At 43.0% G+C, this 112,657-nt stretch overlaps 1 protein-coding gene across 2 annotated transcripts; it reads right to left on the bottom strand.

Moving 5' to 3' along the window:
• Positions 1–7,484: 7,484 nt before the first annotated feature.
• GOLM1 (golgi membrane protein 1) lies at positions 7,485–86,104 on the bottom strand. 2 transcript variants are annotated; one of them, XM_055123892.1, is made up of 10 exons: positions 85,829–86,104; positions 62,043–62,190; positions 59,175–59,354; positions 40,550–40,604; positions 35,383–35,485; positions 24,660–24,774; positions 21,644–21,794; positions 20,742–21,014; positions 16,551–16,658; positions 7,485–7,902 (listed from the first exon to the last, which is right to left on the bottom strand). In XM_055123892.1, the coding sequence occupies exons 2-10, from the start codon at positions 62,169–62,171 to the stop codon at positions 7,829–7,831; spliced, it is 1,188 nt and encodes a 395-aa protein (XP_054979867.1). In that variant the 5' UTR covers positions 62,172–62,190; positions 85,829–86,104; the 3' UTR covers positions 7,485–7,828. The 2 variants fall into 2 exon arrangements, with proteins under 2 accessions (XP_054979867.1, XP_054979866.1); XM_055123891.1 differs by lacking the exons at positions 59,175–59,354; positions 62,043–62,190; positions 85,829–86,104 and adding an exon at positions 41,005–41,115.
• Positions 86,105–112,657: the final 26,553 nt, after the last annotated feature.

The raw sequence follows: 112,657 nt of genomic DNA, 5'->3' as shown, positions 1-112,657 counted from the left end.
TATATACTTAAGAGTAGAGGTTGGTTTTTTTTGTTTTTGTTTTTAAAGCCTTACTTTTGCTCTCAGAATCCAGAGATAGTTTAGGGGTTAAGGCACTTCTTTTGTCTGCAGAAAATCCCAGTTTGATTCCCCAGCATCATGTATGGTCCTCCAAGTACAGAGCCAGGAGTAAGGTCTAAGCACCTTAGGGTGTGACCCAGAAACAAAATAACATTTAAAAATAAATACTACTTTAAGCCTTTTGCTTATTGGGGGGCATTCCTGGCAGTGCTCAGGGACTGTCCATGCCTAACCTGGGCCTCCAACATGCAGTGCATCTGCCTAGCCCCTTTGAGCCATCTCTCCGGCCCACTCTCAGCATTTTGAGTGGTTGGTTACATGTCATGTCCATAGTGCTGTTGTTTGAAGGGTGTAGGCATTGTTTACTACTTTATATGCTGTTTAACTCATGAAACTTGTTTTTTTAATTGCATCCCCTTGAGATACAGTTACAAAGCTGTTCATGAGTAAGTTTCAGTAGTCATACAATGTTCCAACATCCATTCCCTACCACCATGCATTTTCCACCACCAATGTCCCCAGTTTCCCTTCCAGCCATTTCCCCTATTCCCACCACCCAGCCTACTTCTGGCAGGTACTTTTCTTCTTTTCTCTCTTGCCTTTTGGGCATTATGGTTTGCAGTACAGATACTGAAAGGTTATCATGTATATCCCTCTACCTACTTCTCTTACAGTTCTTATCTAGAGTGATCATTTCCAATTCTCATTATCATAGTGGTCCATTCTCTATCCCAACTGCCTTCTCCTCTAGCATTTGAGGCAAGTTTCCAACCATGAAACCTTTTTAAATGAGGTCCTTCTCATACTTTTGAAATAGACTTAAATCTATTGTACATTGTGCCTTGTGCAAGAGACTCACCATTTAATGTCATTCTACTTCCTATCTTGTCTACTGCACTCTCATGGTAACTTGGGAGCTGCCAAGCCTCTGAAGGTCTTTATTTCGTCATCAGTTACTAGTAGAATGAACTACTGTGGCTTAAATGACTTTTGTGATCAGACATGGCAGTTTCATATTTGTTTTATATAGAGAGATCTATAGGCAAAGTTAGATCTGTGTGTGGAGTTCTGAGCTTTTTAGTAAGTATGACTTAAGACCTTTCTAAATGCAAACTTGATATTGAAATTAGTTTGTTAATATTTTTAAGCTGTTAATGACTGAATCTTGCTTGCTGTAGTAAAAATTAAGAACTTTCCTGATTCCTAAGTGAGTGAAGTAGATTGGTTCCCATTTCCAAAAGTGGTAACAGATACGTGTGATCCAGGAATAGACAGTAGGCATCCTGAAATGTCAGACCCCAGGAGCTTTTAGACAAATGGGGGCAGGGGGGTGGGGAGAAATAGTAGCATATACAGAAGACATTTGTATTCACGTACTGTTTCTGACTCATAGTTCTTGTGTTTTTCTGTAGTGCATCAATAGAGCCAGGATCTTGCGCAGTTGGTAAGCAAGCACTCTACCAACCTATATCCCATTTTTTTGAAAGCTTTAAGTAAAAGAGAGCTCCCCCAAATGGCAAGATTTAGTCAACAGAATAAAGAATCAGAATAGGGCCAGGGCAATTTTACAGTGGGTTGGGCTTTGCGTTGCATATGACTGACTCGGGTTCAATCCCCAGCACCTCACCACACTCAGTATTGCCATAAGTGATCCCTGAACAGTCAGGAGTAAAGCCCAAAGCAGAGCTGGGTGTGGCCTAGCAAACAAAAACGCTTTTCCCCTTTCCCTTTTAAAATTTTTGTTTCCTGTAGCTTAGTGCCAGCATACTTGGCTGAGCTGTGCCACTGTGGCAGTGGAGATGCCCTTGGCATATGAGGCAGTGTTAGACACCCACCTGGTCTACTGCCCGCGAGGCAGGTGCTCTCCCAAGCCACATTCCACGACTTCCAAAGTTGTCTTCCAATGCATTTAAGAGCTTGAGAGATTGTACAGGAGATAAGGTGCTTGCTAGACATTTGTGTGACTCTTACTTGATCACTGGCTTTGCGTTACAGTCTTCTGAGCGCAGAGCTAAGAGTAAGCTCTAAGCACCACTGGGTGTGATGAAGCCCACTCAAATTTGCTTTTGAAAGATGAAATGACCTTAAGTATTGAACCAGTTCGTCTACTTTCATTTATACTATGATTTTTATAATGTTCTAATGCTGCCTTCCTAAAAATAACCAGTTCTTGGAGGCTGTTATGCAGTGACTGAGTATTAAGTAAGGCAATATTATTATGGCAATAACTGAATTTCTAAATTGCATACATAAAGACGCAGTGCCTTCACAACGTGTCTGCTATTGTTTTTTTGGATTATTGATTCTTCCTTGAATCTTCCTTCCTGTTTCTCAAGGACTCCCTTGGTTCTTATATTGTTTCTCCCAAGCTCATCCCTTTGTTCTCTGGTGTGCTGTTCATGTCATTTCAGTCATTCCTATATTTTTTTGGTTTATAGAGGTTTTCTGCATCCGGTCCTGGGGCTTACTAACATTTTCCTCAGCTGTTGTCACTGCTGACAATATTTCACCCACCATTTGTTACTTCTGATTGTAGTTTTCTCATTTCTGCTCTCACACTTTCTTCTACCTGTACCATTGTTTGAGCTCATTAAACATCTGCATCATGGAGTCCCCTAAAGTCTGAGAGCTATAGAGGTAATTGTTGATGGTAGAACTTTCTGGGCTATCACCTGTGGGTTTGGTAGCCTTTTATGCAGCTTCTCGACTGTGTCCTCCGGAGTGAATTTTCATGGTTCACTCCTATTAGAGTGCTCTTAATGATTCAGCCCACAGAGGCAGTGAGGGGTATCCCATGATTGTGGGCTTCCATGGGGATATTGGTATCTTCAGTGTGAAGTTCAAGTCTAGAGTAAAAGCTGCAGTATTTAAGTCTTTGGGCCTTTGTTAGGTGGAGTTTCAGGCTGGGATCCTGGGATCCCTTCTGGCTCCAGACTGCCTCTGCAAAGTACCTGCCCCTTTGGGCAGCCTAGCTGATAATTGGCAGGGTTGGAGATAATCCTGGGAAATTGCAAGCAGGCCCGCAAACCCATAATCTCTGAAGTTCAAACATTGAGCAAAATTTCAAAGGATATAGGTCATTTCCCCTTTTTTGGGGGGGGGGTCACACCGGCGATGCACAGGGATTACTTCTGGCTCTGCACTCAGGAATTACTCCTGGCGGTGCTCAGGGGACCATATGGGATGCTGGGAATCGAACCCGGGTCGGCCATGTGCAAGGCAAACGCCTTACCCGCTGTGCTATCACTCCAGCCCCCAGGTCATTTTCTGACTTCTAGAAGAACTTTTGAATGACCCCATCACACACAAAAAAAGTATCAGAATTGTATTTTATCAGAAAAAGAATGACAGTTGTAGACTGCTAGCCAAGGTCACAGAACTATTGCTTTAGATATACATTAAATTTGATAAATGGCAGAAGTTCTTTTGCCAAGAATAAGTTAAAATATTTAGGCAAATAAAGAGTTCTGGGTAAAGGCAGATGTGATACAACACCCTGTAGGTTCTGTCATTTCATTGCAGCTTTGAAATAGGTAAGTTAGTGAAAAGTTGCTACCCAAAACTGCTCACAGGCTTGACAAAGTTTTCATCCTAATTCCCATGTTTAATGTTTGTGCTAACAACATGCTTGTTCATCAAAATCTGCTTTATAGAGGTTCTGAAAATTGGTTATCTAAGACATCTCTGAAAATCAAAATGACTTGCTTCAGCTTCCCTGTATCACTGTCATTCCATTGCTCATTGATTTACTCGAGCGGGCACCAGTAACGTCTCCATCTTGAGACTTGTTACTGTTTTTGGCATATCGAATATGCTTCAGCTTAGTATTCAAAAATTTACCAAGCTCCTACCACAGAATTAGAATATTATAGAGGTATAAAGATCTCTAAGCTTACAATATGTATCACGAGAGAAAGAGTGTGTAGTGCATGCGTGTGTGTGTGTTTGGGCCACACTTTTTTCTTGTCTCCCTGTCTGCTCAGGGATCATTCCTGGCAGGGCTCAGGATAGTATATTGCCAGAGATCAAACCTGAGGTAGCTGCAGGTCCTGGGCAAGGCAAGCACCCTACCCATACCCAGTGTACTGTCTCTCAATTCAAGTCAGGATTTTGGCTTTTCGAAAGGTATAGATATAATTTTACTGTAAGGGGAACTTTTTTTTTTTTTTGAATTTTGGGTCACACAAAGAGATGCTCAGGGATTACTCCTGGCTCTGCACTCAGGAATTATTACTGGCAGTGCTTGGGGGACCATATGGGATGCTGGGGATTGAACCCAGGTCGGCCGCATGCAAGGCAAATGTCCTACCCACTGTACTATCACTCTGGCCCCCGGGAATTTTGGTGAGCTTTTGGGGTCACACCTGGCGAAGGGTTACTCCTGGGTCATGCACACCTGGGTCACACCTGCACAAGGGTTACTCCTGGCTCATGCACTCAGGAATTACTCCTGGCGGTGCTTGGGGGACCATATGGGATGCTGGGAATTGAACCTGGGTCAGCCATGTGCAAGGCAAATGCCTTACCTGCTGTGCTGTTGCTCCAGCCCCCCTCCCCCCCAAGATATTTTTTAAAGAGCATTTATCTCAGGTGATTAGGGGCCAGGTTTTTTTTTTTTAAGTTCACATAGAATATCTAAAGCAGAGGCCTTGCACATGCTTAACATGTGCTGTACTTATTTGTACTATCTCCCTGGGTCCTAACTGAACTTTAAAATTTTCTATTTATTATATTTAAGAATAACTTTGAAAGACAAATGTTAAAATGTTGAGTGTGTTTTGAACTAACCTTTTTTTTTCATCTTTGGGCCACACCCAGCAGTGTTCAGGGGTTACTCCTTACTCTGCACTCAGAAATTACTTCTGTCAGGCTTGGGATACCATGTGGGATGCTGGTCCCTACATGCTGCATTATCTCTCCGGCCCCTGAATTACCATTTATAAAATTTTAGACTCAAAATAGAGAGTGGGAATAGACTAATTGTCTAGACTTTAAACTCTGCTTTCAGTATTCTCTCCCACCATTCCATTATTACCAATTAATCATACTAGTTATCAGTCTATTGTCAGCATGCTGACTTAGTAATGAATTCTCAATTCCATCATATTAAAAATCACAGTGAGGGGCTAAAGCAATAGTCCAGGTGGATAGGGTGTTTATCTAGCATGCAGCTGACTCCGGTTCAATTCCCTGGCACCACATATGGTCCCCTGAATACCACCAGGAGAGATTCCTGAGTGCAGAGCCAGGAGTAACCTCTGAGTGTGGCTCAAAAACAAAATGAGTGATTACAGGACCAAAATCTTCACCCCTTTTCCAATTTTAAGTCCCCCAAATCAGTAAAATGGAGTATTTAATAAGATAGACACTAAAGATACCATTATTAAAATCGGTTATTAAAACCTTTTCCATATTAAAAAAATAAAAATGCTGTTAAAAACAACCAGTGCTGGCACAGAAGTGGGGAGAAAGGGACTGTTCTTCATTGTTGGTGGGAATGCTGACTGGTCCAGCCAATTTGGAAAACAATATGGGTATTCCTCAAAAAAACTAGAAATTGAGCGTCCATATGACACAGCAATACCACCCTGGGAATATACCCCAGGGGTGCAAAAATACATTTCTGCTTTGTATTTTTGCACCCCGGTGCAAAATATTTCTGCACTTGCATGTTCATGACAACACTGTTCATAATACCAAGATCTGCAAACAACCCAAACTATGATACATCTACATAATGGAATATTATACTCCCATTTAAAAAATAATGAAATACACTATATGGATGGACATGGAGAGTAACATGCTGAGTGAAATAAGTCAGAAGGAAAGGAAAAGACATAGAATGACTGCACTCATTTGGGGATATAAATATGGTCACTGTCACTGTCATACAATCATTGCTCATCAATTTGCTCGAGCGGGCACCAGTAATGTCTCCATTGTGAGACTTGTTACTGTTTTTGGCATACCGAATACGCCATGCGTAGCTTGCCAGGTTCTGCCATGCAGGTGAGATACTCTTGGTAGCTTGCAAGGCTCTCAGAGAGGGGTGGAGAAATCGAACCCGGGTTGGCTGTGTGCAAGGCAAATGCCCTGCCTACTGTGCTATGGCTCTTTCATAGATACCCTTCAGCTTGGTGAATAAGTGAACGGTTATGCTGACATAACCTGAATGCAAACTAGATCTTCTTGCCTTCAGTGACTACAAGGGCATAGTGATTGCCCACGTGGGCACTGTGTGGCCTAAATACGCCACAGCTTTAGCCCCCAGTTCTTTTGCTTATACTAAATGATGCAAGGCCTCTGCATCTTATATCCTGTGACTTTTAAGTTTATTTTAATGAACTGGTTTTCCTCAGTGAAAATTTATGTGATGCTGCCAGACACTGTATTTCATAAGAGTAATGAGCTAAGCCTATTCAAATATTAAGAACCAGCTCGAGGGTCATGAGCTAGAGCTCGTGACTGAGCTGCAGAAGATCCAGGCTTCATCTCTAGGGCTGCACGGTCTTGCAACACAGCCAGGAGAGTTCAAAAAATCACTAGGCAGGGAAGAGGAGAATCTACTTGAGTCAGACCTATATAAATATGAATTTGGATTAGTCATTTTCAAATTAACATTTGATTGTTTTGTTCTGGCGCCACCTGAAGCTGTGCTTACTCCCGGCTGTGCTCAAGGATCACTCCTGGAGTGAGCTCAAACTGATAGGGACTATATTGTGCCAGAGAGCAAACCTGGTTGGCTGCGTGCAAGGAAAGTGCCTTACCCACTGGGATGTATCTCTGGCCCTGACATTTGACTTCTACATTGCTCTTTGTAATAGTAATTTGCCAAAAGCAGAATGTGTAAGGTATGACCTAAACTCCTGCATCTTTCCCGCCTTCTACTTCCCAATCTGTAACACACTTGAACAGCAGTGCCCTTCTGTAAGTCTGGTGAGAAGTCGCCCACACGCTGCTCCCAGGGCTCTGCCTCCTCCCTGTGCTCTGCTGCATGCTGGGGGTCTTCTCTTTGCCCCAATGTGTCAGAAGCATAATACATTAGTGGATTTTCTTGATATAGTTATTTCAGTTTTTTTGCCCTGCACAAGTAAGTGAAGTATAGATCACAGCATCTAGTACCAAGTCATTAGAACTTGTTTTTACATTAATGTCAAATATTATGTTACTAGTTTTAAAAAACATTTACACAAAATACTCTGTATTTTAGATTTGTTTGAAGCTGTTTTGATGTTTATGGGTGCCCCTTACTATTATCAGAACCAGAAGTAAGCACATAAGAACATACAACAATAATTCAGTGCTGCCCTAGGAGAAAAGAAAGGGCAGACTGTGGTCAGTCACTCAGCACAGTACACAGGGACAAGGACAGGGACAAAGGGTGCCAAGGAGTCAGACAGTGCTCTCCCTTGGCTCAGAAGTGAGGCTTTCTACAGGCTTTTATTTTTCAAATAAAGTTACATCCCAGAACAAGAAGTTACCATACTTGAAATACATATGTTCTATTTTTGGTCTTGATCTTCTCATATCATAAAACCGTATTAGCCAAGAAATTCTGATGTGATAGAGACAGTTCAGAAGTACCCACTAGAGAGAATACTGTCAAAGGACAGTCTCATTTTCCTACATAAAGTAAATACTACAATTCCACAATAATTATCCTTAGATACATACTTCATTTAGTACACTTCACAGTATTAAATCCCTCATGAGCATCTTGTAGTGATCTTGAATCGTAGCATGAAGTATGTGTTTCCAGTCTGATTCAGATTGTGTGATTCCTCTTTTCATGCTGATCAAGTAAATTTATGTTTCTTTCCTTATTTTCAGCACTAAGAACTAAAAAGAAAAAGAAAAAGCTTGTTGAGCAAACAGGGCAGATCCCATTTGACACACTGTCTAGAAGTCATACACATGCACATAAAGAGCTCTGTATCTGTGGCAGCACTGATTGGGTTCCTCTGCTGTCCAAGGACAGCACAACCACTGCACATTAAATTTGTAATGCATTAATTAATTAAGGACTGTCTTACCAGCCCTTCAGAGCTCTTTAGTAAAGTTAGACTTAATGCTTTTTATTTTTCAGGGGCCATTCCCAGGGGAGCTCATGGGAGGTGCCTCTCAAGGGGTCCTGGACCTGTCAGCGATGTTAGGTCCATCAGTGTGGACCAGGTAACAAGGGATCAACTCAGGCCTTGAATATGTTAGATATGTGCTATACCACAGGAGCTATTTCATTATCGCTGGAGGAAGCAGGTCAAACTACTTCAAGACAGAACCTTAAAATTTTTGGAGAGGTTTCATCAACTTAAAGCTTTCTTTAAAAGACCTGGCAAAGCATTTATCCCCTACTTTCCCTATAGCCTCACTTTGTTAAAATCTTCGTACAAAATTTTAAAGACACCTTAGAAAGTAGGCCCTTTTAAAGACATTTAGAGACTTGGATGAAGGCATGAAAAAAAAATCTCAGGGCTTCACTGGACAGCCAAACATTTACTAGCGCACAATTGAATCAAGCTAGCCCAAACTGAGACTTTCTATCAAATAACTGGTCATAACATTTCAAAAACTGTGCCACAAATGATTTTAAAAAGTGATCCCAATTCAAGGATACCAAAGTAATAATAAAAAATGGAGTGTATGAATCTAGATTAACTCATACCGGAGAAGGGATATTATAATAGGACAACTTATTAAACACCTGTAGTTAATTGCATAGTATGAATATTTTGTTTCAATCACTGTACTGTAATTACAAAAGGTGCTAACAGTTGGGAGCATCTGGATGAAGGATATTTAAAATTCTACTTTATAAAAAACCTAGGTTACCTTGAAATGAGTTAAATTTTAAACTATGTCAAGAAAACATTAAATGGCAGAGGTAAAGGAATATTACTGCAAGGCCAAAAGGAAGCAAGGTCACGTGACTCCTAAGGAATCAGTCACTTTTACCCTGAGGATTTCTCAAGCCTTCACAGGAAGACCCAGAGGAACGGCACTGGAGTTTAGAATGCTTGCCTTGCAAACATTTGGTTACAAGTTCAAATTTTCCATGTCCCACCAAGCACTGGAGCACAAACTCTGCTTTTTGAGCCTAGAAGCTCTACTGTCTCTGATCAGAGTGTGACAAGCAATTTCTGGACACAGAGCACCCAGGGAGTATGACCCCCCCAGTAAGCACAACTGCAAAGTGTGAGCACCACAGCTATGAAGTACAATTCCGCACAGGGCAGCCACTGAAAGATCTGTGAGACTTGGGGGGCATCCAGGCTGAGGGTGGAAGCACCACAACCTGGTGTGCCACTCTGGCAAATACTAGAGAATTCAACAACAACAAAAAAAAACAAAAAGAGAAGAGGGAACATACACAGAAAGTAACATAGTTAACATGCCATGATATTAGCATAACAACTGCTTTTGGGGTCTCAACCCCAAAAGCTATCAATAACTGAGGCTTACAATAACTTACAAGCTTTGGTAGAGTGAAAAATACAAAGAGTATCAAAAACACTACCTTTCCCAAAAAGAATGGGAAAATATTGCATTTTGTACATTTAATAAGGGTTAATATCATATATATACATATATATATTTAATACTCGTCCTTCACAACGATGCCACTTTGGAGGCTCTTTCAGGGTCAGGGGAATGAGACCCAGCATTGGACGAGTAAAGAGAGGCTTCTAAAATCTCAGGGCTAGGGCAAATGGAGACGCTACTGAGACCGCTCAAGAAATTTGACAGGAGCACCCCGGGCTTCCCTCCCCTCCGGACTGCCGGCCGAGTGGCCGGCACGCCGACCCCAAGCGCCGCCGCCGTCCTGTCTTCCGGCAAAGGTCTGTGACGCTCCCTCGACCCGCCCTTCCGGACCCAGCCTGCTCCGCGGCCCTGAGCACCCCGGGCTTCCCTCCCCTCCGGACTGCCGGCCGAGTGGCCGGCACGCCGACCCCAAGCGCCGCCGCCGTCCTGTCTTCCCGCAAAGGTCTGTGGGAAAGGGGCGTGGCCTAACCGCCAGGGGGCGTGGCCTAAGAAAAGTGGGCGTGGCCTCATTACCGGCGGCCAAAGCTCACGCGGCGGAAAGTAGTTTTCTCAACATCCTATCCAAGACTAACATCCTAGCTATTCGCAAGCAGTAGGACAATAAAACACAAGACTTCACATAAGAACATCTCAGTAGGAGACCAGGTTCTACACCGGCAAGTAAAAAGCCAACCACTATTAACTGAGCCTATCCACAATCCTTTTTCACAACAAAAGGAAACAGGGACACTCATCATCAAGAGCCCTCTTTCATATCACCACAAACAACATGAAGAAACAGCGAAAATCCCCATTGCAACCAGAGGACGATCAAAGGAATCCGGAAACCTCAATGGGCGCCTCCTACAAACTTGACCTCTCTGAGAAAGAATTCAGACTTGAAATCCTCAACATGTTCAATCAACTCAATGCAAAGATGGACAACTTCAAGGAAGACCTGGCGGAAACAATACAACAGACAGCCGACAAAATACGCGAAGAAATGAGAGCAGAAATAAAAAACCTTCAAAAAGAAATGAAGGATTCCGTACATGAAATCCAAAACTCTCTGACTGCCCTCAACAATAGGATGACTGCAGCCGAAGACAGAATCAGTATGCTTGAAGATGAGCTGCAAGAGGCCTACAGGCAACATCAAACCATGGCAAGAGACCTCAAAATAGCTCTAGCCAGAATCAGAGTCCTAGGGGATGAATTCAAGAGGAACAACATTAGAATCATAGGACTACCAGAACCACAGGGAACCAACCCCAACGAAAAAGACACAGTCAAACAAATCATTGCAGAAAACTTCCCACAGCTGGACAATGCAGGCATCCAGATTCAAGGCGCCCGGAGAGTGCCAGCTAAAAGAGATCCTAACAGAAAAACCCCAAGACATATCATAGTTACAATGATGGACATCTTCCAGAGAGACACAATACTCCAAGCAGCAAGGTCCAAGAAGGAAATCACATACAAAGGAGCACCCCTTAGGCTCACAGCAGATCTATCAGAGGAAACCCTCCAAGCTCGAAGGCAATGGTGGGATATAGTGAAAAAACTCAATGAAATCAACGCTTCACCAAGAATACTTTATCCGGCTAAACTCTCATTCAAACTAGAAGGAATCATACACTACTTTGGGGATAAACAACAGCTCAGGAACTTCATAGACTCAAAACCAAACCTAAAAGAAGCACTAAAGGGGCTATTGTAAGACAAGAACAACCTCTACAAGCACAACAAACCCTTGCACAAAGACGGCACAAAATCCCATAACAATAATCTCCCTTAATGTCAATGGTCTGAATTCACCAATTAAGAGACACAGACTGGCAAAATGGATTCAGAGACTCAACCCAACCTTCTGTTGCCTGCAAGAAACACATCTGAATAGCCAGAACAAACACAGACTCAAAGTCAAAGGATGGAAAACAATCCTGCAAGCAAACAACTCCCTCAAGAAAGCCGGAGTGGCTTTACTAGTATCGGACAACATAGACTTCAGGTTGAAAAAGATTAGAAGGGATAGTGAAGGCCACTTTTTATTAATCAAGGGATGTGTACATCAGGAAGAAATCACACTCCTGAATGTCTACGCACCCAATGAGGGACCAGCTAAATACCTACAACAGCTGCTAAGAGACCTCGAGAAGGACATCTCGAGCAACACAATAGTAGTTGGAGACTTCAACACTGCACTGTCTCCTCTGGACAGATCTAGAAGATTAAAACTCACCAATGAAATACTGGCTTTGAAGGAAGAAATAGAAGAGAGAGGGCTAATAGATCTATACAGGGCTTTATATCCCCAAAAAAAGGAATACACATTCTTTTCCAGTGCACATGGAACATTTTCCAGAATAGACCATGCGCTGGGCCACACAACATACCTCAACAGAATCAACAAGATAGACATTGTACCAGCTATCTTTTCAGACCATGATGCACTGAAGATAAAACTTAACTGTGGACAGATGCAGAAAACCAAATCAAACACCTGGAAATTAAATAGCTCGATATTGAACAATGAGTGGGTCAGGAAGGAAATCAAGGAAGAAATCAAAAGGTACCTAGAAACAAATGAGAATGAAGACACGAGCTACCAGAACCTGTGGGACGCAGCTAAAGCCGTTTTAAGGGGAAAATTTATAGCTCTGCAAGCATATCTCAGGAAGGAAGAAAGGGCCCACATAAATAACTTGACTTCACAGCTCAAGACCTTAGAAAAGGACCAACAAAAGGAGCCAAAACCAGGCAGAAGGAAAGAGATAATAAAACTTAGAGCAGAAATTAATGACATGGAAACCCAAAAGACAATCCGGAAGATCAATGAAACCAAGAGCTGGTTCTTCGAGAAAATAAACAAGATTGATAAACCACTAGCAAGACTCACAAAGAAAGAGAGAGAGAGAACCCTTATAAGCCGAATCAGAAATGAAAAGGGGGACATCACGACAGAAACCAATGAAATTCAAAAGATCATCAGAGACTACTTTGAAAATCTCTATGCCACGAAACAAGAGAATCTAGAAGAAATGGATAAATTCCTCGACTCCTATAATCTCCCAAGGCTGAACCAAGAAGACCTGGAGTACCTGAATAGTCCAATTAACATCAAGGAAATTGAAATGGTAATCAAAAGTCTCCCCAAAAACAAAAGCCCAGGTCCAGACGGATTCACTAGCGAGTTCTTCCAAACATTTAAAGAGGACCTTTTGCCAGTCCTTCTCAAGCTCTTCCAGGAAATTGAAGAAACAGAAACCCTCCCTAACAGTTTCTATGAGGCTCATATCTCCCTAATACCAAAAGCAAACAAAGACACCACAAAAAAAGAAAACTACAGGCCAATATCCCTGATGAACACAGATGCAAAAATTCTCAACAAAATATTAGCAAATAGAATTCAACAACTTATCAAAAAGATCATACACCACGACCAAGTGGGATTCATCCCGGGGATGCAAGGATGGTTTAACATCCGGAAATCAATCAACATAATCCACCATATCAACAAAAGAAAAGATAAAAATCATATAATCATATCAATAGATGCAGAGAAAGCATTTGACAAGATCCAGCATCCGTTTATGATGAAAACACTAGCCAAAATAGGTATAGAAGGGACCTTCCTCAATATAGTCAAAGCCATTTATCACAAGCCTATGGCGAGCATTGTCCTCAATGGGGAAAAACTAAGAGCCTTCCCTCTGAGAACAGGGACGAGACAAGGATGCCCACTCTCTCCACTTCTGTTCAATATAGTACTGGAAGTACTTGCAATAGCGATTAGGCAAGAAAAAGATATTAAGGGCATTCAGGTAGGAAAGGAAGAAATCAAGCTCTCACTATTCGCAGATGATATGATACTATACTTAGAGAACCCTAAAACCTCTACCAAGAAACTCCTAGAAACAATAGACTCGTACAGTAAAGTTGCAGGCTATAGAATCAATACCCAAAAGTCCGTGGCTTTCCTATATGCAAATAATGAGAGAGAAGAAAGTGACCTGAGAAAAGCAATCCCATTCACAATTGCGCCTCAAAAAATCAAATACCTCGGAATCAGCTTAACAAAGGAGGTAAAGGACTTGTATAATGAAAACTATAAAACACTACTTCAGGAAATAAAAGAGGACACGAGGAAATGGAAAGACATCCCCTGCTCATGGATTGGAAGAATTAATATTGTCAAAATGGCAATTCTCCCCAAAGCATTATACAAATTCAATGCGATCCCTATAGGGATACCCTTGACATTCTTCAAAGAAATGGAGCAAGCGCTCCTGAAATTCATATGGAACAATAAGCCCCCACGAATAGCTAAAGCAATCCTTGGGAAAAAGAAAATGGGAGGAATCAACCTCCCCAACTTCCAACTCTACTACAAAGCGGTAGTCATTAAAACAGCATGGTACTGGAACAAAGGCAGAGCGGCAGACCAATGGAACAGGGTTGAATACTCTGACATACACCCCCAAATATATGATCATCTAATCTTTGATAAGGGAGCAAGAAATGTGAAGTGGAGCAAGGAAAGCATGTTTAACAAATTGTGCTGGCAAAACTGGACGGCTACATGCAAAAAAATGGGCTTAGACCTCCATCTATCACCATGTACAAAAATCAGATCAAACTGGATTAAAGACCTCAACATCAGACCAGAATCCCTAAGGTACATTGAAGATAAGGTCGGCAAAACCCTCCACGACATTGAAGCCAAAGGTATCTTCAAAGCTGACACGCCACTGGCTAAGCTAGTGAAAACAAAGATAAATAAATGGGACTATCTCAAACTAAGGAGCTTCTGCAACTCAAAAGAAACAGTGACCAAAATACAAAGACAGTCTACAGAATGGGAAAGGATATTTATGCAGTACCCATCCGATAAAGGGTTGATAACAAGGATATACAATGCACTGGTTGAACTCCACAAGAAGAAAACTGCCAACCCGATCAAAAAATGGGCTGATGAAATGAACAGAAACTTTTCCAAAGAAGAAATCCGAATGGCTAAGAGGCACATGAGAAAATGTTCAACATCACTAATCATCAGGGAAATGCAGATCAAAACAACAATGAGATATCATCTCACACCACAGAGACTGGCCCACATCCCCAAAAACAAAAGCAACCGGTGTTGGCGTGGATGTGGGGAGAAAGGGACTCTCCTTCACTGCTGGTGGGAATGCCGACTGGTTCAGCCCTTTTGGAAAACAATATGGACGATTCTCAAAAAGTTAGAAATTGAGCTCCCATTTGACCCAGCAATACCACTCCTGGGAATATATCCCGGAGAGGCAAAAAGGTATAGTAGAGATGACATCTGCATTTCCATGTTCATTGCCGCTCTGTTCACAATAGCCACAATATGGAAAAAACCAGAGTGCCCGAAAACAGATGATTGGCTAAAGAAACTCTGGTATATTTACACAATGGAATACTATGTAGCTGTCAGGAAACATGAAGTCATGAAATTTGCATACAAGTGGATCAACATGGAAAGTATCATGTTGAGTGAAATGAGTCAGAAAGAAAGAGACAGACATAGAAAGATTGCACTCATATGTGGAATATAATGTAACTGAGAAGTACAAGTTGGCAACGATGCAACTTCTGGCAGATATCTCTCTGGACTTAGTTACTAAAATACTAAATTACAGAAACCCAAAACTGAGAGGCCGCTAAGTGTGGTCACTCGACCTCACACTTCTTCATCCTCAGCAATGGAAAACAAATTACCTAATGCTTCCTTTTCAGCAGGTCTGACTTTAGGGGAGAGACTCTCCAAACAATAATAGTGAGTTTTCTTGAAATATTGTATGCAATCAAAGTGAAAGTAAAGTGAAATTTATTAGTTACACAGGCGGGGGGGGGGCTTAGGGTGGGGGGGCTAGGGGCGTGGGGGTGTTTGGGGTGTGAGGGGGCGGGGTGGAGCTATACTGGGATTCTTGGTGGTGGAATATGAGCACTGGTGAAGGGATGGGTATTCGAGCATTGTATAACTGAGATTTAAACCTGAAAACTTTGTAACTTTGTAACTTTCCACAATAAAAAATTAAAAAAAAAAAAAAAAAAAAAAAAAAAGAAATTTGACAACGGGATGATGATGATGATGATGATGATGATATATATAATACTCATAATTTACCTACAATAAATGATAAAGATAAGCCAATTTGCTGGTTGACATTGAACATATTTATGATCACTGATCATCAATGAAATGTATATTAAGGCCAGAGTGAGACACCCTGAAAGTATCTTCCATCTAAAGAGCATTAACAGTGTTGGAGAGGTGAAGGCGTGGATGGCCACACCCAGCAGTGCTCAAGGCTGATTCTGGCTCATGACTCAGGGATCACTCCTGGTGGGGATGGGGGACCATATGGGATGAAAGGATCAAACCTGGGTTGGTTGCATGCAAGGCAAACACCCTATTCACTGGATTCTGGCCATTTTTTTTTTCAGGTTATTTGCTTTTGTTTTGTTTTTGTTTTGGGGGTCATCCCCAGCAATGTTCAGAGGTAACTCCTAACTCAGCACTCAGGAATTATTCCAGGTGCTCAGGGGATCATATGAAATGCTGGGGATGATATCCGGGTTGGCTACTGTACAAGGCAAATGCCACAGCCGTTGTACTATCCCTCCAGCCCCACTCTTGGCCGTTTTTTAAGTGATTAAACAGGGAACCAGTCATTTTGCTGAAAGTTCTAATAAATCCTAAAGAAAAATCCTGCAACTCCAGTTCCTGAGGGCTTGAGCCCCACTAAATATGCACACTTTGAAAAAGCAGCCTTGTCAGTCAGCTCTGTTCTCCACTGCTCCCACATAGAAGGGCTTCTGCAGAAAGTCCCTTCAAATACCTACAATGGTATTGTTGGGATTCCTTGTACAGTGACTCCAGATGTTCATCACCAGAAAGGAAACTGAGAGGTGAGCCCACCCCTCCATGCAGTCATTACCATTCAAGCTTTTATCATTCCATGCAAGGGCTGCCTGCTTGTCTGTTTCAGATTCAGCCTCATTTTCATCCATGTTATAGTCATCTTCTACTTTTTTCTGATTTCTCCCTAAAAATTAGCAAAGACACAAAGTAAGCCACATAGTTTCTCTTTCGGTACCACAGGAACAGCAGAGCACAACGGCAGAGCTATTGTTGGATGATCCCAAGCATGCTTTTTCAGCTGAAGTACTTTGTTTCCTCTCAGGAAAAGGCAGAGACCCCGCCTACTTCCAGTACAAATACCCCTTACTCTCTTCTTTGGATAGTCTATGTAAAACTGATCCTAAGCAAAAGCCTATGTTCCAAAATGAAGAAGGGGAAATTAGCTAACTAAACCAAAGATCTCATTTTTCTTTAAATTAAAAAATATTTTGGCACTGTAACTTAGAAAGCTTTCAATAACAATTTTGGTATTCAACATTTCAACTCCAAATCAAGTGTTGGTGTCCTTTCATCAAGCCCAGGGTCCTCCCCCTCTCTTCATACAGCCTCCTTAGCAAACTCATTTAAAAAGAAATTTATAGTTTGTGTCACATGTCTACAATAGTATTAACTAGTACAGTCCTGATGTCCATCAGTCACCTGGCCTCCACACCCCTTAATCTGCTCCCTACTGCCAGTCTGCACCCACATATGCTCCTGTCCCTTGACTTCCCATTTCCTTATTATTCACCATACTACTTGTCACTAGATAAAGGAGACCATCTGGTATCTATCCTTCTCCCACTTCGTTTAATAGGAAATACTCTAATTCTATCCAGATTTCAGCAAACTGCATGGTTGTTTCTTTTCTTATGGCTGCAGAGTATTCCTCTGCGTATAGATACCACAGCTTTTTAACATTTTGTGCCATTTCCAGAGATGCTCTGGGTTTACTCCTGGCTGTGCTCATGGTTCATTCCTGGTGGTGCGCAGGGTAGTATATGTGGTGCTGGGGATCAAATCAGGGTCAGCTGTATTTAAGGCATGTACTACCTCTCTGGCCCCTGGTCACTATTCTAAGTAGGAAGGTCGTTTTAATCTTCTTTATTTTTTGTATATAAAAAATAAATTGTTTATTATTTGTATAGAAAAGCAACAGATTTTTGAATATCGATTGATAGCCTCACTCTGCTGTATTGCTTTCTTTCTACTAGTTTTTTAATGGAACCATTTAGGGTTCTTCAATGTTTATTATTATATCATCTCTAAATAATGATAATTTTACTTTTTTTCCAATGTGGATCCCTTTTATATCTTTTATTGCCTAACTGCTATGGTAAGAACTTCAAAGGCAATACAGATAATAGGAGGAAAAGTGGACATCCTTACATTGTGCCTGCACTCGGGTGGAAAGCTCTCAGTTTTTCACCACTTAAGTATGATGTTGGCTGTGGGTATGTTGTAAATGGCTACTACTGTATCCTGAGAAAGTTTCCTTCCAACTTAATTTGTTGTGGTTTTTAACATGAATAGATGTTGAATTTTATCAAAATTTTTCTCTATAAATTGATAGGGTCATACATCTTTTGTGTTTCTTTCTGCTGATAATGGTGTGTTACATTAATTTGTATATGATGAACCATCCTTGCATCAGTGGGATGAATTCCACTTGATCATGGTATAGGAGTCTTGTAATGTTGCATTCAGTTCACTAAGATTTTGAGGATTTTTGTACCTATGTTCATCGTGGATATTGATATTTAATTTTTATTAGTATTTTTCACTTTTGGTAATAGGGTAATGTTGGCTTCATAAGAGCTGTAAGAAAAGATTCCTATTTCTTTCATAGTTTGGAAGAGCTTGAGGAGATCTGGTTCTAAGTCTTCACTAAAAGTTTGGTAGAAGTCAAATGAATTAATTTGACCATGGATTTAGTTCTAGGTCAGTTTGGGGTTTTGTTTTTTTGGGTTTTTTTTTCTTTTTGGGTCATACCCAAAAAGAAAATATTCAGGGGTTCAGCAATGTTCAAGGGTTACTCCTAGCTCTGCACTCAGGAATTATTCCTGGCAGTGCTTTGGGGACCATATGGGATGCAGAGGATTGAACCCGAGTTGGCCATGTGCAAGGCAAATGCCCTACCTGCTATACTATTACTCCAGTTCCTAGGTCAGATTTTAAATTGCTATTTCAATTTTCTTTCTCATGATTGTACCATTCAGGTTTTCTACTGCATCTTCATTCAATTTGAGGAGGTTATCTGATTCTAATTCCTCTCTTCTAGGTTCTCCAGCTTAGTGGCCTAAAGCTGTTGGTAATAACCTCTTGATTTTGTCCTTCTGTTTTGTTTCTATTATCATTTCTCCCTTTCCATCTCTATGTGGGATCTCTTCTATATTCCCTTGTTAATCTAGCTAAGGGTTTGAAGATCTTACTTATTCTTTTGAAAAAGAAAAAAAACAATTCCTGGTTTCACTAACCCTTTGTATTCTTGGTTTCTGTATCATTAATTTCTGCTCAATTTTTATTTCCTTCCTCCTACTAACTTTGAGATTCACTTGTTGTTCTTATTTTAGATTCTCAAGCTGTAAGATTAGGTTATTGATTTAAGCCTTTTCTCTTTTCCTGTTGCTATGAATCTCCCACTTAGCACTGCTTATATGTCCTATAAGTTCTGATAGGGCTTTTTCTTTTTTCCTTCTTGTTTGTTTTGTTGGAATCCTTTAGGTTCTTCTCTGATTTCCTCTTTGATTAAGCTGTTAGTTAGGAGTTGAGGGTCTAAATGTTGAAGTTTTTCCCTATCTTCTTTTTATGGATATTTTCTATTTTCTTAGCACTGTGATCTGAGAAGATACTTGATATGATTTTTGTGTGTGTATGTATAATTTTGTGGCTATCTTAATTATACTCTAGATCCATGTGGACGAAAGAATTCTGTACGCAAATTTTTGAGTGTGGAGGATGAACCCTGTGTCTGCCAATCCAGTTTTTTCAATTCCTCATCTAGGGGCTCTTGCAAAAATCATTTTTTAGAGATGATCAACTCATGGTTTAATGAGAACCTCACTGGCTTTAGAGACAACAAGTTTCCAGGTTAGTTCTGTAGTGCAGTGACTATAATGTTTTCCTCACAAACAGGTTTCTAATTCTAAAAGCATTTTCACAACATCTTGTTCCAGGAAATGCAGTGGTTCATGTAAGCCACAGAATAAAAAAATCTTTAACCTTTCACACAGGATTAGACCATTCATTACTATATCCCTGGAGATAAGATCAAGACAAAATACATTCAAAAGACACATTCATGGGGCTTCAGTTAAACATTTCATATGTGTACATATGTAAGTTAAAACCAAAAAAAAAAATTACAAAATGAGGTCTGGAAGAGTCAGCTCTGATCCTAAAGCCTTATGCACTCACCTCCTGAGGTGGAGCTAAGTCCAGGGAACATGTCCTGGACTTTCTTTCTTCAAGTGAAATCGAATGCAGAGTGCACCCAGCAGGCCCTGCAGGTCTCAGTCTTGCCCAGGCCAGTGCCCTGTGTGGGCCTGAGTAGTAGCATTGTGTGGAAGCACTGTGGATGAAACAGCTGCCTTACCTACCTCACACCTGCTTTCTGCACTGGCCCTGAAAACTGGGGGCATACACAACTACCTCAGAAGGGAAGCTGGCAAACTGTGACTCTTTAACAGAACTTGTGAGAATGCATTCTTATCAGAAAAGAAACACAAACAAACATTGAATGTAAGTGAAATCAAGTGACCTCTGCAAATATCAACACAATCCCCAGAGCACAGCTATCTTAAAAAATGCTGCTGGCTAGATTAAATCATCCATATTTTCACAGGATTAATGAAAATTCCTTCATAAACTATTGATCTAGTTCCCATACTTTGTTATATGTCTTTTAAAAAGATAAACCAGAAAGGTGGGGTACATTGTTCCTTTCTTTCAGTGCTCAGACAGACACAGAACTCTGCAACAGGAAGTGAAGGGATCGAGACAGGCAAGCAATCAACCTGCCCTGCTAATGCTGGAGAAGACGCCTCCTGACACACCCATCCCTAAAACCTTGTGTAGAGCCCCCCACCCCCATCTCCTATCCAATCCCCACCCCACTTCCGGCTGAATTGTAAAATTATGTGCCAGTGCTAGCAAACTGCATGGGAACCTTCTATTCAGGGGAGATGGTGGGAAGGGACCAGTGGCAGTCATGGAGCCTTCCACTCACCTTCCTCATCAGCTTCAGGCTCCTCGTGTCCATCGCGGATGATCAGCTGGTCCCGCTCAGGGTCCTCCATCTCCTCATTATTCTGGCTTGCCAACAGGGTGACTGGCGCCTGTGGGGTCTGGCCAGGGTCCCCAGCTTCTCCAATGCCCCGTCTATCCACCTGTCTCTCTTCTGTCTCAGCTTGCCCCTGACTTGGCTCTGGTGGCAGTCCCAGACTGTCCCTCTGGGTTTCCTCCTTGCTGATGACCTGAATCTCGTTGGTTTCCTCCATGCCTGGAATAATTACATTAAAACCAAAACAGAGAGCTCACACCGGTGAAGTCCCAGACCCTTCGGAGGGGGGAGAATGTTGTGGATGTGGACAGGGAGCTGCTAGGTAGTTTATTTGGTGACTTCAGCAGAAGACTCCAGGAAATCTATGCCCAAATATCTTCTTCAGAACCAGGAGGAAGAAAGAAGTGGTTTTGAAGAAGATTCCTGGATCATATCATCTTAGACACATTGACAAGCTGCAAGTTCAGGACTGTCAAGCCTGTCTGGACCTCCCAACAACCCCATGTCACTCCTCTGGGGCACACTGTTCTGTGACACCTCCCCAGGACACTGCAGCATGCCCCAAACAGAGGCACAGTTTGCACCTTTCCTCATGGATCTTCCACAAAAGGAGGTACTTAATTTACAAGGGAGAAAATCATGAATCCGATTCCAGGTACCCAGAGAGATGGTTACCAGCCATCTACCAGCCCTAGGACCCTGCTCAGCAACAGCCAAGAGGAACAGAAGCTCTGCCCCTGGAGGGTTTGCCTGGAGTGAAGGACCTTAACTAGTGCTCATTTTCATTTGACTGGAGCTCAAAGAGGAGCTTAGAAGTGTAAGGGTCAAGTTCCGCTTCACTTTCTTACCTGTTCTCTTCAAACCCACAGCCACCTCGGAGCTGGGGGCTGGTGTCTGGAGCTCCCCATTGCCAAGCTCCTTTCCTTTGGCTTGAGGCATCTCTCCCTGGGCTGGGCCTGCTTCCTGCAGCCGGGGTGGAGTTTCACTGGGCGCCTGGAGCTAAAATAGAAGAACAGAACATCAAGGTCAGGGGTTCCATGACATGAACTTTACAAGAATCCCTGCCAGGCAGTGGACCCCTCCTCCTTCAGACAAACGAGAAAACCAAAACCCTTGGAAATAGTTTCTCTATGGCCTGCCTCAATCATGCCCTACCTTAAATCTGATATTATGCACATGAGATGACACTGGATCAAGATCTCCCAGAAATACTATCTTTATCGGGTTGACAATACAAGATCCCAAGGAAAGTGGAGACCTGAGCAACGCTAATCTTGTAGACTTCGAAGGCCTTTCTGAGCACCGAGCCCAAAAAGAGCAAAGTGTATATTCTTCTCAAGCACATATGGAATATTCTCTAAGACAGCCAGGCTGAGCCATAAAAAGTAAGACTCAACTAACTTATCATGAGTGAAATCATACAAAGTATATTTTCCAATCACAACAGGATAAAATGATATATTAATAAAAAAAGAACTCTGAGAAATCCACAAATATGTGGAAATTAGATAAAACAGAACTCAACCATTGGGTCAACGAAATCAAGACAAGTTAGGAAAATTTTTGAGAAAAAATAAAACTAACAATATACCAAACTTACAGGAGGCAGCTAAATCAATGGCTTACAGAGAAATTTATCGGCCTAAATAAGAAAAAAGAAAGATCTTAAATATTCTTCGACCTTAAAGAAAGTATAAACTGGACATCAAAGAAAGAGATCAATCAGTGTAGGAAGCAATGGAATAGGAAAGTAAAAGAGAAATCATATAAGAATCAAAAGTTCTTATATAAACAAAATTGACAAACCTCTAAATAAACAGAAGATTATAATTAGTAAAATCAAAACTGAAGGAGAGCAGCACTATAAACCTTATACAAGTGAAAAAGTATTATTATAAAGTAATACTCAAACCAACAGTTTGACAATTATAGCAATTTATATGAAACTGACAAGCTCTTAGAAAAATGCAATGTATCAAAACTGATTTAGGAAGTAGAAAATCTAAGTAGACTTAAATAACTAAAGAAATTAATTGCTAATTTTCAAATGCCCAGTGAATTTTAACGAACAATTAAAGAATATCAATACCAAATTTACAACTTTTTTCAAAACAGAAGAGGAACAAACATCCGAGTCTCCCTTCATAAGTTTAGTCACTGTCCAATTCTAAAGCTAGACAAAGTTATTACAAGAATTAAAGCCACAGATCAACAGCTTGGATCAAAATCCTCAATGACTATCAACAAATTAAATTCACACATCAAAGGATTATATGTCTTGACAACACTTGTTTAACATACAAAAATCAACACCATAATTAAAGAATAAAGGGCAGAAAAGGCTTGATTATCTGAACAGAAGCAGAGAAAGACTTGAACAAAAAAATCACCACTTTTCTTGGGGGAGATTTGGACCACACATGGAAGTGCTGGTGGCTTATTACTCCTCCTCTGTGCTCGGGCAATAACCCCTAGCAGTGCCTGGGACTGAACCATACTTCCAACCCTTAATCCCACAACTCTTTTCGACAGAAACAATGAAAAAATTAAGTGCATATGGGAAATAACTCAGCTCAATCAAATGCATTTGTTTTAAAAAATATATAGTTAATATCATAATGGGAAAGAACTGAATGTGTTCATGTGTTCCCCCATAATCAAGTCAAGGTAAGAATGTCTGATCTTACTTCTTTTTTAAATAGTATACTGGTAGTTACAGCCAGGGCAAGAGAAATAAGTTAGTAAGGCATTCAGATTGGAAAAGAAGATGCAAAATGATGTCTAATTTTAGATTATATAATCTTGTATAGAAAATCCTAAAACTATCACAAAAAATACTTTTAGAACACTTCAAAATAAGTTCAATAAGATTCTAAACTATGAAATCAGTATAAAATCATAAACTAGCAATAAACAATTTGAGGTTAAAATTAAAAAAAAAACAATCCCACTTAAAACAGTTTCAAACACTTATCAATTTTAAAAAGTGAAAAACTTCTGAAAATTACAAAACACTATCAAAATGAATTGGGGGGGTCAGAGTTTGGATCACAACTAGCTCTGTGGGGGGTAGGGGAGGCAGTACGCCGGGACCATGTGGTGTGTGGGATTGAACCAGGATTAGCTGCATGCAGAGCAGGTACTGAACCCTTACACTGTTTCTCTGGTCCTGTTTTTTTGGTGGTGGTTTTTTGTTTTAACTCAACAAACATTGCTGATAAAACTGGATATATCCATATGCCAAAGAATAAAGTTTAACTGATACCTCACATGATATACAGAAATTAAATAACTCAAAGAGGGTCATAGGTTTAAATGGAAAAACTAAATGCTAAGCATGATCAAACTCTTAGAAGACAAGATGGCAGCAAATTCCATGCCCCAGCAACCACCCTTGAGCACTATTTAGTAGGTGCTAACATAGTAAAACACAAAACAAAATCCAGGAAACAAACAACGACAGGCCTGATCACAGGAATGGAGAAGGCAGAGAAGCATAATCTGTAAGCATCTTGGGGCCAGGCTTTGGGCTGTTGTTTGGGGAACCAAACCCCCATACCCATAAGGGAGAGCAGAGATGAGCAAATCAGACAGCAGATAGAGAGCAAAATGTCCGAGGAGACCACAGGAAAGCTTCTGAACATTCTTAATAGAAACGAAAATAGAGGCCAAAGCAATTTTAGAGAGTTGAGGCACTTGCCTTGCATGAAGTCAACCCCAGTGTGATCTCCACTATTGCCTATGGTACCCTAAGCATCGCCAGGAGTAACCGCTGAGTGCAGAGCCAGGAGTAAGCCCTGAGCAGTGCCGGTGTACACCCAAAACCAAACCAAACCAAACCAAACCAAACCAAACTAGAATTGCCTGCTGGTCTTTTTTTTCATTCAGTTCTCTGGAAGCTATACTTTTTCTGGTGACTTCTTCTATTCGCTCTTCACACTGCTCCTTCACCTCTTTCATTTGGTTGATGCACTGGCTCCTTCAACAAAAGAAAACAAAAGACAAGACAAGTGGTTAATCATTGCACGAACTGTTTCCCTGCTTGTGACTGTGAAATCTACTTCAAAACTTATTTCAGTGGACTACAAAGACGTGGAATATATACACAATAGAACACTATACTGCTACAAGGATGACAAAATCATTTAATCCAATACAACCCGGCTGGCACTGGAAGATACAATGTTGAGTGAAGCAAGCTAGAATAAGAAAGACACACATGGGAGGATGACCTTACTGCTCTGTGCCGTACAGAACCCTGGCTGAGGAAATGCACTGCAGCAAAGGGGAGCTGCCTAGATCACCCTTGACCGAAGTACTCACAAAAGACAAGAGGGAAGGAAAGAAACCAAGGTGGGGAGAAGAGAACGGGAAGTAATGCACAAACTGATCATGTGATTCATCCCAGGGATGCATGGATGCTTCAAAATATGCAAATCAATTAACATAATACACCACACTGGTTAAAGGAATGATAAAAATCATACGATCTTATCAACTGACACAGAAAAAGCTTTTGACAAAACCCAACTAATGACACAGGGAATGGCATAGCCATATTTCCAAAATACAGACTCAACCATTGAAAACATGAGATCTAATCTGCAATAACTGGCACTTTGTAATCTGCCGGTGAAGTTGGTAGGTGGGGATGGGATGTGGAGGGAACAGGGGACACTTGTAGAGGGATGCTGACCCTTGTAGTGGGACGGGCATTGAAATATTACATGCCTGAAACTCAACTATCAATAACTTTGTTTTTTGGGTTTTTTAACATTTTTACATTTTTTTTATTTTAATGAATCATTGTAAGATACAGTTACAGACTTACAAACTTGCATGACTACACTTCAGTCATACAATGTCAAGTACCCATCCCTCCACCTGTGCTTATTCTCCATCACCAATGATTCCAGTATCCCTCCCGCCACCCTCTCCTTCCCCGTGCCTCCTACCTCTGTGGCAGACAACTATCAATAACTATAAATTACAGTTATTTAATTAAAAATAAAATAATATAAACAGACCTCATCTCTTTCTTGTTTCTTTCCTGTACTTAAACTGAAAAGATTTGGGAAAGGCAGCATGTGTTTTTGACTGTCACTGTCATCCCATTGCTTATTGATTTGCTCGAGTGGGCACCAGTAACGTCTCCATTGTGAGACTTGTTATTACTGGTTTTGGCATGTAGAATACACCACGAGTAGCTTGCCAGGCTCTGCTGTGCAGGCAAGATACTCTCGGTAGAGGGGTGGAGGAATCAAACCAGAGTCGGCTGTGTGCAAGGCAAATGCCCTACCCGCGGTGCTGTCGCTCCAGCCCGGCTGCCACTATTTTTGATTATTTAATAAAAAACTATAGCAAATTAAAATACATTAAAATATGACACATGGCTCTAAAGTAAGTAAATTTGATTGGTTAGAAAAGTTAAAAATGATTTGACAAAGATTTAAAAGCAACCATCAGGGGCTGGAGAGACTGTACAGTAGGTAAAGGGATGGCCTTGCTGGTCAAGCCAGATTTAATCCTGGCACAAGGTCCCTGACATGGTCACCACCAGGAGTGATCCCTGAGCACAGAAGCAAGAGCCTCTGAGCACAGCATGGTGTGGCCCAATGGCCAAAAGAAAATAAATTTGGAAAATAAAATAAAAAGTAACCACCAGAAAATAAAGCATCTCAGCAGAGAAATTCTTAGCAAAAAGAAAAGGTAAGGAAAGAGAAAACTTCAGAATTGAAAAATGTAATAATCCAATTTTGTTTTGATCAACAGAGAACACAATCAGTGATATAGAAGAAAAATAGTAACCTACTGAACAGACAGTACCCACTTAGAGAAAACTAAGAGTGAAAAGAGAGAAAATAAACTAGGGACATGTGTAATTATAACAAACAATCTAATACTGGAACCTAGGGAAAAGAAAAGATTTTCCCAAAATGGCCCACATATTATACCCATCCTGAAAGAAACCATTCTTAGTCACTCACCTTTCCTCCTCTCCTTCCTTCCCTTCCTCTTTCCTGCTTCTTCAAATTCTCACTTCTTTTCTCTACTTCCCATTCTTTAAGTGGGAAGGCTTCTTCCATAAGAAGCCTGTTTTGGGATTGTAGATAGGTATTCATGAATATGATCTAATTTGGCTGAGATGGTAACTACAGGTACTTTCACAAAAAAGAGAACCAGATTTTACCGGGGCGGTGGGGGAGGGGGGAAATACAGGACAAAGGACATCAGTTTGTTCATTTCTCACATAAAAGAAGCTGCACAACAGATTAAAGGCAGCAAACAAAAATAAAGCAACAAAAATTTTCTATGAATACTGAATGTGCACAATTTTTTGTCACCAAACACCAGTCAAGAAAGAAGACCAAGATTAACAGGAGAGCAGGGGCATGACCATTCCTGCACATTGATGCCCACCAAGGGGAAATACTGGCTCTCAACTCTGTCTAAACCAAGTCTCAAAGCCTGTATCTCTCAGCCCTGCAGATGAAGCTCAGCTTTCCACCATCCAGGAGAAAGACAACAGGGAACAAAATTTAAATCTGAGACACAGGCCAGGCAAACTGGCCATGCTACCTTCTCAAGACTCTAGGGGAGCTTTTTCTTCCACATACTGGACAAATGTTCATGCACAAACTGGAGGAAATATGGAAACAGACAGGACTTGGTCACTGTGACTATTCTAATGGGACCAACTGGTGTTCAGAGCACCTTCAACAGAATTAGCTCCTGATGAGCGGCGGCTAACACCAGACTGTCCTGTTACATTCATGGAAGAGCATTTAGAGACTGACTCCTCATGGCACAGTGCTGAGACGATGGGTGGTCCATCTGAAAGTGGACTCTTTAAGGGCTTCAGGGAGAAAGACTGCAAGGTTATGCTGCAATGGAATCTTCTCAGGGATGGGCCAAATATAAGCAGCAGTGGCAATGCCCAAGCATAGTGACAAAAACAAGGCACTATCAAGTACATCCATCAGCTTTTCCTTTCTTAGTATCACTGTAGATGGAGACCCAACAGGTATCTGAAGCTCCAGAAACTGAAAGCATGACTGTGCATACACCCATTTTATTTTTAATTAATTAACTTACTTTTAGTAGTAGTAGTAGTGAATCACCGTGAGGAACAGGTACAGGCTTACAAACTTTTGTGCTTGCGTTTCACTCATACAATGATCAAGTACCCTTCCCTCCACTAGTGACCATTATCCACCACCAATGGTCCCAGCATCCCTCTCACCACCCTGACCCCATCCCTTCCACCCCGTCCCACCTCTGTGGCAGGGCATTCCCTTTTGCTCCGTCTCTCCTTTTGGGTGTTGTGGTTTGCAATAGAGATATTGAGTGACTATCCTGTCTGATCTATAGTCTACTTTCAGAGCGTATCTCCCATCCCCAGCGGGTCCTCGAACCACACTTTACCTGGTGTTCCCTTCTCTATCTGAGCTGCCTTTTCCTCTAGCATGTGAGGCCATCTTCCAACCCGTGGAGCCAACCTCCTGGTACCTATCTCTACTATTCTTGGGTGCTAGTCTCCCATTCTGTTACTTTATATACCATAGATGAGTGCAATCTTTCTATGTATGTCCCTCTCTTTCTGACTCATTTCACTTAGCATGATACTTTCCATGTTGATCCACTTACATGCAAATTTCATGACTTCATCTTTTCTAACAGCTGCATAGTATTCCATAGTGTAGGTGTTCCAAAGTTTCTTTAACCAGTCATCTGTTCTCGGGCACTCAGGCTTTTTCCAGATTTTGGCTATTGTAAGCAGTGCAGCAATGAACATATAAGTGCAGATGTCATTTCGACTACTTTTTTGCCTTTCTGGGATATATTCCCAGGAGTGGTATTGCTGGGTCAAACGGGAGCTCAATTTCTAATTTTTTGAGAAGCGTCCATACTGTTTTCCAAAAGGTCTGAACCAATCGGCATTCCCACCAGCTGTGAAGGAGAGTCCTTTTCTCTCCACATCCTCGCCAACACAGGTTGCTTTTGTTCTTTTAGATGTGGACCAGTCTCTGTGGTGTGAGATGATATCTCATTGTTGTTTTGATCTGCATCTTCCTGATGATTAGTGATGTAGAGCCTTTTCTCATTTGCCTTTTAGCCATTCGGATTTCTTCTTTGAGAAAGTTTCTGTTCATTTTATTGCCCCATTTTTTGATGGGGTTGAATGTTTTTTTCTTGTGGAGTTCAACCAGTGCCTTGTATATCCTTGATATCAGCCCCTTATCAGATGGGTGCATATACCCATTTTAAACTCTGCTAACATTGCTAGGAGGAGGAATGGACCTTCTTGCCCTCTCTCAAGGTTACCAGTAACTTGGCAGTCACACGCACAGACTGCCCTGGCATCGTATAATCTCATTAACGGCCAATATCCAGAGACTCAGAAATAAAGCTCCCAGTAGAGAGTGACATAGGCCTCACCCATGAGTGAATCTGATATATAATCATATTCTAAATTTCAGAATTCCTGGGGCTCTCATACTCTACACCACTAATGTACCAAGTTAGCACACAACATTTGATAGGGTTTACAAACATGGTAGTAATCTCTTATACAAGGGCTTTATGACTCCAGGATGAAATACAACAATCTTCACACACTTTCTTCTAAGGAAACTTTATGGGACCATTTATAGTGAATTATTCATAATAAGCAATACAAAATTAGGTATTTCGGTTCGGCTTTGGGGGGTATGATTTGGAATTTGGGGTGGAAACATTCTAAATATGGTGGTAAGAAGGTGCAATAGTGGTGGGATTGGTGTTCGAATATTAAATGTGATGAATTATTGAACAACTTTTAACAACTAAATTAAATTTTTTAAAATCTGCTAACGGGCAACCATTTTCTTACCAGAGTCTCAAAAAGGGACTATCATCCAAAGAAAAATCACATTTCAACTCTCAACCTTTCCCATCATTGCCAGAAAGCATACTGGAAGGTGCACGGCTCAGCCTGATAGGCTGGCAACAGCTAGAGAACATTTACATTCCAATTATCAACTTGGCACATTCACCAATGACCCCAGCTGGATTGTCCACTCACTGTCTGTGACTTGCAGCTCTGCCCTTCAGGATAACCTCCCTGATGTCCAGATATCTCGAATCTTCTCAGACAACACTTACCAAGTGAGGCCATTTACTGCTTATTGTACCTCAGTCAACAGAAGGGAAATATGTGAACAGATGAAGCTTGGGACACTTCATCTGTGGAGTGGGGGGCCAGGAGGTGAGACAGGGGGCTGTGGAAGAGTTGGAGGGAGCACTTCTCAATATACCATCTGTGCCTTAGTGCTCTGAACCACATTCCAGCTTGGCACTTTATTTCTGTCCAGATGAATCTTGCTGATTTTCAGCCAAACTCAGGGCATATCAAACCTAAATGTCAGCACTGCCTCTGTTTTGCACCGAGTGACGCTTTGTCCTGTGAGCTATTCTGGGCGCCTTAAGAGGCTCTGAAGCATCCCAGGACTAGAGGCACCAGATGCCAGGAATGCCTGCCTCAGGGCTGGGACCACGTCCCCTGCAGAGAAAGGTGCCTCCCCCTGTGAGAACTCTGGCAGGGCTCCGCACACTTATCTCCTTATGATGTTTCTTTTGAGCTTACTGCAGAAATCCTGTGCATATCTGTTTGTAGGGTTTCCTGGTCTCAGCATTTGATTTAAATACTGCGTTGAGTAGATGACTTTTGAAGTGACATAAAAATCCCTACAAAGGCTATGGATGTGAAGAACTATTTCTCCTGCTTCACTGGTTAAATTCTTCTCAGAAGGGAGCTGGGTAGGATACCTGCTTTGCATGGTACTGACCTGGGTTTGATCCCAGTGCCCTATAAAGTCCCCTTAGCCCTACCACTAGTGATACACGAGTGCAGCGCCAGGAGTAAGCCCTGATTATCAGCAGGTGTGGCCCAAAAAACACCAAAATTAAAAAATAAATAACAATAAACAAAATAAATTATTCAAAATGAATCGTCTTCTCAGAAGGCAGTCTCTCAACTTATTCTAAATGACATATAAAATCTACTTTAGATGGAAAACATCTAAAATCATATTTTTAAAAATCCACATTTTTTAAAATTATACAGTTACATGGTATCAGGCCAGTTATATGATATCAGGCCAATTATAATAGCCAAAACTTACTAAGTAACCCAGTAAACAATGAAATGATAAATTAAATTTGGAATCTCCACAGTACTGGTGCCAACAATTATTTCTAATAATATTTCAAATCAATGAAGAGCAGGGATGTGATTCAGTTGTAGAACACATACTCCATGTGTGTGAAGATCTCGGTTCAATTCCTAAAACACCACCCCCACCCCCATCCCTACACACCTACACACCTACACACACACACACACCTACACACACACACACACCTACACACACACTCTATGGGAATCAACATGGATTTTAATAGATACAAATTACAATTAACTCAAAATTCTACTTAAAATCTTTCACAGAGACATTATGTGAAAAAAGTCCTAGTGGACTAGAGAGAAGTAAACAAGGATGGTCATTCTGGCTATTGCGGTGGTCTCTGACTCCAGACTCCCTATGACTGACTGCATGTTCCTATGAAGAAGAACTACACAGAACATGTTATTTTCTACACTCAAAATTACTTTACTCTCTACTCTGATTTCACCGGGGGACCTTGGAGGGGCCCCAAATGAACCCCGGCGGCCTCAAGCCTTTAGAACCCAATCACTACCACACTCATGTCCCACCTTCCCAGGTTTCCGGAGACCCCACACATGAGAATCCACTGAAAAAACCAGGGATTCGGGACTAGTGACTGAAAACTCCAGGCTTCACGGCATTGGGGATGGGCAACCTCAGAGCATCGAGGATGCGCGACCTCCCCCCATCTTTCCACCCTTCCAGTTCCCTGCAGCCACGCCCAAGAACAGCTCTGGGCATCCTTTAAGCACATTAATGACTATGATTCAGAGACTCACAAATGAATGAGACATTTGTGAGTCTCATTCACAAACTCTCAGAAGAAAGCAGCATGCCACAGATATGCCTCTGGACCCCAACTGTCACTGTCACCTGTTGCTCATCGATTTGTTCAAGCGGGCACCAGTAACGTCTCTCATTGAGAGACTTATTGCTACTGTTTTTGGCATATCCAATATGCCACGGGTAGCTTGCCAGGCTCTGCCATGCGGGCAGATACTCTCGGCAGCTTGCCAGGCTCTCTGAGAGGGGCTGAGGAATTGAACACGGGTCGGCCGAGTGAAAGTGAACGCCCTACCACTGTGCTATCGCTTCAGCCCTTGGACCCCAAATATTCAAACAAAAATTTTAGAATTCCAAAAGCGCACAGCTGCTTTCACGGCTGCATGACATCACATACTATTCATAACAAGCAATACAAAATATTTAGCAACTGCATAAGGGACAGGCTTGAGTGATGGTGGGAAAATTCGAAATAATAGTGGTGTGAAGGTGTAATGGTGGTGGCATTGGTGTTGCAATGTTGAATGTAAACAATTACTGTGACCAAATTTATGAAAATAAAATTTAAAACATTAAAAGAAAAATATTACCTTACTAATTTACTAATGAGCTTAACTTTTTTTTTTTTTTGGGGGGGGGGGCTACACCTAACGGTGCTCAGAGCTTAATCCTAGCTCTGCACTCAGGAATTGTTCCTGGCAGGGCTCAGGGGGCAATATGGGATAGTGGGGATTGAAGCTGGTGGGCTTGCATGCAAAGCAAGACCCTTACCTGTTGTACTATTGCTCCGGTTCCTGGGTTTGGCAAACTTTTGAAAGTTTCCTGCTTTATTTTGACTACAAAAATATATTAGAAATATCATTTCTACATGAAAGATTTGCTGGAGAGTAGGTCTCTTTTCTGGGATGGAGATCTCACCCACAGGTGCTCAGGGACTGATCACTCCTGGTGGTGCTTGGGGGACCATTATTGGTGCCAACAATCAAATCCAGGCATCCTGCATACAAAGCAGGCATGCCAGCGTGCAGAGGTGTTTCTCTGGCCCTAAGAGCTGAGCTTAAGTTTCCTCTGCATACATATCTACAGGCTATATACACAGTGCACACAAACAACATATGTATACTTCACATACATACAAAGGCACAGTCATACAATACGCACACACTCCACAAACCCACTGCACACACAACACATATTGCATCACGCACTACACACACACACACACACACACACACACACACACACACACACAGGTGATGGATAGCTAAATAACTTGACTGAGAAAATTATTTCATAATGGTACAGGTGTATCAAAATACCACACTGTACTTTTAAATATACACATCTGCAAGTATACCTCAATAAAACTTAGAAGAATATAAGTAGTCCACTCTCATTGCAGAAATTTGGAAATACAATTAAAAGTCAACTGATTCAGGGGCTGGAGCAATAGCACAGCGGGTGGGGAGTTTGCTTTGCACACGACCAATCCGGGTTTGATTCCCAGCATCTCATATGGTCCCCCAAGCACTGACAGGAGTAATTCCTGAGTGCATGAGCCAGGAGTAACCCCTGTGCATCGCCACGTGTGACCCAAACAGCAAAAAACAGAAGTCAATTAACTCAGCAATTCTACTTGGAATAAACCCACCATAAGGGCCCAAAAACAATGTAGAAAAGGCATCTGCCCTATGTTCATTGCAGCATTATCCATAACAGCCCAAATCAAGAAACAACCCAAAGGCCCGAGAACTGATGAGTGAAAAAAGAAACTACAGTACATATACACAGTGAATTATTACTTGTCCATAAGAAAATTATGCTATTTGCTACTACATAGATGGATCTGGAGAGTTTCACACTGAGTGAAGTTACAAATAGATAAATAGAGAGAAAGTATCAAAGAAGAAAACATTATGACCATGGTGGAGTGTTATGCATAAAATCCAATCAGTAACAGTACTGTAAACCACACAGTACCAAATATTTACTACAAAGTGCTTATTGCAGCGATAGTAAAGCAGGTAGGGTACTTACCTTGCACACAGTTGACCCACGACTGACCCGTGACATTCCATATGGTCCTCCAAGCCCACTAGTAGTGATCCTTGAGTACAGAGCCAGGAGCACCGGCAGGTGTGCACCCCCTCCCCCCCAAAAAAGTGCCTGTCACAGAGGCAGGCTGGGGTGAGAGGGAAACTGGGGACATTGGTGGAGAGAAATGGACACCAGGGAAGGGATTGGTGTTAGAATATTGCACACCTGAAACTTAATCTTGAATAATTTTGTAATTCATGGAGTGACTAATTAAAAAAAAATTTTTTTTTAGTCAAAAAGGGAAGAAAACTCAAAGGGCAAGTCTCCAGTACAAGGCTCCCTGGCCTCTCTGGGTGTGGCTCTCGTGGCCCCCATCACTGCTGCCCCAAACCAGCATGTCCCTATCAGGCCTGAGCCCTGAGCCAGCGCAGACTATCACAGGCCCAAAGGAAATTACTGAGAGACTGCCAGTGAAATAAATAAATAAATAAATACATTATTTCCAAAGGACAGGTGCTAGGCAGCCTGTGCATCCCCCAGGTCCTAAATACCCTAGCAAGAGGAGGAGTAAAGGCCAGAGATGTTGACTAGGCTTGAGCCCCAGAATTACATATAACAAGCCATAGGAAGTCTAAGCAGGGCTGACATCAGATAGGCCCACAGTGGCCCAGACTAGACCCCAGAGGGCATATTAGGTCCCAGAGACCCGTATTAGCACCCCAGAGGTCCATATCAGCATGTGAGAGGAGAATATGAGTCCCTCCGAGGTGTATATTAGCCCCAGAGACCCGTATTACTCCCCCAGAGACTCGTATTAGCTTCTAAAGGAGCATATTAGCCTCTGCACCCAGAAACACATAGTAACCCCCAAGAGACCCACATTAACCCGAGACCCATATTACTCCCGAGGCCCATATTAGTCCTCCAGGGGAGCATATTAGCCCTCGGAGAGGTGCATATTAACTTCCAGGGACCCATATTAATCCCAGAGGCCCATTCCCTCCCGCACTGAGAGGTGTATATTAACTCTCAGAGACCCATTTTACCAAAGATCCATTTCCCGTCCCCCACAGGCCCATATTAACCCCTCCCCCCAGAGGTCCATTTTACCCCCCAGAGACCCATATTACCCTGCAGAGGCCCATATTAGCCCCCCCAGAAACCCATGTAACCCCTGAGACCCATATTAGCCCCCTCAAGGCCCATCTAGCCCCCAGAGACCAATATTACACCCCAGCGGCCCATAATACCCTGCAGAGACCCATATTACCCTGCAAACGCCCATATTAGCCCCCAGAAGCCCATATTACCCCACAGAGGCCCACATTAACCCCTAGAGGTCCATATTACCCTGAGAGGCCCATATTACCCCCCCCAGAGGTCCATATTACCTCCAAAGGCCCATATTACCCCCCAGAGGCCTGTATTAGCCACCAGAGGCCCCAAACCCCCAGTAACCCATATTAGCCCCCAGTGGCCCGTATTAGTCCCCCCAGAGGCCCACATAACCGTCCCCCCCACCCCAGAGGCATACATGCTTTAGTTCAAGACACACTCACAGGTCATAGGAGAATTTCCTCTCCAGGTTGGTCTGGTTCTTCTGAAACTGGAGGACATCCTGCTGCAGTTTGCCATAATTCTTCTGCAGGGATTTTAACTGGTCTAAACCAGGAGAAGGACATAAGGACATGGGTCACCAGAAGAAGGACACAAAGTACATAAGGGCCTTGGGACAGCAGCAACACAGTAGCAGCCAGCAGATGGGCACAGGCTGCAGCCTGCACAGAATCGAGGGGAAGGATAAGAGCTGTGCACCTCCCCAGGGAGCTGCAGCCCAAGGCCAATAAGCCGCCTCGGCATGAGCAAGCCTATGGAAGCCTGCCCCTGACTACTCCAAATCTCTGAAGTCTCATTCTTGACCTCCAACCATGAGCACACTCATTTCTGCTCCCTTGATTCTCCGTCCCTCAGTTTCAAGAACCTGCAGTTACACACAAGGCCTCTCCCAGTTAATAAATCCTTGTCTGGGCCGGTCTCAGCCCGGGCTGGAGCCTGGGCTCTGGCCAAGTTTCGACCCGGGTGCCCATGCCTCTGCATAGCCGGTGGGTGTGGAACGAGCGGGAACCAGAGACAGCTTTAGGATTTGGGGTTCCAGCAAGTGCTTGCAACCATGTATGGAGATTGTGAACTAAGCTTTTGCTACATGCTGTTCCAGGAAGGGAAATGATTCATTTTCCAACTTAAATCTCCGCGGACTTAAATACTAGAACACAGAAATTGTAAACATTTTATCTCTTCATTCTCATCAGTGGAAAACTTATTATCAAATATTTCCTTGTTAATAGAGCTATATTCTTGGGGGATAAATTCCAACAAAAATAGTGAGTCTGTTTTGAAACTCCAACAACAATAGTGAGTTGTGTGATGAAATCTGGAATGTAATCAAGGTAAAGAGAAAAGGAAGTGAAATTATCAGTCACGCACGGGGGGGGGGGGGTTGGGGGGTGAGGGGTGGGATCTATACTGGTTTTTTTTTTTGTTTTTGTTTTTGTTTTGTTTTTGTTTTCATTGGTGGTGGAATATGCGCACTGGTGAAGGGATGGGTGTTTGAGCATTGTATAACTGAGATATAAGCCTGAGAACTTTGTAACTTTCCACTTGGTGATTCAATAAAATAAATTAAAATAAAAAAAATAAATCCTTGTCTGTGAATATGTTTACAGCCCCAGGCTGACAGCAAGTTCTGGTGAGGTCCTGGCCCTCAGCAGCAAGACTTCAGGCCGGCGTCCTATCATGGACTTGCTTCCCCAACACTGCTCCTTTACTCACCCAACTTCCAATCTGGGAAATGAACTTTCTTTCTTGAAGGAAAGCCAGCATCCTGTCGCAATGATAACTGGGCTTCTAACAGCCTTTCTTGAATTTAAAGCTTATTGACAAATGATCCACTGAAAGCACAAGAGAAAGCTGGTGGCTCCAGACTAAGGGCCAGCAGCACCCAGGGCCCCAAGCCAGCCCTGGACAGACTCCACCTCTTCTGAAGCCCCTCCTCACCACTCTCCATCTACAAAGTTCTCTGGTAGGATGGGAAGAGGGGAGGATTAAGTGAACTGCAAATATATGGTAATAAGGATCAATCTTTAAAACACTGATAAAAATTTAAAAACCATTCATACTATAAAATAAAGACCAGCAGGGATGGAGAACTACAGGCATATGTTCCAGGCCACAGTGTGGCATGGGCTGTCTTTGAAGAGCTGAGGGCAAGGACTGATGGACATTTCTCAACCTTTTTCAAACTAGGGAGCCTTCCAAGCTTGATCCCTCCCTATGGCCCCCATGTGCTACTGGCTGGACCCACAGTCTCCTGCAGTGACCCCAGCATGGACACAGTTTTCACCTGTGTCTCTCTTGGAATATGTTAGGGGCCTGAATGGGATCATATGCCTCCCAGTTGAGAAACATTAGCTTATGGGGGCTGCGTGTTGGCCAAAACTGAGAGGACTATACACTGCAAAGGTATAGTCCTTTTATAGTTTATTGTGATGTAAATTATACTTCAATTAGCCTAACAAAGAAAAACACTGGTTCCATTTTCAAACCAAACCTAAATATATGGACTTCTACTGAGCAGTAATAAATAAAAAGAAGCAAATGCCCTTGAGAAACACCTTTCTCAAGAAACACTTTCTTCAAGAACTACATGTCCCTCTACAACATGGATGAATCTCAAAATAATGCTGAGTGAAAGAATTCAGACACACAGGATGTATACAGTCTGATCCCATGTGTACAGAATGATCAGAAGGCAAACAAATCTATAGGCAGAGAAGACAGAGAAGGCATATCAGGGATGTCTTGGGAGGACTATGAGAGGGTGACAGTGGGATAACATAGCCTCAGGTAGTTTAGGTTTATTGGGTTGTTCCCATCACAGTGCTTCTATTCTTCTGTGTTTATTTGTAACTTCTTTCTTTGTGTTCTGTTGACTTGTAAATATTGTTTTTCTCTTCTCCTTGAGTCCTCTGCATAGTTTATTCAGAGCCATGTCCTTTTGTATGGACACAGGAAGACTGTAGCAAATGCTATGCTTTTGTAACCTGGGAGTCATTTGACTCTACATGATATTTTCCTCCTGGGCATCTGTTCTCTAGATTTAAGCCTCAGCTGCCCTTACTTCCTAGCACCCCTAAAGGCAGGGTCCCGATGAGGAGCTGGATGGACCCAGGGCAAGCAGTGAGTTAAGTGCTACCCTGACATGGAGATGGGCCTGGCCAAAGTGCCTAATGCTTAACTATAAGTTAAGAGCTTGGTCATAGACAAATGCTGCCATGATCCAAAAAGTAAAAACTAGATTCGGACCTTGCTAGGGCTAGGAATGATTAATCTGGCCTGAGCACTGTAGTCTGAGTCTGTGGCAAGATGTTCCCAGGAGAGCTGCCCTACAAGCCTCAGTGTATCTCATACCGTGCCCATACAAAAATAACTAATATTGAGATGTTAATTAAGATGCTAGGAGGAGGGGAATGCCTCTAGGTGGTGTTTCCTTTGAACCTGGTGGGCCCTCAGGAAGGGCTTTCTTATGTTGATTTTGCTGGGTATGACTAGGGCCCAGAGAGACAAGTAAGGGGACTGAGACTAGTGAAGAAAGAAGAGAAGATTCTAGAGCACTGGGATTGAGGAATGAGGGGCAGTGTGAGACTGGAATGGGGGGGGCTCAGAGAGACTGGAACAGACGCGTAGGGAGAATGGAATAAATGGCAACTGATCAATCAACCGGCTAGGCCCTAGATTCCTCTTCCGCCTGCCCCATGGCCTGGGCTGCCCCGAATGGACGAACGGCCTGGGACTGACTCCCCTCCCCACCAGATGTTTTATAGAGGTGACCCTTGGTAAAAGGCAACAGGGAACTCATGAGGGGGATAAGTATGCTTTGTCTGTGCTGCTTTTTGTGGTGGTTACTTAAAGTGTATACTTATGTCAAAATTGGTCAGAACAAACACTGCAAATATCATGTCAATTAGACCAGATTAAAATGAACTAAAGATAGCACGTATAGGAAAGGCTGCCAGTCATAATCCTCTTGTTGCTGTTTGTCTTTTTGTTTGTTTCTGGCCCATATCCAGTGATGCTTAGGGCTTACTCCTGGTCTGGACTCAGGGATCATTCTTGGCTGTGCTCAGGGGATCATATGTAGTACTGAAGACCAAACTGGGGTACATCATGGGCAAGGCAAGTATTCTCCCTCTGGCCCAAACAAATATTTTATTTAAGCAGAAAGAAAAATATATTACCATAACAACATATAATGAAATAAAACAAAAATATAGTGAGACAAACATATAGTGAAACAAAACAAAACAAAAAGTCATGAATATTTTACTTTATTTCTCATACTAAATCTTTCAAATATATGTATTATACAATTATAATGTATTTCAACTCAACTGAAATTCTTGATCTGAATTTAGACTTCATGAAATACAGTTAAAAAACAGACTGCTACAGAACCAATTATGTAATAGTGTGGGAGGAGAGAAGACCAGACTAAAGGAGATGAAGGGACAGTGGTGGAGAGTGTAGTCATTTTGTAGATAGATACCATAAACATTAATATCTATTAAAGTATAATTTAAAAGAATTAGACCAATATACCAAAGTTCTCCCAAAGATACATAATTTTACCAATACCAGTTGAGTGTCTACCAAAAAAATCAAAATTAATGAAATTTAGCTTTAATTTATATTACTGGAAATCAGCAGCGAGGGAGATGGTTCAGAGGCCTTGATGGTGAAGGCCTGGGTCTGATCCTGACACTCCATAGCCCCTGACGACTGCTCTGGGAAGAGCCCCTGGAACTACCACTTGTGGGCCAGAAGCAACAACAAATTTTGGTAAATGAAAGAAAATGGAAAAACTCCAGGCCTATGAATCCCATTTCCAGTGCTGGACACACAGTCTCCAAGCAAACCTTCTTTCAACAGGCACTAACTGAGGTCTGCAACTGGGATAGTCCCTGCTCAGCCAGGCAAGCTCTCCTGCCTCCTGTGCTCCTAACAGCACATTTTAGGCCCACTAGACTCTGCTGAGCTTCCAAGTACAGTTGAAAAGTGGTGCACCCCACAGAGGGTGCACCCTATTACTACCTCTGCCGGAGGAGCACAGGAATGGAATTAGAACTGCTGGATAATATTAAGTTACTGATGAGAATCTGAAATCAGGGTAACTAATTAAAAGAGACTATATACATAAATATATGTAAGTGGTTCTGCAGACATTTACTTTACACATTAAAATGAATATATAACTGTTTACTTCTGTTTATAATGTACTAATATTTTTATTACTCAGAATCAATGGGTTTGCTTTTATTTTAGAGCCACACACAGTGAATCTCAGAACTTACTCCTGGCTCTGCACTCAAGGATCATTCCTGGCAGTGCTCGGGGAACCATATGGGGTTCCGGGGATCAAACCTGGGTCAGCTGTGTGAAAGGCAAGGCAGATACAAGGTTGTACTATTGCTCCTGCCCCATGTGTAACACATTTAAAGAAAAATTCTTCAAGGCAGAAAGATCAGAAAAGCTAATCAATCATTCATTAAGGTCTGTGAGTGCACAGGATTCCGTTACCCTAGTTCAGGATTAAAAACCATGTCATAAGGACTGGTGGGTTCTTAAAAAGCCCACTGGAAGTCTGAAAGAAAGAAAAGGAATGAAACTAACCTTGAAGCGTTCTGATGAGCCTCTCACTGGAAGTGATATTATTCACCAAAGCTGCCTGCAAGGAAGAAAAAAACCAGATGAAACAAGTGCATGTCTTAGAAGAGCCTTGACAACATGTCCAGGTGTAGAAACAGAAGGACCCACTTCCTTTCCCACCCAGCAGCTGTTGGAGGGACACAGATTGCTGCCCTGTGTGGACTATGAGATACCCTTGGCTAGAAATAGAACAAACTTGAGGATCCTCTTTCCAGCCTGAAAGCAGAAGAAGGAGTAAACAACACTGCTCCTCCATGGAGGAACCAATCCCAGCCTCCATCACACTGCACACCACATTCCTGGCTACACGGAGAACGTGTACAGGGACCCTGCCTGCAGAAGACAGCCTCGTTCCTTGCCAGCCTCCACTCTTCTTTCCTTTGTCCCGAAGGCCTATTACTGGGATGCAAAGTGCCTACATGGTGCCCACCCAGGGCGGGGAAGGCAGCAGCAGAGGCAGGAGAAGCAGTACAGGACTGGCAGCACTGGAAGATGGAGCCAGGGAAAAGCAGCATGCAGACAAGCCACTTCCTCAGTGCTCCCTGAGGACGCCTGTCCTCACAAAACCCTCCGCACAAGGCAGGAGCTGGGACCTTCTCAGCAGCAAACAGCCCAATATCCAATCCTGAACCCAGCCAGCCTGCTGTGGACACAAAGCTCCTCCTCACTATCTGTCAGACTGGACCCCGAGATCTAGGGAAGAGGACCCAGCACTAAAAGCAAAGCAAATGAAACACTAAATAAGAGAGGACCAGACTATTAAAGCATATGAGGCGGGCACTCTAGCCCTGGCTCACGTCCCAGCTCAGTCACTCTGGGTCACAAAGGACTGCCCTGCCCCACTTAGAGACACTCTTCACTGGCAGTTGAGGACAGCTGCATCACTCCCTCTTCTCTGCCTGTTATCTCTTGGCACTCTTTGTTTGGCTCTCACTCTTTCAGACCTGGACGGAGCATTCTCTAGATCTTCCTGCTCCCAAAAGGAAATCTGGTCAAACATACCCAGTGCTTACTTTGGGAGAATTCAGGGTACAATTTCATAGCCCAATAAGAAAGAAACTCCCTTGATATTTTCAGTGAATCTCTCAGAGAGAAGAAGCAATGACGGGGGGAATCTAATCCTGAAGTTCCCAGCTGTTCATGCTCAATCAAAAGGCCAAAGTTTGGGCTTCTGGTGTAGTTTTGTGGTTGATCACATCCTTTGCACACGAAACCTTGGGTCTGATTCCTGGCAACATACATACACACACACACACACACACACACGACAAAAGATTACCGTATGATACTGCAATCCCACGCTAGGGATATTCTCCAAAGAGTCAACCTCAACTGAAGAATATAGAAATAAACTGTGGTGTATAAACGTAATAGAATATTATGCAGCTTTCAAAGAAATAGCAAATGTTGTGTGAATGGACCTTGACAATACAATGTTAAGCAAAACAGGCCAGTCACAAACGAATAAAAACTATGTCATTCCACCCATATGAGATACCTATTGCAGTAAAATCACAAAACAAGAGATAGAAGAGTCATTGCAAGGGCTGGGAATTTGGACAGGGGCATTAGGATTTAATGTGCTCAAAGTAATCTCTCATTTTTAAAAGATTTCTTTAAAGTTCTAGAAGCCACTGCAGGAAAATGTGAATATATTTAGCACCCTAAACTGTTATTAGATTCCCATCTTGCATAGGTATAAAAACTACCTTCCTCTGAGCAACAAAACTGAAAAAGATAAGGATTAAACAATTATATGCTATTGCAAAAGCTCACAGGGAAATCGTACCTTTCATGCTTGTGTTTCAGTCATACAATGATCAAGTACCCATCCCACCACCAGTGCCCATTTTCCACCACCAATGGTCCCCCATCCCTCCCACCACCCCCACCCTATTCCCCCCACCCCACCACGCCTCTGTGGCAGGGCATTTCCTTTTGTTCTCTCTCTCCTTTTGGGTGCTGTGATTTGCAGTAAAGGCATTAAGCAACCATTGTGTTTGATCTATAGTCTGCATTGGCATGCATCTCCCAACCCAAGCAGGTCCTCCAAAGGAAGAGAAGGAAACTTTTAATGAGTCTTTGGCTCATTAAAATATATCAACTTGCTGGAAATCCACCTTAATTTTAAGTTACACTTCAAGAAAACCCTCCAGCTATCTAACCCTCACAACCTACAGGTGATCATGTGTCTGGATGACTCCACTGTGATGACATTTCCACTAGTGCCCCTGGGAAACCAGTGAATCTTAGTGACCTGGACATAGTATTAACAATGAATGCACTGAGCTGGATGGAATGTGGCCTAAGTGGCAGAGACCACAAGCCTGAATTCAATCCCCAGTGCTGCACGGTCTCCAGGCACTGCTGGGGTTGCTAGGAGACCCTCTCCTCCAAAAAAAAGTTATTTAACCACTAAAGTCTCCCAGACAGATCAGTGCTATCCAACAAATATGTTAATCACATATTGAAAATTTTAATTCTCTACCAGCTTCCCAAAAAAAACAAAACAGGCCAGGCCATGGATCTAATGGATTTCTTCCTCAGGAAGATATGTGAATGGCCTGTAAGTCCATGAAAGATGCTCAATAATGTTGAGTGTCAGAGAAATGTAACACAAATAAAATCGCATCATTTCACACATCCCAAGATAGTTACAAGTTAGTAAAAGAAAAGAACAAGTAACCAGGAGGAGAGAGAGAAACTGGAACCCTCAAACACAGCTGGTAAGGACATAAAATGGGACACCACCTTGAAAAGGTTCCTCAAAAAGTCCTAGATGTTTGAGTAACTGGTGATTCTTGAAGGTTGTCACCAAGAAAACCTAAAGAAATACCCTGTCAAAGCCTTGTCATGATATGCACAGTAGGATTATTCATAAGATTACCAAATGTCCATCAATAGATGAGTGGAAGACATGGTACATCCAGAGAGACTATTGCTTGACCACAGGAATGAATATAGTCCAGATCTATTCTACTACATACATAACCCAGACAGAAGTCAGATACAAATGTCACCAACTGGATAATTCAGCTGAGCTGAATTATACCTGAAACAAGCCCATTCATGATGACAATCAGAGTACTTATTTCTAGGGATGGGGAGATGGAGAAAGCTGAGGAGTGACATTTTATTGAGAACACGATTCACTCTGGGATTAAATGTTCTAGAATTAAATAGTGGCAATAGAATTTTATTCCAGCTAACAAAAAGAAACAATGTTTTATGGCCCGGGTTCGATTCCTTTGTTCCTCTCTGAGAGCCCGGCAAGCTACCGAGAGTATCTGGCCCACACAGCAGAGCCTGGCAAACTACCCATGGCGTATTCAATATGCCAAAAACAGTACTGGTACCTGCTCGAGCAAATTGATGAACAACAAGACGACAGTGCTACAGTGCTATTATACACAACTAGTCATTTTGGGGTGGCGTACCCAAAAAACTGGCCCAGGGAACTGCAAGGCCCACCTTTCCTCTTGGCCAAGGTGCCCCTGATCACCCAGGCCACAGAGCATCCCAGGCAAGTTTTAGGACTGCATCAGAAGTGGGACTTTAATCCTGCTCAGGCACCGACGCAGCTGACTCCCCCACAGAACAGCTGCAGTGGCGGGTGTGGCCTCTGGGGCAGCAGCCGCTCATACAGCCACAGTAATGTTCCCTTTTCCCAGCGCTTTGGACTCACATCTCAATTTCCGTTACCTACTTCTGAGGAGGACAGCCTGGCTAAAATACATTAGCCCAAAAGTCCACTAAACCATTCCAATCTCACCAAAATAAATGTGAACACAAGAAACTGAACAAGCCTAATATAAAAGAACACATCCTCTGAAGCTTCAGTACAGGCCTCACATAAGTCACAGAGGAGCACCAAAGAGAAAGTATTCCAGAAGGGGAAAAAGGTAACCACTATCGACTGAGTTCATTCAGAATCCTTTCTCAGAGCGAGAGGGGGACACTGATGGTGAACGGCAACATGAAGAAACAGCACAAATTCTCACCACGAGGAGGGGATGAAGAAAAGAGCCCAAAAGCCTCAACAGGGAATACCCACAAATACAACCTCTCTGATAAAGAATTCAGATATAAAATGCTGAAGATGTTTAATGAAATCAAAGAAATGGTGAACAGGAATCCAGTAAATTAAAGGAAGACATGAAAGAAACAGAAGAATGGATAGCCAATAAAATGCAGGAAAAAATGAGAGCAGAAATAAGAAAGCTACAAACAGAGCTGTCTCTAATAAAGGATTCAGTCAATGAAATTAAAAACTCAGTGGATGCCCTCAACGGTAGAACAACAGCCGAAGATGAAATCTGTGAGCTCGAAGAGGAGCTGCAGAAAGCATACAGGGTCCAACATGGAATGGGAAAAGACCTCAAAATAGCTCAAAGGTGAATCAGAGACCTAGGAGATGAACTCATAAGAATAATGGTAATACCAGAAGGACAGAGAGGCAACCCCAATGAAGTAGCAACAGTTAAAGATATCATTGCTGAGAAGTTTGCAGAGCTAGAGAATGTAGGCATCCAGATCCAAGGGGCCCAAAGGTACCAGCTAAAAGAGACTTTAATAAAAAGACTTCAAGATACTTCATAATCAGAATAACAGATCCCACAGATAGAGATACAATACTGCAAGCAGCAAGGTCAAAGAAAGAAATCACATACAAAGGAGCACCCCTTAGATTTACAGCAGACTTAGAAGAAACCGTCTGAGCCCAAAGACATTAGTGGAATACAAGGAAAAGATTCAATGAAATGAACACCAGATGGAGCAGGTGTAATCTCCCCACCTACTTCAAATGGAAGCCCAGTGACAATGAGCTAACACAAGCAAGGCACAGGTATGTGGGTTCCAGAACTAAGTCTACAAGCCACATGGCAGCAGCGGAGCTGGGCAGTCCCTCCCCGGCTCCCCCATCCACTCCTGATGCCGGATGTCACACCCACAACCTGCTCCCAGGCACCATCTTGGTGCACCAACAGCCCAGGACCAGAAACTCCCAAATGAATCCCAAAATGGATTAGCTCCCTACAGAGATGTCTCTGGAACCCAACCATTTACAATCTTAGAATTTCAGAAGCATGCAAACGCATAAGCAGCCATACAAAATCTCATGATATGCCAAAGGAGCAATGGAAAATAAATGATCTAGTGTCTGCCCCTGGCAGGCAGGCTTGAATGGTGATGGAAAAATTCAAGAAAAATATAAGTAAATATATATTTAAAATATAAGTAAATAAATATAAATATAAGTAAATATATAAAAATAAATATAAGAAAAATATAAGCCCAAAAGTAGAGAGTATCTGAGAAATTGTCTGCCACAGAGGCTGGATGAGGACTAGGATGGGGGGGCGGGGAATAATGGGGACACTGGTGGTGGAAAGTTTGCACTGATGGAGAGATGGGTGTTCAATCATTGTATTGCTGAATCTCAAAACCGAAAATTTTGTAACCGTATCTCATGGTGGTTCAATTAAAAAAAAGAAAAAGAAGAAGGAGTAAAAGCGCTATTGTAAAACAAAACAAACCTCTACAAGCACAACAAACTCTACAAAAAGATGGCACAAAACCCTATGAAAATAATCTCTCTCAATGTCAATGGACTAACTGTTTGTTGTTGTTGTTTTTAATTTTATTGAATCACTGTGTGCTGAAACTAGATAAGGGAATATTGTCAATGGTCTAATTGTACCAATTAAGAGACACAGACTGGCAAAATGGATTAAAAAACTGAATCCAACATTCTGCTGCCTACAAGAGATATATCTGAACAGTCAGAGCAAACACAGATTCAAAGTCAAAGTATGGAAAACAATCCTTCAAGCAAACAACTCCCTCAAGAAACCCGGGGTGGCCATACTAGTATCCAACAACATAGATTTCAGGCTGAAAAAAGATGAAAAGGGACAGTGAAGGCCATTTTTTAGTAATCAAGGACTATGTACAGCAGGAAGGAATCATACTCCTAAACTTATACGCACCTAATGAGGGACCAGCTAAGTACTTAAAACGACTCTTACAGACTTCAAGGAGGGCATTGGTAGCAATACAATAGTAGTTGGAGACTTTAGCACCATCTTATCACCTTTGGATAGATCTACAAGATTAAAACTCAGCAAGGAAGTACTGGCTTTGAAGGAAAAAATGGAAGACGAATAGATGTATACAGGGCTTTCCATCCCCAAAAACTGAATACACATTCTTTTCCAGTGCACATGGAACATTTTCCAAGATAGACCATGTGCTGGGCCACAAAACATTTGCCAATAAAATCAGTAAGATAAAAATTGTATCAACTATCTTTTCAAAACATGATGCACTGAAGATAGAAGTTAATCACATACAGACATGAAGAATCAAAACACCTAGAATTAAACAACTCAATGTTGAACAACGAGTGAGTCAGGGAGGAAATCAAGGAAGACATCAAAATACCTGGAAACAAATGAGAATGAAGACACAAGCTACCAGAACTTGAGGGATGTAGCTAAAGCAATGTTAAGAGAAAAATTTATAGCTTTGCAAGCATTTCTCAGGAAGGAAGATTGGGCCTGCATAAGTAACTTGACTTCACAGTTCAATGTCTTAGAAAAGATCCAACAAAAGGAGCCCAAACCAGACAGGAAGAAATTAAAAAAAAAAAATGTAGAGCAGAAATTAATGACATGGAAATCCAAAAAACAATCTGAAAGATCAATGAAACTAAGAGCTAGTTCCTTGAGAAAGTAAACAAGATTGATAAACCACTAGCAAGACTTACAAAGAAAGAGACAGACAGACAGACAGACAGACAGAACCCTAATAAATCGAAATCAGAAATGAAAAGGGGGACATCACAACAGAAACCACTGAAATTCAAAAGATTATCAGAGATTACTTTGAAAGTCTGTGTGCCACGAAACAAGAGTATCTAGAAGAAATGAATCAAGTCCTGGATTCCTCTAACCTCCCAAGACTGAGCAAAGAAAATCTAGGAATACCAGAATTTGGAATACCTATCACTATCACGGAAATTGAAACAGTAATCAAAAGTCTTTACAAAAACAAAAAAGGTCCAGATGGATTCACTAGCAAATTCTTCCAAACATTTAAAAAGCGCCTATTCCAAGTCCTTTTCAAGCTTTTCTAGGAAATTGAAGAAACAGAAACACTTGAAAACAGTTTCTATGAGGCACTTATCACCCTAATACCAAAAGCAAACAGAGACACCACAAAAAAAGAAAATTACAAGCCAATATCCCTGATGAACACATATGCAAAGATCCTCAACAAAATATTAGCAAACAGAATCCATCAAAAAGATCATAAACCACGTCCAAGTGGGATTCATCCCGGGAATGCAAGGATGGTTAACATTCTCAAGATAATCATCGTAATTCATCCTATCTGTCATTATCATGGTCATCCCATTGTTCATCGATTTACTCGAGCGGGCACCAGTAACGTCTCTATTACACTCATCCCTGAGACTTTAGAAGCCTCTCCTTACTCGTCTTTCCCAACGATCGGAGGCTCTTTCAGGGTCAGGGGAATGAGACCTATCATTACTGTTTTTGGCATATCAAATACGCCACAGGTAGCTTGGCTCTGCTGTGCGGGCAGGATACTCTTGGTAGCTTGCCGGGTTCTCCTAGAAGTATCTTTTACTGTATTTGAGATATGAATATAGCCATGGGGAGCTTGCAAGGCTCTCCCGTGGGGGCAATAGACTCTTGGTAGCTTGTCAATAATCCATAATATCAATAAAAGAAAAGATAAATATCATGTGATCATATCAATAGATGCAGAGAAAGCATTTGACAAGATCCAGCACCCGTTTATGATGAAAACTCTCAGCAAAATGGGAGTTGAAGGAACTTTCCTCAATATAGTCAAACCCATCTACCACAAGCCCACGGCAAGCATTATCCTCAATGGGGAAAAACTAAGAGCCTTCTCCCGAAGATCAGAGACAAGACAAAGATGCCCACTCTCACCACTTCAACTCAATATAGTACTGGAAGTACTCAAAATAGCAGTTAGACAAGAAAAAGATATTAAGGGCATCCAGATAGGAAAGAAAGAAATCAAGCTCTATTTGAAGATGACACAATACTATAATTAGAGAACCCTAAATCTCTACTAAGAATCTCTTAGAAATTGTCTCTTAGACTTGTAATGTTGCAGGCTATAAAACTGATTCCCAAAAGTCTATGGTTTTTCTATACACAAAAATGAGAGAAGAATGTGATATGAAAAAAAAACTATCCCATTCACAATCATGCCTCAGAAAACTACCTTGGAATCAGGTTAACTAAGGAGGTAAAGGACCTGTACAAAGAAAACTACAAAACGCTACTTTAAGAAATAAATGAGGACACGAGGAAATGTAAACACATTCCCTGCTTATGGATTGGGAGAATCAACATTGTCAAAATGGGAATACTCCCAAAGCATTATACAGATTCAATGCAATCCCTATAAGGGTACCCATGACATTCTTCAAAGAAACTGATAAAACACTCCTGAAATTCATGTGGAACAAGCGCCCACAAATAGCTAAAGCAATTCTTGGGGGAAAAAAATTTGGGGGCATCACCTTCCCCAATCTCAAACTGTACCACAAAGCGGTAATAATTAAAACAGCATATTACTGGAACAAAGACAGACCTGGAGACTAATGGAATAAGGTTGAAAATCCTTACACACACCCTCAAACATATGATCATCTAATCTTTGATAAGGGAACAAGAAATGTGAAGTGGAACAAGGAAAGCCTCTTTAACAAATGGTGCTGGCAAAACTGGACATGCAAAAAAAAGAGCTCAGACCTCTACCTAACACCATGCACAAAAGTCAAATCAAAATGCAGTAAAGAACTCAACATCAGACCAGAATCCATAGGTACACTGAAGAAAAGGTCGGCAAAACCCTCCATAACACTGAAAACTAAAGGTACCTTCAAAGATGAAATGACACTGAGCAAGCAAGTGGAAACAGAGATAAACAAAAGGGACTATCTTAAACTAAGAAGCTTCTGCTTCTTGGGGCTGGGGCAATAATACAGCGGGTAGGGCGCTTGCCTTGCACGTGGCCAACCCAGGTTCGATTCCCAACATCCCATATGGTCCCCTGAGCACAGCCAGGAGTCATTTCTGAGAGCAAAGCCAGGAGTAACCCTTTGGAAAACAATATGGACAATTCTCAAAAAATTAGAAATTGAGCTTCCATTTGATCCAGCAATACCACTTCTGGGAATATATCCTGGAGAAACAAAAAAGTATAGTCGAAATGACATCTGCACTTATATGTTCATCGCGGCACTGTTTACAATAGCCAGAATCTGGAAAAAACCCGAGTGCCTGAGAACAGATGACTGATTAAAGAAACTTTGGTACACAGGAGGTTGACTCCATGGCTTCGAGGCTGGCCTCACGTTCCGGGGAAAGGTCAACTCAGAGAAGCGATCACCAACTACATTGTAGTCGAAGGCCATGTGGGGGAAGGGAGTTGCGGGCTGAATGAGGGCTAGAGACTGAGCACAGCGGCCACTCAACACCTTTATTGCAAACCACAACAGCTAATTAGAGAGAGAAAACAGAAGGGAATGCCTTGCCACAGTGGCAGGGTGGGGTGGGGGGGAGATGGGATTGGGGAGGGTGGGAGGGACACTGGGTTTACGGGTGGTGGAGAATGGGCACTGGTGAAGGGATGGGTTCCCAAACTTTGTATAAGGGAAGTATAAGCACAAAAGTGTATAAATCTGTAACTGTACCCTCACGGTGATTCTCTAATTAAAAATAAATAAATTAAAAAAAAAAAAAGTATAGATCCACTATATATAAAAACAATACTACTTTCACCATTTTCAAATTACTTTTCACTATTCTTGTGTTTTCACTGTTATTTAAGATTCAAAAGTTGAAACAAATATATACTGAATATCATAATGAGTATGTACAAGAATAATTGTGAGCATATGGTTATAATTATTTCAATGGCTTTAATGACCAAATATAAAGTTATATTATATTATAATAATTGAAGGTAATATGATTCATTGGGGCATGTTATGATGGCTAATGTTGTATATTAAAATAATTTTGTCTATCAAAAAAAAAAAAAACTTTGGTACATCTATACAATGGAATACTATGCAGCTGTTAGAAAAGATGAAGTCATGAACTTTGCATATAAGTGGATCAACATGGAAAGTATCATGCTAAGTAAAATGAGCCAGAAAGAGAGGGACAGGCATAGAAAGATTGCACTCATCTGTGGAATATAAAATAACAGAGTAGGAGACTTACATCCAAGAATAGTAATATATAATGCCAGCAGGTTGGCTCCATAGCTTGAAAGCGGGCCTCACATATTGGTGGAAAGTCATCCCAGATAGAGAAGGGAACACCAAGTAAAATGTGATTGGAGATCCTGCACGGGGAGGGAGATGCGTGCTGAAAGTAGACTAGAGACTGAACACGATGGTCACTCAATGCCCCTGTTGCAAACCACAACACCCAAAAGGAGAGAGAGAGAGAACAAATTGGAATGCCCTGCCACAGAGGCGGGGTGAGGTAGGGGGGATGGGATCAGGGGTGGGAGGGATACTGGGCTCATTGGTGGTGGAGAATGGACACTGGTGGAGAGATGGGCTCTCAAACATTGCTTGAGGGAAAAACAAGCACGAAAAGGTGTGAATCTGTAACTGTACCCTCACTGTGACTCACTAAAAAAATTTAAAAATTAAAATTAAAAAAAAAAAAAAGAACAAAAGCAATCAATGTTGGCCTGGATGTGGGGAATAGGGGACTCTCCTTCACTGCTGGTGGGAATGTCGACTGGTTCAGTCTTTTTGGAAAACAATATGGATGTTTCTCAAAACCTAGAAATTGAGCTCCCATTTAACCCAGCAATAGCACTTCTGGGAATATATTCTGGAGATGCAAAAACATATAGTAGAAATGACATCTGCATTTGTATGTTTATTGTAGCACTATTTATAATAGCCAGAATCTGAAAAAAACCTAAGTGCCCCAAAACAATGACTGGTTAAAGAAACTTTGGTACATCTACACAGTGGAATACTATTCAGCTGTTAGAAAAAAAAAATGAAATCATGAAATTTGCTTATAAGTGGATGGACATGAAGAGTATCATGCTAACTGAAATGAATCAGAAAGAAAGGGACAGACATAGAATAACTGCACTCATTTGTGGAATATAAAGTAATAGAATGGGAGACTAACACCCAAGGATAATAGATATCAAGGGCCAGGAAGATTGCTCTACAGCTTAGAAGCTGGCCTCATATGCTGGGGGAAAAGGAAGCTGGGATAGAGAAGGGACCACTAAGTAAATGATGTTTGAAGGACTCACTTGGGATGTGAGATGAGTGCTGAAAGTAGACTACAGACCGAAGATGATGGCCACTTACTAACTGTATTACAAACCACAACACCCAAAAGGAGAGAGAGAGTAAAAAGTAAAAGGGAATGAGCCTGCCATGGGGGTGGCGGGCGCAGGGAGAGGGATAGGGTGTGGAGGGAGGGAACATTGGTGGCAGAGGATGGGCACTGGTAAGGGATGAGTACTCAATCACTGTATGACTGAAATGTAATCACAGAAGTTTCTAAGTCTGTAATTGTATCTTACGGTGATTCATTAGAAAAAAATAATAATAATAATTATGTTCACCGCAGCACTGTTTACAATAGCCAGAATCTGGAAAAAACCCGAGTGCCCTAGAACAGATGACTGGTTGAAGAAACGCTGGTACATCTATACAATGGAATACTATGCAGCTGAGAGAAAAAATGAGGTCATGACGTTTGCATATAAGTGGATCAACATGGAAAGTATCATGCTAAGTGAAATGAGTCAGAAAGAGAGAGACAGACATAGAAAGATTGCACTCATCTGTGGAATATAGAATAATAGACTATAAGACTAACGCCCAAGAATAGTAGAAATAAGTACCAGGAGATTGTTTCCATGGCTTGGAGGCTGGTCTCTCATTCTGGGTAACTCAGGGAAGGGACCACCAAGTAAAATGTGGTTGGAGGTCATGTGGGGGAAGGGTGATGCGGGCCAAATACAGACTAGAGACTGAACACAATGGCCACTCAACACCTTTATTGCAAACCACAACACCTAATCAGAGAGAGAGAACAAAAGGGAATTCCCTGCCATAGTGGCAGGGTGGGGTGGGGGGAGACGGGACTGGGGAGGGGGGGAGGGATGTTGGGCTTACTGGTGGTGGAGAATGGGCACTGGTGAAGGGATGGGTTATCGAACTTTGTATGGGGGAAACATGAGCACAAAGATGTATGGATCTGTAACTGTACCCTCACGATGACTCTCTAATTAAAAATAAACTAATAAAAAAAATAATAATTAAAAAATAGTCAGTTCAAGAAGTAATGTGTATGAAATATGAATGAGTTTAACTTTTTGTTTTCACACAAAACCTTTGGAATCTCAAACATTTTATATTCACAAGTGGAATATTTATCTCAAGGGACATTTCTAGTGCTCGCCAGAGAGGACTGTTGCAAGGCTTAGAAGGAAGGAGACAGAGCAAGGCAGACATTTATTTCCAGGCACTCAAGGAAGTACCATTCACACTAGCTACAAAATGAGCAGCACAATCCCCACACCAGGTCTAGCCCCTGTGTGCCCTTGGCCAGACACCATATGTGCTCTGAAAGGGACCAGCAAATGCTGCATGAAGGCCATGTGCCAGGTCCACAGCACTTCTGTGATCAGAAACACACAGGCAGAAATGTAAACTGATGTCAGGGCACCAATCCAAACTCAATGTTTGTGCAGAACTAAAACCTGAGAATGTGCTGCCCCTTCATTCCCTTAAGAACCTGATTTCTATGCACCAGACACAGCATCTTAAATGAGGACATTGCAAATCCACATTGCACACTTTGAAATGTGACCCTGAGCTCTGTGGCATGACAGAGTTTCCAACCCCCTCCCCTTCAACTGGGGCTGGTGTGGGTGACTTGCTTTCAACGAATCCGCATGAATGATGGCAGTAAAAACTGGCTGTGTGAATGGTGCACACTCAAGATACATGTCCATGGGGACACTAAGAACAAACTTTCAAGCTACCTTATTTAGAAACATCATCTGTGCAGACATAATTCAGTTACAATAAAATCATAAGGGTTGGCCCTGAATCAACATGACTGAAAGAAGCGGCAAAAGTATAAACCCACAGAGGGAAAAGGTCTCATGAGGAAAAGACCAAGGCTGGAGAGATGCGGCTATTAACCCAGTAATGGCAAAGATCATTGGCAAACTGCAGGCACCTGTGGAGACAAGAAGGGTCCTCCCTAGAGGCTGGGGAGCTCACTGGTACTCCTTACAGGCCATCCCGTAGACTCCTGGACTTTGGACTTTCAGCCTTCATATTTCTGAAAGAAGACATTCTCTGTTTGACACCACCAGCCAATGGATACAAAAGATGACCTCTCTCCACTCCTCTTTCTCCCTCCCTTTCTCCTCTCTCCCCTTTCTCCTTGTCTCTCCTCTCCTCTCTCCCCTCTCCCTCATTCTTTTCTCTCTCCTTCTCTTTGCTGTCTCTCTCAAGAACTAAGGATAGAGAAACGGCTGAAAACAGCAAAAGAGAAGCAAAACCTCACATACAAAGTGCAACATCTGATTTCACACTTTTCCCTGGTAAAATTCTACAAATAAAAGAGAATAAAAAACTATAAATAACTATACAAAGTGCTGAATTAAAAGAACTACTGACCAAGAATCCTCTATCCAGCAAGTTTATAACTCTGAATTGAATGAGGGACAAAAATGTTCTGAAACAAAATGCTGTTTAACAGCTGAAGACATTTTAGAATCTAAAGCAGATCTAGGAGGGATACTGAATGGTTTCATATCAAAAACAAAAACAAGAATGAAAATCAAGGAACCAAATTCCTCACAGATACACAGCAACAATTTCCTTTATATCAATAATTTCTCAAAATGGAAATTGACTGACATTCCCACCCCACCCTATAATAAATGAATCGATGGCTATGGAGGGGGTGGGGGTTGGGGGTGCAGAATCTAGTCTTCTGTTTAAAAAAGACACACTTGAGATCCGGAGCAGCAGCGCACGACATGGCCCCTCTGCTCCTTAAAGACTATGATCCGGGAGGCCTACTAACCCATTTTGGCACCCAGAGACTTATAGAAATGCATCTAGACTGTGAGCGGAGCTACGACCCCATGCCCCCAGGGAAGGGGGAAGGATTTTCTCTCCCAACACTTTCTTTCTACAGGGAAGATAGCAGTGGCAGCAGCACCAGCACCCACGTGGTGTCCACCATTTTCTAGGACTCACAACCCAGAGGCATGAGCTTGTTGTGACGTGGTGCACAAGAGATCATGGGATGGGGTGTTACTGGCACGCCCTCGGCCCAGATGAGATCCGGAGCAGTCGCGCAGGACACGGCCCCTCTGCTCCTCAAAGACTATGATCCGGGAGGTCTACTAACCCATTTTGGCACCCAGAGACTTATAGAAATGCATCTAGACTGTAAACTGACCTAAAATAACAGAAATCCAAGACCGCGCGGTCGCGATCTCCTATAATCTTCATTCTCAGCAATAGAAAACAAACTATCAAATGATGCCTTTTCAGCAGGTTTGATTGTTGGGGGAAAATTCCAAATAATAATAGTCAGTTCTCTGTTGAAATATTGAATGTACCCAAAATATGGTGAGAAAAAAGTGAAGATCACTGGCCACTCAGTTGCGGGGAGGGGTGGGAGGGGGGTATATTGGGGTTCTTGGTGGGGGAACAGGTGTACGGTAAAGGGATTGGGGTTTGATCATTATATGACTGAGACTTAAACCTGTAAGATTTGTAACTTTTATCACGGTGATTCAATAAAATAAAATTTAAAAAAATAAAAAATAAAAAAGACACACTTAAAATCTAAGAGCTGGATGTTGCCACCGGGCTCCTCGCCAGGCTATTTCACTTGGAGTGCCCCAGAGGAGGGTGGGTGAAGCCCCAAGGGACCCAGCCCCAAAGCCAAAAAACTCCACAACCCGAATGCCACCACATTCAAGGCCGCTCCCCACACGCTCAGGCTGAGCCTCACATATGAGTAAACGTATTACTGGACCACACAGCTGCATTTGTGGCTGCATGACACATCATAAGACACTCCCTAACCATTCTCTATAAGTACCACAACACATTTAATGGGGTTGAAAGAGTAGGCAACAAATCACAGATTTATATATACAAATCATATATATATTTATATATATGTATATATGTATGTATATATAGTTTCAGATATATATATGAAAGCTCACATCACTCAACCTTTAACAACATGTTAGTGATACCCCAAAGAATGTCTTAATGGCCTCTGCCAAAACAGAACAATCTTCTTACTGCTTCCTCTATGGATAGTTTTTTTGTAGCATTTTCAGCAGTTTTTCATAACAGAAAATACAAAATATATTATTTCGGTTGTGCTTTGGGATAGGGGTTGGGGCTTGGGATGGAAACATCCCAAATTTGGTGGTGGGAAGGTGTAATGGTAGTGGGATTGATGTTTGAATATTAAATGTAATCAAACATTGTGGACTACCTTATAAAATAATTTTTTTTTTAAATCTAAGAGCTGGATGGATCAAGAGTACTTAACTTTCATCAACATACATGCACTGAATGAAGGGGAGTAAAGCTTAAAAAGGCTCTGCTAATTGGACGGAAACTCTAAGACCCTACTGAAATAATTGGACAGATCAACCAGAGAGAACATTACTAAAGAAACAAGAGCCCTAAGTGAGGAACTGGAAGAACTGGGTCTAACAGACATTCAGGACCCTCCACCCACACAGAGCCAAAGCACATCCTTCTTCCAGTGCACCTGGAAGATTGTCAAGAACAGATCACACACTGGACCACAATTAGAATATCCATAGTGTCACAAAAATAGAAATTATACCAACTATCTTTTTAAACCATAAAACCATGAAAACAAAGTTGTGAGAAGTTTCAACATTTGGAAACTGAATGATACACTATTAAATAACAATTGGATCAAAAAGGAAATCAAAGAATAAAAATATTCCATGGGGTCTGGGGAAAAAGTACAGCAGGTAAGGTGCCTGCTTTACAAGAAGCCAATCCAAGTTCAACCCCCAATACTTAGGGGTAGCCCCAAATTCAAAATAAGAAATGATACCATGAAACAAATAAGAATGGAAACCCAGGCATAGTTCATAGCAATACAAGCTTTAGGAAAGAAGAAAAAGCTCAAATCAATGACCTAACTTCAAAGCTTGAGAAACTAGAAAAAAGAACAATAAATGAATCCCAATGTAAGTAGAAAACAGGAAATATCAAAAACAAAGAGCAGAAATCAATAAAACAATTCAAAGAGTCAAGGAAACCAGAGACTTGTCTTCCAAAAGAATAAACATGATTGCCAAACCTTCTTCTCACAAAGAAAAAAAGAGGTCCCCGGCACCATCTTATCTTACCGCACTCAGCAGTGAAGAATCCTAGCCGGCGGGGACCACAACACTGGAGAATGCTCCAGACCCCAAGCCGAGCCAATAACACTAGGGTGCCCCAGATGGAGCAGGTGCAATCTCCCCACCTTCTCCAGAAGGAATCCCGGTGGCCATGAGCTTCTACAAACATGTCTCCGGTATGTGGGGATCAGGACTATTTCTCCTTTCCTGATATACAAAAAAACGCTCAGGAACGGCTCCTCTGCCCCTGAACAGCCATGATTCCAGAAGCACACAAACCAATCTTGGAACGCAGTGGCTGCTGGCAGAAATGCCTGGATTGTGAACTAAGCTATGGTCCCCTGCGAAGGGAAGGGTTTTTATCCCTCAGCCCTTTCCCCTTTGCAGCAGCATGGCAACCACCACCTTTCGGAGCCAATTGGACAGAGAGGTAGGAGCTTGCAGCAGTGGGGCATGCTGGAAATCTCACAATGGTGGGGGCAGAACTGGCCCTGCTCCTTGCCCAGATGAAACCCCAAGCAGCTGCCCACAAATGGCTCCTCTGCTCCTGAACGACCATGATCCTGGAGGCACACAAACCAATCTAGGAACACAGTGGCTGCTGGCAGAAATACCTCTGGACTTAATTACTAAAATACCAGAATTCCAAAACCGTGCAGCCGCTACTGCAGCTGAGCGACATCATATGCTCTTCATTATCAGCAATAGAAAACAAATTATCTAATGATGCCTTTTTGGCAGGTCTGATTGTTGGGGGAAAATTCCAAATAATAATAGTGGATTTTCTGTCGAAAATTGAATGTAATCAAAGTAAAGAGAGAGTAAAGTGAAAATCATCTGCCACACAGACAGGGGAGTGGGTGGGAGGGGGAATATACTGGGGTTCTTGGTGGTGGAACATGTGCACTGGTGAAGGGATGAGTGTTTGATCATTGTATGACTGAGACTTCAACCTGAAAGCTTTGTAACTATTCTCACGGTGATTCAATGAATTAAAAAAAAGAGAGAGAGAGAGAGAGAAAATCCAAATAATTCATGTTGGAGATGATAGAGGAGAAATTGCAAAAGACATCTCAGAAATACAAAAGCTCATAAGAAATAGCTAATTTTCAACAAGAAAGTTGAGAACACGAAATAAAATAAAGATGGCCTCCTCAGCAAACGATGCAAGAAAAACTGTGTTCTCCCTGGAACATGAACCTCACTGCTTGTCTCTCTGTTTCTTTGCTTGCCTCTCTCCACTCTGGTGAAGCCTGTGTTCTTTCAATACACACTTCTCCCTTTCTCTCCACTCTCCATACATTTCTAAATAAGTGTCAATAAAAACTATCTTGCTTTAGCAAAATTCAACAAAGCAAATGTTTTTACAGAGAGAAGAATCTGTGTTAGTAAGAGCATGCCCTTCTCAGCAGTGACTAGTCACGGGTTTCTGCACTGAAGAAAGGAAGGTACAATCAGCCCTGCTTTCCCCTTTGGGCCTGAAACCAAAGATGCTACTGAACTCTGACTTTTCCCTGTATAAACATGACTAAGATCAAGTTTAATTTATAAATTAGGCACAGTAAAAGAGTAACAATGGTTCAATAGTTATATAGAAAATGGCATGCCTTGCCCGAGTTGGGAGACTCTGAGTTCCATCCCCACACTACAGTCAGCTGCAGTCACGCACATGAACCACTGGGCCTGCACTGCTGAGTATCCAGGACCCTGAGCACCTCTGGAGAATCCCACAACCCCCCAGAAGCACTGCTGAGCTCCCTATTCTCTGTTGGAGATAGCATCTCTCTCATCTCCTCCCATTCTGAGATATTTGAGGGCAAATTGTTCTTCTGCTTTCAGATACAAGCATCAAACATAAGTTCTAACACAGAGTAGGTAGGCATCTGTAGAAAGAAAGAAGTCAATGTTCCAAGAGCCAATGTTCCCTTTTATTATCATTGTAACAGGTTTGCAGTAAGCCCACCTTAGAATTCAAGGGCATATGTGGCTCAAACTGTGACCCAAGGGTCACCTCCACTTGGGAGAACCAAGAGTATAAAACTGACTCAGAACAAACTTCAGTGGTAAGCAAAGCAGGCCTTGCCTTTTCATCCTGATATAACTTGTTGACACTCTCCATCTGAAAGTTGTGGCTGGATTGGATTTTGTCGAGCTGCTCCCGTTGCTTCTCCAGCTCGCCCTGGAACTCATTTTTCTTCAGCTCCACAGCGCCCCTCTCTGCGGCCGCCCTTCGGACTCTGCCTTCTAGCTCCATGATTCGGGTCTGCAAACAAACACAAGGTAAGAAAGAGCAGGCCATGACAACAGAGATCAAAACCCGACACCTCCAGCACAGCCAACACTGGTGCTAACAGCTGCACAAAGCCACACACACAGTCTATTCCCCAGGTACAATGTTTTGAGTCCACTGTGGAGAAGCTACCATGGGTTGTTTACTATTTTTTATCTTCAAAAGAAAGGATGTGCTGTAAGAGAAGAATTCACTTTTCTGACCTTCTGCAACTCCCCTACAAAGTGGAAATACCAGCACCCCCTCCCCAGGATTCTGTGAGGCTTATGTGAAGAAAGGTGTCATGTGCTGTTGCTCAGATAGTTTTAAAATTTTCTCACAGACACTTGAAACCAATCTATCAGGCAGAATTCCTAAGATAAATTCAGTTCCCTGACTCCGGACAGAAAGTTCATATTGTGCAGAGATCAGGGATCCTAGAAGCAGGTCAGACACGGAGATGCACAGAGATCATAGCAGGTGAGAAGGCTCAGGTGGGTGCACATGGGTTGATGTAGATATTCACAGGGGGTCACACTCTCAGGGGTTACTCACCCCAGCTCTAAAGAAAGCTGGCTCGCAGAGACAGCACAGCTGGGTGAGAGAAGGAGAAGGAGAAGGAGAAGGAGAAGGAGGAGGAGGAGGAAATGGAGGAGGAGGAGGAAATGGAGGAGGAGGAAGAGGAGGAGGAGGAGGAGGAGGAGGAGGAGGAGGAGACGGAGGAGGAGGAGGAGGAGGAGACGGAGAAGAAGATGAAGAAGAAGAAGGTGAAGAAGAAGAAGAAGAAGAAGAAGAAGAAGAAGAAGAAGAAGAAGAAGAAGAAGAAGAAGAAGAAGAGGAGGAGGAGGAGGAGGAGGAGGAAGAGGAGGAGGAGGAGGAGGAGGAGGAGGAGGAGGAGAAGAAGGAGGAGAAGAAGAAGAAGAAGAAGAAGAAGAAGAAGAAGAAGAAGAAGAAGAAGAAGAAGAAGAAGAAGAAGAAGAAGAAGAAGAAGAAGAAGAAGGAAGAAAGAGGAAGAAGGAGGAGAAAAGGATGGAGGAGAAGGAGGAGGAAGAGGAGGAGGGGAAGGAGAAGACGATGACAAAGATAACGAAGACGAAGAAGAGGTAGAGAAAGAGGAGGAGAAGGAGGAGGAGGAGGAGGAGGAAAAAATATAAAAGAAGTTGAAAGGACTTCAACATCTAGGTTAGAAGATTGCAAGCCTAGCCATGCAATATGGGATTTTAAAAGGCCATTTCTTTGTCCTAGTAAAAGTGAAAAATCACAAAACAATGATTTATAATACAATAAAATGATACAATGTTGAGTAAAAATAAAACACAAAAGTATCTCTACATTGATACAAAATTATCTCTGCTTTGATTATAACAATGTTAATGTAAAAACAAACTGGGAAAGTAAAAGGAAAACAGTGATGGGTCAGTGTAAAGGAAATCTGAATAAATTCTTCTACTTGCTATCCTTTATTGTTGCAACAATGTTTGGTGACAGACAACAGAAAGCAAACAAGAAAGGGTAAAATCCCAGCTCTCTTACAGTTAATCTCTCTGTAAGTCACTTGGCCCACCTATAAGTTGAGGAAAATAAAGTTCCAACTTGGTAGCAAAGATAATGTATGTAAAAGAAGAAAATTATCCTGGTACATGTTAAAACAGTGCTTCAAATATTCGTAAAATGGTAATTAAACACTTTATTCAAGGCTATTCCAACAGGGCAGCAACTACTGAAGCAGTGAAACTGCTCAGCTCAAAGTACAGCCAAAACAGTGGAAGGTCTAAGGCCAAGGGGTTCTCTGGAAAAGGAATTCTCCAAAGGGAGAGACAAGAGGTGTTGGGAAACTCTTGCTAAGCTGGCCTAAATACTGTTGTAATGACAGGCCAGGGGCACCACGGGTGAGGGCTGAGCAGTCTGAGCTGCAGGATGACTTGTAAAGCCTCACGCAGATCAAGCACAAAATGGGGGACTGCTGTGATGGCCTTGTGGAAGAGGGCTAAAAGGCATATCTATAAACATCTTTCTCACACCCATTATCCAAGCTTATGTCTATCTCCACTTTTGATATCTAGTGTGGGCATGGAAAAAAGGTCACTGTGGCAGTGTCCTTAAACAAACCATCTTCAGCACAGCGGGTAGGGCATTTGCCTTGCATGCGGCCGACCCGGATTCGAATCCCAGCATCCCATATGGTCCCCTGAACACCGCCAGGAGTAATTCCTGGTGCAGAGCCAAGAGTAACCCCTGAGCATCACTAGGTGTGACCCAAAAAAAAGCAAAAAAAAAAAAACAAAACAAAACAAACCATCTTCCCTGCAGTCAGGAGGGTACCACTGAAAATTTCATTCACAGGGAAAGTGAGACGGAGGGATGCGTTCAGCCATCCTAGGATCACAACAAGCCCTCACCAGTGAGAACAGACCTGGGATGTGTGTGTGTGTGTGTGTGTGTGTGTGTGTGTGTGTGTGTGTGTGTATGTGTGTGTGTGTGTGTGTGTGTGTCTGGGTATCGCATATATGTGCATGTGTGTGTATGTGTGTGTCCATGTGTGTGTTTGAGTGTGTGGTGGAGGAGCAGGCAAGAGGCATTATAGCTAGCACACCAGTGAGGATGAAGCTGGAAGAAGAATGCACACAAACCCCTGCCCCTACAGCACTCAAACTGCTTTAAGATACTCAGACACTGAAAGACCTGGAGATCCACACTCCGGGAGCTTGCGATCCAGTAGTTGAAGCCAAGGACGATGATACAGGCCACCAGGGCAGCCAGCACCAGGGGTGGCGACTTCATGCTGCGGCGCCCGTTCCCCAGTCCCATCATCTCAGAGGCAGGCGAGAACCTGCCAGACAAAAACAGACAGAAACAGAATGAAAATCTCCTTCTAATTACGTCAGTCCTGAAGAAGGCAGAGACAGCATGCACACGCAGGGAGCACGGGGCACTTTCTCTGCTGAAGGAAGAGGGTAAGCATGCAGACGACACACCCAAGGCCCTGTAGCACCAGGTGACGTGGCTGTCTCTGCCACGCACTGGCTCACAACCTCAGCAGGAAACAATCTCTGAGCTAGATTTTCTATCTGTAATGTGGCGGATGGAATACTTACCTCCCTCATATTGTGCAAGAGTAAACAGTGTATCCACACAGCCCTAGGAAGAATTTCCTTATTGCACCAAAGGCCCTTTTTCACACGGTCTCTAACAGGGGAGGGCATTCTTGTCTTGGGCACAATTTCTGATGATGAAGAAACACTGCAGTGTTTCTTCAGTAAAGCTGCAGAGCACCCTGGAAATCTATCTATCTCGCCAGGGCAAATGAACAGTGAGGGAAATCAGCTTTCTACTCTGCTTTTGAAGAACACTGGCCTCTCGCACTGCAGAGCCAAGGTCTGAGCAACTACGGTGCCATGCCATGCAGCAACCACTCTCAGAGCGACAGAGAACAGCAAGCACCTCCAAAGAAGCACCACTAGAGTTTCCAAAAAAAGGCACAATCAGCTGTATTGAGGCACTCAACTCAAAACCATATCTGACTGAAGACAAGCTCTGGCTGATCAAGAGAGGAAATGTTGGCTTTTCCCTGGGGCTTTTGTTGAGAAAACAGGACCTTATCAGCAAAGGGGCAGGGTGTGCAAAAAATGGCTTCTTTAAAAACAGGGGCATCTCCAAGAGCAAACCAGAACAAACACAGCAGAAGGTGTTTCTGCCTCTCTTCCTCCACAAGGAAATTTAATTATTTACACCCTATGTTGTAGACTGAGACAGAAACCTGATGGGGGGGGGGGAAGACATTGTGTTTATGGGAAAATAAATATTTTAAAATAAAAAAGCAAAACAGGGGCACCTTTATGCTAGATGTGCCCAGCAATGGGGCGGGGGGGGGGGGGCGCCACTTGAGAGAGAGGATTTGAAGGAAAAGAAAACCATCAGGAATTCACCTTCAAAGCATTAGTCACTGAGGTCATACTCCCACCTACAAGGTTTCTAAATGAATCAGAAATCAGTGTGGGAGCCTGGAGAGGGATTGGTAAGCACTGAGGCTGAATCTCATAAAACAGAGCACTACCAGAATCCCCATGCCTAGAAGTGATGGCTGAGTTCAGTTCCTCCTGGGACCTTCCTTACCAGTTTCTGGCCTCTCAGGAAGAAATATTTATAATTCCACCATGTGTGGATATAAGCAAATGTTGGACAGACTAAAGGAAAGGAACAATCAGAAATACTAAAATTCCAGAAGAATCTACAGATTTCTGAATATGTACCTCCACCGCCTTGTCATGTGTGATTTTGATTAAAGGAGTCCTTTTTCACTTACCGGAACTTCTTAAATACAAAAGCACAAATACAATCAGGGATGAAAAACTAAACACAATATGAAAGAATGTGAAATTAATGGTTTTTTTCTTCATTCCAGGTGCATTCATCCAAAGAACATCATAATCACTAGGGTATCCTAAAAATATTAGTATGTGGGTCTCACTACTTCACGTTAATGTAATGGAATTACAGCGGGGCCCCAGATATTGGTATTTTATGATCTGTCCAAATAAAAAGACAATACAGCCATCTTGCAAATGTCAGGATACATCTTTGGGAGGGGGCGGGATTAGTCCACAACCAGTAGTGCTTAGGGGCTATCCTTGGCTCGGTACCCAGGAGTGACCTTTGGCAGTGGTGTAGGGGATCTGAACCAGAGCTGCAGCTGCTGCAGCTGTATACAAAGCAAGTGCTTCCCTGTACAATCTCTGCAGGTCCTCCATTGCTTCCAGATTCATGTACAAATCCAAATATGGTCACCACGCTGTTCTGTAATGTCATATGTCGCTATGTAATACATCTTATCAATCTCTTCCAAGATGGTACATTATTTATAATTTACTCCATTCTTTTAAAGGGATGTGTCTAATTTATATAACTGATGTTTACTGAGGGTCATTCAGAGTTTTCTGGGCTTATTTCTAACAATGGTACCACCACTTTATACATCCACCCCTGATTTTCAAACATTCATCCATTTATCTGTCTGCTTCATATCCACAATTCTGCAATCTAAAAATCTAGACTCTAAAAACCCAAGTGAATTTTAAAAACTCATCCATCAATAATAATATGGAACTGAACTTAAATCAAGGTATGACCAGAACTCACCCAAAGTCACTTAATCTGTTTTATCTTTCATTTTTAAAATGTCAATATTCGTAATTTTGCTATTGTGGGGTGCTGCCACAGATTTTCCTGGGGTGGTCACACAATATATAGAGAATAACTCTATTTTATAGTTTTCTAAATTTTGAAAAAAATCCTTAAATCTAAATGTATCTGAGCTTAAGGGATTTGAGGAAGAGTGAATGAGCCATTCCTACTGAGGCACTGTTCAAGCACTTCAAGTAAATAAGGGTTTTCTGAACCATCTCAACACCTCTGATGGGACACTATCATTCCCATTCTACAGCTCTCTGTAGAAATGATGAAATAAGTGATAAAATAAATCACTGAGAGCTTAGGAACCATTCCTATAATGGAATGGCTGGGCCCATATGTATAACTGATAGATCTTACTGCCTCTAAAACATTCTGCAAATTAATAAGGAAATCGAGAGCTTTTACAATCAGATTCCTGGAAGTCATGACCTTAACCTAATCAAGGACAACATCAGTAATGAACACACAACACACCATACCTCACATACTGCATTATTTATAATTTACTACATTCATTTTAAAGGGATGAAAAAGGCACTACCATGTATCTGATTTATATAACTGATATATATAACTGATCTTTTACATATTTTATAAAGACTACCTCTGTTATACGCTCAATTTTCTAGGAATATATTTTTAGATGGGAACCTTGCATGACTATTTGTTATTCCAGCAGACATAAGTTGGCAGGTGGGTATACTAAAAGTTTGAAAACAAAATCAACTCAGTTCTCACTTGAAGGGAAGTATCCTGGTGATTGTTTTAAAGAAAGAACGTGTGTTGAACAATAACTTTATGAGCAAATATTATAAATTAGGTATTGTGCTAGCACCAGGTAGCCAGGCTAAAAGAACAAACTCAAACTCAATAGCCAGTGTCACATCCTGGTTTCATCTCTGAGCAAGACAAAGGATAGGATTCATTTGTGTCTCACTATTCTCCCCATACAGTTATTATGAGGATTAAAGAAAGAAAAATACAAGAAGGGTTTACAGCACATCCAACAATCTGGCACTAAATAACTGCTCAGTATGCGTTAATCCTTACAAATGCAAGTGGTAATAGCATGGCATTTTGAAAAATATTTGGGGCACTGTGATTTACAATACTACAAATTATAGGGTTTCATGCATGCAATATTTCAACACCAGAACCCCCAAAGTATCCACTTCCCTCCACTATTATCTCAACCCCCAACCAGGTTAAGTTCAATGCCATGAACTATATCTCATTTCGAAGCCTTTGGCCATTTGTTGTTCCCTTAATATGCTTCATCACATCGCTCACATGAGAGAGATCGCTCTGTATCTGCCCCTCTCCATCTGACTCCACTCGGCATGATACCCTGTAGATAGATCCCTGTAGAGACAAAGTGCATGATTTTGTCTTTTCTTGTAGTTCTTCATTGTGTTTATGCGCCACAGTTTCTTTATCCAGTCATCTCTTCATGGACGACACTCAGGGCATGCAAGTGTGGATACAACAGAGTTTTGGGGCCCTAGTGGTAGAGAGCATGGCATTTCCTATAAAAGCAATGAATAGCTTTCTTCCTTATGAGAACTAAATATCTGACTTTCTCCTATGGACTCTGCCATCAGCATTAACAGTAGTAACTGCCACTACCCAGGCTCACTCACAGGTTTCCCAGATGAGGACTGAGTTACAAGAGAGGCTTGAGGAAGCTGCGACTCAGAGCCTGGCTGGGAGGAAGGTGCGCAGCTAGCCACAAAGGCCACTGCTACAAGAGCCTGGGGCTCCCAGTCGTGCTGATTTTACTCAGATTTTTGTCCCTACTGAACAAAAAGGTACAGATATAGGTGAGAAATGACAATGATCAAAGGCAGCATATCAGACAAAGTTTACAGTTGTCAAATACTTCCAACACACCTTTCCCTCAAACTTAGAAAATTAATGTGGCCTGAGAAGAGGAGGAAGAGGCTGAGACAGACTAAGCCAAAGAGAAATCAATACTCACTGTAAATTAGGATTCAGAATATTCTTCCTCAAATTTGATCCTATATAAAATATGTCATATATAAAAATATGACATATTTTATTTTATTTTATTATTTTTGTTTTGTTTTGTTTTTTGTTTGTTTTGTTTTTGGGTCACACCCAGCGATGCACAGGGGTTACTCCTGGCTCATGCACTCAGGAATTACTCCTGGCTGTGCTCGGGGACCATGCTGGGATTCGAACCTGGGTTGGCGCGTGCAAGGCAAACACCCTACCTGCTGTGCTATTGCTCCAGCCCCCATATGACATATTTTAAAATGAATCAACTAAGTCAGTTAAGCTTTGAAACCTTGGGCTTTCCTTAAGAATAAATTACGTGGCTCATTTTGGCATTATATCTTTTGATAACTGGAAAAGTCACAGAAAAAAAACTGAAAAGGCTTTCTAATTGTTAACTAAATCATTACAGTTAAAATTTCAATATACAGATTAAAACTATTATTTTCTTATGGGGCAAAAGTTTATAAATTAACTAAGGCCTCCTTTAATCCTTGAAAAAAAAAAGAAATAGGGAGTGGACAAAATGCCAAATGTATGAGTCACTTAAACCTCTTAGTTAAATACTTTTCCATTTCCTTATTTTCAGATAGGGTTTTTAAGTAAATACAAGCAACTGAATCAGATTTGCTGGCCTGACAAATGCCACCACTGTGGAAACAATGAGGAAGCCAAATTTTGACAGTTTCTGGATGGAAGTGGCTCACCTGTATCTCAAAGTACCTGGATGGGGTAGGGAGGAGCAGGATTTTCTGATGTCACTATAAAAATTGAAACATACTAGCACAGGTTTAGAGTGGGAAAGACCCCCATCATCATTTTTTGAGGGTTTATACATTTTTTGACTCTGTTTCAAGAATGTTTGTAAGTCATGAGCCAGCACACCAAGTCCACAGGCCACATTCAATCTTTTTGGTAAATAAGTTTACAGAACAGTCATGTTTATTCCGTTACACATTATATTATATTATATTATAAAACACAGCTGTGCTCCCATTACAGCGTTGAATAATTGAGTCAAGCCCCACTTAAAACTTTACTGAGATCAAATTTATTAAAAATAATAATGATAGGGGCTGGAGAGATAGCACAGCGGGTAGGGTGTTTGCCTTGCACACGGCCGACCCGGGTTCAAATCCCAGCATCCCATATGGTCCCCTGAGCACGGCCAGGGGTAATTCCTGAGTATAAAGCCAGGAGTAACTCCTGTGCATCGCCAGGTGTGACCCAAAAAGCAAAAAAAGAAATAATAATAATAATAATAATGATAATGATAATAATAAAACCCTCATTTGGTCATGTAGAGAAAATTTATTAACTCCTGCTCAGTGACCAAGACACCTGATTGTGCATAAACTGCTTTACAAACTTAGCAGAAGTGACACACAATCTCTTCTCATATATCCAGCCCCAGCATATGTTATTTTCTCTAATTCTGGAAGCTAATAGTTTAGAAAGTAAAAGCTTGCTAAATTAACTTAGTATTATAAAATTAAATTATGGAAAAGCAAGATGAATGGTGCAAACAAATTTAAAGGAACCAAATTCCAACAATATTTGCAGGGCATAGTAATCCTAATGAGGGCCAAGGGCCACCAGGGCTATACTTGATAGGGCTGAGAGGGGTGAGCATGTGGTGCCAGTGATACCAGGGGCCTCACTTTTGCAAAGCATAATCACATCCATAGCCTCTCCACTGTGTCTCCTCCAGCAATCAGAATATTTTAAAAGTTTTTAAAGTTTTTATTTTTATTTTTCATTGATATTTTGTTTTATAATACTGTTAATAATAGTTTCTCATGCAGGAGGTACAGTGCCACCCAGCAGGTCAATCTGTACCTGCAGGGCAAGTGCATCAGCAGCCTGATGGTGCCTTCAGGCTTCCTGATACCCCAAAATTGCCACTGTGCCTCTGGTGAGACCCCAACAATTTGGGACCAAGTATCCCCAAGAAATTAAACAGCCAAAAGTAAGGTACGTTGGAGTCACGTCCACATGACTCCGGCTCAGCTATACAAGCTCATTTATCAACCTTGTTTCAGAGACCCACAAATAAATCTAGAAAGAGATCAAAAGCAGGCCATTAAAACATATTAATGGCCATGATTCAGACTCACAAATGAATCTTGAAGGAAAGCAGCACACCGCAGAGATTCTCCCCACCCCACGCCAAGCTGATTTCACAGGTGCACCTCAGAGAGGGGCAGGTGTGTTCCTCTGCCTGCCCCAAATGAACCCCAGCAGCTGTAGACCTCCAGAATCCAATCGCTGCCACACTCACAGCCAACCTTCACAGGTTCATCCCTAGCCCCCATGTATGAGAATGAATCTGCTGAAAAACCACGGGATGCAGGACTAGTGACTGAAAACTCCAGGCTTCACAGAATCAGGAATGACTGACTTCCTCCCATCTCCCCACCCTTCCGGTTACCTGGCAGTCACGCCCAAGAACTGCCTGTGGATGCCATCTAAGTGCATTAACCACCATGATTCAGAAACTCACAAATGAATCTCAGAAGAGAGCAGCATACCACAGATATGCCTCCAGACCCCAAATATTTTTTTCCATCACACTTAGTTCTATTTATTAAACTTCCGCAATAGTACATCTTATTATCTTCTCTATTGTTACTGAGAATGTTGACCTAGGTGTTTTTTTTTATTAGTGAATCGCCATGAGTTACAGTTACAAACTTATGAACTTTCATGTTTGCATTTTGTTTATATCCCTCCACCAGTGCCCAGTCCCCTCCACCAATGTTCCCAGTATCCCTCCCACCCTCCCACCCCATCCACCCCACCCACCCCACCCCACCTCCGTGGCAGGGCATTTCCCCTTGTTCTCTCTCTCCTTTTGGGTGTTGTGGTTTGCAACAGAGGCATTACGTGGCCATCGTGTTTGGTCTATATTCTATTTTCAGAGTGCATCTCCCGTCCTGTACGGGTCCTCAAACCACACTTTACCTGGTGTTCCCTTCTCTATGCGAGCTGCCCCTTCCTCCAGCATGTGGGGCCAGCTTCCAAGCCTTGGAGCCAACCTCCTGGTACTTATCTCCACTACTCTTGGCTGTTAGTCTCCTATTCTGTTATTTTATTTTATATTCCACAGATGAGTGCAATCTTTCTATGTCTGTCTCTCTCTTTCTGACTCATTTCACTTAGCATGATACTTTCCATGCTGAACCACTTATATGCAAATTTCATGACTTCATCTTTTCTAACAGCAGCATAGTATTCCATTGTGTAGATATACCAAAGTTTCTTTAACCAGTCATCCATTCTTGGGCACTTGGGTTTTTTCCAGATTCTGGCTATTGTAAACAGTGCTGCAATGAACATTCGAGTGCAGATGTCATTTCAACTGTACTTTTTTGCCTCTCCGGGATACATTCCCAGAAGTGGTATTGCTGGATCAAATGGGAGCTCAATTTCAAATTTTTTGAGAAGCGACCATACTGTTTTCCAAAAGGGCTGAACCAGTCGGCATTCCCACCAGCAGTGTAGGAGGATCCCTTTTTCCCCCACATACACGCCAACAGCAGTTGCTTTTGTTCTTTTGGATGTGTGCCATTCTCTGTGGTGTGAAGTGGTATTATATCTCATTGTTGTTTTGATCTTCTCCCTGATAATTAGTGAAGAGCATTTTTTCATGTGCCTTTTTGCCATTCATATTTCTTCCTTGAGAAAGTTTCTGTTCATTTCCATCTCCCATTTTTTGTTGGGGTTTGGAGTTTTCTTCTTGTGGATTCCAACCAGTACCTTGTATATCCTTGATATCAGCCCCTTATCTAATGGGTATTGGGTGAATATGCTTTCCCATTCTGTAGATTGTCTTTGTACTTTGGTCACTGTATCTTTTGCAGTGCAGAAGCTTCTTAGTTTAATATAGTCCCATTTGTTTATCTCTGTTTTCACTTGGTTGGTCAGTGGCATGTCATCTTTGAATATACCAATAGCTTCAATGTCGTGGAGAGTTTTGTCAACCTTGTCTTCAATGTACTTTATGGATTCTGGTCTGATGTTGAGGTCTTTACTCCATTTTGATCTGAATTTTGTGCATGGTGATAGCAGACCCCAAGTATTTAAAAATTTTAGAATTCCAGGAGCGCATGGCCACTTTCACAGCCACGTGGATACCTCACACTATTTATGGGAAGCAATGCAAAATAAATTATTTAGCAAGTGCGTAGGGGATAGTCTTGGGTGGTGGTGGGAAGATTCAAAGTAATGGTGGTGGGAAGGTGCAATGGTGGTGGGATTGGTGTTGAAATATTGAATGTAAACAATTATTGTGAACAAATTTATGTAAAAAAATTTTTTTAATTTAAAAGTTAAAAGGTAATGGGAGTTCATGCCTGCTTCAATCAGTTTAATCAGTGGCTGAATACATAGCAGTACCCCTACATTAAAAAAAAAAAGTTTCTCATGCACATAATTCCAACACCACACCCATCATCAGTGTACGTATCTACCTCTGCCAAGGACCCCAATACCCTCAAAACCAACTGTGTGGCTCAGTTCTCCCATTAAGCTGCCTTTGGTTCTTTGTTGCTATCTTCCTAGTATTTTTAAGTCCCACATATGAAAGAAAACATTTTGTATCTATCCCTATCCTTCTGACTTCACTCAGCATTAAATCCTCTAGTTCCATCCATGTTGCTACAAATTGCATGATTTTGTTCTTTCTTAGAGCTGCATAGAACTTTATTGTGTATATATACCACAACTTCTTCATCCACAGTTGGGCATTTGCGTTGTATTCATATCTTGGCTTTGATACTAAGTATGGCAACAAACATAGGTGTGCATATATCCTTTCAAATTAATGTTTTTTCATGGGTTAGGGCAAAGATGCCAAGAAGTCATATTGTCATATGACAGTACTACGTATTTTTTGTTAACACATCTTCAAATTGTTTTCCATAAAGTCTGAGCCTGATGACATTCCCACCAATCTCATCACCAGCCTGACAACGATGGATGAAGTATCTTCTCTGCTGTTTCCAACACTGGCAATTTCCAGACTTTCTGATATGTACCATTCTCACAGGCATGAGATGATATCACTGTTATTTTGATTTGCATTTCCCTTATCGTAAGTTACAATGAGCACTTTTTCACCTACCTGCTGTCCATCCCTGCATCTTCTTTGGGGAAATGTTTGTTTGTCTTTTCTCCGCATTTATGCCTGAGATTATTGGTTGTTTTCGTTGTTTAAATTTTTGCTTTATAGATCTTGAGTATCAATCCTTAATCTGATATATTGTGTGCAAATATTCTCTCATCCAGTAAAGTATCATTTTATTGGTGACTAAGTTTCTTTTACTGTGCAGAAGCTTTTTAATTTGATATAGTCCCATATGTTTTTGTTTTTGTTGTCTTTGCCACTGTGGCCATTTCTTTTAAAGAATTCTTTTGATTATAACACCACAATCTACCAAGTTGTTCATAACATTTGTTTCAGGCTTGTTCCAACACCAATCTCATCACCAGCCTGACACTCCTTCCACCTATATTCCATTTCCCACCCCTGCTTCAACCTGCCCTCTTGCAGGCACAAAAAGATTTACTTCATGTTGTTTATTACAACAAAAGGACAAATGGAATCACCAAAGCTTTGATCTATATTAGTCAGCATGTGATAATTGTTATATCCTACAATGACGTTACTAAGGCCATTGTCTGAGAATCTGCACGTTCCCCCAGAAATCTCTCCAGCCCACGGAGAGACAACAGTGGAAAGCGCTCCTAATTGGGTGGGTTCTATGAGCGGTCCCGATCTGAAAATAAAACTGGTGAGGTTAGTAAACAGGGGCTCAAGACAACACGTGCCGATCAAGAGCGTCTTTATTGGCAGTCATGCTGGTTTTATACCTTTCTTAGCAGGGGGTTGGTACATGAGTTGTCAATCATCAGGGAAGTGTCTTCTCAGACCAAATAAGGAAAAGTTTGGGGTGTTATTTGGTGGGCTTACAACGTTCTCCAAGAGTAGGTTGAGAAATAGTGGGGAGGGGAAGACAAGGGTTTATCTGGCAGGAGCATCTGTCAGGAGGAATGTACAAGGCTTTTAGTGTAAAGGAAGGCATTCTACTTTACGGGCTTTTTGGGGTCTCGTGGTTAACTGCCCTGGGCTACTTTTACTTGTTGAGTTTAGCTATTTCCTTTGTCACAAGGGCACCTGTGCCTCAGGTTATGCAAACGCTGGTAATGGAATTTTCCGGTTTGTCCAGGGTAAAGGTTTCGGGGCCCTCTTTTGTTCAGGGTCCTGAACAGTCCCCAACAAGAATCTACTGTGCTGATTAATGCCAGTTGAGCCTTCTGTGTTACTGTTTAGGATCATTGGTCTTCTATGCAATATCCCTATCAAGTTTGTTGTGATTCTATTAGAGTCATAGTATGATGAAGTTTTGAGACGTCTGGTCCAAGAGTTATAGCTCTGGAACAATCTGACAGGGCAGTTTGACGAAGTTGTGTAGCTGGTTTGTTTCTAAGTTGGAGGCTGTTGGTTGCAGAAGCAGCCTGCTGGGCCTCCAGAGAGAGGAGAATTTACCCCCCTTTTGAGAAGACCCTAGAGTCCTCTCCCTGGAGCAGTCTACCAGGGAATATTCAGTACTATACTCTTGGAGACATGGTACAGGGTACTTAGCAGTTTGCCAAGCTGACAGGTTTGTTACTGCAGTCATTTCACTGAAGATTCCTCTGAGGTCAGTTTCCAGGAGAGCTCTGCTATTTTCCTCAATGTATGTTACGATTCTGATCTAATCTCATGATCTTTAGTCCACTTGAAGTTTATTTTCATGAAGGCTGTGAGGTATGATGCTAATTATTTCTTCTTCTCCTTCTCCTTTCCTCCTCCTCCTCCTTCTTCTTCCCCTTCCCCTTATTCTCCTTCTCCTCCTTCTTCTTCTTTCTCTTCCTCCTCCCTCTCATCCTCTTCTTCCTCCTCCTCCTCCTCCTTCTTCCTCTTCTTTTTTGACATGTAGCTATTCAATTTTCCTATCACCATTTGTTGGAAGATATTTAGCTCCTTTGTCAAAAATGAACTAGCCATAAATCTGGGGTCTTAATTGAGGATTCTCAATTATGTTTCACTGTTTGTGGGTCTACCTTACAATTTTATCATACAATTTTAGTACAGCTTTGTAGTATAGTTCAAAGTTAGGAAATGCAATGCCTCCCATTTTCCTCTGTTTTCTTAGGATTGCTTCAGCTATTCAGAGTTTTTTGATTCTATGCATATAAATTTTACTAGAGTTTGTTCCCTGTATTTTTTTTTCAGTCATTTGAATTTTAATGGGTCTTGCACTGAAGCTGATTAGTACTTTGAGTAGGATGGTCGTTTAATGTTTTCAATCAAGCATTACTGTGAATGTTAATAATACAAATTTTCTGGTTCTCCCAGACTTGCAAAACCAAACGCTTGGGTAAGGACCAGTGTTTATATTCACAAAAGCGTTCCTTTTGCATGATGTTAATGGAGACCCAAGTCTGAGAGTCACTGTCTTTTTGGATTACACTAGACAAGTCTGAGAGCAAATCTGTTTCTTTGTTTTGTTTTGGGTCCACACCTATCTGTGCTCAAGGCTACTCCCACTTTTGTACACAAGGATCACTCTGGTGGGGATTAGGGGTTATGTAGTGCCGGAAATGAACCCAGGGCAGCTACATTCCAGGCAAACAGGCACCCTATATGTTATACTATCTCACCGGACTGAGTTTAGATTTTTTTATAAATCAGTTATTAATATAATAAAATGTCCATTGTAAGAATTCATTAAGACAATCCTTTTGAAATCTGATTAAAACCAATAGCCATCCTGAATTCCCAGACCAAATAGGTTTCAAAAACAGCCCTGTCATCTATCACATGGAGAGCAGCATCTCAACTGAGCATAGTCAACTAATAACCAATAATGATAACCAGTAATTAGATAGTGGGCTTTAAGCTTGGAGATGATTGTGAGGTAATAGGTAATCAAAACACAAACTGAATGAAGAAAGTTATAAAATAGTGATCGATGATTCATTTTGTTGAAAAAGTTATATAACATTAATGTTTCTTTCTTTTTTTTATTTTTTGCTTTTTGGGTCACACCTGGCTCTGCACAGGGGTTACTCCTGGCTCTGCACTCAGGAATCACTCCTGGCGGTACTCAGGGGACCATATGGGATGCTGGGAATCGAACCCGGGTCGGCCGCATGCAAGGCAAACGCCCTACCCGCTGTGCTATTGCTCCAGCCCCCATATTAATGTTTCTTATTCACAGGAAATGTAAAGCAACTACTTATGTGGAATTATATAAATTGTATTAAACAAAAATAGAATATATAGAAAGAAAATAAATGAAGCTTTGCTTTTATATTATAAAATTTCTAATTCAATAATGAACAAGAATACAAGGAAGTAGAGCACTTGCCTGGCATGTGTAAGGCCCTGGGTTTGATGTAGACAAGTAGGTTAGGGAAGGCCCCCCACTATATGATGGCAATGAAATTTCTGGGAAGAAAAGTTCTAAGGCTGACCCACCTTGTGGATATAGAAAGCAAAACCCAAGATAAGACCTTCAGCAGCAGACCCTGAGGAGACTGGACCCCTCCCCATGAAGGAAATTCCTCGAATACCCTGGAATAGGACTGAAGTTATAGCACAGCTGGTAGGGCATTTGCCTTGCACGTGGCCGACCCGGGTTCAGTTCCTCTGTCCCTCTTGGAGAGCCCAGCAAGCTACCGAGAGTATCCCGTCTGCAAGGCAGAACCTGGCAAGCTACCCATGGCACATTCAATATGCCAAAAACAGTAACAACAGGGCTCACAATGGAAATGTTACTGGTGCCCACTCGAGCAAATCGATCAACAACGGGAGAACAGTGCTACAGTGCAGTGTTACCCTGGAATACTTTAAATACCCATGGACCTCTCCCTTAATCCTTAACTTTTGAGATTCGGCCCAAAGAATACTTCAGAACATTCCAGACCAAAACATCCCAAGAAGATACCCTATAAAAGCCACCTTGACCAAAGGGAGTGCACGCATATGTTGCCGAGTCCATGTGCTGCTTTGCACCCACATGGCTGAGCACATGTGTAACCCGCATTTCCCCTCTTGAGATGTGTACTTTCATGCTTTCCTATCTAATGCTGGGATGTGTGTAGGGGCTCTTTCCAACCTTAAAAAAGCCCTCATTCTCATTCTCATTTTCTCTCTCTCTCTCTCTCTCTCTCTCTCTCTCTCTCTCTCTCTCTCTCTCTCTCTCTCTCTCTCTCTCTCCCCCCCTCCCTCCTTCCTTCTCCATCCTTCCCTTCCTGTCTCTCTCTCGCTCTCTCGCTCTCACTCTCTCTCCTCCACACTTTCAAAAACCCTCCAAATAAGACCTGCTTCAATTCACTGCTTGTCTACCCCCGAAATTCTTTTCTGCAAGATGAGACAAACCCCAAAAAACCCTGGGTAAGGCCTGGTACTGCTTCTCCTTTCCTGCAAAGAGCAAATCCTTGCTCCAACCTTGGTCCATGGCTCCCTGAGAAATCAGGTGGTGGGGAACAACTCTAGCCTTGAATACCAAGTGGACTTCAGGTGTGACCTAACAGCCACCTGGTGGGGCTGGTGGGGCTGGCGGGGCTCAGGCCCATGCCAAGCAGGGGCTCATTGCAGACTTTACCAGTCCTAGTCTTCCCAGCTGGAGCGATAGCACAGCAGGTAGGGTGTTTGCCTTGCTCACGGCTGACCGGAGTTCGATTCCTCCATCCCTCTCAGAGAGCCTAGCAAGCTACCAAGAGTATCTCGCCTGCACAGCAGAGCCTGGCAAGCTACCCATGGCATAATCGATATGCCAGTAACAGTAACAACAAGTCTCACTCCGTAACTGATGCCTGCTTAAGCAAATCGATGAGCACGGGATGACAGTACAATGAATGTGAGAGTCTTCCCAGCAGGTCGCAAGTGGCAGAGGTGGATTGGGGGAAGATGACCATCTTTCTCTCCTCCCCAATTAATGTGAGCCACCCGTGGGGTCCACCGACATCAGGTTCAATCTCCATCACCACCAAATACAAACAAAAATACTCAGATATTAGATAAAAAAAACTTGGGCTAAACTATAAAGACACTAAATGAATAGGAGAAAGTAACTGCCTGCCATACATGTGGTAAAGGATTAATATCCAAGACAGAAAAAAAGCAGTCACAAAGATCAGCAATAACAGCAAAAAAACAAACAAACAAAAAAACCTGGGACAGAGTTTAAAGTGCTTGTCTAGCATATGGCTGCAGCCACATCCCTGGTTTGATTCCCAGCATCACATGTGGCACCCAAGTACTGCCGAGCATGCCCGGAGCACAGAGCCAGGTGTGGCCTCAAAACAAAACAAAAATTTAAGATCAGAGCAATAGTACAGGGGCTGGAGCAATAGCACAGCGGGTAAGGCTTGCACGCAGCCGACCTGGATTCTATTCCCAGCATCCCATATGGTCCTCTGAGCACCGCCAGGAGTAATTCCTGAGTGCAAAGCCAGGAGTAACCCCTGTGCATCGCCAGGTGTGACCCCAAAAAAAGAAAAAACAGAGCAATAGTGTGTAACCACATAAAAAAGAGGAGAGGGGCACCGCACCGGGCACAGGGAAGTGGCGCTCTATCTCTCCTGCCACCCGCGTTCAGTAGTCTCCAGCCACTTCCCCCACCCCGGGGAGGTGGATGGCGATGACGAGGCAAGCGAAGGAAGCAAGGGCCAGGCTGGTTGGTCTCAGCTGCAGTTTATTCCATTCCCATCTCCATTCTCCTCTGATTCTCCCCCTGCTTCTTCCTCCTCCATGCTACTTCATTCTCCTTCTCCTCTGGATCTGGATCTCGATCTGGCTTCTCCAGATCTTGCTCTGGGACCAGCCCCCAGCCCACTCTTTCAGCCTAGTTAAATCCCCAAGAATGAGGGGTTGGGGCTTACACATAGGTGTGGTGACAATCAATAGGGGTAAAGTTCTTTCTCTCAGGGGATGCTTCTTCTAGGACAGATTCTCTTTCAGCAGGACACCCACCCAAGAGTGGAACCCCATGGGTGTGTTTCTCTTCTCCTTGTCCAACTAACATAAAAGTATTCACAATATCAATCATTTTGTATGGACACAGCAAGAGATGCATTAAACTTATAGAATTGCTCTCCTGGGGTCACCTCGAACTCAGACTACACTGCTCAGGCCAGATTAGTCTTTCCTATCCCTAGCAGAGTCCTAGTCTCGTCGTTGCTTTTGGATCATGACAGTATTCGTCCATGACCAAGCTCTTAACTTATAGTTAAGTATTAGGCACTTTGACCAGGCCCATCTTGATGCCAGGGTAGCACATAACTCAGCACTTGCCCTGGGTCCATCCTGTCCCTCATCAGGACCCTGCTTTTGGGGGTGCTAGGAAGTAAGGGCAGCTGAGGCTTAAGTCGAGAAAGCAGATGCCCGGGAGTGAATAATATTCGAAGCCAATTAAATCCCATGTTACAAAAGCATATTAACAACTGTCTTTCTTTGTCCATACAAAAAGGACATTGCTTTAAAGTAAACTATTGAAAAGCAGAAGGAGAGAAGAAAGGCAATATTAACTTACAAGTTCAGTGTCCTAGAAAGGTCTGACCTTACAAATTGACAGTCTGATTAGGGGAAAAGCTGATTAACTGGTTGGGGAAGAGAGCATAGAGACGTGCTTACAGATAAAGGAATGGGAGTGACTCGGGAGCACTTTGATGGGTGTGACTGATATACCAAAGCTCCTTGTGGCAAGGAAAACAGGACATGCCAATGTAGTCTTAAAATTAGTTTAGAGATTATTACCAGATAAGCCCAAACTCTGTGGCAAGGGAGAAAGGACAAACCAATGATATCCAACACAACAGTAGAGCAGGTAGGGTGCTTGCATGTAGCTGATCCAGGTTTGATCCCTAGCACCAATATGGTACCCTGAACACCCACTATGAGAGATTCCTGAGTGCAAAGCCAGGGGTAAGCCAGGTGTGGTGCCAAAACAAAGTGGTCACTGTCACTGTCATCCCATTGCTCTTCGATTTGTTCGAGCAGGCACCAGTAACATCTCTCATTGTGAGATTTATTGTTACTGTCTTTGGCATATCCAATACATCACAGGTAGCTTGCCAGGCTCTCCCATACGGGTGTGATACTCTCAGTAGCTTGCCAGGCTCTCCTGGTAGGGCAGAGGACCTAAACATTCAAAATTCAAAAAAGGGGATCTGAGGATAGAGGACTTTTACCTCCAACATCACTGACATCACAATGAACCCATCCATAACTGTATATTGTTTTTGTAATACATATCATTGATAACAGCACAAGCCTGTCATTTATAAATAAGTAATACACATTCAGGGGAGTGCCAAGTTTTTCTTAAAACTAATGAAAATAATCAAAGAAAGTTTGCAGAACATAGAGAAAGTTCAATGAACTGAGCGCATGTTCTATATACAGGGGACCCAGGTTCAATCTTTATCACCATTGCGACTACTGTTAAGCAAAAGTTTAGAAAAGCCCCTGATCACCACCAGATGTGGCGGAGGGTTTGGCCCCAAATCAAAGCCAAAACAAAATTTAAACGTTTGTAAACTACAGCAAGTTACACTATCACTATAATCAGTTTACAAAGCAATAGCATTTACAAATACTTTTAAATACATACTTTCAATTCATACTTTATACTTTATTGCTTTTTGGGGTCATACCCCGCAGAGCTCAAGGATTACTCTTGGCACTGCATTCAGAAATTGCTCCTAGTGATGCTGGGGGACTGGTATAAGGGATGCTGGGGATCGAATCCAGGTTGGCTGCATGCATGGCAACCACCCTCCCCACTGGCCCCTATACTCACTATACTACACACACACACACACACACACACACACACACACACACACACACACACACACACACACAAGCTTGACGCTTGCATTTTATTCTTATCAAGCACTAAATCATTTTCAAAAATCTTAGCTAGTTCAAGCTCTACTGAAATAGTCCTGAAGGGTTTTATTTATTTATTTATTATTGAATCACCATGAGATACAGTCACAAAACTTTCATGATTGAGTTTCAGTCATACAATAATCAAACACCCATCCCTCCACCAGTATACATTTCCCACCACCAATGTCCTCAGTATCCGCCCCTAACCCACCCCACCACACCCCACCCACTGCCTTTATGGCAGGCACCTTCCTTTTTACTCTCTCTTCTTTGGGACATTATGGTTTGCTATACAGATACTAAGAGGCCATCATGTTCGGTCCTTTGTCTACTTTCAGCACACATCTCCATCCCGAGTGATCCCCCAACCATCATTGACTTAGTGGTCCCTTCTCTTTCCTAACTGCCTTCTCCCCCAGCACATAAGGCAGGCTTCTAACTGTGAAGCAATCCTCCTAGCCCTTGTCTCTATAGTCCTAGGGTGTTAAGTCTCATACTATGTTATTTTATATTCCACAAATTAGTGCAGTCATTGTATGTCTGTCCCTGTCTGACTCATTTCACTTAGCATGATACTCTTCATGTCCATTCACTTATAGGCAAATTTCAAGACTTCATCTTTTCTAACAGCTGCACAGTATTCCATTGCGTAGACATACCATAGTTTCTTTAACCAGTCGTCTGTTCCCCAGCACTGAGGTTGTTTTCAGATTCCAGCTATCATGAACAGTGCCTCAATGAATACACAAGTGCAGATGTCATTTCTACTGGTTTTTTTTAACTGTCATTGTTTCACCCCTGAGATATAATCCCAGAAGTAGTATTGCTCAGTCATATGGAAGCTCAGTATCTAGATTTTTTTTTTTTTGAGAAATGCCCATATTGTTTCCCTGAAGGGTTTTTTTTTCATTTTTCTTATTTTTTAATTAGTGAGTCACAGTGAGGGTATAGTTACAGATTCACATATTTTCGTGCTTGTTTTTCCCTCATGCAATGTTTAAGAGCCCATCCCTCCACCAGTGTCCATTTTCCACCACCCATGAACCCAATATCCCTTTCACCCCCCAGTCCCATCCCCCACCCCACCCCGTCTCTGTAGCGGGGCATTCCAATTTGATATATATCTTTCCTTTTGGGTGTTGTGGTTCCAAACAAGGGTATTGAGTGGTCTTCCTGTTCAGTCTCTTGTCTACTTTCACACGCATCTCCTTCCCGCGCAGGATCTCCAACCACATATTACTTGGTGTTCCCTCTCTATCTGGGATGACTTTCCCCCAGCGTGTGAGGCCAGCTTCCAAGCTATGGAGCCAACCTCCTGGTATTATATACTACTATTCTTGGGTATTAGTCTCCTACTCTGTTGTTCTATATTCCACAGATGAGTGCAACCTTTCTATGTCTATCCCTCTTTCTGGCTCATTTCACTTAGCATGATACTTTCCATGTTGATCCACTTATATGCAAAGTTCATGACTTCATCTTTCTAACTGCTGCATAGTATTCCACTGTATAGATGTACCAAAGTTTCTTTAACCAGTCATCTGTTCTCGGGCACTCGGGTTTTTTCCAGATTCTGGTTATTGTAAACAGTGCTGCGATGAACATATAAGTGCAGATATCATTTCGACTCTACTTTTTTGTTTTTCCAGGATATATTCCCAGAAGTGGTATTGCTGGATCAAATGGAAGCTCAATTTCTAATTTTTTGAGAATTGTCCATATTGTTTTCCAAAGGGGCTGGACCAGTCGGCATTCCCACCAGCAGTGGAGAAGGGTCCCCTTCTCTCCACATCCTCTCCAACAGCGATTACTTTTGTTCTTTTGGATGTGTGCCATTCTCTGTGGTGTGAGGTGGTATCTCATGGTTGTTTTGATTTGCATCTTCCTGATGATTAGTGATGCAGAGCATTTTTTCATGTGCTTTTTGGCCATTCATATCTCTTCCTTGGAAAAGTTTCTGTTCATTTCCCTGAAGGGTTTTTTAAAAAATTAAGATCAAAATGTAAAATTGTGCTTTTGGACCCGGCTGTGGAAGGAGCATGATGGAGGGGCCCGAGGGAGCGCCCTCGGACCCCAAGCAGCCCACTGAACTAATTCCGGCATGGGACCAGAGACCCCACGGCGTGCTGAAGCTGTGGGACCCGGGCATCCCCCAATTCTTTTAACCTGTCTCTCTCTCAACTCCTCCCTCCTGAGCACAGCGCAGGGGCCGCGGTTTTCCTGAGCGCAAAACGGAGACGCCGAGCCTCTCTCTAGGTTTCTCCATCTTATGAGCACCATAAAAGGGTAAAAGTTTATAGTGATGTTATTTCTGGTTGTACTTTCCCTGGACTTTATACAGAAACCCAAAACCGCGCGGCCGCGGCAGCGGCCGCGCGACTTAATGTCATCTTAGTATGGGCAATATGTAATGGTTCCTTTCTAATGGGGCGGACTTTTGTGGGAGATCCTAATAGTAAGTCTGTTGCTGAAATATTGAAGGCAATCAAAGTGGTAGCCATCTCACTAGACTGAACTAAGCTATATCCCCACGCCGGCTGAGAAGAAATTTTCTTCTTTCTCGGGAAGAAACGCGGTGTGTCATCAACTACAGTGTGATGTCCATTAAGCAAACAGACCTGGTGGCGTGGGAATGGGATATAAGGGGAAAAATTATGTACAAGGAACAGCGGGACGCTGGTGGAATCTCGAGCCGGAGCCGACACCAGCGCAAGACCGTCGGTTCCAGAGACTGCTTGCAGATACTCTACAAGTCTATCAACTAAGCCAGAGCCCCACGCCTGCTGATGACGGGAAATAACCATCCTTTTCGGTTTTTTTTTCCCTTGTCAGGCAGCGTGGCGATTACTAAAACAGGCGTGAACTCGGTGGCGCGGGGCAAGGGGGAAAAAGAAAAACTATGTAACAAACAGCGGGACTTAATATCTCTATATTCTTAGCAATGGAGAACTATCAAATGCCTCCTTGGCAATAGGACTGCTTTTCTTTTTTGGGGGAAACCCCAACAACGGTAGTGAGTTGTGTGTTGAAACATGGAATGTAATCGAAATAAGGCGTAAACGAAGTGAAACATATCATGTGCAAGGGTTGGGACTGGGGAGGTGGGAGGGGGCGGCAGGTATACTGGGGGGGTTGGTGATGGAAGATGGGCACTGGTGAAGTGAAGGGTGTTTGAGAACTGTATAACCGACATAATCCTGAGAACTATGTAACCCTCCACATGGTGATTCAATAAAATTAAAAAAAAAAAAAAATGTAAAATTGTGAAAAGGTATGCACATTTTTCCCCACCAAAGAAAAATTTTTCTGAAAGTAAGAGCAGAGAATTTAAGAAACACAAAAACTTCAAACTAAGTTTGTCTTTAATGCAGTTTAATCAGTAACCTGAAATGTCCAGAAACAACCATAATCTAAGAATGGTGATGGTGATGTGGCGGGTTTCCCAGATAAAATTCATCCTACACCTGTGTGGGATCAGGGGTAGAATCCAGGGTCTCACACCATAGTGTCTCTCAACTTTTTGCAAAAGTGTCCCCTTCCAACCTTGTTTCCTTCCTGTGGCCCCTTCCAGTATCAAGTATTCATGTAATATCTATCATACATTTAATATGCTGCACTGTAGCACTGTCATCCCATTGTTCATTGATTGGCTCGAGCGGGCACCAGTAACATCTCCATTGTGTGACTTGTTACTGTTTTTGGCATATCAAATACACCACGAGTAGCTTGCCAGGCTCTGCCATGAGTGCTAGATACTCTCGGTACCTTGCCAGGCTCTCTAAAAGGGACGGAGGAATAGAACCTGGGTCAGCCACGTGCAAGGCAAACGCCCTACCCGCTGTGCTATTGCTCCAGTTAATTTAATATGCATGTAGTACTAATATACATCTACTACATAGCCAGTATCTAGTATACACATAGTAACAAGCTTAGCATACATCTAGTGTACAAGTAGCACTAATATATATTTGGTGTACACTTAGCATTTAGTTGACATAGTTGACAAATAGTACTAGTACACATATGATATAAATTTAGTATCCAGTATACATGTATCTAGAATACATTAACTTACATTTAGAATACAGATAGTTCTAACATACATGTAAAATCTAGTATATGTACAATGCTAGCCCACATGTAGTATACATGTAGTACAATGGAACAGCAGTGTATCTCAAGGTTCTCAGGCATTAAATCATCTCTGAGTGACCCTCAGGCCCCTGATACTAATTAGGGTGCCTCCAAAAATACCTTCCATTCTGACAAGTTTTAGTGCAAAAATGTCCAAATAACCATGACAAAAAAAGAAAGGAAACTAAAACTAACAATAATAATACAGCAGGATCCAAGACAAGACATGGTGTGTTGGGTTTTTTACCTCTGCCTCTCTTCTGGACTACTGGCCACACTCGAGTTTTAGAAACAAAGCTGATCACCAGGATTCACTCTGCCTCTCTGCCTCCCATCTCTCTCACTAGAGTTCTTTCCCAAAACCTGGGTCCCTGCCCTACACAGTCTGCTTCAAGTGACCCTCAATTGTCTATTTTCCTCTGTGCTCGGATGCAATTGCCTAGAATGTCCTATCAGGTAAGGGAGAAGGAGGATGAGTTGAAGGTAAGGAAGGTAAGATGTAGCACTCTGATTCCTTAACACTGCCCTTTCTTAACACTCCTCAGAAACAAAATGAGGGCCAGAGCGGTAGTACAGTTGGGAGGGTGGTGTTTGCCTTGCACTTGGCCAACTCTGGTTCAATCCCTGGCATCCCATTTCCCCCACCCAGAGGAGTAATTTCTGAGTGCAGTGCCAGGAGTAACCCCTGAGCATCTCTGGGTGTGACCCAAAAAGGAAAAAAAAAAAAGAATGAAAATTCTTCCTATCACTAACAGTGCCTATACCTTAGCTAATAGAAATGCCACTTAATTCACCCTTCACCAACCCCCCCCCCCCAACACACACACCCCAGCTCTTCTCCCAAGGGAAAAAGCATCAGTCTTTCCATAGCAGAACAAAACATGCCTCTGAAGGGCTAACTTTTCTGTACATTAAACAGTCCAAGAATTTCAAGTCTTTTCTGATCACTGACACCTTAAATACTTAGTTTGGACTAAGAACTGTAACTCCAGTTTCTTTTTGAAAATTAAGTATTTTTCCAAATGGCATAAATCCAGCTCCATCTTTTATAAGCCAAGTAGAAGCTAGAATATCTTAGAAGATGCACAAGGACCGAATTCCACTGCTTCTGAGGCTTCATGTTTCAAAGAAGTCAGAAATATTGTTGCCTAAACCTGCATCAACTGCACAGCCATAACCAACAGACGTTCTAGACTGCAAAAATACTCAGTGGGGCTGTTGGAAATCTTAATAACCCACTGGCAGATTGCCTGATATTTGCACAATTTCCAGCCACAGGGGTTTTGGTGAGCCCAAACCTGGCTGAAGAATTCTGAAAACCACGAAAGTCACACCAATTTGAGTATGCCCGTGTGGCAACAGAAGTCACATCGACCACTGCAGCAAAGATTCTCAAATGCCGCTCAGACGCACATTTAAGAAAAAGACTTAATTTCCAGCTGCGTTTATTCTCCTTGTTACAAACATCGAGTCTGGTCAGAAACACTGAGTGTATGAATCCGAGAGGGCTTTCAGGAGACAACTGACTTTTCCTGAATCCTCCATATCGTCCCAGGTGGATCACACCAGTATGGAGGGCTGAGGGGGCGTGCAGAGACATGTCGGTGGGCTCAGACTCCAGGACGGAACCAGGCCTGGCTATATTGGAGACGTGCTGAGCCTTCTGCATTTCCTCACAGCGCATTCCCACAAGGCACACTTCCAAAGAGCTCATCCCTCAGGGCGCAACCCTCACAGTTCCCCCCACCCAGGCACATCTCCACAAAGCGCAGCCCTTAGGGCGCGTGCTTCACAGTGCTCTCCTACAGGCACACCTCCACACAGTGCATCCCTCAGGGCGCCCCCCCTCCAACAAGGCACACCTCCACACAGTGCATCCCTCATGGCGCCCCCAACAAGGCACACCACCACACAGTGCATCCCTCAGGGCGCATCCCTCAGGGCACCCCACACCCAGGCACACCAAACGACACGTCCCTCACGGCGGCAATAGAACGACTTGGGGCTCACAGTGACTCTGTTGATGACGCGCGACCATGACCAGACGAGCAGAATACAAAAGGCCTCCGCTGGCCGGACGCCGCCGCGGAGACAGAAGCCCGCGTGCAGCGCGCACCGAGACGCAGGATCCTCCACAAGCGGCGCAGGCCCAGAGGCCGCCGGCGCGCGCCCCGCTCACCTCGTGCAGCTCAGTGCCACCCGAATCTCCCGCGGAGCCCGAGGTCCGGCGCGGCCCTCAGGACGCGCCGCGCGCCGCTCGCCGGCGGGCCCGCAGGTTGCCGGAGGAGCGGCCTCGTGGGCGGGGCTGGAGCGGACCGCGGCGGAGTGGGCGCCCAGGACCAGCCGCACAGTCGCCGTCAGAGCCGAACGCAGCCAGCGTGCGGGACCAGAGACCGAACCCGCCGAAAAGGCGGGGTCAGAGCCGAACGCAGTCTGGTGGGCGGAGTCAAAGCCGGGACGAGACCTGGTGGGCGGAGTCAGAACCGGGATGATGCCTGGCGGGCGGGGTCAGCGCAGGGACCCGCGTGATGGGCGGGGTCAAAGCTGAACGCAGCCTAGTGGGCGGAGTCAGCGCCGAGAGGAGGTCTAGCGAGCGGGGGCAGAGCCAGGACCAGGTCTAGTGGGTGGAGTGAGAGCCAAGACGAGGCCTGGTGGGCGGGGTCAGAGAAGGAACCACGTGATGGGCGGAGTCAGATCCGGATCAATGACTAGTGGGCGGGGTCAGCGCAGGGACCCCCCCCCCCGCGTGATGGGCGGAGTCAGAGCCGGGACAGGGCCTAGTGGGCGGGGTCAACGCAGGGACCCTGCGATAGGCGGGGTCAAAGCTGACCGCTGCCTGGTGGGCGGAGTCAGAGCCGGGAGGAGGACTGGTGGGCGGAGTCAGCGCTGGATCAAGGCCTGATGGGCGGGGTCAGCGCAGGGACAGGGCCTACTAGGTAGTCAGGGCTGCAGGCACCCGCAAATGCTGCTAATAGGACGCGCCAAGCCCTAGAGCCCAGAGTCACTGCCTCTTGCAGTCCCCTGTCTTCCCAGGCCGGAGATCCGCTCGGTAGTGCTCCAAGAAAGCAGACATTCAGAAGTCCACTCTCAGAACCGACCGTCCTTCTTTGGATACCAGCCTTCCTGGAGTGCTGCCGGCCAGCCCGACCCTCCGGGGACCCTGTCTGCGCAGCAGATGGGGATGTGTCCTAGGCCTGCACCGCAGGATCTTCTGCAACTCTGGACTGTAGGAAGCTGGACTCTGAGAGGCAAGTTTGCGGACAAGTGGGTCCCCAGAGCCAAAAGTTCTGGACATCACCAGCCCTGGCTTGTTTTTTTCCCCCAACAAGGTATTTCCATAGAATGAAACCTGCTTAGAAGTATGTGCAACTGAGCAGGTAAAGAAGCAAGCAAGATTCATGTTCAAGGGAGAACACGGGCTTCAAGAGCAAGGAATTTTTAGTGGCATTGAATGATCACAGAATCCCGGCATAGAGAATTCCCTTTATTTCTCCTTTGACTCTAGAGTTATACTTCACACTCTTAGATTAATGAACCCTTATCTTCTTTCAATAGGCCTCTATTAATGGCTCTCTTATCTAGGAGCTAGAGCAGCTGTCTGATTTAACTATAATTAATGTATACTGAGGGAATCATATACGTTTCTATAGCTTCCTGTATATCAGAATGGGAGCAGAAAATTCCCTCCTACAACAAGCCCATCGATGTCACATCCATTGCGAGGTGTAGGCAGCAAGAGCAAGGACAAAGTAAAACTTGTGTGGTGTCAGACAGAAGCAACTCTGACGAAGCACCCTGTGCTGGAAATTCGAGATGGGAAGAAAGAGACCCAAAGCCTCTGTTAGCAACTGGTTTCTCACCTCAAACCCAAGGCAAAACGGCAATGGTCAGAAAGGCCAAAACTTGCTAATGTCGTTTCAGTCTCTGGAATTCTGGGAAGCAGGCGTTTCTCCTTTGTTTTGTTGCTGTTTGGATGACGCCAGGGTTTTTTGTTTTTTTTTTTAACTTAAAAAAATTTATTTTATAAGTTAGTTCACAATATTTGATTGCATTTAATATTTAAACACCAATACCACCACCATTATATCTTCCCACTACCAAATTCAATATGCTTCAATCCCAAGCCCAAAGCCCTTTCCCAAAACACAACCAAAATAATATATTTTGTATTGTCTTATGAAGAACTGCTGAACATGCTTTATATAAGAAACAGTGTGAAGACTGTTCTATTTTGGCAGGAGCCATTAAGACATTCCATAGGATATCACTAATATGTTGTTAAAGTTTGGGTGATGTGAGCTTTGGTATATATATCTGAAAATATATATGCACATATATATATATATTTCCCTCTATGATTTGTTGCCTACTGTCTGAACTTCATAAATATGGTGTGGTACCTGAAAGTACCACAGGTTGAGTTCCCCCTCCCCACCCCACCCGAAGCAGAGCCCCAGCAGCTGAAGACCTCCAGAACCCAGCCACAACCATGCTCAAGACCCCTTTCCACACGTTCAGACAAGCCCCATGCATGAAGGAACCGGAAAAGGAACCCAGGTGTGCGGGACCGAGGGCTGAGATCTCCAAGCCTACTCAGCTGAGATCTCCAAGCCTGCTCGGATTGGGACTGAGCCTCCTCCACCCAGATCCCCCATTTTCCAGTAGCTTGGCAGCCACACCCACAAACTTCCCTCAGCGCCGAATAATCCCATCAATGGCCAAGGTCCAGAGACTATAAAACAATGCTTCCAGAAGCGTGCAGCTGTGCGACCTCTTATAGCCTAGTTCTCCCTCTCAGAGAACCTGGCAAGGTACCAGGAGCATCCTGCCCACATGGCAGAGCCTGGCAAGCTCTCCGTGGTGTATTCAATATGCTAAATACAGTAACAATGGGAAAAATGAGTAAAGAAAGGCTGCTAAAATCTCAGGGTAAGAACAAATGGAGACTTTACTGGTGCCCGTTTGAGAAAATCGTTGATCAATGGGATGACAGTGATACAGTGATAATGTATACTGAGGGAATCAGCTCACATCAATTTCCGAGTGGCTTTGTGGACAAATTTGGAGTTTATTTTGTTCTGGAAACACCCATCCATACTTTAGGTTAATGACAAGTGAAGTTAGATAATGTACTTATAAAGGACACTGAGAAAGATGAGTCTGCAACAGCCAAGGAGAGAGGACCCACATGCAGCATCTGTTCTCTGGCTGTTGCCCTTTGGATTTTAAAGATCCAATAATACATTGCTCCTAACTAAAAGAATTTGATTGCATATCCACCATCCCCATGTGCTTTCTGAGTGTAATATTTTAAAATTATAAACAGTAACAAGTCTCACAGTGGAGATGTTACTGGTGTCCACTTAAGCAAATCAATGAACAAGAGGACAACAGTGCTACAGTGCTACTTATACAGATGTTCCTTGTAAAATTATGATCTGCTCCCAAAGGAGCATCCTTAGTAATTAATCTAACCCATTGATGCCCTTATTATATTTTTTGTTGCTTTCCCTTTCCCAGTTTTGACATTGTCACCATGACCTGGGCACTGCTCCCTGGGAGGGACTCACTTTACTTGCAATCCTCATACACTTGGTTGTACCGTGCCAGAGATCATGAGCTCCGTTATGGAATTGGGAACTGCTCTTGACAGGTAGGGCCATGCTGAGGCTTGGACTCTCAGCCGCACCCTTTTTTTTTTTTTCAGTACTAGAGATTTTTATTATTTTTTTATTGAATCACCATGAGATATAGTTACAAAGCTTTCATGTTTTAGTTTCAGTCATATAATGATCAAACACCCATGCCTCCACCAGTGCAGCTTTTCTACCACCTATATCCCCACTATCCCCTCCCCCATCCCAACCTTCCTCCTGCCTCTATGGCAGACAACTTCCCCATACTCTCTCTCTAAATTAGCCTTACCCTTTCAAGGCAGGCACTCTACAGAGGAGAAATTGCCTGGCAGATGTTGCTCAGTGCACAGAGGGTGGACATGGCTGTCCCATTGGGCACCTATGTTTTACCTATTCAGCATCTCTTTCTGGATTGTCACATATCAGCTTTCCTCATTGACAGGGGGATGCCACATTGACAAGACTCATAATCTAAAAGACCCTTCTTGAAAAGAGATATATCTTATATGAGTTTTCAATTGCTCTTCTAACATTTTTCCCCAAATCTAAGGGTTTGACACAACGCAAATTTAGTAACTTGCAGTTCTTTAGGGAAAGAAAGAAAGAAAGAAAGAAAGAAAGAAAGAAAGAAAGAAAGAAAGAAAGAAAGAAAGAAAGAAAGAAAGAAAGAAAGAAAGAAAGAAAGAAAGAAAGAAAGAAAGAAAGAAAGAGAAAAATCTCTGGGGGGAAGGTGGCAAAGAGATAACTCAAGAAGATATAGTACATACTTTGCATGTCCAAGGCCCCAAGTTGGGTTCCTAGCACCAAATGTCCAATGCCAACCACCCAGCACCACATGGTCCCCTAAACATTGGTGGCCCCCAGTACCCGCAGCAGGAAATTATGGGACCAAGCACTGAACTCGAGGTCATGTATCATAGAGTGACCTCAGGCCCCCAGTACCACTGACAGGCCCCTGTAAAGAAAAATCTCACTGTGCTAAAGTCAAGCTGATGGCAAAACAGAACTCTAATCTTTTATGGAGGTAGTAGGGAAGACCTATTGGCTTACCTTTTGCAACTTCTAAGCATTTCCTAAATATTTTGTCTTATGACCCCTTTTGTCATCTTTAAAATTAGCAAGCTTCAGAAACAATAATATCTAACCCTACTTCCATATTCATGTCTCTCACATTCAACAGGAAAGGCTTCTTCTAAAAACCTCATGCTTGGGGCTGGAGTGATAGCACAGCGGGTAGGGCGTTTGCCTTGCACGCGGCCGACCCGGGTTCGAATCCCAGCATCCCATATGGTCCCCTGAGCACCGCCAGGGGTGATTCCTGAGTGCATGAGCCAGGAGTAACCCCTGTGCATCGCCGGGTGTGACCCAAAAAGCAAAAAAATAAAAATAAAAATAAATAAAAACCTCATGCTTGCATTGTTTCCATTCTAATAATCTAAAATAATCTATTTACTTCAATGCTCTTAATTTATTCATATTTGCTAAAATGGCTTTTGCCAAATAAAGAAATGTTCACCAGTTCCAGATTAATAAATGAACATTGTTGGGAGAGGGGGAGATTACTCTGCCTCCTACCTGTCCCTAATGTTTTTGCAATGAACAAAGTGATATCACAATGCTGAAGAGGACTGATGTTTGCTTATCTCAACGGTGACATCGACCATTCCTTCCATACAGATGTGAATGACTTATTTCTGTGATTTCCAAAGCTCTACTCTTCAGTTTTTAATTTTGAGATTTTCTTTATAGCCCAAAATATTCTAGAACTGAAGTTAATACCTAATATAATTCCAGTGCAGAACAAAAGCTTTTGCTTACAAGTGACAATAGTACAGTGGTTAGGGCACTTTCATTGCATGCTGCAAGGGGTGATCCCCAGCACTGCATATGATCCCCTAAGCACCACAGGAGTGATCCATGAGCACGGAACCAGGTGTAAGGCTTGAGCTAGGTGTTTCTCCAAAATTATAAATAAATAAGTGCACCCAGAAATAATCTCTATAAATCATAAGAAATGGCCCCTAGTTAGCCTCGGTATACTTAAATTCCTCCAATTTAGGTGCACTGACCTGGCCAGGAATTCATCCCCCCTCCACACCCACATACATACCCCATTACCTCATGACCCCAGGGAGATGCCAGCCCCAGCACCCAGGACCTGCACAGATCTTCCATCTAGCAGCCTCAATCTAATATATAGCCTCTGGGAACCTCTCACTGGTGCCAATTTAAGTTTCTCCAAGTCAGGTCTGCTGACCAGCCTAGGATTCTGCACCCCTGCTCTGTGCCACCAGGAAGAAATCAGGTCCAGTGCTCAGGGCCAATGGGAACACCCAGTGCTCATTGTACTTCCTCCCACTCACACAGTCCAAGGGGATATTATTTCAGTGGCAGGATACTCTCATAAAAGCCCTGGCAACAAAAAGGGAGGGACTAGATCTGTACCTGTTTGTCCCACTCAAGAACCTCCAAAGCATAATGGAAATAGTTCAAATAGCAGAGGCATAAACAGTAGTCTGTCATTGTAAAATAGTGTGAAACAATCAGGTCAGTATTCAGCTAAACTAGTCATGAACCCGAAGCTCCACTGTCCATACCCACAAAACCCCAAGGACACTGGCAGAACCAATAGGTTAATCTGTATTGATAGACAAAGAAGTAATTGTAAGCAAGTCCTTCAGTTCCTCAAAACTCTCAAGCCTGGACAAGAAGGACCTCAGATCAATATTGTGTGTTATGGCAGTGCAACGTAATCAATGACTAGAAAATAAATTCAATTAACTCAAAGAAGATTTGATTCAAAATACAAAAGAATCCATTCAAATGGAATTGAAGGAGATTAAAAAAAAACACAATAGCAAGCAATAGAATTTTGAATGCTGAGGAGTTGGAGCAGAAATCTCGAAGTCAAAATACAGTTCACTACAACAAGGAAGTAGCAAAAGAAAGACGCGAGAGAGAAAACACTGTAGCACTGTAGCACTGTCATCCTGTTTTTCATCAATTTGTTCCAGTGGGCACTAGTAACATCTCCATTGTGAGACTTGTTGTTACTGTTTTTGGTATATCTAATACACCACGGGTAGCTTGCCAGGCTCTGCCGTGCAGGTGGGATAGTCTCAATAGCTTGCTGGGCTTTCCAATACCGGGGGAAGAATCAAACCCGGGTCAACCGCGTGCAAGGCAAACGCCCTACCAGCTGGGCTATCGCTCCAGTCCAGAAAACACAAGATGCTTAATAGATAACAGCAAGAAGAATAATACCTAAATTATAGGAATACAGAAAGAGAGGAAAAGAGAAAGGAAAAGGTGACTTGTAAAGGAGAAAATAACCAAGAACTTCTCCATTTTCTGGAGAGAGTCTCTGACACATATTCAAGAAGCCCAAACAGTACCAAACAGGTTAGACTCAAAAAAATGAAGAAAAAAACCCACCAAAACACAGAGTAATTAAAACAGTAAAAACAAAAGTAAAGCGACCAAAGAAAAGAAAACACTCAAATAAAAGAGGAACTACATAAGAATCACAACAGACCTTCTATATGATATTTTAAGTAAGTAAACAGTGAAATGATATATTAAAAGTACTAAATGAAGCAAACTTCTGACCTAGAGTTCACTGCCCGGCAAAGCTTTCATGTATACCTGATAGAGGAATAAAAACCTTTTCAGATAAACAAGAACTGACAGCACTTTTGACAACTAAACCAATGCTGCAAGAATGACTAAAAGGTAGAGTATAAAAAGCAGACACTTGCAAAAATAACTTGATTCTACACACACACACACACACACACACACACACACACACACACATACATACAAAAATGGCTACAGACCCCCCCTTATAATCTCTCTTAATGTCCATTGACTAAGCTCTCCTATATGAAGGCATAGAGTATGGGAGCTGGAGCGGGTAGGGTGCCTGCTTTGCATGTGGCCAACAGGGTTTGATCCCTGCCATCTTATGTGATCCTGCAAGCCCATCAGGAGTGATTACTGAATGCAGGTGGCTGTACCCCAGAAACAAAACAAAAGAAGGCATAGAGTAGCTGATGGATCACTGGATCACTGTCATCCCATTGTTCATCGATTTGCTCGAGCGGGCACCAGTAACATCTACATTGTGAGACTTGTTGTTACTGTTTTTTGGCATATTGAATATGCCATGGGTAGCTTTCCAGGCTCTTCTGTGCGAGTGAGATACTCTCGGTAGCTTGCCGGGCTCTCCAAGAGGGACGGAGGAATCAAACCTGGTTCAATCACGTGCAGGGCGTTTGCTATCACTCCAGCTGATGGGTAAGGAAAGAAAATCTATCTAATTACTGGCTACAGGAAAAAACACCTACACCCAGTATAAATACGGATTCAGAGTGAAAGGATGGAAAAGAACCATACAAGCCAAAGGCAGGGAACATAAAAACTTTGGGTGTGGGTCACATCCTGCAGTGCTCAGGACTTCTTCCTGGTTCTGTGAATAGAGATAGTTTCTGGTGATGTGTGTGGGAATATTTGCAGTTCCAGGGATTAAACCTGAGCTGCCTGCATGCAAGGAAAGCAACTTACCTGCTCTACTATCTTCCAAGCCTAAGATTTTACACATTTTCCTGAGTCTTATATAATGTACAATTGGCTGTCATGATAGTGGAAAGAGCTCTTGTTTGACAGACCAATGAACTTAGCCTGAATATGGTTTCCTTTTGCTTGGCTGACCTTTAAGTCTGACTTTTATCTGGAAGGTGGGAGAGGCCTAGCCTGGCTTATGGGCCCTGGCAGGGCTGACAGAGTTCATGGGGGTACTTCTTCAGATTTCCGACTAACTCAGGCTAAGTTGAGAAATCATGGATTAAAGAGGTGTGTGGTTTGCTTTTGACTCACACCCACCAGTGCTAAGGGGCTCTTCCTGAAATATGACTCAGCGGTCTCTTCCAGTGCTCTCTGCAGTACTGGGGATTAAACCCAAGTGTTCTTCATGCAAAGCATGAACTCAGCCTTTTCAGCCATCTCCCTGTCCTAAGCACTTATTTCTGTTTATACTCTGGAACAATTCTTTTTAACCTGACTTTTTACTAATTAAAATACAATCATTAAAACAACATATTTTCTGCAGTTCACTTAAACAATGTTTTGGGAGATTACTGACAGCTTTGATATTGGTCACATCCCAGTGCTCCTCAGCATCCAATTATAACTAGTTGGGTATTATAGGAGGGGGGAAGTAAATGCCTATTTCCTGAATCACAAATCATGGATGTAAAAGGCATCTTAAAATGTTCTCAGCCCTGGGAACTTACACACTGACACAGGCTTTTCCTCCACAAGTAATGCCTTCCCTCAGACCTGCTGGCTGGTCTTCATGGTGTCTCTCTTCTGCTGACAGTCATCATCCAGATCATGGCTGCTACCCCTACAGCCAGAGTGCTAGTGACTGTGGAGGCAACAGAAATGAAAATGCCTTGAGTCAAAACAAACCTATCATCGAGGCAGGCTTCGACCCGGGTGGCCATGCCTCTGCACAGCCGAGTGAATGCCGAATGAGCAGGAACCAGAGGCAGCTATAAGACTTGGGGTCCCGGCGAGAGCTTGCAACCATGTATGCGGACTGTGAACTAAGCTTTTGCCCCACACCGGCTAACGGAGGAAATATCCTTCTCCCTTGGTCTCTCCTCCCTCCCGGGGGAGAAGGCGTGGTGTCTGACATTTTATGGGTCCTTTGAGCAGGTATGAACTTTGTGGCGGGAAAAAAATAAAAAGTGTGCTTTGAACTTGAAACCGGGACACCTGGGCAGGCTCGGGCTGGGGCCGGAGCTCGGGCTCCGGCCGAGATTTGACCCGGGTGGCCATGCCTCTGCACAGCCGCGTGAATGCCGAACGAGCAGGAACCAGAGACAGCTATAAGACTTGGGGTTCCAGAGAGTGCTTGCAACCATGTATCCAGACTGTGAACTAAGCTTTTGCTCCATACTGCTCCAGGAAGGGAAATGATTCAATTTCCTACTTTAATCTCCCTGGATTTAGTTACTAAAATACAGAAATTGTAAACTTTTTATCTCTTCATTCTCATCAGTGGAAAACTCAATATCAAATATTTTCTTGTCAATAGGGCTGTATTCTTGGGGGATAAATTCCAACAAAAATAGTGAGTCTGTGTTGAAACTCCAACAACAATAGTGAGTTTTGTGTTGAAATATGGAATGTAATCAAGGTAAAGAGAAGAGTGAAATTTATCAGTTACCCAGGCGGGGGTGGGGGGTGGGGGTGGGAGGCATAATGGGGTTTTTGGTGGTGGAATATGGGCACTGGTGAAAGGACGGGTGTTTGAACATTGTATAACTGAGACATAAGCCTGAGAACTTTGTAACTTTTCACATGGTGATTCAATAAAATAAATAAAAGAAAAATAATAAAAAATAAAGGATTCCACCTGTAAAAAAAAAAAAAAACAAACAAACCTATCATCACTTTCCAGCAAAATCCTATTTGGTAGGAATTTCCTCTCTTACCAACAGTTCCACCAATCAGTGCCTTCAGTTCAAGGGCTCTGCCTTCTGCAAACTCCTCTGGCCCCTGGGTGACTCCCTGGGAGGGGAGAAGCATTCTAATGAACGGGCATGCAATCCATTATAGATGGGCTTGCAGTGTACTGACTGGTTTCCAGTGACGGGTGAACTGATGCTGCCAAATCAAGGCCCAGCTAAACAGACCTGCAAGAGAAAAGACTTAAGCACTCGCACCTGTCTACAGGGAACAGCTCACATCAGCTCCTGGAAACGAATCCCTGAGAGACAGTAGGGAGAATCCCCAGGGTGAGGGACACTCAGTGCTGGCAGAGCCCAGTCTTCAGGCTTGTGCAAGGAAGAGCAACACCTCCTGTCGGGGTCCTGGCCAGTCGACCCCAGCACACTGGAGTATGATTCCCTGAAGTTGCCGGACTTACTCCCTATGGGAGAGGGAGTGGGAAGGGGAGAAGCCTCTGCCCTGGCCGTCTGCTCACCAGGGGATTCCTGACACGCCACCACCGAGAAAAAAACTGAGAAAGAATGTCGCGGAGCAGAGCGGGGAAGTCTGGTGGTCAAGCAGTCTCTGTTTTTTGACTCTTACACAGGGGTTTTCATGTACACAATCTGGGGGGAGGGCATTCCACGCATGTATCACACTTATCTCTCGAGCTCAGTACAGATGCTAGTTAATGATTTGTATTCCCCAATCTCAGGGCCCGGTTAACTAGCTCAGGCAAATGTTAACTGTCACGTCCCTCATCCCATTGTCTCCTCAACCAGAGTGCCTGTGTGTGTGATGCTGGAGCAAGCCCCTGGCCCCTGTCTTGCTTTCAGGGGCAGGAGGTTTGGTCAAAATCTCAGGCTGGCTGCTGAGACCCAACAACCTCCCCCCAGAGGGGAAGACTGTAGGCCAAGAGGAACAACACACAGAGCAAAGGGTAGTCTGGGTCAGCTGAGCACCTCCATATTCCCACCCACCTAGGACACTGCTGCCTGGAAGCAGCATCCAGAGGAGACACCTGAGACCAGCTGGACAGGAACAAGGATCCAAATGCCCTCCAGAAAGAAGGGCAGAGCTAAGCTATTCCCTGGGGCAGGACCTCTCCAGCAACCCAGCTGCAATAAAGATCAATCAGAGATTCTGTGTCCTGCTCTCTTGCACTACAGCTGCCTTCTCTGCTCTAACCCACAGCAACAAAGGAGAACTCAACACTAAGGCCACAGTGCTGCTATAGGAAGAGAAAGAAACTAACCATGAAAGATCCAGAAAGGTAGCAGCCACAATCAAAAGCATTCCGGAAGGAACCAAAAATAATTACCGAAATAAATGAAATCAAAGAGACACAAGAGGAATTAAACCAATAAATGGTTCTATGAGGTCAATAAAGTCAACCAACTGCTTATTGCACTCACCAAGAACAAAACCAGAAAGAGATGCTGAGAAGAATCGGAGCCAGAAGAGGTGCAGTCACAGCTGATACTGAAGAAATAGTCATAAGGCACACCCACATGCATCAGAATGGGTGCTAATGCTAGGGAAAAAGAATTTCCTAAAATTTTGTTTAGAATTATGTACAGAGAACTGGAAAATAAAGAGATTTTTAATAAACCAGTCACAAGCACAGAAATCAAGACAGCAATCAAATGTCTCCTTGAGAAAGAATGCCCCGGACCTGATGCTGTCACGAGTGACTTCTACATGAACTTTTAAAAAATAACTAAGACTCATCCTGCTCAAACTCTTCCAAGGAGTGGCATTACCCTTGTCTTGCAGATACAGGGCCCCAAATGTGACTCCCCAAACCCATTCACACGTGCTGAGCATGACTGCAGCTGGGGCCTCTGCCACCTACAGCCCCTGACTCTTGACAGACTGCAGCCATGGGTGCAGGGTGGAACCCTGACCATGGCCGCAAGAACCAGCAACAGAAGAAAAGGCAAAGGAGAAGTCATTTCCAACAATATATAGAGAGAGCTGCTCACCATGACCACGTGGAATTCATCCCAGAAATGCAGAGTCCACACACATAAATTAATTCATGAAACTTAGACAAAAAAATCATAAAACATGGAGAAGAAAACATATGTGACTTTTTACCACATCAGTGAGAGGTCATAATTAATGTCCGTAGATATTGAAAGGGGCTGGAGTGATAGCACAGCCAGTAGGGCATTTGCCTTGCATGCAGCCAATCCGGGTTTGATTCCTCTGTCCCTCTCAGAGAGCCCGACAAGCTACGAAGAGTATCCCACCTACAAGGCAGAGCCTGGCAAGCTACTTGTGGCATATTCAATATGCCACAAACAGTAACAACAAGGCTCACAATGGAGATGTTACTGGTGCCCGCTTGAGCAAATCGATGAACACTAGGATGACAGTGCTACATTACAGTGCTACTTGATAATTTGGGAACAGAAGGCACATACTTCAGCATAATATGTATATTATAAACTCAGAGCAGGCACATACTTTAGTATAATATGTATCTTATAAACTCAGAGCACTAAATAGCAGGAAACAATTAGAAAAATTTTCTTTAAGATCTGAAACTAGACAAGGATATTCAGTCTAAATTTTCAGTAGAGTTTAATCAGAAAACTTAGCCAGGAAAAACTAAAAAATAGTGATCCAAATGGGAAAAGAAATAAAGTGATCTCTATTTGTCATATAACCATATGCACAGAAAACCCTGAAGTGGTCACAAAAATCAAGTGGACTTGGATGAGTGCATTAAAGTGATATGATGTAAAATCAACATATAAATTTGTTGCTTTACTATACAGAAGGAATAAAGTGGAGGAGAGGAAACTAAGATAATAGGCTATGCATGCAGCTCAGTTTTGCGTGTATGAAACCTCTGGAGGGAAGAGGGAAGGCAGGAAGGAAGCAATGACATGAAAGATGACAAAACACCTGGGGGTAAATATAACCAAGGAGTTGAAAACCCTATAAAATGAAAACTCTAGGATATCAATAAAAGAGAAAAAGACACAAGAAAATGAAAAGACATCCATTCTCAGAGATGAGAATTAACAATATTGAGGCCGGAGCAATATTACAGCAGGTAGGGCATTTGCCTTGCATGCGGCCGACCCAGTGTTCAATCACCAGCACCCATGTAGTCTTCCAAGTACAGCCGGGAGTAATTCCTGGATGCAGAGCCAGGAGTAACCTCTGAGCATTGCTGGGTATGACCCAAAAAGGAAAAAAAATTAACAATATTATTAAAATGCCCCGATTGTCTCATTCCAAGGTCCTCAAAAGCATGTTGCAAAGCCTGCATTTTCAATATTCCCACGCTTTTTCTATTATAGCTAACCTCAATTCATTTTCTATGTGATCTGAATAGCCATTTGAAAATATTTCCATCTTCATGATGTTATGATACTTGGGAAGTGGGTGAGTAGTCAATATTTTGACAAATTTTCCCCAGGCATAGAATAATCATAATTTTTATCATTATTCAGATGGCAGTGTCATGGGCCAGGGAGATGGTTTAAAGAGCTGAAGCATGGTCTGCGTGTGGGAGCCGAGGCTCCATCCTGGCACTGCATGGCCTCCTGGGTTCCACAGAGTCCCTGATGCAGCCAGAGACAGTACCTGAGCACTGCGCCAGAGCAGCTCCCACCCCACTGGTATGACTCCAAACAGAAAAAGTAAGGACACTTTGGGCAGGGTTACACTTCCTCTACACAGAACCGGCAAAGCAAAAGAGCCTAGAGCAGTGATTTTCCCCACAGTGTGAACTTATCCATGTATAATCTTTCAAACAGAACACTTAAAAATCATACTGGTGGCAAATTCTTACATTTAAAGGCTGTGGGGAAAGTTCTTCATTTCCTCTCAAATTTCTCAAAACCTCTTCTGATTATTTGTTGTATAATGAGATACTTAATGTGTCCCCCAAAATGTGTTTACACCAAAATCTCTGGTAAAAAGTTTCCAGGTATTATCTATATAAAAGTGTAAGTATACAATGCAAGGAAAACTATTTTACCTAAATAAGTTTCACTTAAAAATGCTTTTACATCTTCAAGAAAAGCTGCTCATCGAGCCGAAGGGATTTCACAGGACTGAAGTCTAAGAATAAGTACATACATCTGCGTAGGGACTTCAAAGTAAAACAGGAATAATAATAAGTGTGGAAAATCAGAATTAATATTCCTTATTATTTTGAGTACACAACCCAGTTATTTTCAAGCTAAGACACTCTATGTATCACACTTTGAACATGTTCAGACTTTATTTATTATAGTTTTGTTCATTTATTCATTTGTCTATTGATTGGGTCTCTTCAGTAGTGCTGAGGCCCACCAGTGCGGAGCCCCATGGTACTTGGGAGATCAGGGAGTGCCAGCAATTGAGCCCATATCCCCATGAATGCACACACTCTATGAGCTGTCTCCCTGAGCCTCTAGCTTTAGGCTTCAGACATAACTTGTCTTTAGGATATTAGTATCCCTTGCAATCAAAATGCTTTTACTTACACAACAAAAGCTAAAAACACTAGTTATTAGTACACTTACTTAATAGACAAGTAAAGGATATAGGTCAAATGAAACCTAGGATTCCTTAGTGGGTAAATAGCAGAAATGGGAGCGAAATTCTGACCTGAGTGATGTCAGTGATGCATCGACTCTGTAACAGCTGCTTCAGGAACTGGACATATGTCACAAAATAAAGTCTTTTAGGAAATAAAAACTGTTCATGAAAATTAAATATTAGCCAACTCCTTTAGGATTAAAGTACCCTGTATTCGAGGCCATCTTCATGCCACAATCCACAGAGAAGCGGCAGGCATTCTGGTGAGCAACGCGGCCTGGAAAATGCTCCGGACCCGAGTCGGGGCCAGCAACACCGGGGGGCCGGAAGGAGGAGGTGCCGCCAGCACACCTTCTCCAGATGGAACCCTGGCGCCACTGAGCAGCAACTAACACGGCTCCAGGATTCGGGACTGGGACAGATCCGAGCCGCGGGGGGCCACTGGAGTGGGGCAGCGCCAGCCCAAAACTCCAAGTGGTCCCGGCCGCCGGAAGTCACGCCCTCGACCCACCCTCGGCGCCATCTTCATGCCACAATCCACAGAGAAGCGGCAGGCATTCTGGTGAGCAACACGGCCTGGAAAATGCTCCGGACCCGAGTCGGGGCCAGCAACACCGGGGGGCCGGAAGGAGGAGGTGCCGCCAGCACACCTTCTCCAGATGGAACCCTGGCGCCACTGAGCAGCAACTAACACGGCTCCAGGATTCGGGACTGGGACAGATCCGAGCATTAGCGGCCGCGCGACTTTTTCTAACACCTGAGAACATACAATCTTTGAATGGAAAACTAATTATCAATTGCCTCCTCATTAGGGTTATCTTTTTTGGGGATATAACTTCCACAACAATAGTGAGTTTTGTGTTGAAATATGGAACTTAATCAAGGTGAAGAGAAAATAAAGTGAGGTTCATCAGTTATACAGTTGGGGTGGAGGGCGGGGGGTATACCGGGGATTTTGGTGGTGGAATATGGGCACTGGTGAAGGGATGGTGTTTGAATACGGTATAAATGAGACATAAACCTGAGAACTCTGTAACTTTCCACATGGTGATAAAATTAAAAAAAAAAAAATAAAATAAAGTACCCTGTATTCGATCACTAAGTTACTATTAAATAGCTTCCCCTGAAGTTATTACATGTGCAGAATAACTTAGTTACACAAATTTATGCGTGTCTAATCCACACTACTCTAATTTCTGATAGTGGCTAGAATGTACAGCACCAAAAATAAAAAAATGACGTTGGTTGTGAGTTCACAAATAGGTCGGTGCTGCACAATGTATGCATTCGGTGACCGAGAGCCATCTCCCATCCTCTTCAGAACTCCCCATCAGAGATACAGAGAGACAGGGGACCAGAGACTGATGGTGAAAACAGCCCATTTAATGCAGAGCTCCTAGCATACTTATAGAACATCTGAAGGGGTCAGAGGTGTAGGACTGCATGTCCATGTGATTTAGAGGTAAAACATTCCAGCAGAGGCAATTCTCTGGAGTAGATAAACTCAAGGAGATGCTCTATCTCCCAGGATATCTATATTGCTTTTCTCTTTCCCTCTAGTCATATATATATGTCTTCACCGGGATCCTTGGAGGGGGGCGGGTTGAGTTTCCCTCCCCACCCCAAGTAGAGGCCTGGCAACCGAAGACCTCTGGAATCCAGCCACAGCCATGCTCAAGGCCCTTCTCCACACGTTTGGATGAGCCTCACGCATGACGGAACCAGCAGAGTAACCCAGGTGTGCGGGACCTGGGGCTGAGATCTCCAAGCCTGCTCAGATCGGGACTGGGCCTCCTCCACCCAGACCCCATATTTTACAGTAGCTAGGCAGTCACACCCACAAACTGCCCTTGGTGCAGTGTAATCCCATCAACAGCCAAGATCCAGAGACTATAAAACAAAGATCCCGGAAGTTCAAAGCTGCATTTGTGGCTGCGCCACCTCTTATAGCCTAGATCTCCCTCTCAGAGAACCTGGCAAGGTACCGAGAGCATCCTGACTGCACAGCAGAGCAATATGCCAAATACAGTAACGATGATGAGTCTCATTCCTCTTCCCCTGAAAGAGCCTCCAATGCAGCATCACTGGGAAGAATGAGTAAAGAGAGGCTTCTAAAATCTCAAGGCTAGGACAAATGGAGACGTTATTGGTACCCGCTCAAGCAAATCAATAATCAACAGGATGATAGTGACAGTGACAGTGATATACATGTATATATATGACATATAAATCTTAAACAATTAAGTCAAACAATTAATCAAACAATTACTGTGTTTATCCAGATGGCTGCAAGTATTGGTAAGAGATAAAGATCCCAAACTTAGTTCTCTGGACTCTTAGTTGTCTGAGAGCAAGTAAGACTCTTACTATAAACCCCAGACTAAGTCTTCAGGCCAGTCCAGCTTGTCCTTCCCCATAGGGGTCCTGCTTCTTAAGTCATAACAGTTTGCATCAAGACCATGCATTTATGCTTTCTAGAATGTCCCATTTCGATGCCTGGGTAGCTTTGCCACTCATCCTAGGCCATCCTGGGCCGAACCCATTCCCACGGTCGGACCTCCCTTTTGGGGTCTTAGGAACTACAGCAACTGAAGGCTGAGTCAAGTAATTATGATGGATGTCCAGGAATAGATATATTTCAGAGTCAATCAACTCCCAAATATTAGGAGCACAGCCTTAACGATCTTTCTGTGTTTAAGCAAAGAACATTGCTCTAGATCTTGATGCCACAATCCACAGAGAAGCGGCAGGCATTCTGGTGAGCAACGCGGCCCGGACAATGCTCCGGACCCGAATCGGGGCCAGCAACACCGGGGGGCCGGAGGGAGGAGGTGCCGCCTGCACACCTTCTCCGGATGGAACCCCGGCGACACTGAGCAGCAACTAACACGGATCCAGGATTCGGGACTGGGACAGATCCGAGCCGCGCGGCCGCTAGCGCGGCCGTGTGACCTTTTCTCTCAGAGAGCCAGCCCTGTGTAACCTCAGAGATCCAGCACCTGAGTAACCTCAGAGAGCCAGCACCTGTGCAACCTCCGAGAGCCAGCACCAGAGTAACCTCAGAGAGCCAGCCCTGTGTAACCTCAGAGAGCCAGCCCTGTGTAATCTCAGAGAGCCAGCACCTGAGTAACCTCAGAGATCCAGCACCTGAGTAACCTCAGAGAGCCAGCACCTGAGTAACCTCAGAGAGCCAGCACCTGTGTAACCTCAGAGAGCCAGCCCTGTGTAACCTCAGAGAGCCAGCCCTGTGTAACCTCAGAGAGCCAGCACCTAAGTAACCTCAGAGAGCCAGCACCTGTGCAACCTCCGAGAGCCAGCCCTGTGTAACCTCAGAGAGCCAGCACCTGAGTAACCTCAGAGAGCCAGCCCTGTGTAACCTCAGAGAGCCAGCCCTGTGTAATCTCAGAGAGCCAGCACCTAAGTAACCTCAGAGAGCCAGCCCTGTGTAACCTCAGAGAGCCAGCACCTGTGTAACCTCAGAGAGCCAGCACCTGAGTAACCTCAGAGAGCCAGCACTGTGTAACCTCAGAGAGCCAGCCCTGTGTAACCTCCGAGAGCCAGCACCTGTGTAACCTCAGAGAGCCAACCCGGTGCAACCTCCGAGAGCCAGCCCTGTGTAACCTCAGAGAGCCAGCACCTGTGTAACCTCCGAGAGCCAGCACCTGTGCAACCTCCGAGAGCCAGCACCTGAGTAACCTCAGAGAGCCAGCCCTGTGTAACCTCAGAGAGCCAGCACCGGCACAACCTCAGAGAAACCTCAAAGAGCCAGCACCTGCGTAATCAGAAGGGAACACCTAGTAGAGACTATTGGGAGGACCCACTCAGGTTGAAAGCTGCGTGCCAAAAGTAGACTATAGACCGAACATGATGGACACTCAATAAATACCTCTATTGCAAACTACAACATCCAACAGGAGAGAGAACAAAAGGGAATGCCCTGCCACAGAGGCAGGGTGGGGTGGTGGGGGTTGGGGGTGGGGGTGGTGGGAGGGATACTGGGAACATTGATTGAGGAGAATGGGCATTGGTGGAGGGATATACATGAAATGCAAACATGAAAGTTCATAAGTTTGTAATTGTACCTCATAGTGATTCATTAATAAAAAAATTTTTTAAAAAAAGAACATTGCTCTATAATAAAATATGAAAAGGCTATAGGGTAAACAGAAAAGTAAGTAATTCACTACAAATACAGAATTACTAGAAAATTTTTGCTTATAAAGACAGAGATTGACTTGGAGAACTGTGGCAATGAGGTGTAAAACACAAAGGAAAGGTAAAAGATAAACTCAAGGGATTATCGATGTCTGCAAGAGCACTGTAAGCTTCTCTAGGAGAGAGGAAAAGGGGCAATTCACTGTGTTATACCAAAAGTCATACTGGGTTCCAGAATAAGGAAGGGTGACCACTCTGTTTTGGATTTTTAAATTTTTTTTTAATTCACCATGAGGTACAGTAACAAAAATTTCATGTTTGGACTTTGATGATACAGTCAAACACCCATCCCTTCCATCACCAAAATCCCAAGATTCCCACCCTCCCATTCCACACCTCCCCCTGCCTGTATGGCAGACAGTTTGCAAAATACTCTTTATCTACTTTAGTTACCTTCGATATTTCAAGACCAGACCTACCACCCCTCATACTTGCTGAAAATGCAATGCTAGACAAGGTATTTTGTATTGCTTGTTATGGATATAATGTAATGTAGTGCGGCCGCTCTCCATTATATGCTCAAGAAATTCTAAGTTTTTAATAATCAGGGTCTGAAGAAATCGCTGCAGCAAGTTGTTCAGGTCGGAGATTCATATCTGTGTCTCTGGATTGTGGCCATGTGGGAGCTTACGTAGACGGTGGACAGATGTGACATCATCTCCGCATCCTACCGGGGCGGGGGAAGGACAGCCCACACCTCCCCTGTCCTGTGAGTCTTGGGATTTGCCAGAACTGAGAACTGGTACCTGGTGCTTCTGGCTGGCTTCTAGAAAATGATGCTGTCTGGAGCCTTTAGAGGACAGGCGGAGGGACAACACCCGCCCCATCTGGAGCAGCCCAGCGGAGAAGGCCTTTTGCAAAGTCCAGGGCCATTTCTGCTGCAAGTTGCTCAGGTCTGAGATTCATCTCTGTGTCTGGACAACTCTTGTGATGCAAAAGCAAGGAATTTTATTGCTAGCTTGAGCTAGGGTCCAAGTCCACACAGACACAGCGGCTTCCAAGAAAAGGACCCCGACTCTAGTTTTAGAGGGCATTATACAGCATAGGGTTACATAAGCTACTCACTCTTCAAGGTTAACAAAAGACAATACTAGTCATTGCTGCTATGGTACGTGGAGACTGCTTGAGCCCACTTGTTGGGCCCAAGGACTTTCCAGGTGGGGTCAGGTGGCTAGTAATGCATTGTTTAATTTCTAGGAAACGGAAACTGCTTTAGTTCCAAGAACTGAAACCAACGCCTAGCTGGAATTTCTTATTTTTGCCGCCTGTCATTGTGTTACCATTGCTTATGGTGTGGCTCATTTCTTCAACTGATGAAGCCTAAAACATTTAGGATTAATATTCAACAGTTGGTATCAATCTCTATATTTCTGAGGCAAAAAAGTACTTAAAAATTGAAACAACTATTTGCTTCATTGCAAAATCTACATTATACATGCATAAACAGCAATAGTTTTACTGTCCTATGTTACTCCACCCTATTTCAAGATACATCTCAGATGTATCAAATATGTTTTATTTATTTTTATTTTTTATTTTTTGCTTTTTGGGTCACACCCAGCAGTGCACAGGGGTTATTACTGGCTCTGCACTCAGGAATTACTCCTGGCGGTGCTGGGGGACCATATGGAATGCTGGGAATCAAACCCAGGTTGGCCGCGTGCAAGGCAAACGCCCTACCCGCTGCGCTATCGCTCCAGCCCCTCAAATATGTTTTAAATTGTGTTTTAGTATTCAGAATGTAGGTCAGATTCTGTGCAGGATTGTAGGGAGCCATTTTACAAGCCCGGCTCTTATCCTCTAGTCAAGTGGAAGCTTACTTGGGATTTCTGTAACAAGGTCACCACTGCTGACCTTAGTGATCTTATCAGTTGGCCATTCCTCTCACTAACCAACGCCCATGCCTGATCTGCCCAACACCCATGCCTGATCTGCATTTTACTATTGTTCCTATGGGGGTCCAAGCATGCATACCGCCCCCTCCCACCAAGAGGTATAAGTATTGTAACTGCTGTGAATAAACTCTCTCTCTCTCTCTCTCTCCTCCTCCTTCTGGCTCTGCGTCTGTTCATTCGGTTACGTCCCCTCCTTAGCCCCACGAAGCGTCCTCCCTGCGGGACAGGATGGGACCCCACATCTGGCGCCCAACGTGGGGCACTAGGGGACCACCGAACGCCCAGTCAAGTTCACGTCGGCCGATGAATTCACGGAAAAGTGAGTGTCTCTGAGGGTCGCCTCTCTCTTGGCGCACACCCTGGTATGAGACCAGGCTCGAATACAGTCTCCTGTTGAGGACGAGACGGTCACTGGCGGAAAGGCTTGAATTCCCTTGTCTTGTGTGTATGTGTATGTGATTGTGCAGTCTTGGACGTCCTCGTCCTTGTACTGAGTCTGTGGCTCCACGACTTGGCATCCTTAAGATCCCTTTAAGGTTACGGAGTCCGATTGGGCTGTTTGCGATTCCACGAGGAACATATGGTCTAGGGTGGTGCTGGTTTAGACACCGGCCGCAAGTCACCTCTCAGGCTGATCCACTATGGCTAAGTTCCTCACCGGCCAGACATGCATCTGAGTGGTTTGTTATGAGTGTCCCCATCCCCCCCGCCCCTTCTTGTGTCTTTTGTGTTTTCATTTCTGTCGAGTTGGCAGAAACTACCTCCCAGTGTAGACAGTCACTGGTGGAAGGTCGAATCCCTTTGTCCTGTGTTTTCATTTCTGTCGAGTTGGCAGAAACAGCCTACCAGTGACCCTTTCTATTCTCTTCTTGCTTTATGGCCTGCTTATCCTCTGTTTCCAAGGTTCCCTCAGTCTGTGGGGATGAGGCCACCCCCATGCATGGAACTGACTCCTCAAATTCTACTACTATAGACTCTGACCATCCTGCTTTCCTACCTGAGCCCTCCCAAGCGGAGGTGCCTCCAAGACTTTAAAAAGAAAAACGGCAGTTGGCGACTGCTACAGGATCTATGAGCAGTAAATAAAACCATAGTCATTTTTGGGGCGCTTCAACCTGGACTGCCGTCCCCAGTAGCCATTCCTTCAGAAATGTATAAGACAGTACTTGATTTAAAAGACTGCTTTTTCTCAATTCCCTTGCATCCTGATGATCACCCCGCTTTGCCTTTAGTTTGCTAGCTTCTAATTAGAAAGAGCCCAATGTACATTGGAGCAACCCCATTGTCAGGGGGATAAGACCAAAGATAATGTGGACGTCTGTAGGGCAGGTTCAGGAATTTCAGTGTGAATGTGGTGAGTGGGTGCACACCCTCGTGAAAGAAGGACCGGTCCGAGCAAGTGCAGGAGTGTGCTTTGTGCGTGTGCCTTTAGTGTGTGTGTAATTGTCTCATTATCTTTCTCTTAGTTCTGCTTATTATTATCAGCAGAGAAGGCAGGAAAATGCAAGATCATGTGGTTAAGTGTTTAATAATATCAGGAAATAAAAGTATATCACTAAGGTAGCCTATCCCCAAATCTGATAAGAAGTCACTAGTTCCCTGCCTCAGAACTAGTCTTGACCAAGAAAGAAAAATGCTAGCATCTGACCACCTTAGGTTTCAACAATTTTGAAAAGGTTTTGCCGGCTTATATCAACAAAAGCGCTTTCTTGACCCATTTTTAACAAGCAGGAAACGGGCTGGTCAGGCAGAGAAACGGGGAGCAATGTTCCCAATCGGCCGACAGGGCTTAACTTTGCCCTGGGGACTTGTTCCTTCCTTTCTCAGTCTATCAGTTTTTTCCTTGCCGTTTCTGAAGGGCCAGATCGATAGATCAACTGCAGATGTGTGCACATGTACGTGTGGTGTTTTTAGTGAACTTATTGTCTGTCTGTTTGTTTGTCTGTCTGTCTCTCTATGTGGAACACTTGAGTGCTGGAGCCAGAGTGAAAATCAGTGGTAAAAATTAGGCCTGGGGAAAACAGGATCGTCTCAAGAGATCAGAGTAATATACAGTTCAGCAATTTAAAGGATCTATGTGATTTTGGAACCTGTTAGACCAGGTTTAAACAAAGATTTCTAATTAGAATGTGGCGCCTACAACAAAATTGAAATTTTTAGTCTAAATTTCTTATTGGAAGAACATTAATAGTTATTAACAGTTGAAATTCTTTTGAATTCCTGTAGCTGTACTATCTAGAAAAAGCTACAGAGCTAGAGCCAGAAAACTAAAAGTGAAATAAGAATTCAGAGAGTGCAAGGCTTTATCTTATAAGCCTCAGCCAATTTTAATGAGGAATTTAGCTGTTTTTCAAGCTAAATTTTGAAGGTACAGAAACCCTCAAAATAAACAAAGTTTACTTGTGTTTCCATAAACATTTGACAGTCCAAATGCTTTTCTTTCTATGCTATTATCAAAGTTTGGTTAATATATATATATATATATATAAATACCCAAAGGGCTTTTTCTGTGTTTGAAAGCATATTTGTATTTTGGAATTGATAAAGTTAGAAAGCTTGTGATTTGAACTAACTAAGGTACGAGAACTATTGAACTTAAGCCGAAGAAGATTTACTCATGTTTCATAAAAATTGATGGTTTAAAGGTCTTATGCTGTTGTGTAAATGTACATATGCATCTATATTGGATTATTAGAATGTGAGCTGAAATAGTTGTGGTTAAAAACAGGTTCGAAGAGTAATGGTTTAGTTAAAATATGTTTTTCTAGAGTTATAAAATTGGTTGCAAAATGTATTCTACAAGTGTTTTATTTGATCTGAGACTTGGTAACTAAAATTTCTATTGATACTTAGCAAAGAATTATAATAGATTAATCTCAGGTGTCAGCCTGATAGTCTAAAGCCATAGTATTGGGCCTTGGTTAAAGTTTGAGATGTGGGAACTTTTACTGACTATTGTTAAGTCAGTCTGTCCAGTACATGAAAATGCATGTTATTATTCTGATAACTTTATTCATTGCAAAGCTTTGTCACCAGGTATCATACCTAGCTCGGACCATCAGAGAACTTTGTACGCAAGTGTGAGATCCTTAATGTTTTATGGTAATCTATGAGTGTTTTAATCTTTATATTTGTGTTTTCCTAGAAATCAGAATTCTAAGATGTCTCCTGGTTAATTTCTAATGTGAAGTGAACTTTTGCCAAGTGAATATATGTTGTAAGAACTTTCTAAACCTTTTTGAATATCTATAGAACTGACAATGCTTTTGAAATGGTATGGCAGAGCAGTTTTGTCGTGTTAAATGAGATGATTGATAATTAGTGTCCAAATTTGGGAAATCATGTTGTACTGAGTTTAGTAAAATAAGAGTTTAAATTTGTGGGACGACTATAAGGAATATAGATGTATGTCTTAAGTCAGAAAGATAATGGATGCAGATATCATCAGTTGGAAAAAGGAAAGTAATCCTGTTAAAGTGAAGTTGATTTTGAAATGGGTTGAAGGAAAGTTACAGGACAGAATGAATATAAAGGAATGTGTAGAAGGTTTGAGGTTGTGTTTGAAGGAAAGAAACTGATCACTGTTTTAAGAAACTCTTTAAATCACATGCAGAATTATTCTAGTATGTTTTTTGGTAGGATCTATGGAAAAGATATTGGATTGTCTGGACTCCTGTTACAGTGCTCTTAGATAATTGAATTCTTCAAAAGTTGCGGGAAATCAAGGGTTTTTCAAATGACATTAAATGAATTAGACATGTTTAACTGTACACTGGACTCCCAGTACAGTGCTCTTATTAATGGGAAGTCAACGTTTTCAACATGAGATTGAATGGGTTAAATATGATGTTAAATTGTACACCTTTTTCTCTACAGATTTTAGCGTCTTTGACTAGGACCCACAACAAATGGGTGTGTTGTATCTCACTGTGAGTAAAGTGAAATGTTTTTCTCTTCTTTGTACCTTCGGTATGTTTTTGATGCTTCATGGCACTATGTTGGTTTGCATAAATCCAGACAAAAGTCTTTTCTCTCTGTAATAGGGTCTACCCCTCGTGCAGACAGGAAAATCAATTATGGGACCCCAAAGCCCTCTTTCAGGGAAAGAGTCAAGGGATTGGTCTAAATGACAGGAGCAGGTATTTAACAGGTACTGTTTCAAGTACCCTACAAACCTCAGGGAGACCCTAGAGGCCAGTTGGCTTAAGAAAAGAATGGAAATCATCACTGCTATGGAAAATGAGAAATCTGGGAATCTGTGTGACTGACACAATCTGGGCCTACTCAGCATCAAGAAAAACCCTGGAAACCAGGATCTCTCCCAACCCTGAAAAAGGGAAGGGATGGACTCCTTTCTGCCAGGATGCATCTACGGAAAAGGCCACCTCCAGTTCAACCTGAAAGCTCGAGACCATCCAGTTCATCGTGGGACATTTATGGCCAGGCCTGGGTAACTCTGACGTGCCACATAAGATTAATGCCGTTATTGGTGTGCCTCCTGTCTTTAGCCCAACCCCCAGGACTTCTCAGTAAATAATGGGGTACCCCAAAATGGAGAGTTCTCCAATCTTGCTGTGTTTATGCAAAAGAACAAGTCAGATTTGTTAAGCCATCAGGCAAATTTTAAAATGAAGGTGGAGAGAAAACCATGTTTCTGTAACTTGCCTTTTACAGAATCAGATTCAAATTCTACAGAGTGATCTAGTAAATGTATTCTAATCTTGATCTAAAAGGTATCCCTTCTGGGTAATTCAGGTAAAATTTGTTTTGCTGACTGTAAAGTAAGCAGCCTAGTCTTTGGGACTCAATGTTGAACTTACTATCACTAGTCTGAAAGCCATCTTTCATGGGAAGGAACTCAGTACTGTGCTTTCTGTTTCATTAATGAACCTAGTGGAAATTCTGGGCTTCCTTTCCTAACACTTGTTCAGCATCAAGGAACTCACCAAGGAGAGGATTGGCAGCTTGACATGCAAATGATCAAACACTCATTCAAGGTATAAATATCTATTGGTTCCAATTGATAGCTTCAGTGGATGGGTAGCTTTTCCAATCTGAGAAGTGGCTTGGTGCTTCTAGGCCACTAGAAAAATCTGGACATAGGAAGTCATTTTCTATCTACCATGGGTAAAGCAGTTATTCTTTTCCATTGTTTTTATGACAGAAATGGGTATGGCATTATGTTGCTTTGGTTTCTGTTGCTTTAACTCTTATGTTTCCTAAGACAGCAAACTATTTTGTCCTTACTAGGTCAGAAGGGACCTTCCACATCTCCAGAGTCTAATCATTTCAAAGTGCCATCCCTCAGTCTAACTGATCTGATCTTTTCTTTCAGATAACTTCAGGAACCCAACCAGTTCATTGCCTGGGGTCCACTAAAACTAAGGTAGCTTGAGGTTTCACCCCTTGTGCAGGCAGGGTCTGCGCCCCTCTGTCAGCATGAAGCAGCTTCAGAAGATGGATCACCGACCATTTTCCCCTTAAAGATTTAAGGTGGTGAAATCTCTAGGGAGGAATATGATGTAGGCAGGTAGATAGGGAAAGGCCCTTGGCAATGAAACAGATTAATAAAGTCTCTGGGAAGGAGAATCCTGAGACTGATCCACCCTGTGGATACAGAAAACAGACCTGAAAAGACCTTCTAAAGAAGACCATCACCACTCCCAACCTCCCTGGTAATCTCCTTAGCAACGGACTTTTACCTGGGAAGAAGCCCCACGTGGGGGCAGGTTGAAGAAACCCTATAAAAGACACCTTGAACAAAGGAAGCGAGCGCATATGCTGCCCGACCCCATGTGCTGCTTGTGCCATGTGGCCGAGCACATGTGTCGCCCGCATCTTCCCCCTTGAGATGTGTACTTTCATGCTTTCGTGTTTGTGTCATAAGGGATACCGGACAATGCCTCCCCTGACCACATTTAATTTAAAACAAAACAGGGGGAGATGTAGGGAGCCATTTTACAAGCCCGGCTCTTATCCTCTAGTCAAGTGGAGGCTTACTTGGGATTTCTGTAACAAGGTCACCACTGCTGACCTTAGTGATCTTATCAGTTGGCCATTCCTCTCACTAACCAACGCCCATGCCTGATCTGCCCAACACCCATGCCTGATCTGCATTTTACTATTGTTCCTATGGGGGTCCAAGCATGCATACCGCCTCCTCCCACCAAGAGGTATAAGTATTGTAACTGCTGTGAATAAACCCTCTCTCTCTCTCTC

Source organism: Sorex araneus, chromosome 1, assembly GCF_027595985.1.
Source record: "Sorex araneus isolate mSorAra2 chromosome 1, mSorAra2.pri, whole genome shotgun sequence".
Classification (NCBI taxonomy): domain Eukaryota; kingdom Metazoa; phylum Chordata; class Mammalia; order Eulipotyphla; family Soricidae; genus Sorex; species Sorex araneus.
Note: the sequence above shows the minus strand (reverse complement) of the source record. Positions and strands in the feature narration are given on the sequence as shown.

Excerpts from the sequence above, each read along its gene's own strand:
- GOLM1 (XM_055123892.1), bottom strand. The coding sequence starts at position 62,171 with ATGATGGGACTGGGGAACGGGCGCCGCAGCATGAAGTCGCCACCCCTG. Across the intron at positions 59,355-62,042 it reads CCCGGAGTGTGGATCTCCAG|ACCCGAATCATGGAGCTAGA; the intron begins GTCTTTCAGTGT and ends GTTTGTTTGCAG. Across the intron at positions 7,903-16,550 it reads GAATGATAAAAGCTTGAATG|TTCTTAGTGCTGAAAATAAG; the intron begins GTAATGACTGCA and ends TTTTCTTTTTAG.